The sequence below is a fragment of the Urocitellus parryii genome, chromosome 8 (genome assembly GCF_045843805.1).
Source record: "Urocitellus parryii isolate mUroPar1 chromosome 8, mUroPar1.hap1, whole genome shotgun sequence".
Taxonomy (NCBI): Eukaryota; Metazoa; Chordata; class Mammalia; order Rodentia; family Sciuridae; genus Urocitellus; species Urocitellus parryii.
In genome coordinates, this window is record NC_135538.1 from 129,745,152 (window position 1) to 129,889,330 (window position 144,179).

Below are 144,179 nucleotides of genomic sequence, written 5' to 3' on the forward strand. Positions count from 1 at the left end.
GAATGATCATGACATGACCCTGGACCCTTCATGTATGTGTGCATGAATTTGGGGCCAGAGAATAAGGTAGGTTGTGTCCTGGCAATGCAGACTCATGGCCCACCCAGCAAGAATATAGCCCTTGATGGAAGCTTCTACATCCTGGGTCAGAGCTGATTGACATTTTTCATAGTAGTCTAGTTTAAAAAATAGGATAGCAAATGTGGCCACATGCTTGTTGATTATTTGTCTCTCAAAGAAAAGAAATATTTTAAGGGCAGTTCAAATTTCTAAATATAGATGGTTTTATCTTTGTTTTCTTAAGAAGCCTTCATAAAAGTAGGACAGGTTTGCCAACACTGATAGTTTTCCTATTGGTGTATATTTTGTAATCAAACAATACACTTCCACCAAATTACTTCACTAATCTCCCTGCTGCTATACCAAGTCTCTTGGAGGAGTTTGTGCCAGTCTCTAGTGCCTGCCTCGTGGGGCATGGGCTAGGGGTTCTTCTGTCACCTGGTGGTGGGAGAGCCAAAGGAAGGCAGGCTGGCTCCCTCCCTGAGGGTCCCTCCCTGGGCTTGCCTTTGGGATGGAAGGACAGTAAACATATCATCCACCTTTCAGGTGGTCAGCTTTCCCAAATGCCAAGGCCATGTGGAGGAGAGAGAACACACAAGGGGATGTCCTCTAGGATAGTGGACACCAACATTTAGCCATAAGAATTCATTTTGAAAAAAAATAATTCACTTCAAAAATTTTTAAAAGTAATTTCCAGTTAGGGAGAGCATGGCTTCCATTCTCTTCAAGATGTTAAAATATAAAAATAAATAAATAAATAAAATGTTAAAATTAAAAAATGTAGAGTCACACTCACCTGATGTTGAAACTCTATTCTCCTGCTTATTAGGTGAAGATGCTGGGAAAGATTTTAAAAATTCTCTTTTGATCCAACTCATCATCTGAAAAATGGGAATAACACTAACTGTTGCACAGTGTTGTGAATAATGGCTACTGAGAACTCTTACATCATTGGGGCTGTGATTAAATGAGATGATGAGATGATATGAAAAGAAGAGCTTATCACTGTGCTAAGTTTAAAGGAAGCATAAAAGGAAAGCTTCTATATTATTAGGACATTGATCAGAAATATCTACTGTTGATGTCTTTCTCCTTATACCTTAAAATCAATGATGACACAATTGCACTTTTTAAAATGAAGGTCCATCTTCATACATATAAAAATATACCTGTGAGATCAGTTATATCCAAACATTTTTACCTCCACATTCTCTCTCTTGCCTCCTTTCTGTACCAAAAAATCTCCAAATACTTTCTCCAAAATATTATCCTTCTTTTTTGCACTAGGGATTGAATCCCAGGGGCGCTTAAACACTTAGACATAATCCTAGCGAGCGTTCTCTCTCTCTCTCTCTCTCTCTCTCTCTCTCTCTCTCTCTCTCTCTCTCATTTTTATTTTGAGAGAAGATCTCACTAAGTTACTTAGGAGGCTGATCCTCCTGCCTCAGCCTCCTGAGGCACTAGGATTACAGGTGTGTGCTGCTGCATTCAGATTCAAGTTTCTATAGGCTTAAAATGTGCACTAACTCAGGTACAATAACTCACCTGTCATTCACACCTACCCTGTGTTGCAGGTACTAGTCTCATTTCACATTTGGGAAACACTCTCAAAAAGGATGGGTAACCTGACAAGGTGGCACAGTCTGTTAGTAGAAAAGTTGAAATGGAAACAGCCCTTCTCATTCTTTCCCACCACACAAGTCTCTGACAAAGAAGAAAATGCATAGTTGAATCTCCCTTCGACTTGTATTTTTCCCTTCCTGGTATGTAATATCTTAAGCTTCTGCAGAGAGCTCTCCAAGGCCTCAGAGAGTAGAGGAGCATCCCAATTGACATTGCCACTAGTACAGGAAGCATGGTGAACTCCCCCTCCTGCTCAGTCATGGTTATATCCCCTTTATTTAAGCAGGAATATCAGGCAGCTGGAATGAAGAATTTTCTATAGGGGAAAACTGAGTCACTTGTATTTTGGGGATCCCCACTCTAACCTCCCTCTATGCTGACAGATGGCAAATAGCTCCCAGGCTTTGGTGGCTCATCTGCATATTGGCAGCTTGTCTGCAGTTCCATTTAGTTCCAGGAGTCCTACTCTCCTATTTCTTTCCTGTTTCAGAAATTATCAATAGACTTTAGTGGTCATTATGAGCATCCAAAGAGAGGAAAAGATTGGGTGGGTCTGCTCTTTCAATTCTGAAGATGAGACTTCTGAACTGGAGTCTATGGCCAGTGTATCTGGCACTGTCTTTGTTAAAGGTCAAATAGCACCTTCAAAATGACACAGATTTTATTCACTTGTTTGAGAATAAGTAAGGGGAAGGAAAAGGGGAGAAAAAAGGTGAAAAGAGGGGAAATCCTAGAAAAAATAAAGGCTGATAGAAGAGAAAGGTTAGAATCCTGACAGTATTAGGTGAGTATTAAAAGTTCTTCTCATCTCTTAGATATGTGTTAGAACCAAACAGAGCACACCCTCAAGCAGCGAGGTCCCAGTGATGCAGGAGCAGAAGGTCTCTGCCTTTGCTCCCCGAAAAGCCTTCCCAGCAGTCGCCATTTTACTCTAGCACTGGTGCAGCCTGCATCCAAGCATCCAAGCTTCTGTTCTCCCACTAGGAGAACTTAAGAGTTCTTAATCCTCATTGGATTACTTAGTATTAATCTCTCTTGATTAGATTACAAATTATGCTTGATATTGTTTTAGTGACGTCTGTATCCTATTTTCATTCAAATAAAAGGGTAGGATTTGCAAAAACATTCCAATAGCTTTGGAAGAAGAGTTGAATGCACTGGATTTGAAAACTTTGGCTTTGTCCTGGTTAAATCAATAATTGGTAGACTCAAATGACAAAACTTTATTGTGGGTTTACTAGCATCTTATTTACTCAGAAACACTGGATTGACTCAATGTAATGACTGACAATGGCCACCCCAGTGAAGGAATTTCTTTCATAAATCTCAATCTCAAACCTGTTCACCAATTATGTATACAGTTTTTGAGGGTTGTCTATGTTACTTGTTTACTATGGATAGAATTAAGTGCAGTATTAAAAGTTCTTCTCATCTCTTAGATATGTGTTAGAATTACATGTTAGTTTTTTAAGAAATATTGAGTATGGGAAATACTGAGTATGGGCCTCACCCCACACTTACTGAATTAGAGTCTTAGGATTAGCACCCAGGCTGAATTTATAAAGTCTCTCTGGTGTTTGGAATGAGAGTCAGGTTGAAAAACAACTGAGTTCAATCCTATAGAGTCCTCCACCTAAGAGTTTCAGACTCAAATAGATAATCTTAATGCAAACCCATCTGCATGAGGACATGTAGTAAGAGAAGGTTCTAGACTAAACACAATAACCATAGATAACATCAAGTATGGCATGAGAAACAAATGTAAAAATGAAAAAATAAACATAAATTGTCAGGGATGAGAAAAGGCATCTTGGTTTTATTGCATCTGGTTAATAGCAGAATAGATTCTGCTGTTCATTTCTAAAAATAGTAAATAAGGGCTCCAGCTAGTTCTAATTTGAAAGGTAATGTTTTGACTCTTTCATTATTGTGATGTATTTAAAACCATATAAAATTATAAAAAGAAATTATCTAGAAAGCATGCAATTTATTTTAAAGCTATACAACATTTCATTCTTATCCCAGAGTTATGGATAACAAAGTCCTACATAAGACTGCATATGAAGGGAGACCCTCATTGCTATACAAAATTACATATAAGAGGTTGTGAGAGGAATGGGAAAATAAACAAGGAGAGAAATGAATTACAGTAGATGGGGTAGAGAGATAAGATGTGAGGGAAGGGGAGGGGGGATAGTAGGGGATAGGAAAGGTAGCAGAATACAACAGTTACTAATAAGGCATAAAAAAAAGACTGCATATGTTGTCCAGGAAAAATGGAAGTGTAAGTAATATGCTCTGAACATGTATGAGCATATATTCACAGTCATGTTTAAATGAATTCCAGGTGGTCACATATCAAGTGAAAAGAAGTCAAAGATTTACAGTCTTGTAAGGAGAGGTTCTCTGAGGAGCACTCTGTGGAATGCATTTCTCTTGGAAGAAGCTCTGGTAGACTCAATTCAATTCTAAGCATAATTCTTTAATCCTGGCCTCTCACTGGGTCAGAACCATCTGATTTCAAGTATTATTGTAGGAGACCCAGGGACAATGATTATTGAAAGGGCTGTAACAAATTTTCTCTGGAAATTGCTTTTTTTCTTTTGATCATGCTCAGAAACCCTGATTCACCTTGGTCTAAAAGTCCCAGGACTACCTCTATTTCAGCATAGGGGACAAACTGAGTGCAGCTAGTGGTCCTCAGATGGTAAACATGCCAAAAACTCTGTTGAGGGATTTTGTTTTTTTGTTGTTGTTGTTGTTGTTTTTTTTTTTTTTTTAATCGACTGCTTAGGAAAGTGCTTAATCAGCTTTGTATATTCTTTGTATCACTTCAGGAAGATTCATCTGGGAAATTTAAGGACATTGTCTGGAAGAGAATTTTCAGAATTAGGAGGATAAACATTTTAAAATCAGATGGTCTAAAGGATCCTGTGATTAGCCTTTACCTGAGACAATTCTCAACAGGTGGCCCAGTGACAATGATTCAAGGCAGCTCTTAGGTGCTCCCTGTTAAGTTAGGATCATTTTGGTATTTGCCAGCAGCTTACCAGATTCTTTTGTTGTTTGTAGTTTGGGTGTTTACATTTACAATTATATTTCATAGTGATCATTTATTTGATCTATTTCTTCCAAGGTCTTTACATCCTTTCTGGTATATTTTTTATTTATTTATTTATTTATTTATTTATAGATTTTAATGTTTTTGGTGCAGGAGATCAAACCCATGGCATTACTTTCACTGTGTCAGGTGATATTTCTAGTGCAGAGTTAAATAGTAAACAAACAGCAGCTACAGCCACATTCTTGTTGTGTTGATCTACATCAGGGCGTCACCGTGTTGTTAACCCAATTAAAATGATGAAGGTTGAAAAATGATGAAGGTTGCCATCCCTCTCAGTCCCCAGATCAAGTGACAGTATCTGGTTTTATGTGACAAGACCACTCAGGCATTCCTGGAATAAACTGCAGAATTGACAGTACCATGGAAGCTCAACAAATGTCAGCTACCATTATTTTCTATTTAGGTTTATATAAATAATATGATTATTTTATATTTCACACAAAGGGGTTGGGTTTACCAAAGGCCTTGGGGCAAAGAAAAAAGCATGAGCCAGGCTGGGCCTAAAAAATGCTGCAGTAACTTTTATCAAGTAAATAAATGAATAAACTAATTTCTAGACTGAAAGTTTACCACAGGAAACACACCTTATCTATCTCTGTATTTGTAAATTTTGAGATATATGCCCTGTAAGAAGCATTTTCAAATGTTCTTACACATATGTAACTGAGTATTTAAGTGACAAAGACAGATGACTAGAAGAGATCTCAACACTCAGAGAGTCTCTTACTACCCACTACACTCAGTCTACCAGCCATGAAGACTTTGAAGGGTAGGGGACCCAGGGGAACTCAACCCTGTTGCCCCTTTCCGTGGGTCAGCTCTCTCTGCTATTTGCAGTAAGTCACCTTCCAGACTAGTGACTTGCACAGGAGAGATAGCAGCTCCTTTTCTTGTTTACTAGACTCAGAAACTGAGACATGTCTACAGGCTGAGGATTATAAATAGGGTGAGACCCCACAAAGGCATGATTTCTCAACTCACTTCAGGGTATACAGGTGTGTGGGGGAATGGAGAAGAGAGACTAGGCAACAAGAGAGGAATGGCAGCAAAAAAAAAAAAAAAATGACATTCCCACTGAGGTCTGCCAGTGAAGGAAATGAAGATATCAGTTTACGAGGAAACTCTGTTATATTCTTGAGCCTGGTTATCTTACCATGTTTAAAGGCAGGTGAAAGTATTTTTTTATTTAGAAACTGTTATAATAAATTATACTTAAATTAAATTTATAATTATATGCATGATGGGGTATAAAGTGATGTTAATGATTTTACACATAATTAAATCAAGATAATTAACATCTGTCACCCTGTGTGAAGGTATTTCAAAGTGTATAAATACTCACTCCTATTATTTAATAGTGAGATAGTGGTTAAGAGCCTTGCCTTGATAATCTAACAACTCTACATGTGAGCTCTAGCTCTGTCAGTTATGGGTTGTGTGATCTTGGGCCAGTATATTAATTAAGCCTTCATTTTCATATTTGTAATACACCACTATCCTTCTTAAGGTTCTGGTGTAGATGAAATGCGAAAATGTACATGGAAGTACCATGGAAGCTCAACAAATGTGAGTTACCATTATTTTCTCTTTAGGTTTCTATAAATAATATGATTCTTTTATATTTCACACAATGGGTGTGGGGGGGGGGGGGACCCAAGGCCTTGGGGCAAAAAAAAGAGCTATTTATATCCCTGTAGTTTTTAATGATGTTGAGAACTATAATACAACTTCCTATAAAATACATTTTAGCTCAAAGCCAAGGGAGGTGTGATTCATAATGTTGAAAAGTGTAGGCCTCTTGGCCTTGAATAAAGTCTAAGTGACCACAAATTCAGATGAGACATGAGTCCTTAAAACAGATTGTTTACAAAAATTACACATTTAAAATATATATATATATATATATATATATATATATATATATATATATATATATAATCAGCTATAATATGATCATGCAAATCAATATTCAGTACTATTGAATATAATATGCATATACTAATATAGACATTTAGGCTTTTTTCGTATTGTATTCTATTTTAAACACATTAGTCAAAACCCAGAAGAGGATATTTCCAAACATAAAAAGGACACTTATTGGAATATCAAGTGAAATATTTAGCTCACAATATCACACATTCATGAAGCCCATGGGTCAGCACACTTTTTTTTTTTTTTTTTTGTAACAGGATAGTAAATCCTTTAGGATTTACAGACTGGTAGTTCTCTGTCCCAACTACTCAACTCTGGTGTTGTAGCAAGGAAGCAATTACAGACAACTTATAAAATAAATTAGTGTGATTGTGTTACAATACAATATTGTTTATATTGGCTTCTGATTCTAAGGCAGGAAGATCTCATGATCCTCAAAGCCAGCTTCAGCAAAAGCAAGGAGCTAACCAACTCACTGAGACACTGTCTCTAAATAAAATATAAAATAGGGCTAGGGATGTGGCTCAGTGGTTCAGTGCCCCGAAGTTTAATCCCCAGTATCCCCTACTGGAAAAAACAAACAAACAAAAAATAAGTGGCAGGCCAGATATGGCCTGTGAGTTTTATGTTACCTTTGTTAAAAAAATATATGAGAGAGAATGAGAGAGAGAGAGAGAGAGAGAGAGAGAGAGAGAGAGAGAGAGAGATACCTTTGTTAAAAAAATATATGAGAGAATGAGAGAGAGAGAGAGAGAGAGAGAGAGAGAGAGAGAGAGAGAGAGTCATGCATTGCATTCAGGATGTTTTGATAAAATGTGAAAGATGAAAAACTAAAATGATTCACTGAACTCTTCAGAAACAAGTTTAAATGAATATGATCTCTGTACTATGTAACCATTTGTACACTGTTAACAAATGATGATTGTGTGAATATATGGGTACATTATATACATGTAATATGTTACAAGTATTTAATGTTTAAATCTTATATATATTATGAAAAGCTTCAAACTATATTGGGCTCTTTTCTTTCACAGCTACAGCCCCAGCCAGAAGGATGCTCAGGCTTCAGAAGAGGCTTGCCTCCAGTGTCCTCTGCTATGGCTAAAAGAAGGTCTGATTGGATCCCAGTGAGACCAATGTAATCTCCAAGGCCAACTCTCATCAGCAGATCTGGAAGCTGATCAAAGATGGGCTGCTCATCCACAAAACAGTGATCATCCATTCTGGGGCTGCATGTCAGAAAAACACCTTGGCTCCCCAGATGAACAGGCATGTGGGAATATGTAAGCAGAAGAGTACAGCTAATGCTCCAATGCAGGAGAAGGTCACCTTGGTGCAGAGGATTCAGATTATGTGTAGGCTGCTCAGAGATACCATGAATCTAACATTGACCACCACATGTATCACAGCCTCTACCTGAAGGGCAATATGAACAAGAACAAGTGGATCCTCATGGAGGATATCCACAAGCTGAAGGCAGATAAGGCTGACAAGAAGCTTCTGGCTGACCAGGCTAAGACCTGCAGGTATAAGAACAAGGAGGCATACAAGTGCTAGGAGGAGCGCTCCAGGCCAAGGAGGTGGACATCATAAGGACTCTGTCCAAGGAGGAAGAGACCAAGAAATAAAGCTCCCCTCTTGTGTTTGTACATGGTGGCCTTGGTTATAATATAAATCCTCCTTGGACTATAAACCAACTTTATCTTTTTTTAAAAATAAAAACTTTATTGTACCAAATTTTTAAAAGTTAACAGTTTTATAAAGCATCCTTTTTACAATAAAAGAAATACAATTAATCTGGTCTTTGATTTGTGAGCTTTAAAGAAGTCATGTTACTTGTTTTAAAACCAGTAATAGTTCATCACTCTCCAAATATTTCTGCTCTGTTGCACATACTTTAATTTTTTTAATCTTTAACACTGTTCTGAACTTCTTTCACCATTACATAAAATGTTTAAATTTTCAGCATTGAATTTTATTGGAAATGTATAATTTTCTTGTTGAAACTCATGTCTTGAAAGACTATAAACATGTTTAAAAAGCTAAATAATGAAATGTAACTAAACAATAATATTCAGAAAGAACTTTAGGTGCATCCCAATGATGGTCACTGTTAAAAACTGGCAAAAACAAAAATCTTAGTAAAGCAATATGTAAATATAGTTGGCAACCTTTGGCTGATATGGAAAATATTAGAAAATGAAGCTGTCAATTGTCATTTGGAAAATAAAAGCTATGCTTAACAGAGGACAACTCTTTTTTTAAGTCAAGCTCTTTTTTAGAACCATATAATTTATATGGTAAAGATTTTATTTTAACCATTGTGGTTAGAAATACTATTTCTATACTTAAGCACTTAGCTCCAGTCTAGAAAATGAAGTAGCTTCTGGCTAACTCTATCAGTTCGACAACTGTATTTTGTTGAAGATGAACTAAAAGAGACTGCTTTTTCATTATGGGAATGAAAAATCAATGGAACTTTAAATCATCACACTGTCTTTATAAGTTCCAAAACACAAAATGTAGTGATGTGCATAATGAGCTCAGGAGGCTTAGAGAACATCATGGCCTCTTTGGGCCACAATAATTTTTGCACTCAGAAAGCAGTTCAAGAATTTGAAGCTGAGCAAGATCTAGAGATGTATTGAATTCTTTTTTTAAGAGGACCTTGGTTCAAGAGCAAGAACTTAAGGTTTCCTGACAAAAGAGACACATGTCTGTCTTTCTTTCTTTCTTTCTTTCTTTCTTTCTTTCTTTCTTTCTTTCTTTCTTTCTTTCTTTCTTTCTTTCTTTCTTTCTTTTTTGGTACTAGGAACTGAACCCAGGGGTGCTTTATCACAGAGCTACATCCCCAGACCTTTTTATTTTGAGTTCTCCCTAAATTGCCCATGCTGCCCTTGAACTTGAGATTCTCCTACTTCACTGGGATTACAAATGTTTGTCATTGGTGTGTGTCAATTTTTTTGAATGGCATTTAATTAACGGCCAATTTTGAGTTCATACATGCATAACCTTGTATATCAACAAGGAGTTTGTTGGAGTTTGTTGAGTGAGATGAAAAGTACTTAGGACAGTATCTGACCTAATAAATTCTCAGTGCACTTTATCATTACCTTGTTAATATCAACATTTCTTATTGTGTACTGTATATCTTGGGATAGTGGAACTGTGCACCTTGATACTTGTCTGACATTTTTTCCACTAGCCATGTTCACAGCCCACAATCCTCTTCCCTGCCACCTGGTCCTTCTCCAACATCCTTGGGCAGTGGTTTGCAGATAGGTGCACACCAGCATCACTTGCAGGTTCATCATCTCATCTGACCTCCTTCTTCACCTGGGGCTGCTGATCTCTCTTCCTTGTTTCCCATGCAGTGCTCCAGTGATTTGCTGTCCTGGTGCCTTTTCCACATTGATAGAAGGAAGCTGAGCCACAGTAGTTGGATGGTAAACACCAGAGCATTTATACAGTCCTGCAGAACTTCTAGCACCATGAAGATTGCAGGCTCTGCAGCCAGCTGCCTGGGTGCTTGTTCAGCTCCTGCTCTAGTTCTGCCTTGGGCAAGTCCATTGCTCTAGCCCTACCTGCCTTCCTCTGTCAAGATAGACTCCTATATGGAGCTATATTGTCATGTGGTGTTAATGACTTACTAAGGAACAGGCTTAGAATTACCTGGCATATAATAAGCAGTCAAAATTAAAAATGTTAACTTATATATTTTTTTAATATTCCTCATTAGGAGCCCTAGATCTTGTGACAGTAAAATGAATGGAAGGGGCTGGGTTCAAATTCTGACTGAACCACTCATTGGAATTACAATTTGGAGCACTTTATTAAACTAAATCAGCCTGTTAGGAAATAGGATTAATAATACCTACTTCATAACACATAGTGGTTATAGAAATAAATAAGACAAATGGAATTAAGCACTTCGTATTATGGTCAGCATGGAATAAGTAGGAATTACTAAGCTTCAGTGCAGTGGTTTTTAGACCTTATGATTACTGATACCAGATTTCAGATCAAAGTTATCATACAGGGCCTTATTTTCATATATCAATTGGAATTTAACTCTAATAGTATCTAAAACTGCAGTAGCAACAAATAGTTTTTTTTAATAACCATAAATTACTTTTTTTAATAAATATGTGCTGTTTAAAAATAAGAAATATATATATATATATATATATATATATATATATATATATATATATTGCATCTTTAATAATGCACTTTGCTCTCTGGGTTTCTTTCCATTCCACCTTAAAGTGCATCAATTAAAAACATAATGAACCACTTCTTCACTTCTTCTCATTATTGTTCAAATAAGTAAAAATAATATTAATAGAAAGACACTAATCCACTACCATTAGTACTGCAATCTAGCATATTAACTTAATATCCTGCTCTATTTAATACTGTCCAGCAGAAGAAAATATCTAATTTTGGTTTTAAACAAACTCACAAACAAAACAAAAGGAAATAAAACAATCTCACCATGGACCTCTGACAAAGAACACTGAGCAGTTTGCTACAGCTGGCAGGATTGGTGTGTGGTGAGGGAAAAGGGCCTCTGGGAAAGGCCTCTGGGATCCTGGAGGGTGAGGTGAGAGGGTAAAGGCCTACTAGGGAGGAGCAGGTGAGGGAAGGGCCTTCCCCCTCTTTAGGAAACAACAGCCCTTTGTCTGGTGATTCTGGCAGCTCATTCATGGCTGTGAAGCCTGATCTGCCTGAAATCAAAGGCATGTGCAGAAATCTACTCCCAACATAGGGTGAGTCCTTAGAGAAGCTGGCTGGGCTTCTTTCTGGAGAGTCCCTCTGAGATATCAACAATGGAAAAACAACCCAAAATTGACAGAAGACCTGCAGGAAATGTCACTCTCTTGCTTCTCTCTTTACTGGGGCACTGCCCCTGGGAAGACCAGACTGGATCCAGGCACAGGGGTCCTCCTTCTTCGCGAGCAACCATGGCATTGCCAGTAGTCCAGAGGAGTGCTGGTGATGTCTTCTCCAGTCTGACCCAGGAGGCCCAGCTTGGGTCCCCTCCACCCAGGGTGGCGGCCACCGCTGTTTCTCCACAATCTCTGTAAGGCTTTCAGCCCTGCCCCGGTGGGAGAACATACACAGAATGGCAACCACCCAGCAGCCTGGGAGCTGCCTTCTCTCCAAAGGTCTGGATCCTAACAACACCTTCCTCCCTCCTGGGAGAGTTTTTGCCCTACCAAGGATGGGAAGGAACCAGAAGGACAGTTTCTCTGTTTTGCCAAGACTGGGACATGGGCTTACCCAACCCCAAATCCCTTTGGCAAGTGCCGTGCAGCCAAAGTCCACACAGTGGAAACCAAACAAAATGACGTGGCTTATTTAGGGGAAGAATGGGAAGCCAAATACAAAACAAAACACCGCTCCACAGAGTACAACAGAAAAGCCCACCCAACACTCCTTCTGTTCCCATGTGAGGCTGACCCCCCAGGGAGCCCAAACAACCCCTAAAATAAAACTCAAACCAAAAGTCTAACATGTAAATCCCAAATCAACAAACCCCTCCTGAAACATACAAAGGAACTGCTCACCCAGAAATATCCCAGATTGTCTGTGCTGATGATGGAGAGCATGATGGCTTTCCCCACCATCTTAACTTGAGCATTGTGTCTTCCATGGGGTACCCCAAGGAGAGCAAACTCTCTTCTAAAGGCCAGGGCAATGACAGCTAAAAAGGTAGTTCTTGCTGGCACCTGGGAATTGTGTTTTCTTTAACTCCCAGACACTGACAGTGGCTTAGTCCAGGGAGAGATGTGAGCACATGAGACAACTCCAAGTCCCAGGGCCTGTGGGGTCTTCACATACACCCAGCCATGGTGGGTGGTGGCAATCCCTAGGAAACAGCATGATCCACAAACATGGATAAGGACAAAATAAGGGCTACCTCTGGTGGCAACATGGTAGCCACCAAAACAGCCAAACAGGCAGGATGATGGAGGCCCCCCTATGACCACATCTTTTCCAGATTTGCAGCAAAGGCACAATTGGGGTTTTCCAGTTGGCCTGTTCCAAATGACATGTAGTCCATTAATGAAGTCACCAAGTTGCACTGTAGGTCCCAGCTTTCTCATGTCTGGGTTCCAGGTCATTCTCTTCCCTATTCAATGTATCCTACCTTACAGGCAATAGCTGGGAGGTGGGCCATCTTTCAGGTCTCACATCTGTAGGGTTTAATGTTGTCCTTCACCTCTGGTTGACGGTGTTGAGTGCCTGAACCCATCTATCGATCTTCTCCAGGCTGTCTGACTTGCCTTCATTCTGCCTGCTCTTTAGCACATCCTGCTCTTTTCCAGGGGTGTTAGGCTGCTCATTCTCATCAGGCACCAAGTAGTGGGAAGGGGCCCAACCCTCCAGCTCCCCAAACCTCACATACCACCAATCACTCTCCTGATTCTCCAGCACCTGCACCTCCATGACAGCAGGGAAACTGATCTCTGAGTCCTGGATCTTCTGGTAGGCGCTACATGTCACAAAGAACGTGGCTGGCCCTTCCCACTCCGTCTTATGGATACATGGGAGAGCGGTGGCCGGGAGGGTGATGATGTTGGCTGAGCCTCTCCTGGCCCCCCTCATTGGGCCCTTCAGAGGCTATGTGTGGGGTAAGCTCTGAATCCTCATTCTTAGGACCCCTGAGGGCCCCCCTTCCCCCAGAACTGGCCTGTGGGTCTCAGTTGGCATCCTAAAGTTCTGATGTCCATCTTCTCTTGATTCTGTGACTCTGCCTGGTTCAGGAAGGGCTTAGGCTGGACAGATGGCTTGGTCTGGGCACAGGAGGTCAGCCCAGCCCTCATATCAGTGTCCTTCTTGGCCCCGACCTTGGGAGTACCATGAATGCCTGAATCCTAGGCAAAGCATGGCTTCAGGTCACCCCTATTCTTTGACAAGAAGAAGGAAGAGGAGGAGGATGAGGAGCAGGTGGTGTTGATGCTGATGGATGAGGAAAAGGAGGCCAAGGACTGGTTCTTCCCCAGTTCTTCCTGGGCATTCTTCTCTGTCTTGAGCTTTAGGAGCCATGATGACTTGGGGGAGCCTGACTTGGGGGAGTTTCTCTTGGCCAGGGACAGTGAGGAGCCCCCTGGTGAGTCACTGTCCCCAGAGGAGCCTCTGGTTGACAGGGTGTCCTCTCCATATGACCAAAAGCCCTCATTCTCTGGGCCACATCTTCTGAAGACTCGCCCACCTTGAAGCAGGCCCACTGCTGGGAGGAGGCATGTGAGGGTCTACAGGGCTGGGCAGGCTTCTGGTCTCCTGAGCCTCTGTCCTCTGTGGGCTCCTTACTCAGCTCTGGCTCGGAGTCAAAGCCAAAGGTGGGGATATCATACTCAGGCTCCTCTTACTTGAGCTTCAAAAGGGAATCCTGGCTCTTGTTGGCACCCACAGGTCCCTGGCTCTTGTTGGTCTCCTTGGGCTTGCTGAGGGGTACTGGCGGCAGGACCTTGGGCCATGTCAATGTGTTCCTGCGGCTGCTCAAGTTGGGCTTCTTTTGCTTATTGAGGTAGGATGCGGGGTCCCAGCCCTCCTTCTCACAGATCTGCACTTACCACCAGCCTGAGTTCTTGTCAATGACCTCTGCATTTGATCCACAGTGGAAGCTGATCAGGTCAGAGATGCATGATTGGAACTTTGCAATGGTGTAGTACTCCACCTCGACAGAAGGGGGCTCTGGTGGCTTCAGCAGCTGAAACCCCAAGCTGGATTCTTGGTGTGGTGGAGGTCTTGTCCTTAGGTTTGGGGAGCTGATTTGGGCCCTCTGTGGGGGCAATCCTGGCTACAGCTGGAGAACCCTGGGCCAGTTTGGAGATGGTCCTCTCGGGGACACTGAGGGTACTACCATTGGAAGCATTGCACAGGATGGGAAGGCTAATCTCTTCAGGGACTTCGCCTCCTTGTCCCTAGACCTCTTCTTGTTTAACAGGTGGCTGATCTCCATGATGTTCCCAGTGATCTCCAAGGGGCCTGCCAGATTCTTTTTCCAGGTTGGCAGGTCATCCTTGACCTTCTTTGGGTAGGATGCTGGTGCCCAGCCCTCTTTGACCAGGTATCTGATATACCACCAGCCCTCCAAATTCTTCTGGATAACCTCCATGGTGACACACTTCTCAAAGCCAATCTCGTCCTTGCTTTTCCTGACATATGGTTGAACGGTGACATACTTCTCTTCTCAGCTGTGCTGCCTGTTGACCATCCTGCCCAGGGTCCACGGGTGAACCAGGAGCCACAGATGGGCCTTTTGTCTCTTGGACACTTCCCCCATCTTGGAGGTGTCCCATTCTGGGCCTCTAGGTAGGTGTCAGGGACCCAGCTCTGCTCCTCAGATGTGCTATCAAACCACCATCCTTTCTGGGCTTCAGTATCCCCCTTGGAAAGACAGAATGGCAATCTCCACCCTGCTTCTTACCAAGACGTTTTAAAATCTGCATGATTTTATATCGCTCTCGTTCTTCCACCTCCCCAGCCTGGAGGCTTCGCTCTGAGTTCTCTTGCTTCTTATAGTTGGACATCACCACATACTGTTCCAGGATCATGGGCTCGGCATTGGTGTCAGCACCTGATTTCCTCTTGGAACTGCCATAATCTCTGAAAAAGAAGCAACATCAGACAGACATGATTGTGTGTGTTAGGGGTGGGGTGGCGCAGGGCTGCGGGTCTCACGCTGCCGGGGCCCCCATGAGCAGGATGCAGTCAGTCCTGGCGCCTCTGCTCAAGTGATGACCGCAGCTCAGCAAGCTGAGCGCTCTGCAGCTGCAAGCCCTGCACGCGGCACTGCCTGAAAACAAATAGTTTTTTAAATCAGTGTTTATGAACTATTGCAACAAAAAAGTGAACAAAATATAGTTAAATTTAAAAAAAGTATATTCACATATGTGCATAATGAGCTAAAGGCAGACCACAGTTAAAAAAATTTAGAAAATTCCTCATGAATTTTAGAAGTCTAGTTTGATCCCTGATGAGCAGTTAGTCAACAAAGCAGTTTCACTGTGTTAACACACCCCTAGCTTGGCTTTGTTTCATGGAAGAATTTCCAGTCTGTTATTTTAATGCTGTGCCAATATGCATTTGATGTACTAGTTTTCCTGTTTTTTTTTTCTATTTGTAACATTGGATTGATAATCAACCCAGATTTGTACACAAGAGTTGGGAATTTTAAAGTGATTACGATGCTTTTTTGTATATACACAGCAAAAAGGCTATTTTCTAAATGATGCTATTTTGCCAACATCATGAATGAGATGCTGCCGATTTGCCTGGCTTGGTAAGAAGGTCCTCTTTGGGTTTCAGGATGTCCTCTTGTAGGTCACAATTTGCTAAAATATTTTAACATGAATGGTATTGAATTTTATTGAATATTCTTTAACACATCCACAATATGAGTACCTTGGTGTGATGCTTCCTCTTTATCAGCACTGTCCAATAGACCTTTCTGCCATGAATGAAATGTATAGTATGTGTACTTCACTATCAGGTATGATAGCCACCAACCCATGTTGTTACTGAGCTCTTGAAATAAGTGGTGTGTCTGAAGAACTCAAATTTAATTTTGTAGGATTTTAACTAATTTAAATAGTCATACAAGGGTTTGAGTTCCTGTATTGGATAGTTAATATGTAGGTTAGCAGAAGACACTTTAATTGGTGTTCATTATGATTTTCTTTTCCTGCCCTTTTTCCTTCCCTTCCTTCCTTCCTTCCCTTTTTTCTTCCTCCCTTTCTCCCTCCCTCCTTCCCTTTCTCTCTTTCTCTCTTTGACTCTCTTCCCTCCTCCCTCCCTCCCTTCCTTCCCTCCTTCCTTCCTTTCTTGGTCTATAGCACTGGAGCTCAAACCCAGGGCCTCGGCATGCAAGGAAAGTTCTCTACCATTGAAACACATCCCAGCCTTCAGGAGTGTTTTCAATTAAAGTCCCAAAAAGTACAAACATTTTAATCCCTTTTAACTTACAATGTTTGAGACTACTCTATGTCCCTCAAATTTCCTCCTAGGTGAGGCATCCTGTTTATCACATGACCTAGTTTCCAGATTATGGCTCTTTTTTAAAAAAATCTTGTCCAACTCTAGCTTCACCATCCTCAATTCCATATTCACAATAGTTCACTAAAATCCTTTAGTTCTTCAACATTTCTTGAACAAATCCTTAGTGTTTTGCCACCATGGCTAATAAGTATATCTACATTCTTCTCAAATTATGTTACAATATTCTTCTCAAATTATATGTTCAATTATTATTATACAATATATTTCAATTGTAATCTTTATCTTTGATGTGATTCCAAGGGATACTGTTAAAATTGTGGAAAGCTTGCATTGCACTGGACATATTTTATGAGGAATTTTTTTAGACTTTAGCTTAGCCCAAACAAGGTTGAGTTAAAAAAAAAAAAAAAAAAAAACATCTGCCTTTGGCCTGGAGATAGAGCTTAGGGCTTTTCTAGCATGTTGTTGGCCCAGGGTTTAATACTCAGCACTGTAACAATAATAATTATAATAATAAAATTAAAATTAAAATCCCCCTTTAATATTAAACTTAGCTTAAAAGAGAGGTGAGAAGGAAAAGAACTATTCAATGGATTCCCCCAAAGATTTGTGGCTGACAAACTATCCAGCTCCTTAGTGCGAGAAAATGTTTGTCTTTGTCACATGAAATCTCACAGTGTCCCAAATAATTAAGGGCTTTCTCCAGATGGAGTCTTAATTCCTGGGACCAACTAGAACCACTAAGAGTCACTTAAATACTTAGGTCACATTTCCAGAGTGAACCTCAAATAGCAATACTTAAAAAAGAAGACTAGGGATAAAGTGACAGTTGATAATCAGCCTACAAACTTCAGTTTTGTAAGGAAAAAATTTTTCCAACTTTATATTCAAGGGATTTATTTAGATGAATACAAATTCTGCAGTACAGAACATGTTACAAAGAAAGAAAAATGGGACATGGAATTTGGGTTTCAGGTGAGTTAGATCCTATAGCACATTTACCAAGTGCGAAGATGTTAGGAGGAAGAAATGTGCCCAGCAAGAATAGGACTAATATAAGAGGGAAGAAAGATTACAGTAAGAAATAATGTATAACACAGAGGTGCTTCAGGTGCTATCTTCTCCTACTAGCTGTACAACCTGTGGCAAGTTAACTAAGCCGCTAAGAGAGAGTTCAAAACATCAGTCCTTCTGAGGATCCTGAAACAGTCTATATCAAAGCATCTTAGAACACATCTGTAAAATATTAACAAGAATAAATAGGATTGGGTTGAATGCATAAAAAAATTGGAAGAGAAATGCAATCTTCATAATACTGAATGTTCTAATTCTCAAAATGGTATATTCTTCCACTTATTTAGTTCTTTGAACCAAGAATATTTTTTTTATATTTTAGTGTAGAATCTTTTAATCTCTTCTCTACACATCTCTGCTTATATTTCCTAGTTATTTGATGTTTTGATGTTATTTTAAACATTATCATTTCACAAATTTCATTTTCTTGTTTGTATTAAAATATAAATGTTAGGGACTTTGAATGCTGAATTTTAAGCATTCTTTTTTTGTTTTGCAAAATTATTCACTAATTCTAATATTTTACAAATTCCTTTGGGTTTTTCATAAAGATAAATTTGCAAACAGAAAAGTCTTTGCATCTTTCATTTCTTTTCCTTGCCTTATTGTTTGGTTACAATTTCTTGTTCTGTACAATGTTGAATAGAAGTAGTAATTAGGGGCATTCTTGTTGATTTCAGATCTCAGGGGCCAAACTCAATATTTTACTACAAGGCAGCCTGCTGAAAACTAGACTGTATCCCTATTAGGAAAGTCCTTTATTTCCCTTTTTTGGGGGTGGGTTTAGCTGTTGAATTTTACCCAATTATTTTGAAAACTTGGATCTATTGATATAGTTTATTCCTTAAAAAATTGTGACAAATACAATTGGTATTCCAAATGTTAAGACACTTTTGTACACTATAGAGACTTCTTCTCACTGTTATATATTGCTAATTTATTTTCTATATATTTGATATTTTTGTCAAGTTTATTTATCAAGGTAAGAACAGACTTAGAGTTGGGAAGCATTTTCCTTTTTTTTCTTTTTTATTTTTGAAAGAACTTGTATAATGGGGTAATTTCTTCATTAAATGTTTGACTTTCCATGATGTCTTTACATTTTTTCCATGGAAAGCTTTTAAATAACTGTTTGACTTACTTAGCCCGAGTTCAACCATCAAGACCACCAAAAAATGTGTAACTAACTAACTGATGGAATTCTACCAATCAGTGGAAACTCTGAGCTTGCTTTAGTTTAAATTTTTGACTTTAATTTCATTTTTATTCAACTTGATATTAAGTTCTTCAAATATTTTTAATGTTTGTGGGTTTTCTAGCAATATGTTTTCATTCCTGAGGTTATTTTCCCCCTTTTATGGATTACTCTTACTAGTGGTTTATCAATTTTATTAATCTCTTTAAAGAATCAGCTTTTAGTTTTGTTTTTCTTTTAACTTTGTCTTGCAGTGATTGACACTCTTACTTGTACATTTACATTTGCTTCTTGATTTTTTTTAGTTGTGTATGGACACAATACCTTTATTTATTTTTATGTGATGCTCAGAATTGAACCCAGTGCCTCACACAGGATAGGCAAGTGCACTACCACTGAGCCCCAATTCATAATTTTTATAGGAAGTGTAGGTAAGGCTATGAATTTCCCTCTAAATGTTGGTTTAACTGCAGCCCATACTTTTTCATTTGGCAACTCTTCATTATCAGTTTAAAATATTTTCTAATGTTTATTTCTTCTTCAATCCTTGGGTTACTTAGAAGTATGTTCTGTTTAATTTCTAGGCATTGAGACAAATTTCAGGAGCTTCAAGTCATCTTTTGTTATTAACTTCTGGATATTTCTCCTGAGGTTATAGGTTTATTTTGAGTTATTTAAATTCTCTGAAATATTTTGAGGCTTTTTTGTGGTCTATTTACTCTCTGTTTTGGTAGATTTTCCTTATGGGTTTAAGTGAAATAGAAATTGTGTCCCTGCTTAAAGTGTTCTATGTATCTCAAGTAGGTCAAGATTTTAACTTTACTCTTCATACCGTTTTTACAAACTTTCTGTTTAAAGGTATACTCAGCAACTCCCATACTGTGGATTTATACCATATTTTCATTTTAGTTGTCTCTTCTTGCCTTACATATTTTGAAACAGTGTTTAGAATTGTGAAATTCTTCCTAGAGAATGGGCTTCCTTATCATTGTGAAATATTTCTCTTTCTCTTTGGTACTACTTCTTTACTTAAAATCTGTTTAATGAGATGTCGATGTAGTTAGGTGAGCTTTTACATTGAGAGTTCTAAGTTTCTTTTTCCATCCTTGTACAAAGTAAAAAAAAAAGATTTGGTGATTCCACTTGTAAAAAGGTTAATAAACAGGCAAAAATGAATACTACGTTGATAACAAATTTAAAAAAATAATAATAATACTCAAGATAATGTCTGGATGATGTGGTGCACACCTGCAATCCCAGCTACTTAGGAGGCTGAGGCTGATCTCAGCTGAGCTGAGGAGGATCTCAATAGGCCAGTTTGAGCAACTTAGAACCTGCCTCAACATCCAATAGAAAAAGTGCTGGGCTTGTAGCTCAGTGGTAGAATGCTTGCCTGGTATGTGAAAAATGCTGGGTAAATTCTTGCACCCCCCCAGCCCAAACATTTAATAATGTTTACCCTGGTGGGAAAAGAAATAGACCATAAGTTGCTCATTAACAATATATTAGAGCTATATGGGTAGATAGGAGTTCATTTTATTCTTTTTCTTTTTCTTCTTCTTATGTGCTAGGATTAAACTGGCTGTTTGTAAAGACATTTTAGAACAGCATAACATATATGGTTTACTTATTAATGTATCAATATTATTTGAAATTTCTTATAGTCAAAAGTAAAATCATACTTTATTTTTTACAAATTATTTATACAAATATTATAAATACATGCTTGTTTAATCATTTCTGGTTAATATATGTAATCATTCTTTTTAAAATCTTACTTAGTAAACTCAAAATTCAATTAATGCTCATTTTCAAAAGATAGTCAATTTTTTTTTCTTGCCTCCCTCTAGCAAATTATAGGGATCTAAGATTCCAATGGTGGGCTCAGCATGAACTTCCCTGGGATTATAGATTCAGTTCATGTTGTCTGGGCTGGTGTAGTAGAGGTTAGGTTTCAAGTGGCATTTCAGGCATCACTGTGGACATGATAAATACAGCAATGACTGATGACTGGATTTGGCATGTTTGAGACCAGGCAGAATGAAGCAGCAGTTGACCTTGTCAGGAAGTTGAGGGAACAAATAAAATATTTAGGATTATGGAAGCCAGATTGGGATGTCTTCAAGCATCCCAATCCAGGAGAAAAGGGAATTACAAATTTGGAAAGGGATATAGTTGAGATCCCAAAGTAATGAAGAAGAAGAATTAGATATCAGTGTGAACTCAAGGTTTTCAAGGTTTACAATGCATGCTTACATGAGCGTGCATAACAATGAGTTTGTGTATACATATGTATATGTACAAGTTTGACTACCAATAGGCTTAAAACCAGTAACTTCCCAGTTAGCTATGAATCCTTCTCCAGTCTTGGCTTCCATATACCATTCCCCATTTAAAGAAAACAGTGTTCCTTTGAAACTGTGTAATCTAGATTGGGGGATGAGAACAAGATGTACTTGTAACACTTTGATGTACCAAAAACAAGGAAGAATCCAAAAAGAAATGTAGACATGTTGAAAGGACTCTTGAAGACAGTGTAAAGAGATTCCCACAGCCAAAAACTGGGAAATTTTCAGCATGAAAATAAATTATATATTATCAGCTACTTAAGTAAAATGAGAAACCTGGAGCCTAAACTGATACAAATGAATAAACACATAGAGAGGGGAAGGTTCTTATTTACAATAGGATATGGAAGCACAAGTGGTGGACTCACCACCTGGCAATCAAAATAGTAACTGATTCAGGCAAGAATTGTCAACAGACTCAAACTAGCCGTCAGCAATTCAGTAGAAATTAGGACATTTCACAGTTTACTCAATTACTAACTTTACAATTGAAAAACTTTGTAGATACTATCCTAACCTAGTGGCCAAAAACCACATCACCAGAAATAGGACAAATAAACATTGTGCATCTTCTAGTATGACACAACAAAAAGAATAAAACATCATTTCTGATATTTATGACACAAATGTATATCCTGACTCTAATCATGAGAAATATTACAGAAACCTAAACTGAGTAAGCAACATTATACAAATTGGCCTATGCTTCTCAAATGTCAAGGTCATGAATGAAAAAAACAAAAAACTGTTCCAGATGGAAGGAGACCAGACCAAGGAGACCATGTTATCCTGGATTGGAATGCTTGAAGACAGCAGCATTTGGGGGGCAATTCCCAAAATGTGAATTCAATATGTGGGTTAGATGTCATCATCATTTCTATATAATTTATGTTTGTGGCCCATATACAGGAATATGACAGTATACTACATACTGATGGCAGATGGAACTTTGCCAAATTACAGATATTCACTGAATTGTCTACATATATAATCATACCAACACAGTACATTAAAAGAGGTTTTAAAGTACTCATAAATTCTCATTAAATCCTCAGCATGTAAAACAGGTCCATGTAGGGTAAGTATAAAGAACCCTCCACAAACACTTCTCATAAACATGAACAATATGCTTTGCACTAAGCTTTCTGGTGTCCTGGAAGCCCTATCAGAAATCTTCATAATGCCCTTTCCCCATACTCACATTTGTTTCCAACTGTCCTAAGACAACTTTCCAATGAACAATTTCTATCACATTATTGAGTAGCAGGGCACTGTGTATGCACTGGACACTCTAGAAATAGCAACCCCTTCTCAGGAGACACTTGCTTCAGTGCCTCCAGGAAGCTGGAACATTCAGGCTGAAGGCCCCAAGCTGAACAAGTTCCTAGGAAGGACATGAAAGTACAACTCTATTTGTGAGGGTTGACTGGGTTGTATCCATGTATTAAAACTGAAGGAGTTTAAATGTATGTAAGTTTTCTCACAGGATGATGAATAAGTTCTGTAAATGGACAATGGAGTATAGTTGGAGAACAAAGTGTTCCTGAACTGTAAACTTCAAAATGGTTCAAATGGCAAATTGTATGTGTATTTTATAATAACAACATCTAAAGATGCATTTTCTATTGTTAAGTATTTCCTGCTAATATTTAGTAATCACATTCATTAAGAGCACTAACCAGCTGGCCACAGTGGTGCACGCCTGTCAGCCATTGGGAGGCAGAGGCAGGAGGATTGCAAGTTCAAAACCAGCCTCAGCAAAAGCAAGGTGCTAAGCAATTCAGTGAGACCCTGTCTCTAAATAAAATACAAAATAATGTTGTGGATGTGGCTCAGTGGCAAAGTGCTTAGGAGTTCAATCTGTGGTACCAAAAAAAAAAAAAAAAAGAAGAAGAAGAAGCACTCATCAAAAATTGACAGCCCTCAGATTCCCCAAGATGTCCATGAATAGAATGCATCACACCCCGTGTACCGGGCCACTCCGCGACAGGTGAATAACGAGTTAGAACGACAAAAAACTATCTTGTTAGGAACTTACAGCAAATAGGGGTGCACCGAAACCTAGAGGAAGGATTTCCAGCACCGAGGTTTGGTAAGTGAGTCTCATACACGAGCCAACTGTGCAACCAGAGATCCGGGCTGACTGATCCGAGAGGCCCGCCCCACGGCTACGGATGGCGGGGAGCCACCGAGAAGCGACCAGCAAGCAGGAAGATTGCTGCATATTCTGTGGAATCCTGCCACCTGAGCACTCACGGAGCCCCGGGCTGAGTTCAGATTTCAGACGGGGAAGGAAATGGGACAGTTCTATCCCCCACAACGGAAACTCCACCAAGGAAACCAGCGGCCACCATCTTGGAGAGCTGAAGTAACCACCACCACTCTCCGACAGATTGCAACAATAAAACAGGTGTGTGTTACTCAGCTCATCTCCTATACAGGGGGGAATTCGAATAAAATCTCTCCTAGGCTCTCCAGAGGAGGGATTATCAGAGCAAGCCTGCATAAAGACGCAGGGAAAACTAGAGACACCCAACCTTCAACTCCCCCTCCCATCAGCGGGGAAAACAAAACCTGTATTGCCAGCACGGGGGGAGGGGCAAGTGGAAAAAATCAAAACAATAGAGTGCAGGGGAGGGGGGTTCTCAATAGCCACCCTCCACCCCCAACAAACTGCAGGTCCAGAGTACAGTTTGAACTGCCAAGAGGCATCACTCAGGGGAAATCTGGTCTAGCAGGAGAAACCAGGACTAGCAGGAGAAACCAGGGGACTAGAGGCCAGGCCCTCTCGACTGGGCTGCTGGACTCCGCCCCCCACCGGCTACCGACCACTCGACAGGGCAACTAGAGATTGCCCTCCCACCAGCAACAGCCAGCCCATTGCCCCTGTGACTGGGCGTCTGGAGATCGCCCAGCCGCTGGCATCCAGGAGCTGAAACCAACCAGAGACAGTCCAGTCCCACCCCTCCATTCGGACACCCCAGTAAGGAGCCTGGGGCCTGCCATAGCAAAGAGGTGACGTCACTGGAGCTCGGCCGTTGGAATTCCTTCCCAGCGGAATCCACTTTAGCAAACATAGTCTACCAACACAAAGGAGAGACAACAGAGATATAAAAAACCAATACAAATTTATAGAAGAGAGCAGAAACACAGCAATCAAATAGAGCTGGAAAGTAGCGTGAACATCATGAAAAAACAAGGGAAAAAAGGAGTACAAACAATGCAGGACAACTTAATTCTACAGGAGGACCTAGAAGCATCAGAAACAGGGATAGGAAAAGAACTCAAGGCATACCTAACTCAGATGGAAAGGAAAATTAGAGAAGACATGAGACAGCAAGTCCAAGCAATAAAAGTATATTTTGAAAATGAATTAAACAAACAAATTCAAATGGCAAAGAACGAGCTTTACCAGGAGATAGAGATCTTTAAAAAAATCAAACAGTAATCCTAGAAATGCAGGAAACTATAAACCAAATTAAGAACTCAAATGAGAATATTACAAATAGACTAGATGAAGTAGAAGTCAGAACATCAGATAATGAAGACAAAGTTTATCAACTTGACAAGAATATAGTCAACACAGAAAAGATGCTTAAAACCCATGAGCAATCTATTCAAGAAATATGGGATGTCATAAAAAAACCAAATTTGAGAGTCATCGGGATAGAAGAAGGCATAGAGAATCAAACCAAAGGAATGGACAACCTATTAAATTAAATAATTCTAGAAAACTTCCCAGAGATGAAAAATGGAATGGATTGCCAAATCCTGGAAGCCTACAGGATCCCAAACATTCAAAACTGTAATAGACCAACTCCAAGACATATAATTATGAAGATAGCCAACATACAGAACAAGGAGAGAATATTAAAAGCTATGAGAGAAAGGAGGCAAATTACATTCAGGGGTAGACCAATTAGGTTAACGACTGATTTTTTATCACAGACTTTAAAAGCGAGAAGATCCTGGAACAATGTATTTCAAACTCTGAAAAATAATGGTTTCCAACTAAGAATACTGTATCCAGCAAAATTAAGCTTCAGATTTGACAATGAAATTAAAATCTTTCACGATAAACAAAAACTAAAAGAATTCACAGCCAGAAAACCAGCACTGCAAAGCATTTTGAGCAAAATACTACATGAAGAGGAATTGAAAAATAGTGCCCAAAACTAACAGCAGGAGGTATCTCAGTAATGGGGGAGGAAAATAACCAAAAAGTAAAAACTAGCCAAACTAAAATAAATAAATAAATAAAAATGACTGGAAGTACAAATCATATTTCAATTGTAACCTTAAAAGTTAATGGCCTAAACTCACCAATCAAGAGACATAGGCTAGTAACCTGGATCAAAAAAAAAAAAAATCCAACAATATGCTGCCTTCAGGAGACTCATATAATAGGAAAAGACATACACAGGCTGAAGGTAAAAGGTTGGGAAAAATCATATCACTCACATGGACCTCCGAAGCAAGCAGGAGTGGCCATACTCATATCAAATAAAATCAACTTCAAACCTAAGTTAATCAAAAGGGATGAAGAAGGACACTATATACTGTTAAAAGGAACCATCCACCAACAAGACATAACAATTATCAATTTGTATGCACCAAACAATGGATCTGCAATGTTCATAAAACAAACTCTCCTCAAGTTCAAGAGTCAAATAGACTACAACACAATAATTATGGGTGACTTCAACACACCGCTCTCACCATTAGACAGATCCTCTAGACAAAAGCTGAATAAAGAAACTATTAAACTCAATAGCACAATCAATAACCTAGACTTAACCGACATATATAGAATATATCAACCATCATCAAGTGGATACACATTCTTCTCAGCAGCACATGGACAATGATAGACCATATATTATGCCATAGGGCAACTCTTAGTAAATATAAAGGCATGGAGATAATACCATGCACCGTATCTGATCATAATGGAATGAAACTGGAAATCAATGATAAAAGAAGGAAGGAAAAATCCTACATCACATGGAAAATGAACAATATGTTACTGAATGATCAATGGGTTACAGAAGACATAAAGGAGGAGATAAAAAAAATTCATAGAGACAAATGACAATACAGACACAACATACCAGAATCTATGGGACACAATGAAAGCAGTTTTAAGAGGGAAATTTATTTCTTGGAGTTCTTTCCTCAAAAAAAGAAAAAACCAACAAATAAATGAACTCACACTACACCTCAAAAACCTAGAAAAGGAAGAGCAAAACAACAGCAAATGTAGTAGAAGACAAGAAATAATTAAAATTAGAGCAGAAATCAACGAAATTGAAACAAAAAAATGAAAAAATTGAAAAAACTAAAAGTTGGTTCTTTGAAAAAATAAATAAGATCGACAGGCCCTTAGCCATGCTAACAAAGAGAAGAAGAGAGAGAACTCAAATTACTAACATACGGGATGAAAAAGGCAATATCACAACAGACACTACAGAAATACAGAAGATAATTAGAAAGTATTTTGAAACCCTATATTCTAATAAAATAGAAGATCGTGAAGATATTGATAAATTTCTTAAGTCATAGGTTCTGCCCAGATTTAGTCAGGAATTTAAACAGACCAATAACAAAGGAAGAAATTGAAGAAGCCATCAAACGACTACCAACCAAAAAGAGCCCTGGACCGGATGGGTATACAGCAGAGTTTTATAAAACCTTCAAAGAAGAATTAATACCAATACTTTTCAAGCTATTTCAAGAAATAGAAAAAGAAGGAGCTCTTCCAAATTCAATCTATGAGGCCAACACCCTGATCCCGAAACCAGACAAAGACACTTCAAAGAAAGAAAACTACAGACCAATATCTCTAATGAACTTGGATGCAAAAATTCTCAATAAAATCCTGGCGAATTGAATACAAAAGCATATCAAAAAAATTGTACACCATGATCAAGTAGGATTCATCCCTGGGATGCAAGGCTGGTTCAATATACGGAAATCAATAAATACTATTCACCACATCAACAGACTTAAAGACAAGAACCATATAATCATCTCGATAGATGCAGAAAAAGCATTTGACAAAGTACAGCATCCCTTTATGTTCAAAACACTAGAAAAACTAGGGATAACAGGAACTAACCTCAATATTGTAAAAGCTATATATGCTAAACCTCAGGATAGCATCATCCTAAATGGAGAAAAACTGAAGGCATTCCCTCTAAAATCTGGAACAAGACAGGGATGCCCTCTATCACCACTTCTATTCAATTTAGTTCTTGAAACACTAGCCACAGCAATTAGACAGACAAAAGAAATTAAAGGCATAAAAATAGGAAAAGAACTTAAATTATCGCTACTTGCAGATGACATGATAAATATTTAACAGACCCAAAAGGGTCTACAAAGAAACTGCTAGAACTAATAAATGAATTCAGCAAAGTGGCAGGATATAAAATCAACACGCATAAATCAAAGGCATTCCTGTATATCAGCAACAAAACTTCTGAAATGGAAATGAGGAAAACCACTCCATTCACAATATCCTCAAAGAAAAAAAAAATACTTGGGAATCAACCTAACAAAAGAGGTGAAAGATTTATACAATGAAAACTACAGAACCCTAAAGAGAGAGATAGAAGAAGATCTTAGAAGATGGGAAAATGTATCCTGTTCATGGATAGGCAGACCTAACATCATCAAAATGGCAATACTACCCAAAGTTATCTACAGGTTTAATGCGATGCCAATTAAAATCCCAACAACATTTCTTGTAGAAATAGATAAAGCAATCATGAAGTTTATATGGAAAAATAAAAGACCCAGAATAGCAAAAGCAATTCTAAGCAGGAAGTGTGAATCTGGAGGTATAGCGATACCAGAGTTCAAATTGTACTACAAAGCAATAGTAACAAAAACAGCGTGGTACTGGTACCAAAACAGGCAGGTGGACCAATGGTACAGAATAGAGGACACAGAAACCAATCCACAAAATTACAACTTTCTTATATTTGATAAAGGGGCTAAAAGCATGCAATGAAGGAAGGATAGCATCTTCAACAAATGGTGCTAGGAAAATTGGAAATCCATATGCAACAAAATGAAACTGAATCCCTTTCTCTCACCATGCACAAAAGTTAACTCAAAATGGATCAAGGAGCTAGATATCAAATCAGAGACACTGTGTCTGATAGATGAAAAAGTTGGCTACTATCTACATACTGTGGGGTCGGGCTCCAAATTCCTTAATAGGACGCCCATAGCCCAAGAATTAATAACAAGAATAAATAAATGGGACTTACTTAAACTAAAAAGTTTTTTCTCAGCAAGAGAAACAATAAGAGAGGTGAATAGAGAACCTACATCCTGGGAACAAATTTTTACCCCTCACACTTCAGATAGAGCCCTAATATCCAGAATATACAAAGAACTCAAAAAATTAAACAATAAGATAACAAATAACCCAATCAACAAATGGGCCAAGGACCTGAACAGACACTTCTCAGAGGAGGACATACAACCAATCAATAAGTACATGAAAAAATGCTCACCATCTCTAGCAATCAGAGAAAAGCCAATAAAAACCACCCTAAGATACTATCTCACTCCAGTGAGATTGGCAGCCATTATGAAGTCAAACAACAATAAGTGTTGGTGAGGATGTGGGGAAAAGGGTACACTTGTACACTGCTGGTGGGACTGCAAATTGGTAAGGCTAATTTGGAAAGCAGTATGGAGATACCTGGGAAACCTGGGAATGGATCCACCATTGACCCAGCTATCGCCCTCCTCGGACTATTCCCTGAGGATCTTAAAAGAGTGTACTATAGGGATACTGCCACATCAATGATCATAGCGGCACACTTCACAATAGGTAGACTGTGGAACCAACCTAGATGCCCTTCAATAGATAAATGGATAAAAAAAATGTGGCATCTATACACAATGGAGTACTACGCAGAAATAAAAAATAACAAATCATAGAATTTGCAGGGAAATGGATGGCATTAGAGCAGATTATGCTAAGCAAAGCTAACCAATCCTTAAAAAACAAATGCTAAATGTCTTTTTTGATATAAAGAGAGCAACTAAGAACAGAACAGGGAGGAAGAGCATGAGGAAAAGATTAACATTAAACAAAGACGAGTGGGGGGAGAGAAAGGGAGAGAGAAGGGAAAGCATATGGAAATGGTAGGAGACCCTCAATGTTACACAAAATTACATAGAAGAGAATGTGAGGGGAAAGGGGGGAAAACAAGAGAGAGAATTGAACAACAGCAGATGAAGTACAGAGGGATGATGGGTGGGGAGGGGAGGGAGGATAGTAGGGGATAGGAAAGGTAGCAGAATACAACAGTCCATAATATGCCATTATGTAAAAATGTGAGTGTGTAACCAATGTGATTCTGCAATTTGTATTTGGGGTAAAAATGGGAGTTCATAACCCAATTGAGTCAAATGTATGAAAGATGATATATCATGAGCTTTGTAATGTTTTGAACAATCAATAAAAAAATATTAAAAAAAATGACAGCCCTGTATTTGAGGTTTGGATTGGCTTGCTGCATCTCTGGAAATTAAAAGCATGTCACTTAGCTAAGCCTCAGTTTCCTCATTTGTAACACAGGAATTGTAAAATGCTTACTTACCCATTAGAGGTTGCTGTGAAATTTCAACTTGGTAAAATCTAAATACACAAAAGAAGCTCAATAAATGTTAGCTCTGATTTTATTTTTAAGTTTTAAAACCAATGTGATTCTTGTACTTTCTATAAGGCAGGCTAAAAAAATGGCTTTAGTATAAAAAGTGCATTTGTTCATTTCTCCTTAGTCCTTAATGTTACAGAGAACTATAAGACAACATGCCCTAAAATTAAATTCATATTATAGTCAAGTGATGAGAACCCATGTGTTGACCCCTGAGTTAATAGTTAATAATCTTAGAGTATCATACTCCAAGAGGCAACAATTTCAGAGAAGCCACATGAAATAATTTACGTAAATATGATGTGTGTACAAAACCTATACATATAATTTTTTATCAAGTATAACATGATCATATAAACACATTGACTCGGAATATAGTTCAAACATACCAAAGAAGACTATTTTATTTTTCTCCCTTTTACATCCTATTTTTGGCAAAATGATGAAACCCAGAAAATAACAGGAATGGATTAGTTTATAAAAACTGGGTATTTTATAAATGAAACAGATTCAGTCAACTACGTCTCTCCAATTCCAAACAATGAGACTTACTATACTCTCAAAATGAACTTAAATAAATTATTGTTAAATTCTAATGACATATACATTTTCATTGGTTGATAGTCCAAGTAGAAAAAGTATGTAAAGTGATTTATAAGTCAAAACATTTTATACAAAAGGATATTTTTTTTTTTTGGTACAGGGGATTGAACTCAGGGACATTCAACCATTGAGCTGCATCTCCAGTCCTATTCTAAATTTTATTTAGAGACAGGGTTGTTAAGTGCCTCGCCATTTCTAAGGTTGGCTTTGTACTTGAGATCCACCTATCTCAGCTTCCCAAGATACTGGGATTACAGGCATACATCACTGTGCCTGGCCAAAAAGAATAGTTTTAACAAAACCCATATGATCTCAAGAGAAAATGCATTGCAATTAAAAATTTCAGAATCATGCATTTTTAAGACCATTTTAAAAATTATGAAACAGTTTTAAAATGTCATAATCTAAAAATTTATACAGATAAAGCTAAGGGGTTAAAAACTATCAAATGTGGTAAAATCATCTAAAGTCAAATAAGATATAATATAAATTAAAATATAATATTATATAAACATGTTGCATATTATATAATATAGTAATATATATTATATGATACAATTTAAATAAAATATATTTATATAACATTCTCACATATATTAATTTATATAATGTTATATATTTACTTTATTACATATGCATATAATAAAATATATATAAATTATATTTATAAATTTATAGATGTAAATTTTATGTATATAAATTATACATATTTATATATACATATATTATATATTCATATATTATATATAAATTATATAATATATAACATATTTATATTCTTATATATAAATTATATATATTTATGTGTAAATATATATATTAATTTTATATATTTTATGTAAATGATATATGATATAAATTATATATTTATGTATAAAAATATATATGAATTATACATATTAAAGATAGATTATATGATATGGAAAATACATATGTAATATACACATATAATAAAATAATATATATAAGCTAAATATATATTATTTTATTATGTATTTAACATATATATTATATATCACATAATTTATTTTGATTTATATTAATTTATATTATAATATTTATCATTGTAATATAATAATATGATTTCTATTATTAATATTAATATTATATTAGTATATTTTATATTAATAAAATATATAAAATATATGAATTATGTTATAATTATATATATTGAAATGATATCATATAGATATATGTAATTCTATAATATGTAGTATATAATATATAATGCATAATGTATAATATATAAATATATTATTATTTAAATTATATAGTTTATTTATTTGGCTTTAGATGCTTTTCAAAATGTTTTATCCCTTAGTTTTATCTGTATAATTTTTTATTTTATGACAGTTCCAAACTTTTTAGTATTGAAGTGCATTTCTTTCTAAAATTGTATTGACTACCATATGTAAAAATTGATAATTAGAATGCAATTAAATTCAAGTTTGCAAGCTTTTTGGCCTGTACTTAAATATTAAAAAATTAAATAAATTGCCAATGCTTACATACAAACTATAATAACACAAGTGATCAAAGATGCACTAGAACATTATGTGGTGAGAAATATATTCATACCCAATCAGGATTTTTCAGGCACTTGCATTCAGAAACATTTTATGAATCAGCACCAGGTTTGCTCCAAAACAAAGCTCATTTTCCCCTACTGCTCCTATTTGTTGAGAACAGTATCAGACATTAAGGATCATTTACATAAATCATTTTATCTAGAAAATCATTTGAAATTTTAAAATCATAATACTTAATTTATGCAAAACTTCAAAAACACAGAATTTAAAGACAATACCAGTGAGGCACTATCATTCTATATAACTAAAACACTACCATTCTATATGACTAGCAAATGGGATACAAGGCCCTAAAGCAAAATACACACTTTGGCAATCCTATACAAAAGGGGTTCTGTCACAGCATTCTTTCCTAAAATAAACATAATGACATAAAACAAAACAAGAAAAAGAAAAACTGAATTTTGACAATCCTACACAAACTGTGACATTTCAAATTCAAGGTCTTGTAACTCTTCCATTTATCCTCAGTCACTGGCACATTCAATTCATGTCAGGCAGGCCAAGCTTCTCAGAGTTCTTTTTAAACTCAGCACCTGGCTGCAAAGGACAAGATGATTTGCTGTCTGCCTCTGGAATGGATTCCTCCACGTGACTCAAGAGAGGCACTAGGAGGCACTGCTGCTGAAGGTGAAGCTGCTTTCTCCTCAGTCCTTCTGACTTTGCTGGTCAGGGTAGGTGGTATGTAAACTCTTGTCCTGAGAGGAGGCTGCAGTGTTCTGGGTGCTCTTGCAGGAGCAAGACAGTAAGAATGAGAGAACCTTCTCTCTGATGCCTCTCTTGTTGATCTGGCTGGCATGTTGCGCTCTGTGGCACCTCTGGAATGGTCACCACTAACCCTGACTCTCATTGTCACTTTTTCCTGGAGTGCACTTGGCACAATAACTGCACTCATGCCAGTTAAGTTCTTTGGTTCACATTGTTGTCCCTGAGTTTTTTGTGGAATCTACTGATCAAAGCCATTAAATTGGGAACCAACAGTAGTAGGGGTATCTTTTTTATTAAGTCCTTCAAAGGTAAGATTCTGGCAAAACTTTTCTGAAGTGACATTCCCCACATTTCTGCTGTTTCTCTCATTAGGAGAGCTTGCAAAATGGAACCTATCTATAGGCAAATGGAAATGTCTGATCTTGGTGCTTGGCATAGGCCTCTGTATATCATTTGTTGCCACATCAGATTTCAGACTAAGTTGTTTCATGGTTTTTCACATAGTGTCCATCTTTTGGGATGATGATTCAAGTTCTTTGATATCTGACAAAGAAGAGGTTTTTTGTTTTTTGTTTTTAACTTCATGGAGCATGATTAATAAGAAAGTGTGGTTATTTATAAATGGGCACTCTCTCAAACAATATAGTCTTTCATATTTTTTCCAACATGATATTCTCAGTTATCTATGCAGAGGAATTAAAAATAAAGGCAGATTTTGAATTAAAGCATTACTTTTTAAAATTGATCTTAATCAGTACAACGGATAGCCACAAATCACATAAAATTAAAACAAACAAACAAAAAAAAAACATTTCCTAAAGTAACTTGTTTTAATATACTACCCATGAATGAATATTTTCTGGGTAAGGACTTTCCTGATTTCAACTGGCAGACAATAGTAACTATAGAAACGTAACACTATTCTGTACACCTACAAAAGCCATGTCATGAATCCCAAGGACTTTGCCTGTCAATTAATCTGCTTTCCAGTTTCATTCTGTCCATACTGAGGGCAACATAACAGAGAGTATTTGGGTGCTCTCCCAGCTGATCCACTAATACATGGCAACATCCACTGGTCAAAAGAAGTTTGAAGAGCTGACAAAATTGCCATTCTGCTACTGGTCCTGGTTATTCCAGATTTACTTCCTTCTCTTTCTCCTCTAGTCTGGTCTCAGGGTTCCTGTTTTCTCACCTAGAACCCTACCTCCTCACACTCTGTCTTTGTTGAGTGTACCCCAGAAGCTCCTGTTGCTAGAAAGGTGCAGCCCTTTGGCCATGATCCTCCTCTCCCTGCTGAAAAAAACATCAGACAACTGTGTGCTTTGCCAGTGGTCTGACGGATTTCCAATGGCCCTGTTCATAGCCCAGAGTCCTCATCCCTGCCACCTTGTCCTTTTCCCATATCCTTGGGCAGTGGTTTGCAGACAGTGCACACCAGCATCACTTGCAAGTTCATCATCTCATCTGACCTTCTTCTTCACCTGAGGCTGCTGGCCTCTCTTCCCTGTTTCCTGTGCAGTGCTCATATGATTTGCTGTCCTGGACCCTTCTCCACAATGATAAAAGGAAATGGAGCCATTGTGGTTGGATGGCACCAGAACATATTTACAGTCCTGCAGAACTTCTAGCACCATGAAGAGTGCTGGCTCTGCAGCCAGCTGCCTGGGTGCTTGCTCATCTCCTGCTCCAGTTCTGCCCTGGGCAAGTCTAGTGCACTAGCCCTGCCTGCATTCTTCTGTCAAGACAGAATCCTATATGGAGCTATGATGGCATGTGGTGTTAATAATCTAATAAAGAAAAGGCTCAGAATTACATGGTATGTAATGAAAACTTCAAAATATTTTAAAATTATTTATTGTTATTACTATACCTAACTGGGAATCAAATTTCATTGGACAGTGAAACAAGGTTACATTTAGATAGGATGAAGTTGAAATCATGAATCAACAATAATTTAGGGACATGACCTTTGGCAATATTAACCTTCCTCAGACTGTTAGCTATGGATTAAATGAGGCCAATGTTCATAGCACAGAAGGGCTAATAAGATCAAATCAGATAAAGGGAATCATTGAGTCCAGTGCTTTTCTTCACAGAGAGGTAATGGACTCCTTTTGTTTTCTGACATTTTCAGGCTTCACTCATTGAGATTTCATTAATTTTATATATCAAATTTAACATATATGGCTATATGTTGAAAAATTCTGATTTAGCTCTACTAAAGCAGTAACAAATGGAAGGTTTTCAACCCCCTTACCAGAAACCATTCACTGAAATAAAGTGATCAAAAAACAATGAACAAAAGGACTGCAGCCAAGAAAATGGAAGACATGTGTACATCATGTCCCTTTATTTCACAGGTCAAGAGACATCAAAAAACTTTAGGAGTCTATTTTTTTTGAGTTTCAGGAGTCCAGCTTGTTTCTTCTTTGACTTTAATTGATGACAAAGAAGTAAATGTGAAAACAAATTTCAGAAGGAGAACAAAAATAATTTATGAATTTCAAGATATCTTTTTACAAGAAAGAAACAAAGCATGATATTCATTTAAATGACATTCATTAAAGTTTCTCAATGGCTAGCAAAGTTATCTAATAAAACATTGAAGTTTGAACTTACCTTAACTTAATTCACCTTGATTTTTTTTAAGAATGAGAATTGTAGATAGACACAATATTTTTATCTTTATTTATTTTTTTTTAATATGGTACTGAGGATCCAACTCAGGGCCTCACACATGCTGAGGCAAGCGTTTTACCACTGAGCTACAAGCCCAACTCTCACCTTGGTTTTTAATCACAACTTCTTGGCAAGGTTTGAAATATGCAAACGTATATGTTACATGACCACTCACCAATGAGACTTGCATCCAATTTTTCCAATGCATTTTGCTTACATTCTGAGTCCTCACATGACGTAGCCGATTCAAATTTTTCAATTTCAATATCAGCAGTGTGGATATCATATTGATACAAGAAAAAATTTAAACTAAAAGCAAAAAAATCTCAAAATAAACAGTTCAAAGACTATTAACTAGTTAACATAAACATCATAAATTTAATGCAGTTCTATAATGGTCAAAACTCGCTTGCTTTGTAGAAAAATATTGTGACTTTGTGGAATGTTCTGGTGATATCATGGGTTTGGAAGGACAGCTTTTATCCACCCGAGGTGCAATAACACCTGTACTACACAAAACATTTTCTGTCTCTAGGGACCCATTGAAGATCATCTGTGAATTGATAATGAGGAACTATACCAACAGGGCCTGATTGGCATATGCAGCAAGGGAAGATGAGGCGGTAACAGGAGCAGTTGTAGGCCTTAACCTCATGAGGCAGGGTCCAAATACCATCCCCAAGTTTTTTGAGATCATCAGGTTTTCTTCAGAATGGTCTACTACCCTGAAAAGAAGAACACATAAAGTATATGAGATTTGCCTAATACAGGTCCTTAATGGTAGTTTACTATGACTTGAGAAGGGTGGAGAAAACATGGGCTACAGAAGACTACAAAATGTTTGTCAAGGGTCAAGTTTGGTGGGTCTAGGGAAAGAATAATTTGTTCCATTACGATACTTACCGCACACCAAACTGAGTTTCAGAGTACTATATTAGGATAAAATGCATGTAAATAGGAGGAACTACTCCAAACTCTTAGCAGCAGAAGGAAGAAAAACACCCCGAAAATTGCTCTATCTTTGTATGTGGGATATACTTCCCATTTCTTCTACTGGAAACTGAAACATCACGGTCAATTTCTCTCTCACTGCCCAGCTAGTTTTCTTTTTTAAAACATATTTTTAGCTAGAGTTGGACACAATACCTTTATTTTATTTATTTATTTTTATGCAGTGCTGAGTATCAAACCCAGTGTTTCATATGTGCTAGGCAAGTGTTCAACCACCAGCCACAATGCCAGCCACCCACAATTAGTTTTCTACCCTAGATGATTCTCTTTCCTGAACATCTCTCTGTTCTATTTCCACTATCAATGTTCTGGTTTACTTCCACACTCTCAGCTTGTTATTTCTATGACTATTCAAGGAGATCTGTCTCTGCCTGGTTTAGCTATCACAATAATACTAGCTTCATGTATGGGTAAAGAAGCTGTATATATATATATATATATATATATATATATATATATATATATATATATATATTTATACTGAATAGGGTAGTTTTTTTATTTGTATTTCAGAGGATTCATCACTGATGAATAGTGTAATATGTTGAGGGTTTTCAGTGCTCTATGGCCAGGTACTGAGGTGCACACTTACAATCCCAGTAACATGGGAGACTGAGGCAGAAGGATCCGAGATTCCAAGCCAGCCTGGGCAACATAGTCAGACCCTGTCTCAAATAAAAATATTAAAAGTTTTGGGGGTGTAGCTCAGTAGTAAAGTGCCCCAGGTACACAATCGCTGGTACTACACACACACACACACACACACACACACACACAGAGTCCAGCAGCCTCATGCATGCCAAGTGATTGCCATCAGATTTAGACAACTCAAGGGAGCCAATACTGACCATGTAATAGCTTAGCATATTCCATGGCCACAGTGTCCCAGCTGATGATGCTACTGTGAAAGACTGCAGAATCAAAATGGAATTATTTGTACCAAAGCCTCACAAAAGTGTAGGGCAGGGGACCATGCAGGAGAAGGTCCTTAAGCTTGATCCTTTGATAATAGACTTTCAGGAGGACTCTGCCAAAACCACAACATTACACACACACACACAAAAAAAAAAAATTGCTTCTAAACTCCTTACTCTCCAAACAAGATCATAGGATTTTTATCATTGGCTCTCAAGAGATTAATAAAACACAGAATGGGACCTGGAAATTCCAAGAAACTCCAGGAGAGCCTTTCTTCTGCACTGCAGAGGAGTCTATTATGGTTACTTCTCAAGCACATTTTGAAATTGGTGGCCAAATGATTCCAAAGACAATTAAAAACAGTAATGGCTTCCACTTGGAATGTTCCAGTTGAACATCTCTCAAACAGCTGCTCTTTAAGAAGTACATTTTAAGCCAGGTGTGGTGGGCCAAGTCTGTAATTTCAGATTCTCAGGAGCCTGAGGCAGGAGGATAGCAAGATTCAGGCCAGACTTGGCCATTTGGTAAGCCTGCTTGAAAATAAAACAAAGAGAACTGGGCAGGTAACTTAGTGGTAGAGTGCCCCTGTCTCAATGCTCAGTACTGGAGGAGGGGAGAGTAAGTTTTTAGGCTTCAAGTTGGTTTTATCAAATTCTCTGATTACATGGGAAAAGGAAAACTGAGTCATCTCTGTTAAAAGTTGAAGTATTATTTCATAGGACATAAATTTCCTTATTCACTTTAAACATATTTCATGAATCTGGTTAAATGACTTATATTTTATAATGATCTAGGACTCCAAGTTTCATGAAGTGCTTAAAGTCTTTTGAGATTATTTACTAACTTCTCTATGATCAAAGTCTACATTGTCACTTGGACTTGAGCTAACATTGGGATGTTCTAGAAAATTCCATAGTTGCACAAGGGATTTCTAGAAGAGAGACATTAAGACAATTAGCCTAATTTGATATGATGGAAAGTCCTGTCCAATATGACATAAATTTTTCAAGTTATACTTATTTGGATATTTTATTAATATTTACTGTAAAATGGCAAAAATTCATAAAAAATCTCATATGTTTTCAAACATAATTCTGGACACTATATTAAAATCTATGCCAATCAAATCACCTTGTTAATAACTGTTTACAGTAAATTCCCAAAAGATTTTTAACCATGTGAAAAATCTAAATTTTTATCATCAAGAGCTATCATTTGGATTTTTTCCCTGAACATAACAAAATTCAGATTAATTGATTAAGAAGAAAAAACCTCTAACAAGTTTACTTGAACACAGGCCTCTCATCCATATATCTATGTATTTATTTATTCATTTCTTTATTTATTGTTGCTAGGGATCATACCCAGGGCCTCATGCATGCTAGACAAATGCTCTACCTTTTCAAACTTGTAATTCAAAACAGAGTGTGGTGGTAAACACTTGTAATCCCATCTGCTGTCCTGTGAACTGATAAATACAATCAATAAGGGTGTCAGTTATCAGTTATGGATTAGTAAAAAATATACATGATGGATATAAAATTTTTAAAAGTGAGATAAGACAATTATAAAGCAAGAACTGTCATAGGCAGACCTGAGACTCCATTTTGGTGCCTCCTATGAAAAACTGTTACAAGAGCAGTTTGTGAAAAACTGAAATGAAAGCTGTTTTCTTATTTAAAAAAAAATTGCCATTCTGTACTTTGTACCCCACAAATTGTACCCTACTCAGGATGCAGTGGTGGTCATGGAGAGCTACATCCGGGGCTTGAATGCTATTGTGGGTCTACAGGACTTTGAAGTACATTGTCGCCCCACTGACCCCCACCCAAATTCAGGATGTGACTGTCTAGGACCTGCTTGAACCCAGGACCATGCTCAACTGAACTGTAAAGCTAATGTGCTGCTTGCTGACTGGAAAATTCTGGTCCTGCCTAGAGCCCAGAGGCCCCACTTATTAATGTTTTAATTTCTATGATTGGCTAGCTTACATTACGATAAGCAAGTCACTGAGTTTTGGATTTTGTGCTTGTATAGTTTTTTGATGGACCATGAAGCTGCTGTCCTATCACAGAGCTTGAGTCTCTATGGTGGGTGACAGTGCCTAGTCAGGTAAATAAAGCTCTCTTTTGATTTGAAATTCAGACTTAGAGTGCTTTCTGGAGGGACTCCCCATAACACCATCTACTTAGCAGGCTAAGGCAGAAGGATCTCAAATTCAAGGCCTGTCTCAGTAATTTAGTGAGAACCTGTCTCAAAACAAAAATTTTTAAAAAATGGGCTGGGAATGTAGCTCAGTGGTGTAGTTCCCCTGGGTTCAAACCTTGGTACCCAAACTGAATAAATGAATAATTTAATTAACTAAGTAATTAATTAAAAATGAAAAAAGCTGAGAATGTAGCTCAGTGGTAAAGCTCTCCTGGGTGCAATCTCCAATGCCAAAAAATAAAAAATAAAAATAAATGAATTCAGGGCCTAAATATTTTTTTTTAAAAATGAACACCTGTACTCATAAAATTTCTGCAAAAGTCTAACACTTCATAGAATAATAAAGGCTGCAGCTTGGAGATGAGGTACCCAAGGCCTAATGAACAGGCAAAATTGAATTAAATATTGACTTCCTGGTGGAGGAACACTGAGAGCCACTCCCTCCAAACCCACCTTGTTCAAATGTGGCTCTATGAGTTTCAACATTGATTCCTAGTCATCTATTAATTCCCTCCAATGGGAGACTGGACCAGCCAGGAAAAGTCTATCCTGGCACTGAGAGAGAATCAAACCCTAACCATTATGTGATGCATCCAGAGAAAAAAATCTTCATCCCAAGGGGGAAATATAATGGTGCTCAAATGAACAAGCAGGAACTGTGTCAAATCCTGATGAAGGGGAAGCGGGGTGCTGAGAAGGGAGGGTCCCTGGGCAGCCCTGCCTGATGGCAGGAACTATCACAAACCAGTCAGCCCCAACCTCACCTGTACATAAAATCCACACCAACCTGCACCCCCCAAACTCTAGGAGGACACCTGGCAGTAGCCACCTGTTGTCCTTGAACTGAGGCCACCCTTGGTACTGAATCTGTGGAGTCTGTGATAATTGATTCAAGGCTGCCTTTGATACCCTGTCTCCCTTTGCCTCCTGGATGGGGCTCTGACTCATCTTTCTTTAGGTGTCCTGCATTCCTGCCCTATTATGTCTGACTACACTTGTTCTTTGGAGAGCTGTCGCGACCCCTTGCCCGCAAGGAAGACGCAACTCGGGAATCTTCTCTCAGCAGTTTATTCAGGTCCTTGATACTTTTTCTTCTCTCCCCCGGATGCCCCTCCCAGCCTTAATAAATCACCTCAAGCCCCAATGCGAAGCTGCCACGTGGACTTTTCTCACAGGGTGCCAAGTCACAGCGTGCCAACTCATTCTGATAAGGAGTTGTTTGTCACAGACTACAGGGGAAACCAGCGCCATCTTGTAATGGCGGCCACAGTTCACAGAAACGGCTCACCACAGTTCCCCCTTTTTTGTTTTATTACGACAATACAGGCGAGAGTAGAGGTCCTATCCCACTGTGCAGAAGTGGCTGCATAGTACGGCTCAGCCCTAAGGAGGGCCCTTCCCCAGATCTGAGGCCATATCAGCCGACGCCTTTTTTCGTGGGGCGGGGCGTGGATAAGGTGGGGTAAGGAAGGACGTCAAACCCGCATGCAATAGGACATGCTCTCCTTGAGGTCCACTCCAAGGATCACTCAAGTGCAGTGCCTTGCCTCGCATCCTGTACCGTGACGATGGTGGACGGAGGGGGATAGCCGAGGCTGAACTGTGGCTGTGTACAATGACAAACAAGTTGACAGCACCCTGAAAGAAAGGCACGGACTTTAAAGCGATAGAGAAGCACTAGTGTGGAAACCCATCTGCGTGCAATGGCAGCAAGACCGGCAGAGTGCAAGGGCTTTCCAACACTAAGAGAATAGCGAGGAAAGACATGTCGATCCCAGTGCAATGTTATAATAACTTGGGGTGCAACGACCATGTCAAAGATTTACTGTTTAAGATGCGCAAGCCAGACTTGAGGTGAATTGCCATTTTCCAAAGCTGCAAGAGCTTGTATGATCATAGCCTTATCGTGAGCATTGCGGGCCTTGAGGCGACAGAGAAACCACAAACAGAGGAACATACCGAAGCAACACATTGCACCAAAAACGCCTACCCCCACCCACTCTTTAAAAAAGGAAAAGGCAGAAGATATCCAATCGGTGAATTGTCCCAAGGTCACGGGATCGACACGGGTACTATTCAAGACAGCTATTTGGGTTAGTTGAGACTGGATCATGTCTTCCGCTTCCATGGACCAGTTTCCGGCCAAATATCCGCCAATGATGCGGGAAGCATTCCTGGAATCATTAAATCTGACAGAGGTTATGCATAAATGTGCACGTTGGTCAACGCAACCCAAAAGCACCAAGTCAGCTAATTCTTCTATCTGAGCTTGGAGTAAATCTATTCTTTGGTTGGCAGCTAAAATCCCTGACAAAATATGTTGGTTGATTGTGTTTTGGGATTCGAGTATGATGGAAGTTTGTTGAACAACTCGATTAATGGTGGCAGCAGTTTGTACTTGATTGGCCATGGCCACTGCGGTCGTAACCGCTGCAGCAGCAGATACCGCCACGGCTGTCACTATGGCTGCTGTAATTCCAAAATCCCTGCGGACTCGAAATAGCTCAACAATGGGGAATTTTTCAGGATCTGCAGTTACCGGGATTGGGACAAAAGTTGGAATTTTCATAACCACTGCTACAGTCCAAGAACCATTCCAACACTCAGATAAGAGACAGGTAACATTAGAACAATCTAGCATCCCTGACGAGGTGTCATTAGCCAAAAGGAACAGGAACGGGGATTGGACACAGACCATTGCAGGGGGTAATGTGGCACTATATAACAGAGAGTTGAACGAAACAGATGTAAGTCTATTTCCTCGTTCACTCTCCCTAACAGTGCCAGAAACATTAGCCAACCAGCTTTTGGCTCCTAGCAATTGAGCCAATGTAGAAATATCGGCTGAAGCCCCCCTTTCATTGGAAATCAGCCACTGAAACCAGGACCAACCCACTCCTGTAGAAGAGTTGGCACTGTTATTAAAGTCATAAACATGCCTCTTAAGAGAAGGAGAAAGGGAGAAACCTTTAGCAACTTGATGTTTCTCCCAAGAATGATCCTGACAAGGCGTAAATGTTGGGGGAAAACCAAGATTAGGGGTACAGTAAGGAGAGGCCTTGAAATGAGTGGCATGATAGATACTATTAGAAGAAGAAGGCACTGGGATTAGCACCTCGGAGATAATAGCCAAGGTAGTTATATTTAAAGCAGAGCTATTTGCGGGGGTCCCTGAGCCTGATTGCTTCCCCGAAACTACTTGGCTCAGTACGGCACTGATAATGCTCCCCGAGTCCTGACTGGACCGCAATGGGTCCTCCCAGTTAGTCAAATTTTTGGTCTTAAGGCTAATGCAATTAGCGTTCCCAAGGCTGAAGCAAAAAACTCCTGTGAGATTAACTTGAGATTGATTAAAAATGCTCTCTATGTCCCCTCTAGGAGAAGCACAGGGAGCAGACATCTCACATGAGGTAGAAAAAAGAGTAGGGAGAACACTAGAATTACCATGAACCGGCATCGGCATCGGCCATGCCCGTGCCACTGCCCACCACTGCATCGGTGTCGCCTGTACCATCGGCATCAACATCAGAGCCAGAGCACTTAGCAGGATGAAGATCCTCATCACAGGATTGCTGTGGTATCTCTTGTTGCTGGTTGGCTGGAGTCAAGACTCTTCTTGTCAGGCGTTCAGGGACCCACAGCGGTTCCGTGCGATCCTGGGGAAAAACACATACAGATCCTCGTGCCCATGTCAGCACGGGGTCGGGGCCGTTCCATTGGCCCGTAAGAACATCTTTCCACTTAACATAGCCAATCACAGAGGGCTGAGGGGACACATGTCTATCGGCCGCAGAGCGACCATGAATATCCAAATTCAAAAAATTAATGGTAAAGAGAGCTAAGGACAGGCGTTCTTTAGGAGTGTGTTCAGCTCCTATTCCCCCTTTTTGTTTTTGTAAAGTTTCCTTTAAGGTGCGATGAGCACGCTCAACAATGCCTTGTCCTTGAGGATTGTAAGGCAGACCATGAGTAAGTTGCACTCCCATAGTAGAACAAAAGGATGTAAATTGTCTGCCAGTATAAGCAGGTCCATTATCAGTCTTAAGGGATGTAGGAGCACCCCATGCTGCCCATGCCTCTAGGCAATGAGTAATAACATTACGTGCCTTTTCTCCCGATAAAGCAGAAGCGTGAATAATTCCAGAGCACGTATCAACAGAGACATGTACATACTTGAAGTTACCAAAGTCAGGAATGTGTGTCACATCCATTTGCCAGACAACCAATGGCTTTAATCCCCGTGGGTTTACGCCATAATGAGGGGGATGAAGAAATGTGACACAATGAGGACATTGTAATACTATCTGACGAGCATCTGCTCTTGAAATGGAAAAACGCCTGCGTAGCGTTAAAGCATTAACATGGAAGTTTTGGTGAAATAATTTAGCCCCCTCCAAGGAGGAAGCCAAGCATATCAAGTGATCTCTAGTGGCTGAGTCCGCACAGGCATTGCCCTGTGATAACGGACCAGGAAGAGAGGTGTGAGCCCGGATGTGCATTGGATAAAAAGGAGCAGTGCGGCTACAGATAAGCTGTTGAAGTTGAGTAAAGTAAACAGATACATTATGGGCATCACTAATAGCTCCCACGGCCTCCAGGACTCTTAGTGCTTGTACCACATAGACGGAGTCCGAAATGAGATTAAAAGGAAAAGAACACTGCTTAAAAACCTCAATAACAATTTGTAGTTCTACCCATTGTGGATTTCCTGGAGCAAATTGATGCTGGACAGGGGGAGAATCATTAATTACATAAGCTCCCATTCCAGACTTGGAACCATCAGTAAAAATATTAACAGCCCCCGGAATAGGACTGGGTGAAGTCACCTTAGGGAAAATGATGGGATGCTCTTTAACAAAATTGAGTAATGGATGGGAAGGGTAATGATTATCAATATCTCCTTGAAATGAGCAGCATAGAATAGCCCAGTTGTCTAGAGTAGCACACAAAACATTAAGTTGAGCTTTAGTGTAGGGTATGATAAGAGAAGAAGGCGACTGTCCGAAAAATTGAATGCTTTGTTGAATCCCTTTAAGTGCTAACGCTGCAACAGCATCAGGATAGTATTCTAAGGATTTTCCTGGAGACACATGTGGGTGGATCCATAGTAAAGGCCCATCTTGCCACAGTACTCCAGTAGGCTGCCGCATAGTGGCAAGCACACATAACTGGAAAGGTTTATCACTCTGGAGCCTGTATAGAGTGGCATGCTGTATAGCCTCTTCTACTTTCATAAGGGCCGCTCTAGCCTCTTTGGTGAGGCTACGAGGGGAAGTAAGATCTGGATCACCCTTAAGAGTAGCATACAAGGGCTGAAGCACAATATTAGGAATATGTAAATATCCTCTTATCCAATTAATATCTCCCAGCAGTTTTTGAAAATCATTTAGGGTTTGGAGATCCTGAGTTCTTATGGTGATTTTTTGTGGTTTTAATTTGTCATACCCAATCGTTGCTCCCAAATACTTAATAGAATCCCCCGTTTGAACCTTTTCAGGTGCGATATGCAGTCCATATTGAGCTAACAGGTTTATTAGGTCTTTATAAGCCTCATTAACCCTTTGTTCTAATTTAGCAGCCAATAGTACATCATCCATATAATGAATGATCTTAATGGAGGAATACTTTTGTCTGAGAGGTACGAGTGCCTTCCCCACATACATCTGACACATCGTAGGACTATTAGCCATGCCCTGCGGCAACACTACCCACTCAAACCTTTGATCTGGTTCCTCGTGGTTACACGAGGGAAGGGTGAATGCAAAACGCTGTGAGTCTTTAGGATGCAAAGGAATAGAAAAGAAACAGTCTTTAATGTCAATAGCAATAATATGCCAGCCCTGAGGAACAGAGGAGAGCAGAGGCAGCCCTCTTTGAATGGGCCCCATAAGTTGCATTTGAGCATTAACCGCTCGTAGATCATGCAGTAGGCGCCACTTCCCTGACCTTTTCTTAATGACAAATATGGGAGTATTCCAGGGAGAAGTAGAAGGTTGGATGTGACCCAAGTCAAGTTGTTCTTTAACTAGGTCATGGGCTGCTGCCAATTTAACCGAGGGAAGAGGCCACTGAGGCACCCAAACAGGCTCCTCGGTGAGCCATGTTATGGGTATTTGAGCCCCAGTGGCCCCTAGGAAAAACCCAGACCAAATCTGTTAAGCTTTTGATGACCTTGCATAGGATGCCTACGCCCCTGTAGGTGTTTTCCTAGTCCTAGACCTGGCCTATACCCCATATCTAGCATAATTTGTTGAGACACCGGGGAATAGTCATTGCTAAGAGTAAACCCCATGTCATTCATCAGATCACGGCCCCATAAAGAAACAGGCAAATCAAGTACATAAGGCTGAAAAGTACCATGATGTCCTTCCGGGTCCTTCCAAGATAGATGTCTACAGCTGATTTGAGGGGCTTGGGCATATCCAAGTCCTCTTAGGGATTGATCAGAAGTCTGCACTGGCCATCCCTTAGACCAGTCCTTAAGGGCTATAATGCTACGGTCCACCCCTGTGTCCAGCAATCCCACAATAGATTTACCTTCTATGCTTAACTCCAAAGTGGGGCGATTGCTCATATTCAGTGACAAATAGGCACAATTTCCTCCGGTGGCACCAATCTCATCTCCCGTCCGTGACCTTGAGTCAGAAGGGAAGTGGGTATGCAAGCTAGGCAAAATTAGTAATTGAGCAATCCGATCCCCTGGAGAGATAGACACAATGCCCCTTGGAGCTTCCACCATAACCTTTACTGTCCCTACAGCATCAGGGCTGATGACTCCAGGGAAAACATGAAGACCTTGCAAGATAGAGGATGCACGTCCAATTAGCAAACCTACAGTGCCAGGTGGTAAAGGCCCTTTAAACTCAGTTTCTACCAATTGGACTCCCATCTTAGGTGTCAATACGAGCCTGGAGGTGGAACAGAGGTCCAATCCTGCGGCGCCTGTAGTGGCTCTCCGCGTTTCATGGGATGGCGTAGAGACGGCCATGTCTCGGGTGCGGGTGTGACATTCTCCATTGCCCCATATATTTGTGGGCCCTGGGGTCGGGGGCCCCGTTGGCCGTTTTTTGGCCCAGCTGAAACAGGCTGTCCATGGATGTCTCTCACTGATTGACACTCTCTTGCCCAATGTTTCCCCTTTTTGCATCTTGGACACAACCCCGGTAGACGAAGGCCATTGGAAGGGCCACCGTAAGGAGGTCCAGTAAAACTGTCTTTTTTGGGACATTCCCGTCTGAAATGACCAGATTGACCACAATGGAAGCATGTTCTGGCACCAGGACCGCCCCCTTTGGCAATCCGAAGGACAGCAGCTGCAAGGCCTGAATTAGTTAAAGGTCCTCCAATCTCTCTACACACCTTCATCCATGCTTCTATGCCCTTGTTTTTATAAGGAGTGATTGCTGCTTTACATTCCTTGGTGCATTGCTCAAAAACCAATTGCTTGATAAGGGGCATGGCTCTATCAGGATCCCCAAAAATCTTTCCAGCGGCATCTACCATCCTTGCAACAAAATCTGAAAAGGGTTCTGTAGGGCCTTGTAGAATCTTGGTCAAATTACCAGATACCTCTCCTCTATTTGGAAGTGATTTCCATGCCCGAATGCAAATGCTGTTAATTTGGTCATATACCTCAAGAGGAAATCCTGTCTGTTGATTAGCAAATCTCCCCTGCCCCAAAAGCATGTCCTTATCCCAAGCGGGGTGTCCCGCCGCTTGGTTTTGGGCGGCCTGCTCTATTGCGCCCTCTAGCATAAATGCTCTCCAGTCCAAATATTTACCCGGGGAAACACAAGCCCGAACAAGGCTAGCCCAGTCAGAGGGAGTCATGCAGTATCTAGACAAACCCTCCACCTGAGTTAGTGTGAAGGCGGCATCCACCCCATAAGTACGCACGGACTCCGCCAGGGTCTTCACAATTTTGAAATCTAAGGGTTCATGGAATCTTCCCCTATTGTCATCCTGAAAAACTGGATAAGCAAGACCCATCTCAGCATTAACAGCCCTCCATGTTTGGGCATGGAAAGCTCTCCCCGAAACACCCCCACCATACGGCGGTGGATCTGGAGGATCATTTTTCTTGAGCCCCTGTTTATTTCTGTTCCCTTCTCCCATGCCTACACTCCCTAGCTGACAAGACAGCCTCCCAAGCTCCTCCTCCTCATCCTCCTCTTTCTCTGACCCACTTTCGCATGGGGGTGTGCGCAGCGCACTGAGATCTGGATACAATCGTCTCCTCCCCTGTTTCACATTCCGTACATTCCCATCCTTCTGAGATATCTCACTTCTTGCCGGAGACAGCCGCCTCCTCCCCTGTTTCATGCTCCGCACACTCCCATCCTCCTGAGATACCTCACTTTCTGCCGTTTCTGACTTCTCCTCATGTAATTGCTCTAAAACTTCCTGTCCTTTAGTAAGTGCTTCCTGACATCTGCCATCTGTGAGGCAACTACGGACCATCTTCCAAAGGGGTATCACCCCACCCTCTAATATGCCCTGCTCAGAAGCAAAGTCAAGGTCTTTGCCTAATTTATCCCAGCTAGGTATAGTAAGGCTGCCCGAGAATGCAAACCACGGTGCAGCAATATCTATCTTCTGTAAAAATCTCTTTAAAGTACTACGTTTCACTTCCAGGCCCTTGGAACGTAACAGGTCATCTAGGGCCAGGAGGAGCGGACTTGAAGACGCGGCACCCATGACACAACAACAAAAGACGCACAAAAAACAACAAGAGATACCACAAAAAACAAAAACGAGATGACACAACAAAAGAAACACAGAAAACAAAAGTGAAAGTACACAGTGCAGCTGCAATAAACATGAGGCTCTCTCTTTCTTTGTAGAGGAGCTGACCCCGCTTTGGACGCGGATCCCACGTACTGGGACTATCCCTGCTTTCATAGCAGATCCCACTTACCTGGGATTAACCGGTGCACCACCCCTGACTGACTGAAAGTTCTGGTTCCCGGGTCTCGGCACCACTTGTCGCGACCCCTTGCCCGCAAGGAAGACGCAACTCGGGAATCTTCTCTCAGCAGTTTATTCAGGTCCTTGATACTTTTTCTTCTCTCTCTCGGATGCCCCTCCCAGCCTTAATAAATCACCTCAAGCCCCAATGCGAAGCTGCCACGTGGACTTTTCTCACAGGGTGCCAAGTCACAGCGTGCCAACTCATTCTGATAAGGAGTTGTTTGTCACAGACTACAGGGGAAACCAGCGCCATCTTGTAATGGCGGCCACAGTTCACAGAAACGGCTCACCACAGAGAGCCACTGTCTTTTGTGACTTAGGTTGACAGAAACATCTACCTGCCTCCTGAACTAAGTCAAGGGTGGTAAGAGAAGGCAGGGCTTTGGCATGAAGTCACCCCTTCCAGCTGGCTACACACAGACAAATGGCAGAGAAATTTAGAATTCAATTGAGAGACTAAATTTTCATTGTTGTGGAAACTAAAAAGCAATGAGGTCTCTGAAATAGCCTTAGCCCTACTTCACTGCACACATAGGAAATTAAATATGGGTCATTTGTTGTAAGTCATTATGTGAAACAGATACCAAAGATCATCTCAACCAACTGTAAGTATTAAACTGTGATGTGAACAGGGATATTTTCCAACAGATACCCAAGAAATCCATCATGGTTTAGATGCTGTGTCTCCCAACAGCTCACCTGTGAGAGAATGGGTTTGGAGGAGACATGATTGGTTTATAGCCTTAACTTTGTCAGTAAGTTATTCCTAATGGGATTAACTGAGTAATAATAGGGGGCACCTGGTGTATGGCTGGAGGAATCTTATTATTGGGGGTGTGAATATGGTGTGTATATTTTGTATCTGGCAAGGGGCTTCTCTCACCCTCTCTGTTCTCTAATAATGTGAGCACCTTCCCTCTGCCACAATCTCCCACCATAATGGTCAACCTCACCTTGAAGGTGAGGGCCCAAGAAATCGAATCTGCTGTGTGTGCATTGAGACCTCTGAAACCATGAGTCCCCAAATAAACTTTTTCTCCTCTGTAGATGCTGGGCTTGGGTGTTGTAGTGACAGCGTAAAAAGCTGACTAACACAAAGACAGAACAAACCAGAAATGCAATTCTGTAACTGCCTCCAATCAAACCTTTTCTTCTACATCTTCCCTGTAAGTCCTCCCCTCACATGGCTCATCATCCAAGCACTCTCTCTCTTTCCGTCTCTCTTTCCTCAATTCCTGAATTACTTTTTACTCAGGCTCCTCAAATTTTCCTTTGCCTGTGAACTTCTCACAACCTAAAGATCCCTGGAAACTGCCTGGAGCAAATGTTGCCTGGGAGATGTGCCCTCGGGTCCCTGATTCTGCAAGAATACTCACCAGTTGGTGGCCTCCCTGATGTCAGAAACACCTGCTGTCCAACCCTGTGTCTTTTTCTCCCATTCCCAAGTTGCCCACAGTTTCCACCCTTGGTGGATTTCAGACTTTTCCAAGTCATGGTCAATGAAACCATCCATATTGGTTTTCATCAAAATAGTAGAATTATATAGGTAGATAACACTTGTGAATGTGTCTAAAGTAAACTTAATAAATTACCACCTTCTGGTGGGGGAGAAGGCAGCTCATAACTGACAGTTATTCCCCTAACACTTCCCATCTCTCCCTACCCAGGGACAGAAGGTTTTCAATCAGCAGATGATCAGAGGATGAGTAAGGATGAGGTGGCTGTGGGCAAATTTCTGGCCCTGCCTGTGCTGCCTGGTTTTAGATCAAGATCCCCTAAACGACGACTCCTGCTGAGGACTCAGGCTGGTGGGGTTATGCAGTGACCTTAGCCTTAGCTTCCCATCCAAAGAGGAGAAGGAGGTCCACCCAAACTTCTTTTGAGTTATCCTAAAGATGCCTGTGTACATATTCTAATTTGGGCCTGAAGGCTTCTCCATACACAGTGAACTAGAACCCAGTTGGATCTGTAAGAAGACTGCAGCTCACTCTTGGGACAGGTAGCAGAGTCCAGGTCCTACACAGCCAGCCCATCTGTCCCCCACACAGCGATCTGTGTGCCTCACCCCTCTTTATAACACTTCCTTTCCTCTGGCTCTATGTCTAACTTGCGTTTGTGGCGATGTGGAAGTTATGAACAGCATTCATTCTGCTCTGCTGCTGGATTCTAGGATCAAATAAAGGAAAGGAAATCTGCAATATGAGATGTGTCATCACTGTTTTTTTAAGGGTTTTCATAACCAAAAAGGGACTTGAAGATATTCTAGTGTGTCCAGACTCCTTGAATTGTGTAAGTACTGTGAGCTGCATGTGTCCCCACACAACCCTGGGAATAAAGCACCCAGACTGCTCTTTGAGCTCCTCATCTTTTGACTCTAGGTACATTTGTGCTGTGAGACAGCCCACAACTGTAGGATGTCATGACAAACAGGACCGGGTGTGTAAGGGTGGCCAGGTCAGAAGGGGACTGGGTTCCACTCCCTGGAGTGCTCCTGAAAGGTGCACATTCCTTTGTGCATCTGCATCAAAAGAGTCTAGATCCCCTTCTGGAACACTGGTCAATTTCAGCTGTACAATCTAGGTACCCAGAACCCATGCTTTTCTACAGAAATCAGTGAACTTCATAAAAGATAACTGAGGGCCTGGGGCCATATCTCAGTCGTAGAGCACTTGCCTAGCATGGGGAAGGACCTGGGTTCCATCCTGAGAACTACAAAAGTATGTGAACAAATAAGTGAATAAGTAAATCCAATATGAATGAGACTCCGGGGGGGGAGTTTTAATTTGAAGAAAATTGTCTATGTGAGAGAAGAACAAGAGCCCATATGAACACAATGATATGCATTCTTTAATTTGTACTTATACTTTCTAAATTTAGTTGGTATGCACTGGCATGTAAAGTTGATGTCCTTAAAGATTCTTTTCCAAAAAAAAAAAAAAAAAAAACTGAAAATCTGGGATGAGGGTGAAGGTAAAGCAAGAAATGAAAGATAGATGAGCAACAAATGAAAGACAGAGACTTGGCAGAGATACACATGAGTTCATTTTATAGACTTGACAAGTGAAGGCCATCTCTCTATAGGAGAGAGAGGCAGAACAATCTTGAGTTCTGGGACTTTTATGGGGGAAGCTGAGGAATCAGAGCTCAGTGGGCCCTAATGCCGGTGGTTAAGGGTTTAGTTGGTATGAGGGAGTGATGAGCCTTTCTCAGTAACTCCCTTGGACGGGAAAGTGAAATGTTTTCCTTAAAATGGCAGCTGTCATTTAAGATGGTCATCCAGGTGCTAAGCAAGAACCTTATAAGTACTAAAAAGAAAAGATTAAATTGGAAGAGAGTTGTTAGAGACATAGCAGAGACTCCCAAAACCTACCCTTGAGAACAGGGAGGGAGAAGCATTCTTTTGTTCCCCTGAAAGGTAAAGGGTGTTTGGGGGGATTGGCTCAGCAAGCAGGCTTGAGAAAAATAAGCATGCAGAGGAAAGGTCTGTTATTAGGCTGTCATGATTAAATGTGTTTGCAGTGCTTAAAATTAATCTAGAATTGTTTGCTGTGAATTAGTTAATCTAGAATTGTTTGCTGTGAATTGATTATGTCTATTGCAGTGCCTAGCATTAAGGATTGTCATTTTCTTGATTAAGAACATCTAGAGGGCTGTGATTGTGGCTCAGCGGTAGAGCGTTCACCTAGCATGGGTGGGACACAGGTTCGATCCTCAGCACCACATAAAAATAAAGGCATGGTGTTGTATCCATCTACATCTAAAAAATAAATGTTAAATAAAAGAACCTATAGTGTGAAATTGCATTGAGTAATTTGAGTGAATAAAGCACGAAAGGGGCAGAAGCATGTGGACATTCTTTATTTCTCCCCTGGACTGCATATATTGCAATTTTGTCTCCTTGTGACAGATGCTTTGAGAGGGGGCTTCTAAATCCCAAAGCTGAGGTTCTGGAAGTGACCTTTAAGGTGTATAATTAGAGAGGTGAGAATGCATAAAAGCAGAGATAGCAGATGCTCGATCAAACCATTTGTCCCTGGTGTCACTGGCCCATGGGAAGGTCCCTCAGGACCACTCAGACTCTGTTTTAAATGTGGTCAGATGGGTCACTGGGTTTGTACATGTCCCAAGCCTCATAAATTCTGGATTTTTGTCCTAAATGTCATCAAGAGCGACACTGGGATGTTCACATTCCCAAAGCACATGGGGGCCCCCCAGCCACCTGGCCCTTTGGGTTCCCCTTTCCAACTCTTAGGACTGGCTGCAGAGGACTGAAAAGATCCAGGTCCCCATCACCCAACCACTACCATCACTCCAGGGAAACTCAGGGTAACACTGCGTATGTCAGGTAGGCCCGTCTCCTTCCTCCTAGATACCAGGGCTACATATTGAGTCCTCAAGGTGTTCTGTCGGCCGAACACCAACCCTTACAGACACCTAGCCTTGTTTGTGCTTGTGGCTCTCTAATTTTTACTCATTCCTTTTTGGTCATTCCACAGTTTCCTGTTCCCCTTATGGGAAGGGACATCGTCACAAAGTTGGGGGCTATGCTCTGCTTCTCCCCTTATATATGCTTCCATGCAGACTCACCTGCTGCTCCCCTGACCCTCACCCTTACCTTAGGACCATCTCTTATTCTGTTGGCCAGTGCCTTCCCATGACCCACTTCTGAGGTGAACGTTTCCAGTCTTTCTATCACCTCACACCACCATTCACATCTGTCTCAAAACCTCCTCCATTTTCTGCCCAAACACAACACCTGCTCTCCCTCTTTGCTGATGCTGTCCCTCTCTTTGCAGAGCAGACTTGACCCCAACAGCTTTTCTCAACCCTTTGGACCCTGGCCTGAGGGCCCAGGACAATGACCACACACCTTCTTCCATTCACCTAGGGCTCTTCTTTATCCACACACTGGCTCCCATGGGGAAGTGACTCTACCCTTCTCCTCCCCTTCTCCTCACAAGTCTACCCCCTAGAGATGGCAGTGACAAGACTCCTCTTGAGACACAAAAGTTAACTTAGATCTTGGCCCAGCACCAAGATTCTCGACCTTCCCATCCCTTCTCCTTCGCAAGTTCACTCTGAGTCCTGGTTCACCGATGGCTGCTTCTTCCTTCACGAGGGAATTCATCAGGCAGGGTAGGCAATAGTCTCTCTAGCCTCAGTTGTGTAAAAGCCTCCACTCCCAATATCAGCAGGCTGTACTTGTTGCCCTCATCAGAGCCTTCAATTTGGCAAACAGAGCCCATCTCAATGTCTACTGTCCCTTGAATTACATTTAGATTGAACTAAAATCCTTCCTTGGCTCTTCTTCTGTCACAGGCCCTCTCAAAGAAGCCACTCAACATCTCCCCTTTGAGCTTCTATATGGACAGCCCACCTCCCTGCTCAGCTCACCACCCTCTGATTCTCCACTACCCCTTGCTCCTCATCTCTTCTGGCTCCTTCTTGCATACACTAGGATCCTTCTTTGGCAACACAGGGATGTTGTTCTGGCAAAGCCAATTCTGCCTCTTCTCTTTCTCCCACTCTGTCTCCTGGTGACATGGTACTTTTACCACTCCCAAAAGCCTGCTGCCTCCTCTCAATTATCTGCAAAATGGACTGGACTCTATTGGGTTATTCTTACCACTTGTTTGGTGGCCCACCTTGAGGGCATCCCATATCGAGTTCCTAACCCCCATTTAAAACAGTCCTCTCCACCCCCTTATACAGTGAGACCCACAGGCCCTCTCAAGCTGCATCTGTCCAAGGTTGAATCCCCAATCTTTCTTTGGTCTCTGAGGACCATGGGGATACTGCAGAACCATGAGTGCCATCCTTCCCTTTTTCATTTTTGCCCTCTTCATCTAAGTCGAGGGTAGGGACAGACTTCACCTGCCTGCCATTCTGACCGCCTCCTACTTCACTGATGGCAGACTGGGGGACCCCAAGAGAAACAGCTCACCCAAATGGGGGAGTCATCAGAGGTGTCTCTAAAAATGTTATGAACTGTTTACCCTGGAAACTGCGTCTCCTATGACCAGGTGGTTATCTGATGGCAGCCATGGGGAGGAAGTATCTGTGTCTTTCGTTCCCACCCTGCCCTCTCTTCCTGGCTTCTCTCCCTTTCTCTTCCTTTTGGAGGCATATTGGCTCCAGAGCCAGGTTGCTTGGGTTTGAATCCAGGCTCAGCCATTTACTAACTGTCCAACTTTGAGTAGTGACTTCACCTGTCTGAACCCACTCCCCATCTGAAAAGTGGGGCTGATATCGAGGCCTTTCTACGGAGTTGTTGTAAGGATTAAATGAGTTCATCTAAGTCAGGTGCTCAGAGCAGAGCTTGGGTGAGTCCTATGGAGAGATCCTTGTGGAGATGGTGGTGTGGTGGTTATTATTAGCAAGCCCTTACTCAGCATGGGCTCCTTTGTTAACATTTTTCTAGACTGGAGGGTTTGAGGATTCTTCTTAAATTAGTCAAACACTCAAGTGAAATCCTACAGTCAACCCAATACAGAAAGAAGAGTACAAGAGGCCTCCTCTGGTCATATCAGGGGTGAGCTCAGGCCCCTTCCTTGGATGTTTGGATAGTGAAGCTTCTCAAAGTTGCTTCCGGCCACAGCAGAATCCCCCAGTTATTAGAAAATGCAGAGTGGGCTGGCGCAGTGGTGCTTCCCTGAAATCCCAGCAACTCAGAAGGCTGAGGCAGGAGGACCAGGAGTTCAAAGCCAGCCTCAGTAATTTAGCAAGGCCCTGTCTCTCAGTAAAATGTAAACAAAAGGGCTGGGGATGTGCCTCAGTGACTTAGCACCTCTAGTTTCAATGCCCAGTACTAAAAAAAAAAAAAAAAAATGCAGAGTAGCCTCCCACCCCAGGACCTCTGGATGGATCCCTGGGGAGCCTGCATCCAAGCACAGTCTTCTGGTGACTCTTCAACACATGGAAGCTTCACTCAAGTTCCAAGTACCAAATACTCCATCTGGGGGTGGTGGCACATGCCTGTTGTCCCAGTGATTCGCTGAGGAGGCTGAAGCAGGAGAATCCCAAATTCAAGGCCAGCCTGGGCAGCTTATGAAACCTGTAACTCAGTGGTGGATGACAATCTTGGGTTCAGTCCCCAGTACAAAAATAAATAAATAAATAAAAGTACCAGATGCCACCGGAAGACCCCCTTCAGCTGCCTCCTCTTCCTTCCCTCTCCTGTGTCGGGGTGGTGGGGCTTTACACAGTGGCAAGCCTCTCTTCCTCTCTGCCCTGAGGACGGTGGAGAGGAGCGTGGCATCAGTGGGGTGATGGCCCTGCAGCCTGGAGGGTCCTGCCACCGGGTGGGCCCTGCTCCTAGTCCCTGCACCTGCTGCCACTTCCTGCTCCCCGCCATGGCTGGCTGTGACTGGGTCTAGAGAGGTTCCCAGCCCTAAGTGGAGTGTAGCGCCACCCATGCCACCCTAACTCCAAACCCAAAGGGTGCCTAATCCTCTAGGAGCCCAGGGAAGAGCCCGAGGCCTGATTCTCCCCACCATGGTGACTCTGAGGTCTAGAGAAATCCCAGTTCCGCTCGGGCCAGCTCCTGTCTCCTTGTGTCTGGGGTGGGGCGGGACTGACCCTCTGGCCACCTGCCTCTCCCCGGGCCAGGATGAAATCCAGTGCTTGCTGTCCCAGGAGAACCGCAGGGTGGCGCTGTGGCAGCTGTCGGAGGCCAGCTTCAGGGAGTGCAAGTTCAGCCTGTCCCTCACTGATCTCCTGCTCAGGAGCGTCCCTTGGCAACACCCAGCTGGCGGGGGAGCCTCTAGGAGAGGGAGGGGAAAGCGCCCAAGACAGGGAGGCACTGGCCACCCTCCGTGAACAGAACAGAGCCTCCTCCCCCAAGGGGACTGAGGCGCCCGCTGGCCCCGCCCATCGCAGCGCCCAGAAGCCTGGGGAGCTTGGGTGGGTCGCTCCTGAGCAGGGCCAACTCTTGGTGCAGGCTGCGGGCCGGGGAGGATCCAGCTGGGGTCTCTGCAGGAGATGCCAAGACATATCTCCAGCCCTTCTTTCTGGGCCTGAGCTGTGCTTGGGAGACCAGGATCAACCTCTCCTCCCCAAGGCCAGGAAGCTGCCCAGGCAGGGCCTCCAGTTCAGAGCCTCCTCCATGGAAGCAGGATTCTATCCATATAATAGGTCTCAGCAGCCTTGGGATGTTGTATGGAGAACAAATCAATCTATGTGCAATAGATCCTTTGTGTCCCTCCCCCCACTCCTCTGTGTGGATTCCTTATCCCCAGGGTGGGTGAAGCCCTTGGTATGTCCTGAGGGTGGGACTCTCCTGATCGCCCTCAGAGTAGAGATGCCAGAGAACCCCTCACTCCCTCAGCAGGTAGGACACAGCCAGAAATCAGCCATCCATGAACCAGGAATCGGAGCTCAATCCTGACACCCCCATCTCCCAATTCCAGCTCCCAGAACTGTGGGAAATAAATGTGTTGTTTATAAATCACCCCGGGTGTGGTGTTCTGTTATAGTGGCCCAAGCAGACTAGAAGACCGCGTTCAGCTAAGGTGGAACAAAGAGTATGCCTGTAATCCCAGTTCCTCGAGGCTGAGGAAGAAGGATCACAAGCAAGGCCAGCCTCAGCAACCCTGTCTTTAAAAAGGGAGGTGGAGTTGGGCATGTAGCTCAATGTTAAAGTGCCCTGAGTTCAATCCCTAGGACCTTGAAAAATAAAATTTTAAAAAATGGTTATCAAGGAAAGAAATGAGAACTGGTCACAGGGCGTTCACTGCTGTTGTTTTGGTAAGTCCTTGGAAAAACCTTCATTGGTATAATGCAAACCCCAACCCTCTTCCTGAGAGGCAGCAACTTGCAGAGGAGGGACAGTCACTTTGTCTCTTTGGAGTCAAGGTGCTTCCCTTCCCCCAGCCCCTCCTGAGTCCTCCTCAGCCTGTCCCACTGGGCCATTCTACAGGCCCCGACTCGTCCTCTCTGGAACTTTTGGAAAACTTTTCTTGTAGTGGGCTGTGACAGGCAGCGTTTTTCAGGATGTGGAATACAGCACTTTGGTTGGAGACCATGTGAGAGGTTGTGTGTCCCCGGGTTGATGCAAGACGTCCTGTGAGCAGCATTGGAAGGGCTGCGACAGAATCTTGGATGGAAGGCTCTCAAGAAGGTCCTGGGATATTTGGGGAAAACATTCCTCCTTTGTTACTTATAATAGATATATTTTTGTTTTCTTTTTGCAGCACTCAGGATTGAATACAGGAATGCTCTACCAAGGACCTACATCCCCACCCCTTTTTAAGGTTCTAAGTTGCTGAGTTTAGACTCTAAATTGTGATCCTCCTGCCTCAGCCTCCTGAGGAGCTGAGATTACAAGTCTGCACCAATGTGCCCAGCTTCATAATATATCTGCTATATTTCCTTCATCTCTCTAATTTTGCTTCCATTAGTAATTTTTGAGTGATTGCTAAATGCCAGATACTGATTTAATTAAGAAAGACAGTCCTGCTCTCTTTGGAAGGCCAGCAAGGAGCCAAAAGTATCATTGCATGTAGAGAAACTCTCCACAAAGAAAATCAATGAACTCCTGTGATAGAAAGTAACTTGGGAGCTGCTGTAGAGCAGGTAGAGGGCATATTCTTCAGGGGTCTGTGAGGAGTAGAGAAACAGAGTCAATAGGAGGTGTAAAAGGAGATTTACTATAAGAGATTGGTTAACATAGCTGTGGAAGCTGAGGAACAGGAGCCATGGCTGGTGAGCTGGAAGCCAATGGAGACATTTGATCCAAGGGTAGGAAAAGCCCCAGCTCAGCATTCAGGGGGACAGAGAGCAAATGTCCCCTTTCTCAACCTTCTTGTTCGCTTCAGGTCCTCAGTGGAATGGATGGTGTCCAATACATAAGGGAAGGTCACCTAAGTTACTCTACCTATTCCAATGTTAATCTCATTCAGAAACACCCTCAGTGAACACACAGAACTAATCAAATATCTGGGCACCCTGAAGCCCAGTCAAGCTGACATATTAAACCAGTATTCCTGTGATCGGTAGCCTTCAAACCGGGTTCTGACTCCCTCTTCTCTCCCCTCCCTCCCTTCATTCCTCTTCTTCCACTCTCCTTCTCTACCCTTCTTTACCCTCGCCAACCTTGAGGAGACTCCGGGTCCAGCATTATGGTCACCAGCAGAGATCCTTGGCTCAGAGGGGCTGTCTTCTCATAGTCCCTGGGCAGGTAGAGAAGTGAGCAGCCTCCTCCTGGTCTCCATGGTTACCTCAGTACCTTAGGGAGCTGCCAAGTGGGCTCTGATGTCTGGGAAGGTGGCACTTCTGTTGAGAAAACCATGTAGGCACCCGGAAACTGGTCATCCTGAGCCATGAGACACTGCTAGAGTTTCTGTCTGAAAGCTCCAGCCGACACTTACACCCTGATGGGAATGGAGGCTCCTGGGGGAAGGTTTCCACTCAGAACAGAGGGAGGCTCCACTCACATTGGGCCATGCAGGGAGGGGAGAAGACTCCAGAAGAGCTCAGTGGGAGGAGCACAGAAGCCAGGAGACAGACACTACTTAATGTCATCACCTGTCGGTCACCTGCTGCTCACAGCCTGGCCACACACTCAGCCAGGCTTGTGTGGAGCAGCTGCCATCACCTGTTCCCCATCCCCAGGAGCACCACTCTCTGGGTCACAGCTGAAGGCTTGAACCCTTCTCAGCCCCATTGAAGAGTGTGTTTCTCCCAGAATCCTTAGGAGGTGGTGCCCAGGCAATGGACATGGTGCTAGGCCCTGTTCTAGTGGGTTCTGGAGGATGAAGTTCCCACCCTGTCTCCTCTAGTCTTTCAACCTGCCTCCCGAGGGTCACGCTGCCTCTCAAGGGTCATGGTACCAGCCCTGTGCAGCAGTCCCTGAAGGGGTTATTGAGTGAGGCAGGGACAGAACTTTTCACATCCCACAGTTTTAGCATGAACATTATTCTGGGGGGAAAAAAGAGAGGTTTTCACATAATGCTCAGTGAAACCATTACTTCCTGGATATAAATTCCTTTGAAAAACTGGGAACAAGCCATGTGCGGTGGCGCATGCCTGTCATCCCAGCAGCTCAGGAGGCTGAGGCAGGAGGATGGCAAGTTCAAGGCCAGCCTCAAGCAGCTTAGCAAGACCCTGTCTCAAAAACAAAACCAAACAAAACAAAAACTAAAAGAACTGGGGATGAGGCTCAGTGGTATTCCCTTGGGTTCCATCCCCACTACCACAAAAAAAAATGCATATATTTTTTTCCGTATGCCAGTGTCTATATATGTTTTAATATTGTCACTAGAAATTGCCATTTTTCTTTTTGTGAGTTATATCTAATCACGATAAACTGGGGCAATAAATGGGGTGCGTGGTTATTTACCTTTTACACATGGGTGTAGTTTTGAAAAGCTGGTTTGCTCTTCTCTGTAGAGTTCCTGATGACGTGGCTGCTTCCCAGCACAAGGAGTAGCCTCACAGAGTTGCCTAGTAGTGATTTGTGCAAAGAAAAGAGCTAAACAAAGCACACCTGTTCCTATCAGGAAGGATCAAAAGTTCAAGGCCAGTCTCAGCAATTTAGGGAAACCCTGTCTCAGAATAAAAAAAAATAAAAAGGACTGGGGACATGGCTCAGTGGTAAAGCATCCCTGGGTTCAATGCCCAGCTTAAAAAAAAAAAAAAAAAAGAGAGAGAGAGTGTCTTTTTTCCTGACTTCTCATTTAAACTTTGCAACTTGCCTTGCAGGGAAGGCTTTAGATGTAGAACACGGTGACATAGGGCCATACATGGTGCCCCCACTTAATGCCACTTAATGATGTAGCCTGGGGTAAATTATGATTGACTGTTTTTCTACTTGCACTCTAGAGTTTTAACCATGAACATTTCCTTTATATGCATTGGAAGTTACCACTTGTAGGAACCGTCAGACCAAAATATTTAACATTTTCTTCTTGGTTTTTTTGGGCTTTTCTGCTTTAAAACATATATAACACTATTTATATCTTGTTAAATGAGGGAATTTTGAATCTCTTTTAATAGAACTGCATTAAGTTAATAGTTTTATAGAAATTAACTTTTGTTTAGGCAACTACTGGTGCAGATATTGTACTGAATTTTGACGTTTATGATTTTTGTAATAACGGGCACAGACAGATAAAACGTCAAGTGAAAAAAAAACAATGTTCTAAGAGTGCATTAATATTTTGTCTTAAAACTATTTTTATTACAGCTGGGTGGAGTGGCACTTGCCTGTGATTCCAGCTTCTCAGAACGCTGAGGCAAGAGGATTCCAAGTTCAAGGCCAGCCTCTGCAACTTAGCGAGACCCTGTCTCAAAATAAAAAATAAGGGCTGGTGAGACTGGGATTGTGGTTCAGTGGTAGAATGCTTGCTTAGCATGGATGAGGCACTGGATTCGATCCTCAGCACTGCATTAAAAAATACATAAATAAAATAGAGGTATTGTGTCCATCTACAACTGTGTGTGTGTATACATATATATGTGTATATGTATGTATGTATGTATATATATATATATATATATAGGCTGGGGCTGTAGCTTAGTGGAAGAGCACCCCTGGGTCCCATCCCCAGCCCCAAACACCAACAAATTGAATAAAAATCTCTCACAGTCAAAAAATATTTTTTACTAAGATAGCCACCATTTCTGTACCTTGGCTAAAAACTCCTTTTCAGCGGCCTCAAGGTTGAAGTGACTCATTATTTGCATAAGTGATCTGTTCAAACCCTGTGCAGTGATCTGAGAAGGAAACCCCTTTGGGTTTTCTTTTCTTTTTCTTTTTTCTTTGTGGTGCTGGGGTAGAACCCGGGGCTCTGCTTGTGAGGCCAGCACTCTACCCCTGAGCCACATCTGCAGGCCCCTGTGGGTGTCACCTGCCTGCAACCAACAAGGTAGCTTTGTTCTTAAGTCCCCAGGCTAATAAACACACGTCCAAACTTTAAATGTTTTTCTGTGGAAAAAAAGAGAGTTTAAAAATGAGAAAGACCACTGTTCTCTGCTGTTTGAAGATGGGATTTTTTTTTTTTTTAATGAACATACCTTCCCAGGGTGTGACTTATATTTTGGCCCTGGAAAAATACTATGTCCTTTTTTGGGAAATCTTCACAACCACAGTTGGGACCAATTCCTGCACACGCTTTGCTCCGAGTCCCATTGGAAGTCCAGCCAGGAGCTGGTTTTCCAAGAAACCATCCCTTCAGCATCCGGCACAGACCACCGTGCTCAGGCCCCCTGAGCCTCTAAATGGAATCCCACCACAGAGCGAATGAATGTCAGCTGTCTCCACAGCAGCTCCCAGGGAGTGACCAGCCGGTCCTCACAGCCAGTGGCCTTGGCGGGCTGCAGATCCTCTTGAAGCCAGGAGCCCTCCTTGGGGGGTCAGTGACCCTGACTTCTTGGCAGAATGGGAAGAGCCCCATGCAGCAAGGGGTACACCCTGCCCGCTGACTGTCTTCCCTGCCCTTGTCCCTGAGAGTCCCAGAGTGCCTTCTGGAGAACCAGAAGAGAGTCCCAGAGTCAGTCTGCAGACCAGCCTCTGGATTCTCCATTTTCTACCTGTCCCCAGCCCTGCTGTGGTGGCCTAAGGACCCAGCTGCCCCTCTGCGCTCAGAATCTGGATGAATGTTGGAGCTGCTTCCACACATGCGACCCACCCACCCCCAGAGCCCACTCACCTAGGAAGGCAAATGAGGACACCTGAACACCTAAGTAATGTCCTGGCCACCGTCACTTTTCCTGCCTGAATGCAAGAGTTCCCCTGGCCCAGGCTGCATCCCTCAGGTGATAGGTGGGGACAGGGAGACTTCCTCTTGAAAAAACCAGTCTGACAGCATCCATCCAGAGGCCACCACGTCTGCTCACCTTTGCCCAGGACAGCATGGCCGCCACTGGCGCTGCTCCAGCCCCTTGTGGGCCCTCCTCAGGCCATTCCTGCCTGCCCAGGAGCTTGATCTGGAAGTGCCTGTTTCTGGAGGTGCTCACATACTGAGCTTCCTTTCAGCCCCCAGCACACGACAGAGCCACCCTGCCTGTCACAGAAATGGGAACCATGCCCGCTGCGGGGGACCAGGCCTAGTCCCATGGACAGGCTGAGGACAAGCCCTCTAATATATGCCTCCAGTCTCTTCCCTGGACTGTAAGACCTCCCCTTCCTCAGGCTCCCTCCACTCGTGTTTAGAAACTTGAGCAGCTTCCCTGGGGCAGGGCTGCCGCTGCTCAGCCAAGGTAGCGCGGCCCTGGAGCAGGCACAGGATGGACGTCGAGGAAGCCGGAAAGTCCTGGGGCTCCCGGGGAGGCTGTGGACTTGGCACACACCCCAGCCATCACCTTGGAGGTGAGAAACGCAGGGACCTCCTCAGGGGCTCTATGGTGGCCCCATGGGATAGGTCCCTTCCTCCCTGTGGAATCCTCTGTCCCCACAGATGAGGCCAGAACTGAGGTTGTCACTCGTCATTAAATAACAACCTTGGCCCAGGCCTGGCAGGCAGGCCTCTCAACTGGGGCCCAAAAAGACGGACACACAGACACACGGTTCTCAGGTCAAGAGCTACAGCAAGTGACCTGGCTGGATGGTGAGTCCCTGGGAGTGGGGAGGCGGGGCACAGTGCAGCTGGTCCACACCAGAGCCCACTGTGCTGGCCTTTCAGAAGCCCACCGCAGCCGTCTAGCTGGGCATCTGGGGAAGCTTCACAGTAACCCTTGTTCATAACGACCCCAGGGGATGCCTGCAACCACAGAGGGTGCCCAACTCCACTTATTCCATATGTTACCCTGCACATACACACCTATGTAAACCTTAATTTATAAATTAGTCACAGTGCCCAGCACAGTGGCCACACATCTATAATCCAAACTACTCAGGGGGTTGAGGCAGGAGGATCACCCCTTCAAGGCCAGCCTGGGCAACTTGGTGAGACCCTGTCTCAAAATCAAATAAAAAGGGCTGGGGATGTGGCTCAGTGGAGTGCTTTCCTAGCATGGGTGAGGCCCTTGATTCAATTTCCAGGACTGTAAATAAATAAATAAATTAGACACAGTAAGAGGTCAGCAATACTCCTAACAAAATATAATAATTCTAGCATTATACTACAATAGAAGTTATTTAGCCAGGTGTGCTGGTGCATGCCTGTAATCCAGAGATTCAGGAGGCTGAGTAAGGAGGATCACAAGTTTGAGGCCAGCCTCAGCAACTTAGCAAAGCCCCCTAAGCAACTTAGCAAAATCCTGTCTCAAAATAAAAAATAAAAAGGGCTGGGATTAGGCTCATTGGTAAAGCCAGATTTTGTACTGGCAATCCCCAGTACAAAATAAACAAACAAATAAATAAATGTTATTAAAACTCATGAAGTGTTTATCTCAGGAATTTTCCATGTACTATTTCCAGACTATGGTTGACTACAGCTAATTGAAACCATAGAAGGTGAAGGATTGGTGGGAGGAATATTGTACCCAAGGGTTAGGATGCTAGAGTCACAAAATATTCAAGCAGAGCAGAGTATCTCCACTCTACCTGAACACCTGGGGCACTTGAGTGGGGCCTGCTGCTCACTCCAATGGCCCTTAGCCCATGATGCTGTCCTGAGGGTCCTAAAAATACCTGCTTCTGTCCCTCTCCCCATTATTAGCACCCTGAAGCCCCCCACCCACCTTGGAATCCTTGCATAATTCCAGCTGGTCCCAGCCACAGGACCCTTGCTCCTGCTGTCCTCTCTATCCGGGATACTTTCCCTCAAGTCTTTCCTCTGTCTTGGCATCCAGATCTCCTCTCAAGGTCAGCCTCTCAGAGAGGCCCTCCCTACCAATCCCAGGCAAAGAAACCTTCCCATGTCACCCTCTCTGACGGTTAGTTTAAGGCATCAGCTTGCCTGGGGCTAAGGGGTACTCAGGGGGCTGCAACAGCGCCCTTTCTGGGGGTGTCTGGCGGAGCCTGGCCTTTCAGTTGGTGGATGGTGGCTCCTACCCAGTGTGGACAGGCCTTGTCCCATCAGCCAAGGGCCTGGACAGAACAAAAAGGCAGAGAAAATGTGAACTCACTGGCACATTCTTCTGGAGCCAACACCCTTCTCCTGACCTTGGACGTCAGACCCCAGGTTCTCCAGCATGGACTTGGACTGAACCACAGGCTTCCCAGTGTCTCCAACTTTCTGCAAATCATGGGACATCCCAGCCTCCATGATCACCTGAGCCAGCTCCCTTAAGGAATCCCTCTGACACCTCTCGGTCCCTCCCTCCTTCTCTCTCTCTCTCTCTCTCTCTCTCTCTCTCTCTCTCTCTCTCTCTCTCTTTTAGGTTTGGATAAGTGGGTGGGTTATGAACAGATGGGTGAGTTTTGGATGGCAGGTGGGTGGGATGAATGGATGGGTGATAAATTCCTGCCCTTTTCAATGATTTAAAAGCTGCACATCCTGTGTGAGGCCCAGGGACAGGGAGATTCACACTCCTTACATTAAAGGAAAACTTTCCTCTCTGCCTTACAAAGGGCACGGCCCTGGGCCTGGGGCTCTGGGAGCCGCTTATGTTTCCTTGGTCCCCCCTGGCACGGGTGTTCCTCTGCCCTGTGGGCAGCCTTTCCACGCATCCCCATGACCGCCTCTCAGGGGCACAGGGCGCCTCCTGCTTCCCTGGAGCTTCTCTTCCCTCCTGGATTTGCTCTACCAGGTTCCCACCCCCTCTCTGCTGGGCTGCTTTGGGGCTGTCCAGCCCTCTCTGGAGACCAAGAGGATGCACACCACAGGGCTTCTTCCCTCTCTTAAAAACTGGGATGTGGGTCACACACCTAACGCTCATTCTTCTGTTCACTGTGGTGCTGGGGATGGAGCCCAGGACCTGGAGCTTTCTGTGCTCTCCCTGAGAGCCACTCGCCAGCCTGGAAGCTCAGCCTTTGCAATGGTGCAGCCAGGGGCTTTAGCATCATACAGCCATCCCCAGTGTCCAGCTCCAGAACACTTCATCTCCATGCCCATCAGCAGTGACCCCCATGCCCCAGGAGCATGTGTGAAGTGTTTTGGTGGAGTTCAAAAATAAAGTTTGTTCCTGCTTCAGTGACTCCTGGTTTGTGCCCAGCCAGACTGTGGCACTTCCCCAAGCCCTGGCAGCCACCAATCTACCTCTGTGTCCACTTCCTATTCTGGACAGTTCCTATGAGCTCTTTCCTCAGCGTCTGCTATTCGAAGCCCATACCTTGTTTATCCCTTCAGTGGGGCCTGGACATTGGACACCTCTGCTCCTGGGCAGCTGTGAGTGGTCTGCTGAGGACGCCCGTGGACTTGAGTGTCTCCTGAGCATGCTGTCAGTCCCCCCAGGTGAATCTGTGAGGGTGGAATCTCTGGGTCCCCCGGTGACTCCAGGAGCTGCCTATGGGAACAAAATCTGGGCCCTTTTCCACTAGACACAGACAAGGGTTCTGATTTCTCTGTGTGTTCAATGGCCCTTGTTGCTGTGACTCTGCCAACCCCTTGGGTGTGAGGTGGCATGTGGTCTGGTGTGGCCTGAGGTGGTGGGAGCTGCCGTGGAGCTCCCCTTGGGAGCTGGGGAGAAAGCCTCATGAGCCCTTGAGCACACTCCTACCAAGGACTCTCAAGGAACTGCCACTCCTTTCTAAAGCTCCAGGGAGGGCAGGTAACCAGAGCTGCCTGGCTCCCAGGCCTGAGGCTGCCAGCTGGGCTCTTTCCATTTAAAATCTACTTGGTAAGAGGCTCCATGAGTCTTCCCACTGTGGTGCTTCCAGCCTCCAACGTCCCAGCCTCTCTTTAATGTCGCCCTGTCCTCAACCACACCCCACAGGGGTCAGGAGGGACAGTGGGGCAAGGAGCAGGCTAGGGGCAGCAGGAGGCTGCAGGAAGGAGCTGCTCCCTCCCTCCCTGCTCTTTATAGGGGCACTGCCTCCACTGCCGGCCCCCATCCTCTACTGCAGTCCCCACTAGTGTGATGGGCACTGGCCTCCCAAGGCAGCCAAGTTGCCTGGCAAGAGGAGACTTCCCCGGGTCAGGCTCTGCCCACCCCACCACCGCTGCCCAGCTTCAGAGTACACAGGGGCAGCCTTCTATGGCACTTGCCCTCAAACCAACACAGCCTCCACCAGGCTGACACCCTTTCCCACAAGGGTGTGAAGAGAAAAAAAATGCCCCTGGTTTGTAGTAATTGACCTTTTCTGTGTCTTGGCCAATGTCAGGCTACCAATGTGAAGTTACAGCAGACTCAGGAAGACAGGAGCATAACTGGACTCAGCCACAGGGGGGAGCCATGTCCAGAGGCCTGTGCCCTCTCCCCACACTCTCCCAAGCCCATGCCAGAGACTAAGGGCAGGGGCGACTGGGGTATAAAAGCCCACTGGATCTACTTAAGGTGGAACAAGTCCTGGGAGACAATGCGTGCTCCAGGGTCCCCCAGGGATAGAGCTGAGCCTGGACATGCCTGGAATCCCACTGGTATTCATTTTTTCCTCTCCTGCTTCCCTCACTCCATTTCTGGTTTCTCCCCAGGGCTGCATCATTCTTTGTGGTGAGGCTGTCCTGTGCACCCAAGCATCCCTGGCCTATGTCCACCAGATGTCAGTAGCATCCTTTGAGACAACCAACAATGTCTCCAAAATCTGCCAAATGTTCCCCGGGGGGAGGATTGGCCTTCCCCCCTGCTCCACCCTAAGACTTGAATTCTTCAACCTTGAAATGTCAAAGCCATAATCCCAGCTACCTGGGAGGCTGAGGAAGAAGGATTGCAAATTCAAGGCCAGCTTCAGCAATTTAGAATTTATCTCAAGATAAAATAAAAAGGGCAGGGGAAGAGTGTGCCTGGGTTCAACCACACCATGCACAAAAAAAAAAAAAAAAAAAAAAAAAAAAAAAAAAAAAAAAAAAAAAAAAAAAAAACATGAAAAAGAAAAAAAAAAGCCCAAGTGAAGGGTTGACTTTGGGTTTATCAAAGAGAGCAGGACATATTGGATGAACACTTTATTTAAATTTATTTGATCCCCAGCTTTTTATTTAGAGAAAGGATCCCACTAAGTTGATTTGGGCCTACATAAGTGGCTAAGGCTGGCCTTGAATTTGCAATCTTCCTGCCTGAAACTCTGAGCTGCTGGGATTACAGGTGTGCACCACTGCACGTGGCTGGGAGAGCCCTTTGATGGGGCATAGTGGAGGCTGACTCTGTCTCCCTCTGGACTTGAAGAAGCTGGCTGCTGCCTTACATTCTCCAGGTGCAGGGAAATAAATTCTTCACTTTTCTTTTCTTTTTTTTTCTTTCTTTTTTTTTTTTTTTTTTTTTTTTTGCATTGTTGGGGATGGAACCCAGGGCTTCACACTATTAGGCAAGTGCTCTACCACTGAGTTACATCCCCAGCCCTGGGAAATGAATTCTGCCAAGAATCATGTGAGCTCAGAGTGGTGAGTAGGAAGGATGGAAATACAGGACAGAAGTAAGGGAAGAGAGGGATTTTGCCAGGAGGACTGTGGACGCAGACTCCTCTTGGCAGTGGCATTGGCCCTATCTTCCATGAGGGCCTTCCTCCCAGGACAGCCCTGTCTTGCAGAGAGAGCAAAGGCAGAGAACTCTACCTGCATCTGGGAGCCTCAGTTGCCCTTAGTCCTCCTCCACTTAGTCCTTAGGCCAGTGCAGCATATTTTGGGGTAATGTGTCTTGATCCTTCAGAGCAAGCACAGACAGGGCACAGAAATAATGAACTTGAAACAGTTAATGACCTTACTAACGTCACACAAGTTCAATAGATATTGCAGATACACTCAGTGGTAATTTATTGCCAATGCCTCATGGACTTCAAGGCTGCTGTTATCAAAGATGTATGTTTTCTGTCACTTTAAAATAACTTGCATTTTCTAGAACTTTCCTATTCTATTTGGTCTGGCTTCTTTCACTCAGTATGACTGTTTCAAGATTCATCCTTATTACACATATTAAAAGTTCATTCTTTTTATTGCTAAGGAGCTTTTATTTGTCTATTTTTCAGTGCTGGGGATGGAACCCAGGGCCTCCATCCTGCTAGGCAAGCCCCACCCCCCACCCCTGAGCCCCACTCCTGTCATTACTGCTGCATAGACTTGAGGGCTCTGACAGTGATCAGGTCCTTTGATCTCTCCAGGCCTGTTTCTCCAAAGGGGTAAATGGACAATGGACTCTCGAGGAAATGCTACCTGGATACCTCTGTGTCTTTCTTCCTGAGTTCAGAACTCATGGCACCAGGTGCAGCAACTTCTTACTTGTATGCTAGAGCCTGTGTGGTTTCTGCCTCAGAATCAGAAAGAAAAAAAGAAATCTGTTAGTTCCTGATTTGTGGAAAGTGAATGTCATAGACTCCAGGATTCTGCAGCCCTCCATGTAAGGCAGTGGCCTCTGACAGCAGCCCTCCGTCAATGGGCAACTCTCTTTTCACCTGAGCAGCCACAGGGGCTGGGAGGACAGTGTTGCAGACACAGAGAGGATCCGCTGAAAGCCCAGAGTCAGCTCACCATCAATTCTGCCCTCCCTTCTGCTGGTATCTTGAGTGAGGCCTATAGATAGTGTGTGGGGTTACAGCCAAGGGTGGGAGGCAACCAGGGAACAACCCCTAGCCCAGAAAAGAAATGAAATATGTTAAAAGGAGAAGAAACAGAAACAATAAGCATTTCCACATCTCATGGGCAGCCCTGGCCCCAGTGGTTCCACAGGACTTCTGTTTGGGCAGGGGAAGAGACAGGTGGTGAACCTCCTTGCCCAGAGCAAGTCCTGGATAGACATGGCTGGTGAGGGTGCTCAGTGGTGGGGCAGCCCAGCATGTACAGGGCTCTGGGTTCCATCTCAGCCCTGGGATCAGGGAGGGTGGATTAAGTAACTAAGTTTCAGCTGGAATGTTAGAACTTTTAGAGAAGATGGGATCGGTGGAGGCAGCACTGAGCCCAGACCCACTTGGCCATGAAGTCCTTCCCTTTACCTAGAGAGCTACAGCTTAATGGGCCACATCCCTGTACCTCCCAGGGAAGCCCTGCTGCCACTGGGAGAAGGGGTGTTGGCTGTGCTGTGCCTTTGGGATCTATTTCTCCTGGCTCCCCAGCTGGGCCTCCTCTGGGTACTTCTGCCTGGAACCTAGCTGTCTCTGGGTTTCTTGATTTTTTTTTTTTTTTGCACTGGGAATTGAACCCAGGTTGCTTCACTCCTAAATCATACCTGGCTGTTTTTTTGTTTTGTTTTGTTTTGTTTTTATTTTGAGACAGGGTATCACTAAAATGCTGAGGCTGACCTCTACTTCAAATACTCCTACCTCAGCTTCCCAAGTCTCTAGGATTTCAGGTATTCCCACATGCTTAAACTTATCCACAATCTTATCTTTTATTTTATTTATTTTTTTTTGGGGGGGGAGGGGTATCAGGAATTGAACTCAGGGCCACTTCACCACTGAGCCACATCCCCAGCCCTCTTTTGTATTTTATTTGGAGACAGGGTCTCACTGAGGTGCTTAGCTGTTGAGGGCCACAGATGACACTTAACACCTTGCTGTTGCTGAGGCTGGCTTTGAACTCCAAATCCTCCTGTCTCTACCTCCAGGGCAACTGGAATTACAGGCATGTGCCATCATGCCTAGCCAAACTTATATGTCATTTTTTTTTTTTTGTCTATACAGCAGGAAGATAATGTAGAGTGTAGGCAATTTCAAGGGCTTATAAGTGATTATTTGGGTAATGAATAGTTCCGGAACTGCATGCGCGCGCGCACATTTGTGTGTGTGTGTGTGTGTGTGTGTGTGTGTGTGTGTGTGTATACACATGCACTGGGGATGGAACCCAGCAGGTCTGACCACTGGGCTACCTCTTTAGAATCTGAATGAGCCCCGGGGACAGACACTATCTTGTAAGGGACATCTGTCCAGAGGCAGCAACCTCCAGTGTTCTTTCTTGAGATAGATAAGTGGATTTCAAGGTGGGGTAGAGGAGGCCCCAATTCCCTTTGCAGCCTGCTCTTCTTCTAGGTCATGATGGCTTTGAACCCTGGGCTCCTTCAAGGAAAGTGACTACAGATGTGCCCTGGGGTCTTTCCAACCTTGAGAGGATGGAGAATGAAGAGAGTCAGGCTGATGATGACCTGGTGACCTGTGAGCTCCTAGCACAGGCCAAGTACTTTCCATAATTTTCAAATATCCACACCAGAGTGGTCCTACTAGCTGCTTTTCCCTCATGGACACTGGGGCTCACAAGGGAAGTCATGTGCCCAGTGAGAAACAGCCAGTACAAGAGCTCTGGATGGAACGGGGGGGGGGGGGGGGGGGGCTTCACAGTGGTTCTCTGGCATCCACAGAACATTGGCTTTTATTTTTTATTTTTTATTTTTTTGTAATGGGGATTGAACCCAGGGTTCTCTACCACTAAGCCACATGGCCTGGCCTTTTAATTTGTTAATGAGATAGGGTCTCCCTATTGCTTAAGGCCTTGCTAATAGCTGGGGCTGGCCTTGACCTTGAGATCCTCCTGTCTCTGCCTCAACAGTCACTGGGATTACAGGCATGTGCAACCACACCCAGCACTCCTTATTATTATTATTTATTTATAAGGAATTGAGCCTGGTATAAGGGAGTGAGACTGGGGCATTTGCCAATGAGCTACATCCCCAGCCCTGCTCTGAGGAAGAGAATATAAATATGCCTGAGTGCTACTGAACTGGGCCCTGGAGAGGAGTCTAACACACCTGGCAGGCTGTGCTTTCTGCCCCTTGGGAGCCACTGTCATGTAGGAAGCTCAGCCCTCCTGAGACCACCAGGCTGAGAAGTACACCCATCAGGGGAAGGCCCTGGTGGGCAACAGGCCACATACAGAGAAGACCAGAGGGCACTGTGGCACATAGCTGTAATCCCAGCAACTCAGAAGGCTGAGGCAGGAGGATCACAGGTTGCAGGCCAGCCTTAGCAACTTGAGACCCTGTGTCAAAATAAAAAATAAGGACTGGGATGTAGCTCAGTCATAACACTATGTATTAAGCACCTATGTGGCTAAGCAGGGGTTCAGGTAGGGTCCACATGGATGAAGATGGCAGGAGAGTCCCTGTCTCTGGGGCTGGCCACATATAAGAAGCAAGAATGTGCAATGTGGCCAACTGTGATCCATTCCCTCTATGGAACAACCGTGGTGTGCATGATGGGGTGTTCAAGGAGGGCCTCTGAGGTGATGCCAACTGAGACCTGGAGGAGGAGCCAGTCTAATATTGGGAAGTAGGGGGCATATGGGGACAGCAGAGAGCCCCCTGCCTGCCCCTTCCACAGCCAGAGCCACAGTCACCACAGCGGCTGAACCCCTGCTTCAGCAGCTGCTCCTGCCTGGCAAGTAGCAGATTTTCACAAGAGGGAGAGAGAGCCAGTCTGCTTGAAGGAGAGTGACCTTGGCAACATGCTGCAGCTGCAGAAGGTGACAGCACTTTGATCTTTCTCCACACTCCTCCCAAATGGCAGCCTGGCCACAATTCTACAGATCTGAGCCCCTTCAGAACACTTGTCCACTTGTTCTGGAAGCTGTAGATGCTTGGAGCAAGGAGAGACTTATTTGATCACAAAAACAACAATCGAGAAATGGTTTGGTTAAATCCACAGGAAGGGGGTCCAGATTGTCAGCAAATGACCAAATATAAAAATCTATTTTGAGCTCCCACCAAACAGAAAACAATCCTAGTCTTGAATCCTGTTCCTCAGTTATGCCATAAAGTAGCCTTGAACCTCCAGTGGTATCTGAATTAGGCAACTGGAAGTCCTTTTAAATAGCCTGGTCACACAGTGCAGGCTAAAATTCTAAAGTACCTGCGGTTTCTGTCCTCTGATCTTGACTAGAGTTGTCTGATCTTTCCGAGTTAACGTCCCCCTTCACTTCCCTGAACAAATCTGCAAGTAGCACCAGGCTTACAGGACTGCTGGTCTGTCTTGGTAGCTCAGACTTGCTTCTTTGCCCTGAGCAGAGGCACAGAAAAAAAGCAGGGCTTCAAATCCAGCAAGGCAGGTATGGCAGTTATGTGCCATGCTTCCAAAGGATTTCAAATTAGCAGCCTGGTGTGGTAGCACACACCTTTGGTCCCAGTGGCTTCGGAGACTCAGGCAGGAGGATCAAGTTCAAGGCCAGCCTCAGCAACTTAACTATGTCCTATCCCACTTGGAACCTGTCTTAAAAAGGGTTGGGGATGTGGCCTAATTGTTGAGCACCCTTTGGTTCAATACACCCCCCCACACACACACACACAAAATCATCATAGCAGTGAAAATTTAGTACATTTTTATTATGGAATAATAGAGCCAAAAACCAAGTAACATAGTAAAATGAAGGCCCTTATACCTATCTTCCTGATTGCCAACCCTAACCCATTTTTCAGGGGTACTGGGGATTGAAGCCAGGGCATTTGACCAGAGCTACATCCCCAGCCCTTATTTTGAGATGATCATCCTGAGTTGTCAAGACTGGACTCAAACTTGAGGCCATATGCACACATGAACCCCATCAGAAATTTATAAGAAGCATTTCTTGAAGTTCTGGAGATCAAACTCATGGCCTCATGCCTGCAGGGCACACTCTACCTGAGCCTCACCCTCAGCCCAAGAAAGCTAATGTGTTGTGCATGTCAATAATCCCCTGCCTACCCAATGCCACTGGGTTTCAGGCAATAAAATCTGTATGTTTGAGGTGAAGAACACAATTGTAAGAATAAATCTGGATGTCATGGACAGGACTGATGTCCTTTACCAGCTGCATCAACTCCTTCCGAACCTGGTCAAATTTCATGGGGTTGATCTCAATCCAAAAATCCCCGAGGATTTCGTCAAAGCTCTCCACAGGGGCAGGGTACTTTGCTTGTTCCAGTGGCAGGCTAGCAGTGTGGCTCAGCAGGTTCTTAAGAGCAATCAGGGGGATTTGGTTCCCACAGAAACTGAAGGTTTTGAGCTGGGAACAGTGACCCAGGGCTGGTGAGATGGCATTTAGCTGGGACTCTGTTATCTCACAAAATTCTAAGACCAGGGTCTCAAGGGTGTGTGCCACCTTCTTCAGCTGGACCCAGACGGGCTCAGGACTCATATCTTTCATGGAAAAAGAGCTGAGATCAAGACACTTCAGTTGATCAGTGCTCAGACACATGGACAGATGCCTTAAATCCTTCTCCTTGAGCGGACAACCTCTCGGCGAAAGTGTTTTCAAGGGGATCTGACTCCTGGAGAGAAAACAAAGAGTTACTTCTGGAGAATGAAGGCACCAAGTGGATATAGTGGGAAATGGTAGGTGAGAACTGTCTAAACCCAAACCCAAGGTCGACCTGACATTCTGATGATGGTGGACCCCCAGGACACTGCAGGTTGCAAAATCTGCTCATACACATCAACCTTTTTCAGGGTGAGCCTTTCACCACCAGGTGAGTGACCAGATAGGTCCATCATCTCTAAGGCTCCTCCCCTAACTGCCAAGGAGAAGGCCACAGCTCTGGCCACAGGAGGCCAGGGGGAGTCATGTACAAAGGACAAACCCAGGCAAGATGAAGGAAAACCACCTTAGTTGTCCACCTTTGGGGCTCACATCCTGTACCCTCCATCCCTGCTCCTCACCCTCAACTCCAGAATCACCACCTGAGGCTCAGAGCAGCCTTCCCCAGGGGGGCATTGGGGGCAGCTCCTCTGCTCCCCACTGGAGAGCACAGAGCTTCCCTGTTGCAAGTTGCAGGTGTGGGGGTTTCCCTCTTCCAGTGTCCTCTCCTCTACACCATCTCCCATCTCCTTCACTGGACAGGCCTCCCAGGGAAGGAACCTCATCCACCCTCACTAGCTCTTGTCCCGCCTAGCTGGCTTCCCAGCATGGTGGCACTTCCCAGACCATGCACCCCAATTTAGCCCTCTGCTTCTGTGTGGGTGGTGATGAGACCGTCCTTCAGAACTGAGCAGGGGACCAGAACCTGAGGTCACTCAGTCATTCTCCAGCATCTCCTTCCCTGACATGGCCAGTGGCCGGAGCACAAGCCCTTTAACTGCTCAGTAAGCAAAAATGGCTTTTGCAGCAACGCGCACCCCTCGTGCTTATAGGAGGATTTTGTGCAGCGCTCAGTAGAGGAAGAAGACATTGTTCACGTAGAGCTCTCGGAGTTTGTTCACCTTCCGCAGTTGAAGGCTGTATCTATGGGAATATCACCTGTTTATGGAGCGCCTGCTGAAGACCTGAGGGCTCATTTTGGAGAGATGGAGGACACGAAGGTTCCTCATCTTGATCAGGATAAAACAAAATTGTTCCATTATTTTCCAACTCCAGTGGTCAGCATTCACCTCCAGTTCCCGCAGGTAGTAAAAGAACACAGTCCTCCGGATTTGATAGTCTGAGTAGAAACAATCAACCTGGAGCTTCTTGCAGTATATACGGACCACCCTCCTTGCTTCCCACACCCACTCAGTGAGGATGCCAAGGAATCTTCAGAAGACTTTGTCCGGACAGAATTCTATGAAGATCTTCAAGTGTGGCTTCGCTGCTCTTTGGCTGCATTTCTCTCTTTCCTTTGGAGACGTGGCCTCTTGTGAGCAGGTGCCCAGTGGGGCTCTGGACCACTCACTGGGGCAGTCCTGATTCAATCGAAAATCGATTGCTTTCAGCTTCCATTTCCTAAGGAAAAAACAGGAAGGATGCTGGAAAAATAGACAAAGACCCGCCAACTTCCAATCTGTGCATTAGACCCCAGTGAACTCCTTGTTCTGGGTGGTTGCTCCTCTGCTCTCCTATTTTTCTCCATGTCCTTTCTCCTTGAAACCAGCCAGGGACCCTTCCTGTGGAGGGGGCAGGGCAGCCTCCTCCCTGGCACCACCTGGTCCACCCTTCACCCTGCCCTGCCTCCCCCAGATGTCTCTTCCTGGGCTCCCCTCACCTGGGGTGAACGTTATTGAAAATCAGTGAGCTTAGCCCATACAGTAGAGTTCTTAAGGCCATCAGATCTCCTGTCTTCACCAGGTAGTCCACATACAGACAAGCCAAGGGACAGGACAGCACCATCTTCTTTAGCATCTCCTTGTGACCCCCCATTATAGCCTCCTTGTACAACTGCAGGATGAGCACCCTGGGCAGGTACTCCAGATTGGGAATGGGCAAGTCCTTTTTGCATAGTACATTCTGTATCACCAGATCCTGGAGTGTGAGTACAGTCTGGAAGCTCATCCTGTTGAATCTGGAGGGAACAGAGGCACTCTTTCAGGCCAAGCCTGAAAAAACCCTTCTCAACCAGCCGAGGTCCAAATCCTGGTAAGCCATAGCACTTCAGTGGTGGGGATCAAATCCCCAGTATCCAGTTTCCACCTCTGGTCCTCCCAACTCTAATCTCACAGGTTATCAAGGAGTCTGAAGGCTCACCAGTCCCCCTATGGACAGGTGACTCATCCTCACTTTTGAGATCCTGGGGAATGAACCAAGGGCTGAATGCATGCCAGGCAATTGCCTTACCAATGATCCACATCCCAAACCTAAACCTCACTTAGGACCCCCTTAAAGAGAATAGAAATGTCACAGGGCCAATGTCTAGCCTGGTGGCACAAGCTTGTAATTCTAGCAACTTGAGACACTGAGGCGGTAGGACTACAAGTTCAAGTCTAGCCTCAGCAACTTAACAAGACCCAAGGCCCTCGTGAGAGATCCAATCAGAATATAAAATTAAAAGGGCTGGAATTGCTCAAGAGGTAAAGTACCCTGAGTTCAAATGCTAAGTGTTAAAGCACCCTGAGTTCAATCCCCATTACCAAAAAAAAAAAAAAAAATAGTTTTTTAAAAAATGAGAACCTCAAGTTCAAGGGCAGACTGGGAAACTGAGCAAGACCTTGTCTGAGGCTCAAGATGTGGTTCAGTGGTAGCGAGCTTGCCAAGCATGTGAGACCCTGGGTTCAATTCCCTGTACCACACATGTACACACAAAACTATATACATATGTGGACATGCACAGATGCAAATCTAGATATACCTATAGCTTAGGAGCTGTGCTGAGGGTAGTAGCTCAGTCATATAGGAGATTACTGAGCCCACATATCGCCTTGGGTTAGATCCCATTGGACCCCCAAAATGAAAATCAGAACTTTTGGTTGCTGAACTTAGAGGAAGTTTATTTGGGGTTCCTGGTTTCAGAGGTTCATTCCACGGACAGCCAGCTCCATTGCTCAAGAGACAGAAGAACATGACCAAACAGAGCCTCAGAAAAGCTGATCAGTACAGGGCAGCCTGGAGGTGGTGGGCAAGGTGCCAAGAAACTTTAACAGGGGTTCACAGGATGCTTTCACTATATCCCTTGTGGCTTTGAAACTTACGTGTTTCTCCCCCCTCCCCCGCCTCTTCTTTTCTCTAACCTTCTCTTTCATGATCTCCATGATCTCCTTCCTGATCTCTCCTTCCTAATCCCATTTTCTTGAATCATCTCTATAAAAGCCCCCTGTTCTTGAGGATAGGCAGAAGCACAGGCTTTGGGATACTAGTCCTTGTGTTTCTTCTTTGCGAGCAAAACAATAAACCTTTTTCTTTTTTCTAAATATCTTGTCATTGCTATTGGATCAGCATGGAGGATGGGGACCAAGACTTTGGTTGCAAAAATTAAACCCAAAGACACACCCACAGGGACCTATTTCCTCCAGCCACACCTCACCTGCCTAGAGTTTATCACCCAGTATGTAGTCCTATCAAATCCATTAAATAGATGAATGTACTGATTATGGATCTTATAACCCAATTGTCTCACCCCTTGCATTAACACTTGAACCTTTGGGAGAATACATCCTATCCAAACCGTGACACCAAAATCCAGTAATAAAACATTGATATAAAATATATACATTGCATACATGCACACATATTCCTTTGTTTGCTCTTCAAGGTGTTTAAATTTGGGGTGATGCCAGGCATGGTGGCACACGCCTGTTTTCACAGAGATAGGAGAGGCTGAGGCAAGAGGATCACAAGTTCATGGGCAGCCTCAGCAAGTTAACGAGGCCCTCAGCAACTTAGCAAGACCTTGTCTTAAAATAAAAAATAAAAGCTGAGCATGGTGGCACAAACCTGTAATCCCAGCAGCTCAGGAGGCTGAGGCAGGAGGATCTTGGGTTCAAAGCCATCCTTAGCAACAGCAAGGATGCTGTTGCGCTAAGCAACTCAGTGAGACCCTGTCTCTAAATAAAATACAAAATAGGGCTCGGGATGTGGCTCAGTTGTTGAATGCCTCTGAGTTCAATTAAAAAAAAAAAAAAGAAAAGAAAAGAAAATTGAGGGTGGTAGTGCTTTGTTAACAGGAAAACATCACTTTTCATCAATTAGGGTACAAGTTTCTTTCTGTGAATAGAATAAAATAAAATAAAGCAAGAACTAATACTGAGCCCAAGTTATTCACCTCAGATCACACTGCTGGAAGAGAGTCCAAAATATTGTTAAAATGCTCAGGAACTATGGGTCCTTGTCATAATTTATGTCCTGAGTGAACTACAGAAAATACCTGGATGCTCTGGTCAGCCTCTGGGGCTGGCATCCACTTTACTGCCAGTTCTGGGAATCTCTAGTGCACCCCAGTCCCCGGGCAACCCGTGTGGACCTTCCCAGTGCCAGCCCACATTGTCCCCCAGAGGCTTAGCCACAGGGGTGTCCTGCAAGGTGTCACAAAGCTCCTGCTGCACGTTCCTTGGAAGCATTTATTTTCCTCTGCAGAGCTGCAGCCTCTGCTTCTTCTGCTGTTTTCCCTGAATCTGTTTTTTTTTAATTGATTTTATATCATTTCAGTCAGTTGTACATACTTAACCTGAGTCTAGTCATAAAGAAATATCAGTCAGGAGGCGGGCTGCAGTGGCGCAGGGCTCTCTTCCTTGTGCTCAGCACTGTGGCCCAGCTGCAGCTGCAGCCTGCTGCTGTCGCCACCGCAGCCACCACAGCCACCACCGCGGTTGTCCCTGCCTGGCCCATCCCAGAGGTGCGCTTACATGGTTCCTGCTTGTGTCCCTGGAGCATCAGAGGCTGCTGAGCTGGAGCGGAGGTATACAGCAGGAGCTGTGTGTTTCACTTGGTGGCAGGGAGGGCGTCCATGGCTGCAGCCAGTAAGTGCAATAAGCCCAGAGTCCGGAGTATCCGCTTTGCAGCAGGCCATGATGCTGAAGGCTCCCAGAGCCATGTCCACTTTGATGAGAAGCTACATGACTCAGTGGTCATGGTCACCCAGGAGGGTGACAGCAGCTTTCTGGTCAAGGTTGGCTTCCTGAAGATCCTGCACAGGTATGAGATTATCTTCACTCTGCCCCCAGTGCGCAGGCTGAGCAAGGACATCCAGGAGGCATCTGTTCCCAGCCTTTACCTCAAGCTCCTCAGCGTCATGCCCATCCCTGAAGGTGTGTCCCTTCCTGGGGTTCTGGAGGCCTGCCCTCCTCCAGTAGGTCCCAGATGTGAGTGAGAGTGAGAATATGGGGTACTTCAAGTCAGTGACACATACCTCTTAAGAGCTTGCAGTGATAACTTGGTAGTTCACATGTCCCAGGCCTCCCTTCTTTGACTGAAGCCAATGAACTCACACTGCAGGCCTGCATCTGCCCATTGCCTGATGGTTTCCTTAGTGGGGAAGTTATCAAGATGGGAACCACCAGCTTTGGGCCTCCAACCCTCCCTCTTGCCTGCCCTCGAGAAAAATCTGCTGGAGCCGCAGAACTTTGTGTGGCCAACTTCTAGCACCCACCAGTCCCAGGCTCTGGGTTTCACACTGCTTCTCCCAACCCTGCTGGCCTCAGGGCCTGCTCTACCTACTACCTTCAGCTTGGAATAGGCTAGGGTGTCAGTTTCTCCATGTGCTGCCCATAGACTCCAGCTTCAGTGTCATGTCCCCCTTTCTCTACCTTTTCATGACCTTGTCCTCCAGTGGACTCCAAGCAACATGCCTTAGGCATTTGCCTTGCTCTTGCCACAGTCTGCTCACATTCCACCCTGCCTGCCTCCCTTGTTCTCCATCACCCCCTCACTGCCTGCCTTTGTGTTGAATACACAGGTCCTTCTTTTGGGGAAAAAAAAAAGAAAGAAATATCAGTCAATTGTACCTTGAGGTACAGACTCTCGTAATTCCAGCAGACTCTCTAAATAAGCTAATGTTATGAACAATTTTTGAAAATATTGAGGGAACGAGCCAGGCGAGTGTGCTACTGCTTGAGCCACATCCCCAGCTCCTCAGTTTTTATTTTGAGACAAGATCTCACTGACTTGCCCAAACTGGCCTGTTTTTTTTTTTTCAGGGGTGGGGCTACTGAGGATTAAACTCAGGGATACTCAGCCACTGAGCCCCATCCCCTGCCCTATTTTGTATTTTATTTAGAGACAGAGTTTCACTGAGTTGCTTTGTGTCTCACTTTTGTTGAGGCTGGCTTTGAATTCCAGATCCTCCTGCTCTAGCCTCTGTAGTTGGGATTATAGGCATTCGAAACCAAGACCCACACAAACCATTGTTTATTTATTTATTTATTTTTGGTACTGGAGTTTGAACCCAGGGCTGCTTTACCACTGAGCTACATCCCTAGCCCTTTTTATTTTTTATTTTGAGACAGGATCTCACTAAGTTGCTGAGAGCCTTGATAAATTACTGAGGCTGGCATTGAACTTGTGATCCTCCTGCCTCAGCCTCCCAAATTGCTGGGATTATAGGCATAAGATACAGCACCTGGCAAAAGCTGTTTTTAACATATATTATATGGTAGTAACTACTTTTTAAAACTCTATGATAACTAGATTTATTTATTTACTTACTTGTGGTACTGACATTTGAAACCAGGGTGTTTTAGTTTGGCTCTGCCTCTCCAGACCCCACACTTTTATTTTATTTATTTTATTTTCATTGACTTATTAAAAATAAATGACAGCAGAATGCATTACCATTCTTATTACACATATAGAGCACAATTTTTCATATCTCTGGTTGTATATAAATTATGTTCATGCCAATTTGTGTCTTCATACATGTACTTTGGATAATGATGTCCATCACATTCCACCATCCTTGCTAATCCCCTGCCCCATTCCTTCCCCTTCCTTCCCCTCCCACCCCTCTGCCCTATCTAGAGTTGATCTATTCCTCCCAAACTCCCCCTCCCTACCCCACTATTAGTCCCTCACCTTATATCACAGAAAACATTAGAATGGCATTTGTTTTTTTGGGATTGGCTAACTTCACTTAGCATTATCTTCTCCACTGCTGTCCATTTACCTGCAAATGCCATAATTTTATTCTATAGGCCACTTTTTTTTTTTATTCATTCCTGCTCCAATGCTGAGGCCTGGAGCCCTGTGTGGGGTCACAGCGCTGGTGATTTCTGTGGAAAGCAGCTGTTTAGGAGTCCTCAAACACTCTCTGTGATGCAGTATTCCAACTAGTTGAGATCTGGATCACGGACCAACACAGAAGGCTACCTCCCTCTGGCCTGCCATCTTCGTTCTCCCCACCCTTTTTTATTTTTATTTATTTTTTTATTAAAGAGAGAGAGAGAGAGAGAGAGAGAGAGAGAGAGAGAGAGAGAGAAAGAGAGGGGGGGGAGAGAGAGAGAGGGAGGATTTTTTTAATATTTATTTTTTAGTTTTCGGTGGACACAACATCTTTGTTTGTATGTGGTTCTGAGGATCAAAACCGGGCCACATGCATGCCAGGCAAGTGTGCCACCACTTCAGCCACATCCCCAGCCCCTCCCCACCCTTTTTAAATGCTGGTGAAGGAACTCTGTGATGCTTTACCACTTAACTACCTCCCCAGTCCTTTCATTTATTTTGAGACAAGTTCTGGCCAAATTGCTAAGGGCCATGATAAATTGGTGAGATCAGCCTTGAATTTGCAATCCTCCTTCCTCAGCCTCCGATGTGGCCAGTGTTATAGGTATCTGCCACCACACTTGGCTCTGACACTGTTTTTTTTCTAAGCCACAGAGAGAGGTTTATTTGGTAAAGTAGATACAAATTCTAGGGAGAATGGTGCAATCTCAAGGAAGATGCCTTTAAGGTAAGGCAAGGAATACTCACTCAAGGTGAAAAAAACAGCCTCTACCTCAGAGCAAAGCCTGTCCAAGGAAGGGACATGACCTTTGTCCTTGGAAAGATCCACAGAGCACTTCTAGGCACATTCCCACCCTGCTAAGTTGTTTATCTACAAATAACAGGAGAGATCTGCTGTTCCAGGTATCCCTGATTCAGTCAGGCTAGGTGGGGACCCATAGCAACCCCCTAGCAGCCACCAATCACCATGAGACAGGGAAATACCTGGGATGCCACATGACCCTCCCAGTAGTTTATGGTGTTGGGAAACCATGTAATTCAGCATGAACACCCCTCTTGGCTTAAACCAATCAATTCAAATGAAACTCCCTCTGGTAGTAACCAATCACACCTACCCAACTTGTTCCTGCCAGTGAATGTGCTAATCATGTTTTAGAGTTGTTGTTTAATTTTCCTAGGGTGTGTGATGATTTGCTAAGAGACGCTATGATGTATGTGGGGGTTCCTGCCTTCTCCAAAGAATGTATAGAACTGCTGCAAACCCTGGGCTCAAGGCCTCTCAGCCACAGCAGTTGCTGTGTGCACGCGGAGGACCAAGCTATCTCGCAATAAACACCTCTTTGCTGTTTACATGGATCTTGGTCTCTGGTGGTCTTTTGGGGGTCCCAAATTTGAGCATAACAAAGGCAGAGTGCAGGCTATCTCCAGAGAGAGAGAAAATCTCTGGTACTAGTTTTATTTATCACTGAAGAAGAAAGCTGAGGTTCAAGCACTAAATCCTTCACTTGTGTTAGTTCTGGGGAAAGTGGTAAGTTAGGGGGCTTTACAGATTCCAGAAGAATCTTCAGATTCACATTCGGATTTCTTGTTGGGAGCCTGCCTGGTGAAGGCGATCCCCCACTCACTGTCTTGACAGGGTCACAGTGAGGATGAATGCTGGCAAAGCCACACTAGTTGGTGGGTAACCGAAACCATGAGACCCTTTTTTATGTAATTGGGACTTTGCATTTTCATGCTTATGTTTCTCACAGGAGGCATAAGTATGTTAAATGCCAAACAAATTAAATTTCAGATGGCTAGAACAGAACAGGTAGTTCATGCTTTGGAGACTATTCTACTACCCCCTCAGCATATCAAGGACAAAATAAAAGGCTATTCTTCTATCTTAGTACATTGTGGACAAACTTTATAACAGACAACAATCATTCTCTGAGAAACAAACTCTTTGAGAACTAGTGCACCTTGACTGAGAAACAAACTCTTTGAGAACCAGTGTACCTTGACTGAGAAACAAAAGAAACTCTTTGAGAAAGCAGCTCAACCAGTTTTATGAGAATAAATTTAGGAATTAATTAAAATAGCTTTATAAGACACAGTTTTAAAATAATGTTAGAAATATTATTTTATTTAGATTCTTAAGTTTAGAAATTCTTAAGTCTTTAGTTATATAGGTTTCTGATATGCTTTAAGGATGATTCATAAACTTTAGGATATTTTAAATATAAGATTTAAAGGGATTTTTTTAGATGGGAATTTTAGATTAAAAATAAAGTACAGGTGTACTTTAGGTTAATGATTGGCCAGGAGACTTAGAGTCTGGTTACGTAGTTTGGCATTAGTTAATAAGGAAATAACATATCTTGGGAAAAATAGTAAATCTTGGGAAAATCTGAAGGATGTAAATTGGTGACATGTTTTATTGATGATTCTGTACTTTGATGATTGTATGGCTGGGGGTCATATCCTGGAAGAATGTAGATCAGTGTGCTCTCAATCATGGTTAAGGAAATGTCATGTCTTGGCAAAGTTTTAAGTTATATAATCAATGACGTATTGTGAATCTATAATGATGAGAAAAATTGTAATAAAAAGGGGACCCAGAGAAAGCAGCTTTAGCTCTCTCTCTGAAGATTGCTCAAAAGGAAGGACTCCTGTCTCATCATTTCGCCGACACCACTCCTCCTTCGGGACTCCCTGGACCCCGCCGGGGCTGGACCCCGGCACCTGCCAGCCCTGAGACAAGCCTGAGGGTCCCAGTGCAGGTTTCTGGTATTGGCAGAACTTCTTAAGTCAAGTTCAAGTTGTTTTTTTTTTTTTTTTTTTTTTCTGACTTTGAGGTGTGGGTAAATTTGCCTTTGACAGTCAGGCAAGATGGCTCACCCCTGTAACCCCAGCAACTCAGAGAAGCTGGCAGGAGATGGCAAGATCTAGGCTAGCCTCAGCAGCTTAGTGAGTCCCTGTCTCAGAATAAAACAAGAAAAGATAAAAAGGGCAGAGATGTAGCTTGGTGATAGAGGACTCCTGAGTTCAATCCTTCATACAGGGGAAAAGGAAAGAAGGGAGGAAAGGAGGGAGAGAGAGAGGGAGAGAGGGAAGGAAGGAAGAAAGAAAGGGAGGGGGAGGAAAAGAAAGGAGAAAAAAGGAGAAAAAAGAAAGAAATGGAGGGTAGGGGAGGAGAAAGGAAGGAAGGAAGGGGGGGAGAAAGAAATTGCCTCTGGCAGTATACAGACCAAGACCAGGCAAGATTGGTTAGGCGTTGAAAATCCATCAGGAATGCAAGATTTTTTTTTTTTAATAAGTAAACATTTTTTTTTGAGAGAGAGAATTTTAATATTTATTTTTAGTTTTCAGCAGACACAACATCTTTGTTTTGTATGTGGTGTTGAGGATCGAACCTGGGCCGCACGCATGCCAGGCAAGCACACTACCACTTGAGTCACATCCCCAGCCCCTGCAAGATTGGCTTAACACTTGGACTAAACCTGGAATGCAAATCTCCTTTCGAATTTGAATAACAATTTCATTGATTAACCATATCTATGGAAAAAAGCAAAAAAAAAAAAAAAAAAAAAGAAAGAAAGAAAAAGAAAAAGAAATAAGAATCCTCTCAATTGACACAGGGAGAAATATTTGTCTGCCAGGTATGATGGTGCATGCCTGTTAACTCCAGCTACAGGAGACTGAGGCAGGAGGACCACAGGTTCAAAATCAGCCTCAGCCACTTAGTAAAACCCTGTCTCAAAACAAAACATAAAAAGGGCTGTGGACATGGCTCAGTGGTTAAATGCCCCTGGATTAAATCCCAAGTACCCACCCACCCCGCAAAAAATGTGTGGGAGATTCAGAGAGAGAGAAGGGAAGGCTAAGAAGGTCCCCTAGGCAGGAATGAATCTGTGGCTGGGGTGGGGGTGGAGAGCGAGAAAAGTTTTTCTTTCTTTTCATTTTCTTCCTTGTTTTCAATGGAAAATTGTTTCTAAATTGGCAAAAATGATCTATAAGAGAAGATGAAACAAGATTCAAGAGAGATGGAGCTAAAAACAGGAAGAAGACATTGAGAAGCCAAGAGGTACCCATGCTTGGTATAGGATGAAGGGAAGGCCAGGGAAGGTGTCTGCATTACTGGACCTTTTACAGGGAGAATGTGGTTGTGCATTTCGTGGGGAAAGAACGTACAAAAACTGAGTGAAGGTTGCCCACGAGGGCCCTTAGGATTGCTGGACTTTCATACACACACACACACACACACACACACACACACACGTGTGCACACACACATACACACACACTAACACATGCACACACGTAGTGACCATAGCCTCAGGTTCCATGCTCAGCTCCAAGGGAGATGGAGACACAGCCCCAGCCCTTCAAGGGGCAGCTCCATGTATCAGGTGAGATTGTCCAGTAAACAGCTGGAAAACATCCTTAGCCCATGATCCAGCTCCGGAGCTCCAGGCATTCACCACATGAGTGAAGCTGCCCCAGGGGTTGGGTGGGGACCCCAGCTGCTCTATTCAGTGGCACAAGATGTCCTGCAGTTGGGGAATGGAGGCACACACAGTGGTCCACACAGCTGTGAAAAGGTGCAGAGGACCTGAAGTGCAGTCACCAGGGAGGGAAGACAACCGAGGGCAGTGTACTGTAGATATTCCTGAAGACACAAAACCAGGGGCACAGGATAAAGCCCAGTGGTTGCCAGGTTTGGGTAGGAGAGAGGGCTGAACAGCTGGAGCACCCAGGGGCTGTAAGCTGTGAATTATTATGCGTGACACTATAATGGTGGATACCATGTCATTGGGCATTTCTAACCCCAGAAGTGTAGACTCTAGAACTGGAGTCAACTATGGACTTTGCATAACACTGATGTGTCACAGTAGAGGTATAATGCCAGATTTGTGGGACCCCAATAGACTTCCAGGAGCCGAATTCGATACAATCACACAAGAGTCTTTATTGCAAACTCAAGCCTGGACTCACAACCGTTTCTGATGCAGCAGTTCCAGGGAGTGAGTCCTGGTCCTTTGTTCAGTGAGATTTTATAGGTTTTGGGGGATACTCTATGTGTCACAATGTCACACAGCAAAACATCATACACCACAGGAAAATCAAACAACTCTTAACATTGATTAGCACAATCACTGGCGGGAACAAGTTGGGTAGGGGTGATTGTTAGTTCAAGAGGGGGATTCCTTTGAACTAATAGGTTTAATCTGTGAGGGGTGTATGTGCTAAACTACAGGTTTCCCAAGATGTTATCAACCACCAAGACTACTGAGGGGGTCATATGACATTCCAGGTATTTTCCCTGTCTCATGCTAATTGGTGGTTGCTAGGGGATTGCTATGGGTCCTCAACTAACCTGAGTCAGGGACACCTGGTGCTGCAGATCTCTCCTGTTATTAGCAAACAAAGAACTCAGCAGGGTGGGTATGTGCCTAGAAGTGCTCTGTGGGTCTTTCCAAGGACAAGGGACACACCCCCTCTCTCTGGACAGGCCTTGAGGTAGAAGCTGTTTTCAAAAATGGAGTCACATCAGTTTTTCAGAGGCATGAATTGTAGCATATGTACCACTCTGGTGTGAGATGCTGGTCCTGGGGGAGGCTGGGTAGGCAAAGGGACTTGGGAAGCATGGAGCTTCTGCTCAGTTTTGCTATGGTTTTAAAACTACTCTAAAACAAAGCAAACAAAGAAAATACAGTCTATGTTAAAAAAAAAAACATAAGGGTAGGCTTTTCAGATCTAATGTTGGTTTCTCCTTCTGTTTACTGAGGAGTCCTTGCTTCCCCGAATGCCAAAGTATGACTCCAGAGAGGCCCATCCAGCCAAGGGGAGAGGGGACAGGGGAAGGTGATGAGCCCAGCCTAATTCCATTTTAAGATTGGGAGCCACCTCATCACAAAGACGTGAAAAGGTAATTTCTGTTTTACTATAAATTACTGCGATTTCTAAACTTGCTTGGAATGCCTGCCCGTGCCTGGAACTCACCCATGCCTGGCTTTCCCTGGCCAGATAACAACCCTCTCTGAAACTTTAGCAGGGCCTCATAAATTCTGGCGTTGGGATCTAAATTTACTCTCTATCTTGAAATGTTGAGTCATGTAGATCATTAACCTACTACCTGCCTTTGTATTATGCTTGTTAAAATCCTGTAATCTGTAGGTTTCAAGACTACCCCCCCCCTTTGCAACTTTTTATGCTATAAAACCTTGTTCCTAGAGAGCTGGGGCAATATCCTCTGACCCACGGGTTTCCAGAGAGAGTCCAGGCCAGACAGAATACAAGCTTGCTTTAAGTTGATTTAAAATTGGAGTCGGGGGTCTTCTTTGCATCATGGTTTAACAGAAGGCTTTATTGAAGGACAGCAAAAATTACTTCCCCCCAGAGGAAGAATGGGACCCGAAAGGCGGAATTCGTGGAAGGGGGGTCTCCTCTTTTTTATAGCTAAGGTCTTCCTTTAGTCCTCCCACACCCCTGTCCTTTGTTTCCCTCCATCCTGCAGTGGTGGAGGACGCAGGAGGGAAGGCCAAAAGGTGGGAAATAGGTGGAGGGATGGGCCAGGGAGGAGCAAGGGGAGGAGTGATCTGGGCAGGAAGGGCCTGGGGTGGTTTGATTAGCACCTCCTTGTTTGCTGGGAGCTACTTCCTGAACAGTTCTCTGGGATGCGCCTCAGGCCTTGGGGACTTTAACATTTAATAACCCAGGTGTTGTTCAGCTTTCCCAGGCTCAGATCGGATATCCTCTTCTTCCATTCCCACTATGGTCTCCATTTTCTTTATGGAACTTGATATTTGACCCAATTTACCTAACTACACTAACTACCTGTCCTTAAAATCTGGCTTTGCTTTTCCTCCTCCTCCTTCCTCTACTTCCCCTTCCTCCTTCCTCCTCCTCTTCTTTCTTCTGGTAATGGGAATTGAACTCTGGGGCACTTTACATTGAGCCACATCCCCAGTCTCTGCCTTTTGAGAATTGAATTGGGGCAATTTTACCTTTGAACAACATCCCTGGTCCACACTCTCTGCCCTGTTTTTGTTGTTGTTTGTTTTAATTTTAACACAGGTTCTCACTAAGTTGTTCAGGGCCTTGCCATATTGGGGAGGTTGACTTTGAACTTGGGATCCCCCTGCCTCAGCCTCCGGAGTTGCTGGGATGACAGGCATGAGCCACCTTGCCCAGCTAACATTTATTATTCTGAATGCTTATTTAAAGAAATAAATCTCACTCATTTATGTCTAAAATTATTTTTTTTAAATCTGGTTTGCCCTGAGAGACTAAATCAAGTTAAACATTTATTTTAAATATCCTACTGTAGTATTTGAAAGTACTTCTTATGGTTTGGATCTAGAAATGTTCCCCTGAAAGCTCATGTTTTGAAAAAAAAAAAGAAAGAAAGAAAGAAAGAAAGAAAGAAAGAAAGAAAGAAAGAAAGAAAGAAAGAAAGAAAAACAAAAACAAAATGTGATCCCCAGTGCAGCAAGGTCAGAGGTGGGGTTTAGGCAGTGAGGGCTGTAACCCCTCAGTGTTTAATCTACTGGATAAGCTAACAATTTGAGTGGGTTACTGAGCTGTAACTGTAAGGGGGGGTGTGCCTGGAGCAGGTAGGTCACTGGGCGGTGCTGGTCCCTGGGGATTGTGTCTTGTTGCTGACCTCTTTCTTGCTTCCTGTGCTTTCTGGTTTCCAGGAGCTGAGCAGCTCTGCTCCACCAGGTCCTTGGGCCATGTTGTTCTGCCTCACACAGGGGCCAGAACAGTGGAGCTGGCTAACCCTGGCTGAGGCTCTCCAGCTCTGAGCCAAAAGAGATCTCCTGCCTTGTTTTTTTTTTTTTTTTTTTTTTTTCCTGGTACTGATCTACCATTGAGCTACTCCACAGTCCATTTTTATTTTATTTTTTAAATTTTGAGACAGGATTTCACTAAGGTTCCAGGCTGGACTGGAATTTGTGATCCTCCTGCCTCAACCTCCTGGGTTTACAGGTGGGCACTTTCATGCCCATTTAAATTTTTTTTTTTTTGGTGGTGGGGTTCCAGGGTTTCAACTCAGGGGCACACAGCCACTGAGTCACATCCACAGCCCTATTTTGTATTTTAGAGACAGGGTATCACTGAATTGCTTAGTGCCTCACTTTTACTGAGGCTGGCTTTGAAGTAGTGATCCTCCTGTTTTAGCCTCCTGAACCATTGGGATTACAGGTGTGTGCCACCCTGCCCAGCTCTCTATTTTAAGTTCATTATGTCAGTCATTTTGGTTACAATAACAAAAAGCTAACCCAGCACTAAATTTCTTTTACAGTTTTGAAATCAATTAATATGCACATTATTTAAAAAATCCCAGCACAAATATTTGTACTCAAACATCATTTTACAGTACTGGGTTTTGAAAAATACCACTGAAAAATAGTCAATGGTAGTTATGCTTATAAAAACTCTTGCCACGAGTTCCAAGCTACCAGAAGGTGGCATGTGAAATCTACTACTTGAAAAAGTTTATCTTGAGATCACTGCAGGTAAACAGTCTTATGCTCCCCAAATCCACCCTCTTCTGGCTGCTGAATGCTAATTTTCCTTAAAACTTTATTTTTTTATTCCTTTTTGGTAGTGGGGACTGAACCCAAGTATGGTAAATCACTGAGCCACATCCCTAGCCCTCTGTATTTTGAGACAAAGTCTTGCTAAATTGCTTAGGGCCTCACTGAGTTGCTGAGGCTAGACCTGAACTTTGAATCCTCCTGCCTCAGCTTCCTGAGCTTCCAAGATTACAGTCATGTATCACCATGCCCAGTCCATTTATTCATCTGTCATTCATTTTTGTGGTCCAGGGGAATGAACCCAGAGGCTCTCTACTACTGATCTATATCCCCAGCCCTTTAATTTTTACTTTTAAACAAATTTTTGATACTAGGAATGAAAACCAGGGGTGCTCTAACACTGAGCCACATCCCTAGCCCTCAATTTTTTTCATTTTCAGACAGGTTCTCACTAAATTGCTGAGGGCCTGGCTAACTTGCTGAGGCTGCGAATGCAGCTCAGGGGCAGTGTGTTTACCTAGCGGGCAGGAAGGCAGAGTTCTATTCGCACCCCAGGAAGGGGGGATTTCTTCACCTCAGTCTTTTCCCAGCTACCCTGAAGGCAGGGTTCTGTGTCCTCTGAATTTGCAGCTACATGCTAAGTTTCATCTCTAAGTGCCCAGGGGAAAGATTTTCCTATGCACCCGACTGGGAAGGCACACAGTAGCGGCACAGCTGCTTCCTGACAGGGACCTGGGACATGAAACATCCAGTTGCATCAGGTTAAAGGGTGCCTATCTGCCCAGTAAGCACAAGAGAGGGCACAGATCCAGATGTTCAGGGGAGGCCTAATGTCCCTCATTATCCCCATCAGTTTAACAGGAAGCTGGACAAACCACCAACATGGAGAGTACAACACTGATTGGTCTCCAGAGGGGCAGGGCACACACTCTAGGCTTAACTGGCTCAGCCTGGCAGAGTGCAGCAGGTGGTTCTCCAGGACTGACATGGGGAGGCACCATAGAAGCTGAACATGGTGAGCTGGGAGCAGCGGCTCAGGGAAGGCGGGTGGCATGGAGCTGTGAGTCCATGACCTCACAGTCCTGAAATTCCAGGGTCTCCAGAGTAGCTACGACTTTCTGTAGCAGAACTTGGAGGGGCACGGGACTTCAATTGGACATCTTTTGGAGGAAGAGGGACTGAGAATTGAACCCAGGGGTGCTCTAACACAGACCTACATCCCAAGTCCACTTCCTTTTTTTTTTATTTTGAGACAGGGTCTTGCTAAGTTGCTGAGGATCTAAGTCACTGGGGCTGGTTTGGAACTTCTGATCCTCCTGCCTCAGCATCCTGAGGAGTAGAGGTGTTCACCACCACACCTGGCTTTAAATTTTGATGCCATCAAGATCCATGTGATTCAGCTGACTGATATCCAGGCACAGGGACAGATGCTTCAACTCTGATTCTAAGTACAGCGAATTAGTAATTGAGAGGGTCTGGTGGGGAGGGGTGCCTAAGGAGACACCAGGCAGTTAGTTCTGAGGAGCAATGTAAAGGTGGGAGAAGACAAATTGGCCCAAGCCCAAGGACACCCTTACCCCTGATGATGGTCAACACCCAGGATTCTGCCTGTTACAGAATCTGCTCATTCACATCACCCATTTCAGGGTAAGCCTGAAATGGTAGGTCCACCATCTGCAAGGCCTCCATCCCTGCTCCTCACCCTCAACTTTGAATCACCACCTGAGGCTCAGAGCAGCCTTCCCCAGGGGGGCATTGGAGGTGGCTCCTCTGCTCCCTGCTGGAGATCACAGAGCTTCCCTGTTACAAGGTAGAGGTGTGGGGACTTCCCTCTTTAGGTGCCCTCCCCTCTACCCTGCTTCTCACCACCTTCGCTGGACAGGCCTCCCAGGGAAGGAACCTCACACCCACCTCACTAACTCCTCTCCCCACCACCTGGCTTCCCAGCAGAGTTCTGCTTCCCAGACCACAGACCCCTGTTTAGCCCTCTGCTTCTGTGTGAGTGGTGATGAGTCCATCCTTCAGGACTAAACAGGGGACCAGACCCTGAGGTCCCTTGGTCACTCTCCAGCATCTCCTTCCCTGACATCACCAGTGGCCGGGGTATAGCAAGTGCAATTTATTTGTTCATTTATGGTGCTGGGGGTGGAACCCAGGGGTGCACTACCACTGAGTCACATTCCCAGCCCTTTTTATTTTTTGAGGCAGGGTCTCCCTAAATTGTTGCAGCTGGCCTTGAACTTATGATCCTCTTGCCTTAGCCTCCTGAGTTGCTGGGCTTTTAGTTTTGTGCCATTGTATCCAGCAGCTCAGGCAACTGACCCTAGCTCAAATTAAAATTATTAAAAGCACTGAGGTTGTATTTCAGTGCTAGAGAGCCTCAGGGTTCCATCCAAAGTACTGAAAAAAAAACTTTTAGAGAGAAATTATAAAAGCTGGGTTACAATATCATAGAGGATTTGAATCTTAGAGATGGAAGGGAAACCTCTTAATTATCTCAGTTCTGGGTTTAGAGAGACGTGGGATGTCTTTTCTTCTCCAGATAAGAGGGAAATTTCCTGCATAACCAGAGCATTACCTAAGTAATAGACTTTTTCTTTATTTCTTTGTTTTTTTTTTGGGGGGGGGTGTACTGGGATTTCACTCAGGGGTACTCGACCACTGAGCCACATCCCCCACCTTATTTTGTATTTTATTTAGAGATAGGGTCTCACTGAGTTGCTTAGTGCCTCAGTTTTTGCTGAGACTGGCTTTGAACCTGCAATCCCTCTGCCTCAGCTTCCCAAGCTGCTGGGATTACAGGCATGTGCCACTGCTCCAGGCATAATGGATTTCTTCTGCAGAGAACTCAAGTTTATCCAAGGAGGTCTTATGACTCTCATTTGCTACCTACTGTTAAAGGTGAAGAAAAACTATTTTAGAATCCTGTGCAGTAGGAGACCATAAAACAAATCATTTGCAAATTGAGTGAGAGGCATTTCTAGAACATTGTATGGTTGAGAGGTCTTGGCATGATGCCTGAGAGGGGTGATGTGGGGTTCCAGGGCACGCTTGTAGATTCCCAGTCTGGGTTTATTGCTGATTTTTCAGAAGGCAACAGTGTTGGCTCTGCTTATCACCCGGATACCAGAGACAGCAGAGTGAAGGTGTCTGCTGAGAACCATTTGGAGTCTGCAGGCCCATTAGATGGCAGGTGCTGAGGTTTGGAGTTGCAGGAAATCTTGCATTTATAATTTTATCTATTGCACCTAACTCTTGGGTACATGTCCAACCTTCCTTTAGGTTTCTTGGCTGATGGGTTGTTAAATTGTACAAGGATTTATAAGTTGTATTCTATGAAGTTCTCTACAGTAGTAGGGCACCCTTGGGTTCAATTTCCAACACACACACACACACACACACACACACACACACACACACACAAAGGCTCAGACTATTTTTCCCTGAACCTCAGCCCTTATGGATAAAGCTGTGGTCTGTGGTCCACTATGACCTTAATAACTCAGATGGAAGTCTCCTACTATCCCCAGATAAACTCCTTTGGAGAGAGGGTTAGTGTTCTTAGTTCCATGGGCAACCAGAGGTGCATTATCCCACTGAAAAGCCACATTCATCTGAAGGAATGGCACCCAGAGAGAAATAAAGAATGGAGAGTATACTCAGAATGGCCCTGCACTATTGTGATGCCATGAGGTCCTCTGCTCCAGTGTCACTGATCAGCACTGATCAGCCACTGGGTTAGCTTCCTGACCTTTACGCTGAAAACCATGGAGGACAGCAGAGGCTCTGCTGCAAGTTCCCTAATTCACTTGTTTGCAACCATCCATTCAGGGGTCATGCCCTGTGTACCTCTCAGCACAAATCTACTTCCAGAAATTCAGATTCCTATTTCTGACTCCTAAGACACATGTCCCCATCGGTTCCAAGTCTCCCGATGGGAACCAAGCCTCTGTGACCCAGGCCTCCTGCATCAGCTTTTCTGTTCCCACTCGTGTTAAGTAGTGCCCTGGCATCCTGTTTCTAGTTCCCCTTGGAGAGACACTCGTGTCTTACCTTTATTTTCAAGTGCACAGGAGAACATTTCTCATGTATGCATCCCACTAGGCAGGCAGCCAACAGCGACACGGACTGGAGGGCAGGTTATAGATGAACCAGTTGCCACATCTTTGGCAGAGTTTAGTATAGAAAAGGACATTCTTTGGCTCTCTCACACCCCTCAGTATCTCCATCAGCTCATCGATGAGTTGGAAAAGTCTCCCTGGGTGGATGGCACCCTGGGCATCATAGCTCTTCAGAGGGGCAGGGTACTTCTCTAGGCTCAACTGGGTCAGCCTGGAAGTTTGAAGCAGCAGGTTGCTCAGGGCCAATGTGGAGATGTCATTCCCATTGAAGCTCAAGACCCTGAGCTGGGAGCAGCAGCTCAGGACAGGTAGGATGGCCTGGAGCTGGGAGTTGGTGATCCCACAGTCCTGCAAGTTTAGGGTCTCAAGGGTGGCTGCAGCATTCTCTATCAGAATTACTAGGGGCTCAGGACTGAAACTCATCAATTTGCTGCCACACAGCGTCAGGTGTATTAGCTGGTAGAGGTTTGGAGACCCCGACAGATCATTCCAGTCTGGATCTGAGAGCTGGCAGTTGGTTATTGAGAGGGTCTCCATGGGGGTCTTCAGGAGCCTAAGCAAGCAAAGATCAAGCAGTTAGTTCTAAGGAGTGATGTCAAGGTGGGAGAAGACAAATTGTCCCAAGCCCAAGGTCACCCTGACCTTCTGATGATGGTCTCCACCCAGGACTCTGCCTGTTGCAGAATCTGCTCATTCATGTCACCCTATTTCATGCTGAGCCTTTCACCCCCATTTGAGTGACCAGGTGGGTCCATCATCTCTAAGGCAGCCCTCTTCACTGCCAAGCAGAAAACCACAGCTGTAGCAGGGGGGTCAGGGTGAGACATGCACAAATAACAAACCCAGGCAAGATGGAGCAGCACAAACTGGGGTTGCCCTCCTGTGGGGCTCACACCCTGTACCCTCCACTCCTGCTCCTCACCCTCAAGTCCAGAGTCACCACCAGAGCTCAGAGCAGCCTTCCCCAGGGGGGCATTGGAGACAGCTCCTCTGCTCCCTGCTGGAGAGCACAGAGCTTCCCTGTTGAAAGGTCAGATGTGGGGGCTTCCCTCCACCAGCACCCTCTCCTCTACCCTGCTTCTCCCCATCTTCACTGGACAGGCCTCCCAGGGAAGGAACCTCACACCCACTCACTAGCTCCTACCCCCCCCCACCGGGCTCCCCAGCAGAGTTCTGCTCCCCAGACCATGGACCCTGTTTAGGACTCTGCTTCTGTGTGGGGGTTTATGTGAGACCTGGCTTCAGGACAGAGTGAAACAAACACTTCATTGACTTTCTAACATCTCCATCAATGTTAAGTCACCATGGCTGGCACACAGCAGGTACCCACTGAAGTTTCATGTGACAAAGAGTTTGCTCTGATGTCCTAGGAAAGTTCCCTCTGCTTCCTCACCTGAGCACCTGGCACAAACGGCCTTCTAGGAGGAAGATACCATCCAGGTACAGCCTCCGGAGGCTGTCCATCTTGGCAAACTGTGAGGTAATGTCATCCATCAACTGATCTCTCTCCTCCTGGGAAGCATAGGCAGACACATAGACATGGGAGAAGAAGAGCTTCCTCAGGTTGCTCATCTGGCCCCAATAGGTAGCAAAAGTAGCCAAGGTGGACAGTCTCCAGAAACACTGCACGTCCAACTGCTGGATAAAGTCCAGATCCAAACTCTTGAAGATCCTCTCGATGTTATGGATGGGCAAAGAGCATATCTGCAGCTTCTTGCAGCACAGCTGTATCAGACCCTTCCTCTCATCCACCCAGCGAAAGAGAAAGGAGAGGAATGCATTCAGGGGTCTTTGCTGGAAGCACAGGTTTACTAACACCTTCAAGGGCAGAGTGGGCCCTGTGTGTGGAGAGGCCATCACTGTTTGCCTCTCCTTCATGACTTCTGGTGAGCGGGCATCGACCACGGCTCCAGACCACGTCCTCCAGAAGTTCCCATGAACCTTCTGCAAATCCAGCACCTGCAGTTTCCACCTTCTGCAGGGACCACAGCAGAGTCTCAGCCCTGAGGCCCCTTCCTTAACCTCTCAGCTGCTGTCTCCTGCTCCACCTCTTCCTTCTGTCTCACTTTTCTCTATCCCTTTCCCCTCCAATCCAGCCTGGTGCCCCCACCTGTACCAGCTGAGGGAGGGGCAGGCACAACCTCCTTCAGGAGTCATGGCAGCTGCCCCAAGCACCTCCACATCTGAAAGCCCCTCCCAGGTGGGGCTCAGCATGGCCAAGGCCTCTCCAACCCTCCTTGCTGACAGCACAGGAAGGCTTTTGGGTACACTTCAGCACCTATTCTCCCTGTCCACAGCCATCACTTCCCTGGACGCCCAGACGCTGCCTTCCAGGGTCCCCCTCACCTGGGGCGATCCTGCTGGGCAAGCAGCATGTCCAGCCCATCCAGTGCCACTCGGAGCATCTCAAGCTGTGGCTTTTTCATCAGGGCCCCCAGGGGCAGGCAGGTGAAGGGCCAGGCCTGCACCATTTTCTTCAGGACCTCAGTGTGTCCCCTGCTGAAGGCCTCCACAAAGAGTGGTGGGAAGAGCTCTATGGGCAGGTCCTTCAGAATCAGGACCGCCATGGACTTGTTGCTCAGTAGGCTGCGCCCTGCCAGCTCCAGGAGCCTGGGTGGGGACTGGATGCTCATCCTGGGAAGTCTGCATGGAATGATCCTTGGGGAATGCCCCACCCAAACACATCATTCACAGCCAAGCTCCATAGCTCTACCTTAAACCCACCCCGAAGAAACAACTCAGCCAAGTGGCTGCTTTGGCAATCAATTGGTCCAATTTCACTCTTTGGGTGGCAAACCGGACCTGGTGGTTCAGGCCTATAACCCCACGGCTTTGGAGACTGAGGCAGGAGGATCACAAATTCCAGGCCAGACTAGAACTTAGTGAGACTATGTATCAAAATGAAAAATAAAATAGGGTTGGGGATGTAGCTCAGTACTAGAGTGCCCCTGAGTTCAATCCCTAGCTTCAGTAAATAAATAACTAAAGTGGGTGTCATTGGTTTTCATTTTTAAAATAAGCAATTTTTAAATTAATTTACTTACTTATACTTTTTTTTTTTTGGTGATACTAGGGATTGAAGCAAGGGTAGCTTACCACTAAGCTATACCCTTACCCCTTGTGGTTTGTATTTATTAACTTTATGGCACAGGATTAAACTCAGAGTGCTTTGCCTCTGAGCTACATCCCCAGCCCTGCTTGTTTTTGATACCAAAGATTGAACTCAGGGTACTTAACCACTGAACCACATCCTCAGCTCTTTTTATTTTTTATATTGAGGCTGCTTAGGGCCTTGCTAATTTTCTGTGGCTGGCTTTGAACTTGGGATCCTTCTGCCTCAGCCTCCCAAGCCACTGGGATGACAGAGACCCATCACCTCACCCGGCTCCCAACCCTGTTTTATTTTGAGACAGGATCTCACAAAGTTGTCCATATAAGTCTCAAACTCATGATCTTCCTGCCTCAGCCTGTTGAATAGCTAGATTACAGACAGGTATCACTATGAACAGTTTAAAAGTAAGCAATGCTAAAAGCCACATATAGTATTTGAGAGCATTTGGAAGTAAGAGATGGAAAATGCTAACTCTGAGATGAGGCTCGATTGTCACATATATCTTGCACACGTGACAGCGTGCCACTTTGGAGTGGAGTCCCGGGAAAGAAATAGATCAGAATAGAGTGCAGCCTATGAAAAATATTGTGTGGTTCCAGAAAAGAAAAAAAAAAACATTCTAAGTGAAGGCAACTAAGCCCAAGCATGAGAGTGTTAAGAAACTTTGAGGTACTGAGTGGCTGAATGTTAAATAAGAACATCAGTGCTTTGCTCTGAATAAGGGTTTCCTTACTCTTCATTCATTTAACAGATATTTACTGAAATACCTGCTCCAGTTCAGCCACCACTGAAGATGTTGTGTTGAATTATTTAAGAAGAGACTTGTCTTAAGAGTATCAGACCCAGAGAGAAGGAAAGACAATTATGTTTGGAAAATTGCAGTAGCCATTTCTTTGAGTCCCATCTACTTTTTTGAGTCTGCTTCTCTAACTGGAATCAAAGTTACCATGAAGATGCAAAGGAAGAAGTATTTTGAAATTAAAGTTGATAAATATGTGGAAATTCATCTAAAAAAAAAGAAAAACAGAAGGAAAGAAATTTAATATGACCTAAACCAAAGCAGAAATCAAAATTATTGGGATGAAGGCAAAAACTGCATTTAGAGACAAGAAATGCAGACATCTGGTCCTTTGGAGAGACAGAATATGATATTCTCTTTGCCATCACAAACTACGTGTCACCATTTTTTGTTTCTTTTTTGGTACCGGGGACTGAACCCAGGTGCTCTAACACCAAGCTACATCTCCAGCTCCTTTTATTTTTTATTTGGAGACAGGATCTTGCTTAATTGCTGAGGCTGGCCTCCAACTTGTGCTTCTTTTGCCTCAGCCTCCAGAGTTGCTGGGTTTACAGACATGTGCTACCTCTCCTAGGCTCTATGTTACTGGGTAAGAGTGGTTAAGAGTAGACCCCATAGAGGTTCTGTTTTGAGTTCAGTTGCCCAAGCTGGTCTTGAACTCATGGGCTCAAGCAATCCTCCTGCCTTAGCCTCCCCAGTAGCTGGGACTAAAGGTGTATGGCACCAGGCAGCCTGAATGCGGTCTCTGTGGGGTTTGGTGACTTACCAGAGCTGGAAGATTGACAGGGAGTTCTGAATCCTAGCAGTGCCAGACAATGACACAGGTCCCAGGCTTCTTTGCTTCTATGGCTCCTTGAAGCTTTTATGGGGTCTTTCTAATCCCCCCTCCTCTTTTCAACTCCTAGCTCCAATCAGTTATCTGGTTAAATAGATGAATCTCCACCCACTTAATCCCACTGAACTTCTTCTCCCCCCCCCCCAAATTAACTGATTTAATCAAAACTCCATACCTGAAAGGGAATAACTGAAGAGTAGGGTCTCAATGAAGGACACGTTAATTGTTCACTCTATATTATTGATTGATTTTTATTAGTATTTGACTTTTATACTCCTGAGTGTGAGACAGGAAAGGATTAAATCTGGTTTTGGCCTTAGGGAGAATGCATCATTCTTGGGATTTCTTTGGCCATGCCCTCCTATCTGTCTCTCTATATATACACAGAAATTATTTTTTTTTTTCGGTACTGGGGATTGAACCTTGGGACACTTTACCACTGGTCTTTTAGTTCTCAGCGGACACAACATCTTTGTTGGTATGTGGTGCTGAGGATCGAACCCGGGCCGCACGCATGCCAGGCGAGCGCGCTACCGCTTGAGCCACATCCCCAGCCCCTTTACCACTGATCTTAATCTCCAGCTCCTCGTATTTTTTTTCCTGGAGACAGGGTCTCACTCAGTTGCCAAGGCTGGCCTTGAACCTGCCATCCTCTTGCCTCAGTCTCCTGAGTTACCAGAATTATAGGCATGCCCCACCATGCCCAACTGGCCACATTGAATTTACACACATATGTCAGAGTTACTCAGTGTATTAACTGTCACTTGGGTTTTATGTTTCCTAACATACCAGTTCATGTGCCCACTCAGGCAAGGAGAGAGGAACCCCTGAGGACATGACTGATCTTCCAAAACTTGGTTCCAGAGGATTAGGCCTCAGCTATAATGAGAGCAGAGCTGGGGCCTGGGCCGCTGAGGCTGCTGCTTGTGGACACTGGAACTCTGGATCACCAAGGCAGTGGGAAGTACACGCAGCTATTTTTGGTGCCTGCCTGGGGCTTTGTTTTGGCTAGTGCAATTCTCTTGGGTGGTGGGCATGGAAAGATTAAAATATCTGTTTTAGAAGGAGTTTAGAGGTCAGAAGGGAAGTAGCTACAAGAGGGACAACAGAGACCCTTCAATCTCAGTGCTGTCCTTGAGGTCAGGGAGAGAGATGCCTTCTTTGATTCCTCAAGAAATAAAAGGTGAGTCTCCATCTGGGATCAGCACAGTCAACCTGCTGGACAAGATTACCTCCAAAAAAGTGAATTGACACAGAAAGCCAGAGAGCAGGTTCAAGGTCAGAACCAGGGGAAGAGAGTCTAGATTTTAAAAAACCACTGAGAGGGGCTGGGGATGTGGCTCAAGTGGTAGCGCTCACTCGCCTGGCATGCGTGCGGCCCAGGTTCAATCCTCAGCACCACATACAAAGAAAGATGTTGTTTTTGCCTAAAACTAACTAAATAAATAAATATTAAAAAAATTCTCTTCTCTCTCTATCATCTCTCTCTCTCTTAAAAAAAAAAAAAAAAAAAAAAAAAACACTGAGAGCCAGGCATAGTGACCCACACCTGTAATTCCAGCAACTCAGGAGGCTGAGACAGGAGAATTGTGTTTGAGGCCACCCTGGGCATCTTAGCAAGGCTGTGCCTCAAGATAAAAAATGAAAGGGACTAGGCATGGAGCTCAGTGGTAGAACACTCATCTAGTCATCCTGGGTTCCATCCCCTGTACTGAGACAGGAAGGAAAGAAAGATAGACCTGAGTGAACACCAGGAGTGAATTGTGGGCTCTTAGGGACATGAGAGATAGAAACAGGGCCAAAGGCTCTATCTGTCCCTGTCTCCATGGTGGATGTCACCTGGAGCCTTTTGGTTCCTAACAAAGTGTGGTATTTCCCAGGCTGCATCAACCCTAATCAGTTTCTATGTTTCTTGAGCCCATAAGGGAATTCTCTGTAGCATAATAAAAGGAGAGAGTTTGAGTAACAGCCAATCAGGAATTGGGGAGCATCAGAGTTAAAAAGTTGAGCATGTTCATGCAACCTGTCAGATGCAAGTGCCTATGGGAAAATGCAAAAGGGATCTTTGTTGGTGTGTGTTGGTGTTGCAGCTCCAGGGATTGAATCCAGGGTGCTGTCCACCAAGCTCCACCCCAGCCCTTTTTATCTATATATGTATCTATGTATTTATTTATTTTACCTTCAGTGAAATTTTATTCTAATTCTTTGAAAATTGACAAACCATCTCATATTGTAAAACTCAAATCACCAAAACATTCTTTCCTGTTCCCCATATCTCCAAACTCTGTTGTCTCAGTTAAATGACAGTCTCTATAATGAACCTCAACTAACTAGAACTTTCTTTCCTTAAGTATCTACCTATTTATTTACTTATTCTCATTAGGCCTATATGGCAGCAGAATTTATTTTGATTAATTGTACACAATTGCAGTACAATTTTTTATTTTGTTGGTTGTACACAATGTATGTTGCAGTCATATGTATCCCCAGCCCTTTTTAAAATTTGAGATAGCCCTCAATAAGTTGCCAAGGCTGGCCAGGAATTTGTCATCCTCCTGCCTCAGTTTCCTGAGTTACTGGGATTACAAGTGTGCACCACCACACCTAGATAGTTGCTCTTTTTGTTTTTGTTGGTTTGGGCTGTGCCTTTTTCTTAAGTGTTTAGCAGAAATTACATATGTTCACTTATGTTTGCAGTTGAAGCCTGCTTAGGATTATTTTTAAGACATAATGGGTGGTACAGAATAGAGGACACAGTAACCAATCCACAAAACTACAACTATCTTATTTTTGATAAAGGGGCTAAAAGCATGCAGTGGAGGAAGGATAGCATCTTCAACAAATGGTGACAAAAGTTAACTCAAAATGGATCAAGGAGCTTGATATTAAATCAGAGACATGGCATCTTGAAAGGGTAAAGTTTCTAAGCTGGAAAGCTTGAATGTAAAAGATTAGGTATTATTAAATTCCTCTGTTACACCCAGATTCCTGAGATGGTTAAGACAACACCCTATTGGCCATTTAGCCTAGGGCCTTGTGCAGTTCGTCACAGGGCCTGGACCAATCAGTTTGAATGTGTAACCCGCTTACGAATGACCAATCACCCCCGCCCGATCTGTTCCCACCAATGAATGTGCCAATCACGTCTCAGAGTTGTTGTTCAGTTTCCCCGCGCCTCATGATGATTTGTTCTGATGTATGCAAAGCCCACCGCCCTCTCCAAAAAGTGTACTTAAGCTCTGCTTGACCTTTGCTCTGGGCTCTGAGCTGCGCTCCCTTCTTGAGTGGGCACAGAGTCCCAGCGCGCTGGAATGGATCCCCAATAAATCCCCTTTTGCCAATTGCATGGAGTAAGTCTTTTGTGTATGGTCTCTCCCTCCGATGTTCCGCCGGACCCCCCCTCTTACAATCTGATAGAAGAAAAACTTGGTTATGATCTACACGCTGTGGGATCGGGCTCCAAATTCCTCAATAGGACACCCATAGCGCTAGAGTTAACAAATAGAATCAACAAATGGGACTTACTCAAACTAAAAAGTTTTTTTCTCAGCAAAAGAAACAATAAGAGAGATAAACAGGGAGCCTACATCCTGGGAACAAATCTTTACTCCACACACTTCAGATAGAGCCCTAATAACCAGAATATACAAAGAACTCAAAAAATTAGACAATAAGATAACAAATAACCCAATCAATAAATGGGCCAAGGACCTGAACAGACACTTCTCAGAGGAGGACATACAATCAATCAACAAGTACATGAAAAAATGCTCACCATCACTAGCAGTCAGAGAAATGCAAATCAAAACTACCCTAAGATACCATCTCACTCCAGTAAGACTGGCAGCCATTAGGAAGTCAAACAACAATAAGTGCTGGAGAGGATGCGGGGAAAAGGGCACTCTTGTTCATTGCTGGTGGGACTGCAAATTGGTGCAGCCAATTTGGAAAGCAGTATGGAGATTTCTTGGAAAGCTGGGAATGGAACCACCATTCGACCCAGCTATTCCCCTTCTCGGTCTATTCCCTAAAGCCCTAACAAGAGCATGCTACAGGGACACTGCTACATCGATGTTCATAGCAGCTCAATTCACGATAGCAAGACTGTGGAACCAGCCTAGATGCCCTTCAATAGATGAATGGATAAAAAAAAATGTGGCATTTATATACTATGGAGTATTACTCTGCATTAAAAAATGACAAAATCATAGAATTTGGAGGGAAATGGATGGCATTAGAGCAGATTATGCTAAGTGAAGCTAGTCAATCTTTAAAAAACAAATACCAAATGACTCCTTTGATATAAGGGGAGTAAACAAGGACAGGGTAGGGACGAAGAGCTTGAGAAGAAGATTTACATTAAACAGGGATGAGAGGTGGGAGGGAAAGGGAGTGAGAAGGGAAATTGCATGGAAATGGAAGGCGATCCTCAGGATTATACAAAATGTCATATAAGAGGAAAGGAGGGGTAAGACAAGATAATACAAATGGAAGAAATGATTTACAGTAGAAGGGGTAGAGAGAGAAAAGGGGAGGGGAGGGGAGGGGAGGGGAGGGGGGATAGTAGAGAATAGGACAGACAGCAGAATACATCAGACACTAGAAAGGCAATATGTCAATCAATGGAAGGGAAACTGATGTGATACAGCAATTTGTATACGGGGTAAAAGCGGGAGTTCATAATCCACGTGAATCAACCGTGTAATATGATGTATTAAGAACTATGTAATGTTATGAACGACCAATAAAAAAAAAAGACATAATGGGGTTTTTGATGGGAAATATTTGAAGCCCAGCCTTCAAATTTGACGTGTCTTTACCTCTTTCTTGCTTTGGGGCATCTCTTGAGGCAGCTGAGCAAGAGGGTTGAAATGGCAAGGTGTCACTCTCGGCTGCCACCCTTGACTTGGTGCTTGGGACTATGGACAGGTAGATGTTTCTGCCACCCAGGTAACAATAGAGTGGCTCTCCAAAAACTGACTTTAGAAGAGACAGAAAATGCAGGACCCCAAGTAAAGTCAGGCCCATCCAGGAGGCAAAGAAAGACAGGGTTTCAAAGGCCACATAAGGTGCTTTGAAACCATTTTCATTGGCTGCAAGGATTCAGTAACAAGGGTGGTCTTGGTCCAAGATGACAGGGACCTGCAGTGTGGGTTTCTCCTCAGGAAAAAAAAAATAATTATGAGCAGGAAACAGTGGTGCATGTCTAAAATCTCAAATGCTTAGGAGGCAGAGGCAGGAGGATTGCAAGTTCAAAGCCAGTCTGAGCAACTTAGTGAGACCCTAAGATTTTGCATAAAGCTGTGGTTCTGTGAGTCTTTTGTGATGGCTCCTGTGAGCAGGCAGTTGTGGTTCAGGATGCCTGCTTCCTAGCACCCTTCCAGCCCTGTTGTGTTGGAATGGTGTCATTTTGATGGAAAACTTTCACCATTAGCTTCACCTGTAAGTACACAGGAGTTCACGGCTGATAGACATCCTCAGCAAGGACACAAACAGTGTTGGTTTCCTTGAGTGGTCAGAAACTGATGGCAGTAGTTTGGAGTGTGCATGGTTGTAGGACAGTGTTTGAAACTCTTTAAAACCAGGAAACAAGCATGGGGACTATAAAAGGACCACTGGCCAGTTGCCTAGGGATAGGTATGCTAATCTTGCTTTCTTGATTATTTATTTATTTTTCACACCAAAGATTGAACCCAGGGGCACTATATCACTGGATGCCCAAAGCTCTGTCCTTGTCCCTGATAACAACCCAGTAACAAGGACACAGTTTTGAGAAAAAGGAAAAAGGATGTTTATTACTTTGCTCACAAAGGAGGAACCCAGGGGACCTGTCCTAAAGGCTGTAATTCTGCCCATCAGCAGGAACACATTGTTTTTAAAGAGGTGTTTCAGAGAAAATGAGATTAGAGAAAAAACAGGAAGGAGATCAGGGAAAAGAAGATCAGGGAGGAGAAGGTTAGGGAGGAGATTTGGGAAAAAAAATGTAAGTTTCAAAGCCACAAGGGATATAGCCAAAGCATCAAGGGAACCCCTGTTCCACACTGAACCACATCCCCAAACCCCACATTTTGGAGGAACTGGGGGTTGGACACAGGGTTGTTGGACCACTGAGTCACATCCCCAGCCCTTTTCATGTTTTATTTTCAGACAGTGTCTCACTAACTTGCCCAGGCTCTCCTTGAACTTGCAATCTCCTGCTCAGCTCCTGAGTTGGTGGACTTAGGGTGTATGCCACCGTGTCCACTACAATCCACATTTTTTAACCCCCCACAAATTGTGTTCAGTAAAAGAACAAAGTACCACTAATCACTTTTTCTTTTTTTTGGTTCCAGGTGATGAACCCAGGGACAGTGAACTGCTGAGCTACATTTCCAGCCTTTTTTTCCTTTCTTTCTTTTTATTCAATAAATGCAACCTAAAGGAAAACAATAGTTTAATTATAGAGTGTGATAGGCAATTAGGCCTCTCCTATTATTCAGTCCCCTTATTTCTGAAGCTTATTGCTTAGAGGTAAGATGAAACATTGGACTGATCCATTGAAAAATTAATAGAGACAAATTCCCTGCATTACTGAAACCTAGGCACTGAATGAATTTTACCAGCTTCATTCTTACTAACTTATTTCACAGAAATGCTCTTAGTAGCCCCAGGGGTGTAGGTCTCTCTATGCAGACACCAAGCTGATGGCAGAGCTGCAATGCTTCTAATTCTTGAGGCTGCTCTTCCTGGTTCTTTGTCATATTCTGTAACTGATGTCTCTGTTTGCTTGTGCCTCTGCTCACACTTCTGTGCTACTGCATCTCTTGTCTGGGCTCTGAGGCTGTAGGGTCTGGATCCTTGGTCTCAATCAGCCTTGCATTGAACATGGTTGAAAATAAATGCATCTGGGCTGAATGTGTAGAGACTTTTTTTGTCATTATTCTCTAAGCAGCACATTGTAAACCGCTATGTAATGTTCCCATTGTATGCAGTGACATAAAGAAGGTTGAGGTGATTTAAAGCACACAGGAGCATGTGCATAGTTTAGGTCCATAGCAGGAGGAACCCCTGGGCAGTTACAAAGCATGGGGATTCTTCAGTGTGCTCCCCAACAACCAATGGGTCATTGAAGAAATCAAAATGAAAGTGTAAAATGTCTGCAGACCAATGAACAGGCCACACAAAATATTCAAACCTGTGGACAAAACAAAAGTAATTTTAATTGGGAAGTTTCCAGCAAGAAATACCTGCATTAGGAAAAAAAATCTCAAATAAATGGACCACTACTGCATGTCAAGGGACTGGAAAATATAAGCATGGACTATGCCCCCAATTAGTAAAATTGGGAGAAGATATGAGTTAATTAAACTTTACAAGTAGCTGGATTCCAGACATGTGCCACTCGAACCAGCTTTTCCTACTTGTTATTGTCTTGGGGACCAGGCATTGCACCCAAGGGTGCTTTGCCACTGAGCCACACCCTCAGGGGGAATTTTGAGACAGGGTCTCACAAACTTGCTTACAACCTCACTAAATTGATGAGGCTGGCTTTGAACTCACCACCCTCCTGCCTCAGCCTCCTGGGCTGCTGGGGCTACAGCTGAGCACCACTAAGCTGGCTTTTGCAGTTATTTTTGGAAAAGAATCTTTGAGGACATCAATTTTACATACCTGTGCATACCAATTAAAGAATGCATTCTATTGTTTTCATGTGGGTTCTGATTCTTTCTTTTTGAATATTTCTACCAGGTAGACAGCTCTATTTCAATTAAACCTTCCCAATATGGTCATATCATTTTTGGACTTATTTATTTGTTTACTTATTTCTGTGATGCCTTGGATGGAACCCAGGCCCTTCCACATTCTAGCAAGTGCTCTACCACTGAGTGATTCCCCAGCTCCCTGAATTAGTTTTGATGAAGTTCACTATTTCTCTAGAAAAGCATGGGTTGTGGGTTCCTCGACTGTACAGGTGAAATTGGCCAGTGTTCCAGAAGGGGTTCTACACTGTTTTGATGCAGATGCACAAAGAACTCTGCATCTTTCAGTAGCCACTCCAAGTTTTATATTTGAAGCATCCTCCTGGGGTTTCACAGATTTATTTCTAGACCACTCACATATAATTGAATCAAGCCTTTATTGAAGCACACAGAGGGCAACTGACCACAACATAAAGCTATTCCCCTGATCAGCCCCAAAGAATTGCAAGATTGCTCCTTATAAGCCTGAAAACCACAAAAGGGTTGTTTGGGGGTCCAGCCAATGCAAGCAAGTCAAGTTACAGAAGTGGGAAAGTGCAGTCAGGTGGAGGGATGCTCAGCCAATCACAATTAGCCCAGTCACCCCAGTTACAGAAACAGAGTCCCGTTGCTAGTTGCAGAAACAATGCCCCATTAGGTAGTTCTGTGTTCTTAAAGGTTTCTATAGCCAAAGGAAAAGAACATCTTGCCCTGGTCATGACCCTTCTACTTGGCATGGTTGTTTTATAAGATGGAGTCACAAAACAATATGGAATCAGTTTGGCTGGACTATCACAAAGGAGTGGAACCCAGTCCCATCTGCCTGACCCAGCCACCCTTACACATCCGGTCCTATTTGTCATGACATCCTACATTTGTGTGCTGTCTCACAGCACAAATGAACCTAGAGTAAAAAATGAGCAGCTCAAAGAGAGGTGAGTGCTTTATCCCTCGGGCTCTGGGAAGACTAAGAGCCCTCACAGCCCTTCCAGTGTTCAAGGGGTCTGGAGACACCAGAATATCTTCAAGTCCCTTTTTAGTCATGATAACTCTTAAAAGAACAAATGATGACAGATCTCATTTTGCATATCTTTGGCTTTATTTGAACCTAGAGTCCAGCAGCAGTGCAGAACAAATGCCACTCAGAACTTTCCTTCCTCCACGTGTGTGCAAGTTAGACTTAGAGCCACAGAAAAGAAACTTCCACGAAGAGAGGGGTGAGGCACATAGTTCACTGTTTGGGGGACAGATGAGCTGGTGTGCATGGCCCAGTCTCTGCTACCAGTTCCAAGAGTGAGCTGCAGTCTGCTTATACATCCAAGTGGGTTCCAGTTCACTATGTGTGGAGAGTTATTCAAGCCATAATTAAAACACATTCACAGGCGGCTTTAGAACACCTCAAATGAAGACTGAGTGGACCTCGTTCTCATCCTTGGATGGGAAGCTAAGGCTAAGGTCACTGCCCAAGCCCATCAGCCCAGTCCTCAGTGGAGGGAAGTGTTAGGGGAAGGTCTGTCAGTTATGTGCAATCCCCGCCCCACCAGAGCTTGTAATTTATTCAGTTTCATTTTGCAATATTTGCAAGTGTTATCTACCTATATGATTCTACTATTTTTCTGAAAGAGAATTTGGATACCTTCAATGGGCACCAATAGTTTGAGGACAGACTACCTAGGTGGATGACAGGCAACGTTTGGTGAGACCCAGAGGCTCTGATCAAAGTACAGCATGGACACCTCCTGGAGGCACTGGGAGCCAGCCACTGGGGCCTGTGATATGCACAGATATCCTTGCCCAGCACATCCAGAGACAGGGACCTGAGGTTTCTGGGTCTATATGAAGATCCACGAGGAAGGGCAGCGTTGAATGTCTGGGTGGCACTGAGGTCCCGTGAAAAGAGGTTTTCTTGCCTTGGCTTATGTTCAGTGCTTATGTAGAATTTTCCAGGGGACCTGTGTGCCCCTGCATGTGTTAAGCCACAGAGTAGCCACACATCATGACCAGATTTCAGTTTGGTCCCTTGACTTCCTGGGGCTGAACCTCATTGTTCACCAAGTACCCAGGGACATCTTTCTCCTGGAGAATCCCAAGGTTTCATCAGAAAGCCAGGTAAATTCATCACAGAGAACATCAGAAGACTAACCTTGAAATTCCCTTCATTTCTCACTATTTATGGACCATCCATGAAACACAATAGCTTCTTCCTGTTCCCATCAAGCCTAAATCCCATTCAAGAAATCCAGGTCCCTATGTATGTCTCTATGAAGACACATGTCCTGAAGGTCCTATCCTCGGGGGGTTTCCTTCCAATGGAGCCCCCTGCTGCACTTTCCTTTCCCATCCACACTTCAGGCAGTGTCTAAAATGGTGGGCTCTGAGTTCCCTCTAAGATGACCTTACATTCTGGTTATAGCTCCAATTGCCTAGAAGTACGCTTTTAAAACACACGCAACTAGGCAGCTGTTGGACAGCAACACTGAAGGAGGCCCTTGTTGTAGAGGAACATGCTGCCACATTGAGGACATGGGACAGCACAGAACACAAGGACCTTTGGCTGCCTAAAGTCCCTCACTATTGCTGTGAGCTCGGCACAGAGTTGGGAACATCTCCCAGGGTGGATGTCACCCTGGGCATCATAGCTCTCCAGAGGGGCAGGGTATAGCTCTCTGCTCAACTGGCTCAGCGTGGCAGTGTGAAGCAGCAGGTCCCTTAAGGCTGACATGGAGATGTGGTTCCCATGGAAGTTCAAAACCCTGAGCTGGGAACAGCGGCTCAGGACAGGAAGCAGGGCCTGGAGCTGGGAGTCAGTGATCCTGCAAGATTCCAACTCCAGGCTCTTCAGGGTGGCTACAACAGTCTCCAGCAGAATTTTGAGGGGCTCTGGACTGAAATTGGTCAGTTTGATGCCCCTCAGTTCCACGTGTCTGAGCTTTCTGGTGTTTGGAAATCGGGAAAGATAATTCCAGTCAGAATCTGACAGCCGGCAGTTGGTTACTGAGAGAGTCTTCAGGGGGGTCTTCAGGTGCCTAAGGAGAAACCAGGCAGTTAGTTCTGAGGAGCAATGTCAAGGTGGGAGAAGATAAATTGGCCCGAATCCAAAGTCACCCTGGTCATCTGACAATGGTCCACACTTAGGGTGTTGCCTTTTGCAGAATCTGGTCATTCACATCACCCCCATGTCAGGGCCAGGTTCACCATCACTCCTGTGAACAGATGGGTGCACATCTGTATGGCTCCCCTCCTCACTGCCAAGCAGAAGGGCACAGCTCTGTCCACAGGAGATCAGGGGGAGTCATCTACAAAGGATAAACCCAGGCAAGATGAAGGAAACCATAGTGGTTGTCCACCTGCAAGGCTCACACCCTGTATCCTCCATCCCTGCTCCTCACCCTGAACCCCAGAATCACCATCTGAGGCTCAGAGCAGCCTTCCCCAGGGGGGCATTAGAAGAAGCTCCTCTGCTTCCCACTGGAGACCACAGAGCTTCCCTGTTGCAAGGTGCAGGTGTGGGGGCTTCCCTCCGCCAGCGCCCTCTCCTCTACACCATCTCCCACCACCTTCGCTGGATAGACCTCCCAGAAAAGGATCCTCACCCACCTTCACTAGCTTCTGTCCCCCTCCCCAGCTGCCTTCCAAGCAGAGTTATGCTTCCCAGACCATGGGCCCTGGTTTAGCCCTTTGCTCCAACACAGGTTAGGAGATCGAGCTTCAGGGTACAAAAGGAACAGATGAGGGGTTATTTACCTTCCTGTGTCTTGTTCACCATGAAAGTGTTAGTGGCTGGCACACAGTAGGTACCCTTTCATATTTACTGATACTGGTCTGAGGAGGATGCTCACCCCCCTTACTCACCCCAGCACCTGCTCCAGGTGGCCCTTGAGGAGGAGGACAGCATCCACACAGAACTTCCGCAGGCAGTCCAACCTGAGGAACTGCGAGGTGAGCTGGGCAAGCAGCCGCTCCTGCTCCTCTGGGGAGGTGTGGGCAGGCACACGGACCTGGGAGACAAGCAGCTTCCTCAGATTCCTCATCTGGCCCAATAAAGGAGCACAAGCAGCCAAGGTTGAGGTTGCCCAGGTGCAGTGCACTTCCACCTTCTGGATACAGTCCAGCTGCAGCAGTCTCAGGACCTTCCTTGTGTGGCGGGTGGGTTTCCCAAACATCTTCAGCCTCTTGCAACACAGGTGTACCATGTCCCTCCTCTGTGTGACCCACAGGAACAAGTGGGCCTGGAATTCATCCAGGGGCCTTTCTGTGAGGCACAAGTCTATGACTACCTTCAAGGGTGGCTTAGCTGCCATTGCTAGACCATGTTTCAATTTTCGATTCTTTTTTATGGCCTCTGATGAGCAGGCATCGACCATGGCTCCAGACCACATCTTCCAGAAGTTGTAGTGAACATTCCGAAAATCCAGCACCTGCAGTTTCCACCTCCTGCGGGGATGACAGGAGAGTCTCAGCCCTGAAGCCCCTTCCTTCACCTCTCAGCTGCTGCTCCCTGCTCCACCTCTTCCTTCTGTCTCACTTTTCTCCACCCACTTCCCTCCAATCGTGCCTGGCCCCCACCTGTACCAGCTGAGTTAGTAGCAGGTGCAGCCTCCTTCATGGGTCACCACAGCTGCCACAAGCACCTCCACATCCAGAAGCCCCTCCCAGATGGGGCTCAGCAGGGCCAAGGCCTCTCCACCCCTCCTTGCTGGCAGAGTAGGAAGCCCTTGGTCCACCCTTCAACACCCACTCTCCCTGGATCCATTGGTCCCTTCCTTGAACCCCCAGGGTGTTCCCTTCCAGGTCACCTGGGTCCCCCTCACCTGGGGCGATCCTGCTGGGCAAGCAGCATGTCCAGCCCATCCAGTGCCACTCGGATCATCTCCAGCTGTGGCTTCCTCATCAGGGCCCCCAGGGGCAGGCAGGTGAAGGGCCAGGCCTGCACCATTTTCTTCAGGACCTCAGTGTGCCCCCTTCTGAAGGCCTCCACAAAGAGTTGTGGGAATAGCTCTATGGGAAGGTCCTCCAGATCCAGGACCGCCCTGGACTTGTCACTCAGCAGGCTGCGCCCTGCCAGCTCCAGCAGCGTGGGTGGGGACTGGATGCTCATCCTGGGGAGTCTGAAAGAAGAAGGATCCTGGAAAATGGTGCAGGGAAAAGGCCACTATCCTATCTATTGCCAGCCACTGGGAAGGAGGTACAGGGAGTCTAAAAGCTCACATCACCCTCATGGGGGAAAGCCTTTGATTATTATTTTGTCCTAATACATAGGGAGTTGGAGTGTCATGTAACCTAATGCAGTGGTAGGCTCCTCAGATTCAGCAACTGCTATGGCTGGGAAAGGACATATCCTCACATGGATGACATTAGTTTGTGTTGTTTGTTTGTTTGTTTGTTTTTTCCATAGATGGACACAACACAATGCCTTTTTTTATTTTTTATTTTTTATTTTTATGTGGTACTGAGAATTGAACCCAGGTCCTGCATGTGCTAGGCAAGCACTGTACTGCTGAGCCACAATCCCAGCCTGGGTGACATTAGTTTTAATTTTAAAATCATTAAATGAGCCATTATAATAGCACGTGCCCATATTATAAAATATTTGGAAATTACCACAGAGTCTCATGGATATCTGTTACCTATGAGAGATTCTGCCATCTTAGGGGGAGTTGAAGAGAACAAATAGATCAGAATAGAGTCTGTGAAGTGTTGCATGAGATAGTTTTAAGCTTTTGTGTAATTTGTTTAAACAATCAATAAAATTACAAAACCACGTAGGCCATAAGGTATAATTTTGGGGACTGGGACTGGGTATTGAACTCAGAGCACTCAACCACTGAGCCATATCTCCAGCCATATTTTGTATTTTAGTTAGATACAGGGCCTCACTGCGTTGCTTAGGGCCTCACTGTTGCTGAGGCTGGCTTTGAACACCAATACTCCTGCCTCCTCAGTCTCCTGAGCAGATTGGATTACAGGCACATGCCATCTTGCCTGGCAATAAAATTTCATTTTAAGGGCACACAAAGTAAATATCTTAAATGTCAAATAACAGAATTCCAATAATTAGAATGATATAGAATTCCAATCATTCTCTTTGGTTAAATAATATTAAAGCGGCTTTGGCTGGAACTCAGTAGTGAAGCAGTTGCCTAGCATGTGTGAGGCCCTGGGTTTGATTCTCAGCAGCACATAAAAATAAATAAATAATGCACTGGGGATATAACTCAGTGTGTAGAGTGCTTGCCTCCCATGCACAAGGCCCTGGCTTTATTCCCCAGCACCACCAAATACATAGATAGATTCATAAATGTGTTGTGTCCCTCTCAACTAAAAACAAAAACAAAACAGAAGAAGATGTGGGCCTTTTGCAAATGCCTGTGATTCTAGCAGCTGGGAAAGCTGAGATAGGAGGGTCACAGTGAGTTTCAAGGCCAGCCTCAGAAGAGTAGGTGCTAAGCAACTCAGTGTGACCCTGTCTCTAAATGAAATAAAAAAATAGGCCTGGCAATTTGGCTGAGTGGTTGAGTGCCCTGAGTTCAATCTCTGGAACAAAAGGAGAGAAAGAAAGAAAATTGAAAGCAACATAAACTAAAGTGGAACATAAACTAAAGTTCAGCATAAAGTTAAAATCACACTAAGAGGAAAAATCTAAGTCTTAAATTCGTGCATAAGTAAAAATCAAATACAAAATTGTTCCTGCCTCCGCACAGAAGAGGCGGGAACAGGGTAGTGCTCAAAGCGGTGACTTACAGGATCTGGGCAGACGGGCCAGGCTGGGATCCTCAGCATGCCAGGGTTGGACTCCTGGGCTCCAGGACTCTTGTGTTTCTCCTCTGGCTCTGAAGAAGCTTTTATTGACCTCCCTGACCACGCCCACAACTCCACCTTTTGACTAGCTTGCAATCAGATAGAAGTATCTGATCACATTCCCAATCTCCACCCATGTAACCCTGATTGGATTTTCTTTCTCGAGATTAACTGATTGAGTGGGATTTTCATGCATGAGCACAGAATAAGGGAGAGTGAAGGTAAGGGATGCCTCTGTCCACACCATGGACTGAATTTTGCCCATATGTGACCCTTCTGTTCCTGCCTGTGAGTCAGAAAAGCCCTTAATCCCTAAACTAAGAAAAACTAAAACTCCAAAATATATTGTAAGGGAAACCTTAGCCCTATCAAAATTATTTAAAAAGTAATTTTAAAAAATTCCAGAGAGAAAACAGGTTTTTTAAGAAAGTAGCATCACCAGTGAAGAAAACAGAATGGCCACCAGATATCCAACTGCCAACAGTCACGTAGGTATCCAGTTACTGTACAGCACATCTAGGCCCACTCAGAGAGGAGGCATGGACAAGGAGGGTGGAGTCAGTCTTCAAGGCTTAGGGAAAGACTTCTTCAGTTTGTCTCTTTGTACTGGGGATTAAACCCATTGGTGCTCTTCCACTGAGTCACATCCCCAGCCCTTTCTATTTTTTTTTTTTTTTTTTAATTTAAAGACAGGTCCTCAGTGAATTGCTTAGTTCCTCACTAAGTTGCTGAGCTGGCCTCAAACTTGCCATCCTCCTGCCTCAGTCTCCTTTTAATTTTTTAAAACAATGTAAACAGTGTATGTAGGTACCGACTATATTTTTATTTTTCTTTGGCACTAGGGATGGAACCTAGGGGAGTTGTACCACTGGGCTACATCCCCATCCCTTTTCATTTCATTTCAATTAATTAAATTATTCATTTATGTAGTTTTGGTACCGAGGATTGAACCCAAAGGCACTGTACCACTGAGCTACACTGCCAGCCTATTTAATTTTTATTATAATTTTTTTATTTTAAGACAGGTTCTTGTTAAATTGCTGAGACTGGCCTCGAATTTGAGGTCTTCTGGCCTTAGCCTCTAAGTAGATGGGATAACAAGTGTAGACCATCAAACCCCATTTCAAATTAAAAGTTTTAAAAGGTCCAGCATTTGCCTAGCATGTACAAGGCCCTGGGTTTGATCCATAGCACCAAAAATAAATAAATAAACCTATAAATCCAAAACCTGTGTTCAAGTATAGTTGTTAGAGGTTGTTTGTTTGTTGTTTCCATGAATCTGATTGTAGTTACTTTTAGGAAAAAATCCAAATGGTAACTTATAAGATAAACACTTAGAAGAGCCATGGTTAAAAATCTGTTGGTAATATGCTATAATCAGCTATTAACAAGGTGATTTGGTTGTTTTAATATAGTGTCCAGAATTATGTCTGATAACATGTTAGTTTTTTTTAATGAATTTAGTGCAATTTTGAAGCAAATATTAATAAGCAGCCAAATAAATATAACTTGCAAAAATTATGTCTTATTTGAGAGGGTTTCCCATCATATCAAATTAGGCTAGTTGGGTTAATGTCTCTCTTCTAGAAATCCCTTGAGAATTTCTGGAGCCCTCCATAATATCTCAATGTTAGCTCAAGGTCAAGTGACAATGTAGAATTTGATCCTAGAGAAGTTAGTGAACAATCTCAAAAGGTTTAAAGCACTTAGTGAAAGTAGGGTCTTAGATCATTATAAAAGATAAGTCATTTAGCCAGAGTGATGAAAGATTTTGAAAGCTAATACAGAAAGTTATATCATAGGAAATAGTACTTCAACTTTTATCCGAGATGACTAAGCTTTCATTTGTTTCAAGTAATCAGAGACCTTGTTAAAACCAAGGTAAGGGCTAGGGTTGTGGCTCAAGCGGTAGCGCACTCGCCTGGCATGCATGCGGCCCGGGTTCGATCCTCAGCACCACATACAAAGATGTTGTGTCTGCCGAGAACTAAAATATAAATATTAAAAAAGTCTCTCAAAAAATAAAACCAAGGTAAAACTCCAGAGACTGAAGGTTGAAAGCCAGCCTCAGCAAAAGCAAGGCACTAAGCAACTCAGTGAGACCTTATCTCTAAAGAAAATACAAAATAGGACTGGGGATAGGGCTCAGTGGTCGAGTATGCCCCTGAGTTTAATCCCCAGTTTGTGCCCCCACCCCATGCCCCAAATAAAACCTAATCTGAAGCATAAAATGTTACCTTCCCCCAGTACTGAGCATTGAACCAGGAGCACACTACCACTAAGCCATGTGCCAAGTCATTTTGGTTTTATTTTGAAACAGGCTTGACAAATTGCCAAGTCTCATCTGAATCTTGCCATCCTCCTGCCTCAGCCTCCTGGGAAGCTGGAATTACAGGCATGGCCCACTTCACCTGTCTAGAAATGCACTTCTTAGAGTGCAGCTCTTTGTCAGCTGTTCATCTGGAACATTCACATGAAAGCCATCACAATTTTTAATTATCTTTGGTATCACTTGCCCACCAATTTCAAAATGTGCTTGAGAATGAACCATAATAGTCTCAGCTGGAGTGCAGAAGAAAGTCTCTTCTGGAGTTCCTTGGAATTTTGGGTCCCATTCTGTGTTTTTTTAATCTCTTGAGAACCAAAGATAAAATCTTATGATCTTGTTTGGAAAGTCAGGGGTTTGGAAACATTTCTTTTGTAGAAGGTGGTGGTTTTGGCAGAGTCCTCCTGAAAGTTCCTTTGATCAAACTATCAAGCTTAAGGAACTTCTCCTGCCTGGTCCCCTGGCCTCCACTTTTGTCAGGTTTTGGTACAAATGAATTCATTTTGATTTGCAGACTTTCACAGTAGCAGCATCAGCAGGGACACTGTGGTCATGGAATATTCTAAGCCATGGTTAGTGTTGGCTTCCTTGAGTTGTGTAAATTTGATGGCAATCATCGGCACGCACATGGCTGCTGGACTCTGTGTGTGTGTGTGTGTGTGTGTGTGTGTGTGTGTGTGTATGTTGGTACTGGGGATTGAACCTGAAGCATTTTACTACTGAGCTGCATCCTGAACAATTTTTCTTTTTTAATGAAAGAAGATCTCAGTATGTTACCCAGGCTGTCTTGGAAATTTTGATCCTCCTGCCTCAGCCTCCCCAGTTTCTGGGATTATAGGTATGCATCTTGGTACCTGGCCATAGAGCATTTAAAACCCTTGAGAGACTACATTGCTCCAGGGGGCAAGGACCATACCTATAAGATCAATGGTAGCCTTGGACTGTGAAATGCCTCTGGACGAAGCTTCCAGGGACCCCAGATTTGTCCAGCTGAATATGTCAGTGATGTAGAGTATGCTCTTTTATAAAGGGCTCTAAATTCTTCTTTAAAAACATTTAGATTTTTATCAGAAATGTCACTTTTTACTAGTTAGGGCACAAGTGACTTCCTGATGAACAGCAGGTCAAAGAGATCACTTCTCTGGAATCCTCCTGAGTCCCAATCCCTCTCAGATTGCACTGCTAGTAGACAATTCAAAGTTTTCAAACTTTTTTTATAACAGTTGCTAAAATATTAATAAGCGATTTTCTTTCCAATTTAGAGATTCCTACGTGAGGTAAAATTTCACTTACAAAAGAATGAAATCCTGAGCCTTTTCTGCTCATAGGTGCATTAATCCATTTTCTGTTACTGTTATAAAATACCTGAGACAGGATCAGTTTATTTTTTTAAACAGATTTATTTATCCTACAGTTCTGAAAGAGCAAGGCCAAAATCAGGCAGCCTTGTTGGTTTGGCCTGTGGGAGGAAGCCAGAGCACAACCAGGGGCTCAGGCTCAGGCTTAGGCTTCTAAACAGCTCTCAGGAGGAATGACACAGCATCCCAAGAGAGCCATTCCTTTCTAAGAACACACACCCAACGACCTCCCAGGAGATTCTGCCTCCTAAAATCACCACAATGAGGTTTATCTTTCTAATACATGAAGCTTTCTAATACATGAAATTGTGCATAGGGATACAGCTTGATGTGACCAGAGCCATCGCAGTCATAACCACCATTTTACCCACCAGTTGATCCTGACACACATCCCAAGTCCTGGAGGCAACAAAGTTGTTAACAATCACAGAAACATGTCCCAGTCTCTGATACCCAGTCTTTTACTTTTTTTTCGCCATTTCTTTTGTACTGGGGATGTAATCCAAGGATGTTTTACCCACATTTACTTTTTATTTTTCATTTTAAGACAGGATCTTGCTAAGTTGCTCAGGATCTTTCTGAGTTCCCAGGCTGGCCTTGAACTTGCCATCCTCCCGCCTCAGCTTCCTCAGATGCTGGGATTACAGGCGTGCCCCCACCAGGCCTGGCCTGACCTGTTTCTTAATATCCACTGATGTGTCAGACACATTATTATTTTTGAGAATATCCAGGTATCATTCCAGTGGAAGTCCAGCATCTTGCTGTTGCCTGAGACATGCTTCTGTCCTTAACTCTCCAATAAACAGCAATGGATGCAATCCTGGGTCTATCTGTCCCTAGTATTGGTCTCATGGACCCACCTTCCTTGGGAAGGTTACATACGTTGCTTTGAGAAAATTATCTAGGGCCATAAGCATCCTGGAGTGTAGTACAGGGCCACATTTCTCTGAAGCACAAAGTAGTTGGGCTTGGGAACACATGACAGACTAATCAGAGGTCAATTTATGTAGGACCTTCAGTTAGGGATGTCACCAGCTTTTTGAGAGGCATCTCTGGCCTTTTCAGGTAGGAGATAGGATGAGCTACTGGGCTCGACCCACTTAGGTGGAAAATTTTATTTTAATTTTTTTGTTGTTGTCACACAAGGATAATAATCTATCATTCAGGAGAGAAAGAATCAAAGTAAATCCCATTATCCAACCCTTGGTGGTGGTATGATGTCACAGTCCTTTACCACATCTGCCTCTGCACATTGACAGGAGGAATGTGTAGTTTAGGTTAGATACAAACAAAAAAATTTCTATGAATTTGATAAAGTAAACCCCATATGTCATCTCCAATTAAGCATAATTGAGTTCCTCTAAAAATATATCCTAAGCATCTATTTTGAACCCTGATGCAAAGAAAAGACCACCAACTCCAATTTTCAATTAAATTAAAGCAAGCTTGTGTTTTTGTACATGATGAGACTGATCAGCAGCTGTCTCTCCCAACACAGGCTAAAGACCAGCCCCCCAGCACTCCAGGAACAAGGTTTTATAGCTCAAAAAGTTGCAAAGGGGATGTCTTGAGAACTTACAGCTAACAGTATTTTGACAAGTATAATACAAAGGCGGATATTAGGTTAATAATCTACAGGGCATGATATTTCAAAGTAGGGAGTAAATTTAAATCCCAATATTAGAATTTATGAGGTGCCACTGAGGTTTCAGAGATGGTTGTTATCTGTTCAGGGAAGGCCAGGCATGGTTGGGTTCAATGCACAGGCAGGAATTGCAAACAAGTTTAGAAATTATAATAATTTATAGTAAAAAAGAAATGAACTTTTCATGGCTTTGTGACTAGATGGTTGTCAATCTTAAAATGGAATCAGGCTGGGTTCATCACTATCTATCCCATACAGAAAACTATAATTTATCTTATAGAGAGAAATTCTATTTGCCTCTAGAATTTCCTTTGAACCAATGTCTAGTTGTTAATTTTCTTATGTGTGGTTGACAATATCATGGTTCTGTTCTGATTTTATTTGTATTGTTAAATATGAGGGAGAAATGCTAATTTTCAGAATATACTTGGAAAATAATTGAGTGTGCTTGGAAAATGACTAATTAATCCATTGGATGGTTTAATCCACTGATTAGATTGCAGCTCTCATGATTTGATCATTTCTCCTCTTGTATTCATACAGCAGCTGTCTTTTTTTAAGTTTAAAAAAACTTTTATTACAGTGTATTTTTACATACTTATATACTGTAATAAATTGTTCTATTTTTGGTTATTGTTGTTTTCTTACGGTGACTAATGTATGAATCACACTTCCTCATGGGTATGTATGTGCAGGAAAGAACTTGGGGTTGCTACTATCTGTGGTTTCAAGCATCCACTGGGGTCTTAAAGTGTCCCCTGAGGATACAGGAGAGGGGCTGCTTTACTGGGATATGCCACCTCAGAAATGGTTGACAATAGGAAACCAAAGCTTCAACCCTTTAATTCTCAAGTTTCTATCCATTTACTTAAAGAATCACGTGGATGTGCCAATATTGTACCAGAGACATTGTGCAGGAAGATGGTCTAGGAAGGCCAGGTTTGGCTCCATAAAAACAAGCAGGAAGGAAGAGAATTCCACGGTGGGGGTGGGGGGAGCCTAAATTATTTGAAGCATTTTCTTTCGCCTGGAGGCTACTTAACAGCGGCTGGTGTGCTGGGGCTACTGTGTGCACATATTCTATCATTGATCCACATCAACAGCCCTGTGCAGCACTGACCCACCAACCATGAAGAAACAGATTCGGAGAAGGTCCACAGCCTTTCCACCATTTCCTATGGGGTTACTCCCAACCTCATGGAGGCAAGGGGAGGGCAACCAGGACTTCTGACTCCAAAACGTTTGCTTTTTGCTAGTGGCCCCTAAAATTGTAAGTAAATTTTATGTAAATTTTTTCTAATGGAGCACAGTGAGCAGGTACTTGAGGGGAACACCCAAAGCACCGTGGGAGCAGATGCCAGTCCTTGCAGGTAGCTTTCCTCCCAGGGGTGCTCTCTGTGGTGTGCCCTTGGGTTCCCCACCAGCTCTTCCTGCAGACCTGAGCATTATGAAGTCAGAGGTGGCTTTCTGGGGCAGCTGAGGAAGTCTGTGCCTCCGGCAAGGACATACAGCTTCCCCATCTGGACAGAAGGGCACTTCCTGGCTTTCCACCCGGTTTGCTCCGACCCCTCCCCCACCATGCCAGCTTCTCCAGCTTTTTCCACGCTGTCCTAGTCCAAGGGATCCAGGGCCCTTCTAAGGTCTTGTTCCAGAAATCACAACGCACAAATAGAGCTTGTGATGAGGCGGCTCCTGCCTTGCATTTTGCTAATGGCCCCTAACCTGGAAGGAAGTGGGGCCCCAGGAGCAGACAGGGCAGTGCCATGGGAGGAGGGATCAATGCTGACAGATCCCAGCACCTAGGAGCTGCTGGAGATGTGAATTCTTGGTCTCCTACCCGGAGCCTGTGAGAGTGGGACCCAGGAATCTTTGTTGAACAATTTCCTTGGTGGATTTTCAGGCATGCTAAAGTTTAGGGGACCAAGGCATCTTGCCAAGGGGCTGGGCCATAGAAAGCACATATAAGATACTAAATCCTCTGCCCAGGCAGGTAGAGGCTGTGAATCTTCCCCTACTAAACACTGAAGTTGCCTCGGGGGTGGGGGGGAGTGTTGGTGACTTACCAGGGCCTCTGGGCTTTCTCGGTGATCTGGGCTTTCTCAGTGACTCCATCCTTCCCACTAAAGGATGAGTAACACTTCTTAATACAGCAGCTTTTAAAGGACACCTCCCTCATATCCAAACCATGATTGGCACACAAGCCTTTGACCCATGTACACTTCTCCCCAACCTCTCAAAGAGTTTATAGCTTCTACCCTCAGTGGATTATAGAGACTGGATTCTTGCCTGCTAAGGTCCTCTGACAAGACTGGTTTTATCTGGAGTAATGGCAACTCATCACCTTGAACTAGGGAGAGCAGGGAGGTGGGCCTGGAGGGGTGCCCCCAGGGCCAAGCTTGCCAAGAGGCTGTTGGCATGCTTGCATAATGTTGGAACATGGCCTGAGGTCATTTTCATTTCCAGAAGGCTGTTGAGAGGACCAACAGAATGAATTAACAAGACTATTTCTTGTCCCTATTTGGACACTATCAGAGGACTCAGTATCACCAGGTGTGAAAGACTGGCTTGCACTTGAGTGACCTTGGGAAGTTTGGCACCCTGGGCAACTTGACTAGAGGCTGATGATTTGCACTACACAGAGGAATAAAGCTTCTCTTGGGTCAGGGATATTTCTGTAGTGACAAGGGTAGCAAGACTGGCCATGCAGGCAGATGGGGAGTTGAGGCCCTTGGTTCTCAGAGAGGACATGAGGCCAGGCTCTACCTGCAGCAGGAGTCAGGGGATCTCTAGTCCAGGAAAAGCAAAACCCAGCAGGAAAGCTGGATTCACCAGCAACTAGGATCCAGTTTCCAGTTTCATCTACCCAGCGACCTCCAAGATGCCCCATATCTCAGGTGCAAAAACCAAGGCCTTGGGGCCAGCACCTTCATATCTAGCTGACACAGACCTCAAGTGAGCCCTAAAAGACTCGAAGGCCAACATCAGATTGCATTAAAGTTCAAGCTCTCCAAGCATCAGGACACTACCTAGGTGCACGAACAGTGCTTCTTCCCCCGCCACTGTGTCTAATAACAAAAATAAACAAACAAAAAATCACTTTGGGGGGTGGGGGAGATCTAGTTTTGAATTAATTTTTAAGACTGCTCTCCAGAGTGAGCACCAAACACAGAAAAATGAAATCTGAAGCCAGAGCCACCTGTATATGAGCCACTAGGGGGCAGGCATGTTCCAGTGTGTCCCACCTCCCCCAAGCAATTTTCCACTGCTGGGTTCTAGAGCCAGATTTCATTGTGCCCAGTAGAGGGAATGGTCAGCTCATGGGTGGACTCTGCCTCAGGTCTGGGTTGTCCACTTGCCCTTAGCTGGTTTATTTTTCTTTCCCTTCTTCTCTTCCTCCTCCTCCTTATTGTCTTTTTGCCACACTTTCTCATCCCCCTTCTTCATCTCCTTCTTTCTTCATACTGGGCATTGAACTCAGGGGTGCTTAAGCACTGAGCCACATCCCCAGCTCTTTTTATTTTTTATTGAGGCAGATTCTCACTAAGCTGCTTAGGGCCATGGTAAGTCGCTGAGTCTGGCTTTGAACTCACTATCCTTCTGCCACAACCTCTCAAACCACTGGGATTACAGACACTTGGCAAAACATTTGGCTCCCAGCCATATTTTATTTTGAGACAGGATCTCACTAAGTTTTTCAGACTAGCCTCAAACTCATTATCCTCCTGCTCAGCCTCTTGAATAGCTGGATTATAGACAGGTACTACCATGTTCAGTTTAAATGGAAGCAATGCTAAAAGCTACATACAGTATTTGAGAGCATTTGGAAATAAGAGATGTGAAATCTAATTCTGAGATGAGGCTCAATTTTCATGTGTATCTTGTACATATGACAGTTTGCCACTGTGGAGTGAAATCCAGGGAAAGAAATAGATCAGAAGAGTCCAGCCTATTAAAAATATTGTGTAGTACCAGGTTTGGTGACCTGCCCCTGTAATCCCAGCTACTTGGGTAGTTCAAGATGCCCTCTTCCTAGCACCTCCCTCAGCCCTGTTTTGTCAGAGTTTGACATGGAGTGGTGTCATTTTGATGGAAAAGTTTCACCATTAGCTCCACCTGTAAGTGCACAGGAGTTTATGGCTGATAGACATCCTCAGCAAGGACACAACCAGAGATGGTTTCCTTGAGTTGTCTGAAACCGATGGCACACTTTGGAGTGCTTGTGGTTGTAGGAAAGTGTTTAAAACCCTTTAAAGCCAGGGAGGCAAGCATGGGGACTATAAGAGAATAATCACCAATGACGGAGAGATAAGAGATAGATATCCTCATCCTGCTTGCTTGCCTGATTATTTATTTATTCTTAGTATTGAAGATTGAACCCAGGGGCACTATACAAGGGTTAGTAAAAGGTCGGTCTCCCCAGTGTCAATCCAATAACAGGACACAGTTTTCAGAAAAAGGAAAAAGAATGTTTATTACTTTGTTAGCAAAGGAGGAACACAGGGGACTCCTGTCTCAAAGGCTGTGATTCTGCCCATAAGCAGGAACAGGTTGTTTTTAAAGAGATGTTTCAGAGAAAATGAGATTAGGGAGGAGAAACCTGGAAGGAGAAGATCAGGGAAAGGAAGTTCAGGGAGGAGAAGGTTAGGGAGAAGGTTTTGGGGAAAATATGTAAATTTCAAAGCCACAGGGGATATAGTGAGAAACTGATGTGACTCTATTTTTGAGAAACCAGCCTCTACCTCAGAGCAAAGCCTGTCCAAGGAAGGGGGCATGACCCTTGTCCTTGGAAACACCCACAGAGCACTCCTAGGCACATACCCACCCTGCTAAGTTGTTTATCTACAAATAACAGGAGAGATCTGAGGCACCAGGTGTCCCAACTCAGTTAGGCTAGGTGAGGACCCATAGCAACCCCCTAGCAACTACCAATCAGCCTGAGACAGGGAAAATACCTGGGATGCCAGATGACCCTCCTAGTAGTTTATGGTGGTTGATAAAGTGTTGGGAAACCATGTAGTTCAGCAGTACTCCCCTCATGGCTTAAAGCAATCCATTCAAAAGAATCCCCTTCTTGTAGTAACCAATCACCCCTACCCAACATGTTCCCACCAGTGAATGTGCTAATCATGTTTTAGAATTGTTTTATGATTTTCCGGCGGTGTGTGATGATTTGCTAAGAGATGCTATGATGTATGTGAAGTCCCTGCCTTCCCCAAAGAGTGTATAAAACTGCTCAAACCATGGGCTCAGGGCCTCTCAGTGTTACCAATTGCTGTGTGCACAGAGGACCCAGCTAGCTCTCAATAAATGCCTCTTTGCTGCTTACATGGATCTCAGTCTCTGGTGTTCTTTTGGGTGTCCATAACTGAAGCATAACTATAGTAAAAGTGAAAGGGTAAAGTTTCTAAGCTGGAAAGCTTGAATGTAAAAGATTAGGTATTATTAAATTCCTCTGTTACACCCAGATTCCTGAGATGGTTAAGACAACACCCTATTGGCCATTTAGCCTAGGGCCTTGTGCAGTTCGTCACAGGGCCTGGACCAATCAGTTTGAATGTGTAACCCGCTTACGAATGACCAATCACCCCCGCCCGATCTGTTCCCACCAATGAATGTGCCAATCACGTCTCAGAGTTGTTGTTCAGTTTCCCCCGCGCCTCATGATGATTTGTTCTGATGTATGCAAAGCCTCCCGTCCTCCCCAAAAAGTGTACTTAAGCTCTGTTTGAACCTCTGCTCGGGGCTCTGGGCTGCTCTCCCTTCTTGAGTAAGCACGGAGCCCCATAGCGCTGGAATGGATCCCCAATAAATCCCCTTTTGCCAATTGCATGGAGTAAGTCTCTTGTGTGGTCTCTCCCTCCGACGCTCCGCCGGACCCCCCCTTACAAAAGAGCATCCAGAGATCCCTTGTTACACATTCATAACCCCCTCTTTTTGGAGGAACTGGGGATTGAATGCAGGGTTGTTTGATCACTGAGCATATCCCCAGTCCTTTATTTTATTTTTTTTTTATGAGACAAAGTCTCATTAACTTGTCCAAGCTGTCCTTAAATTGCAATCCTCCTGCTTCAACTCCTGAGTTGGCGGAATCACAGGTGTGTGCCACTGTGTCCACTACAATCATTTTTTCTTTTAAACACCCACCCCCAAATTTTATTCAGAAAAAGAAGATAACATGTCACCTTTTTAAAGAGAAAAGAGAGAGAGAGAGAGAGAGAGAGAGAGAGAGAGAATATTTAATATTTATTTTTTAGTTTTTTGTTACCATAACATATTTATTTTATTTTTATGTGGTGCTGAGGATCCAACCCAGCGCCCCGAGTGTGCCAGGTGAGCGCGCTACCGCTTAAGCCATATCCCCAGCCACAAGTCATTTTTTTCTTTCTATTTTTTTTCTTTTGTACCAGGGGTGAACCCAGGGACAATTAACCACTGAACCATATTTCTAGTCTTTTTCAATTCAGGAAATACAACCTAATGGAAGAGATTGAAGTGTAAGAAGTGAAACACGGAGACCAGGCAGAGATACATAAGGGAGTTTACTTTTCAGACTTGACAAGGAAAGGCCATCTCTCTATGGAGAGAGGGCAAAACAGCCTTGAGTTCTGGGTCCTTTATGGGGGAAGCTCAGGAAATCAGAGCTGAGCGGGTCCCAATGCTGGTGGTTAAGGATCGGGTTGGTATGAGGGGGTGGTGAGCCTTTCTCAGAAACACCCTTGGGTGGGAAAGTGAAGTTTTTTCCTGAAATGGCACCTGGCAGTTAAGATGACCATGGAGGTGCTAAACAAGGACCTTATATTCCCTCTTTTTGTTTTTTCTTGGGCTCCATAGGGAACAGGGATGTAGGTCAATCTTCTCAAACTGCTTCCTGCTGGGAAGGGGCAATGTTTCAACCATTGGGACAATGATGGAGGTTGAGTGGTGGTGGAATGCTGTTCCAGGTGGCCCAGTTTTGGTGAGGGATTCATATTCCTTAAGCAGAGGAGAGCTGTGTTTTCCTATGTTCAAGGTCTTGTTGGAGATGTTTTATCTTGTCCTTTACTTACCAGATTGATTGCCATGTTAGTAGCATTTCTCCTGTAGGTTCAGACAAATCCACCTTTCTTGGCCATGAAAAGATCAAGGCCCCTTGGATTCTGCAGAGCCACAGCAGCTAAAGAATTAAGCTGGCATTGTATGGCTATTATGGTTTGAGCAAGTTGCGGTAAGTCTCCTGAACACTGGAATGGTAATCCCTGGTGGCGGCACCACTGGGAGGTAAGTGCAGAGTGAGGGAGGAGGGCAAAAATAAAAAAAGCGGGGGGCTGGGGATGTGGCTCAAGTGGTAGCGTACTCACCTGGCTGGCGAGGGACGCTGGGTTCCATCCTCAGCACCACATAAAAATAAAATAAAGATGTTGTGTCCAGCGAAAACTAATAATAAATAAATAAATATTAAAAAATTCTTTATCTCTTTAAAAAATATTAAAAGATTCTCTCTCTTTCTCTCTCTCTCTTAAAAAACATGAAAAAGTGAAGGTTGGCACTCATGGTTCTGCAGTGACCTCGTGGTCCTCAGAGACCAAAGGAAGATTGGGGTTTCAACCGTGGAGAGATGCAGCTTGAGAGGGCCTGTGGGTCTCACTGTATAAGGGGGCAGAGAGGACTGTTTTAAATGGGGGTTAGGAACTCAATATGGGATGCCCTCAAGGTGGGCCACCATTCAAGTGATAAGAATGACACCTGATAGGGTCCAGTCCATTTTGCAGAGAATTGAGAGGAGGCAGCAGGCTTTGGGGAGTGGTAAAAATACCAAGTCACCAGGGGACAGAGTGGGAGAAAAAGAAGAGGCAGAATTGGATTTGCCAGAACAATATCCCTGTATGACCAAAGAAGGATCCTAGTGTATGCAAGAAGGGGCCAGAAAAGATGAGGAGCAAGGGGTAGTGGAGAATCAGAGGGTGGTGAGCTGAGTAGGGAGGTGGGCTGTCCATATAGAAGCTCAAAGAGGAGGTGTTGAATGGCTTCTTTGGGATGGCCTGTGACAGAGGAAGAGCCAAGTAAGGAGTTTAGTTCAGTCTAAATGTAATTCAAGGGGCAGTAGACATTGAGGGAAGCTCCCTTTGCCAAAGTGAAGGCTCTAATGAGGACAACAAGTTCACCTTGCTGATATTGGGAGTGGAGGCTCTTACACAACTGAGGCTAGAGAGACTATTGCCTACCCTACCTGACGAATTCCCTCCTAAAAGAAGAAAGAGCCATCTCTGAACCAAGACTCAGAGTGAACTTGCAAAGGAGAGGGATGGGAAGGTCGAGAATCTTGGTGCTGGGCCAAGATCTAAGTTAAATTTTGTGTCTCAAGAGGAGACTTGTCACTGCCATCTCTAGGGGGTAGACTTGAGAGGAGAAGGGGAGGAGAAGGGTAGAGTCACTTCCCCATAGGATCCGGTGTGTGGATAAAGAAGAAGAGCCCTAGGTGAATGGAAAAAGGTGTGTGGTCATTGTCATGGGCCCTCAGACCAGGGTCCCAACCAGCCCAAATCCTCAGAGTGGAGAGAAAGTCTGTTAGAATCTAGTCTGCTCTGGAAAGAGAGGGACAGCATCAGCAAGGAGGGAGAACAAGTGTTGTGATTGGGCAGAAAATGGAGGGGGTTTTGACAGATGTGAATGGGCTCATGGTGTGAGGTGATAGAAGGACTGGAAACGTCCACCTCAGAAGTGGGTCATGGGAAGGTACTGGCCAACAGAATAGGGGATGGTCCTAAGGTAAGGGTGAGGGTCAGGGGAGCAGCAGGTGAGTCAGAATGGAAGCATCTATGAGGGGAGAAGCAGAGCACAGTCCCCAATTTTGTGACGATGTCCCTTCCCATAAGGGGAACAGGACACTGTGGAATGACCAAAAAGGAATGAGTAAAAATTAGAGAGCCACAAACACAAACAAGGCTAGGTGTCTGTAAGGGTTGGTAGTCGGCCCCCAGAACACCTTGAGGACTGAATATGTAGCCCTGGTGTCTAGGAGGAAGGAGACGGGCCTGCCTGGCATATGCAGTGTTACCCTGAGTTTCCCTGGAGTGATGGTAGTGGTTGGGTGATGGGGACCTGGATCTTTTCAGTCCTCTGCAGCCAGTCCTAAGAGTTGGAAAGGGGAACCCAAAGGGCCAGGTGGCTAGGGGGCCCCCATGTGCTCGGGGAATTGAACAGCCCAGTGTCCCTCTTAATGACATTTAGGACAAAAATCCAGAAAGTATGAGGCTTGGGACATGTACAAGCCCAGTGACCCATCTGATCACATTTAAAACAGGGTCTGAGTTGTCCTGGGGGACCATCCCATGGGGCAATGATACCAGGGACAGATGGCTTGAGTGAGCATCTGCTATCTCTGCTTTCAGGCCTTCTCACTTCTCTCATCATGCACCTTAAAGGACACTTCCAGACCTCAGCTTTGGGATTTAGAAGCCGGTCTCAAAACACCTGTCACAAGGAGACAAAATTGCAATGTATGCAGTCCAGGGGAGAAATAAAGCATGTCCACGTGCCTCTGCCCCTTTAGGTGCTTTATTCACTCAAAATACTCAATGCAATTTCACTCTATAGGTCCTTTTTTAATATTTATTTTTTGGGGTGTAGATTGACACAACACCATGCCTTTATTTTATGTGGTGTTGAGGATTGAACCCATGTCCTGCCCATGCTAGGTGAGCGCTCTATCACTGAGCCACAATCCCAGCCGTCTATATGGTCTTAGTAAGAAAATGACAATCCTTAATGCTAGGCACTGAAATAGACATAATCAATTCACATCAAACAATTCTAGATTAATTTTAAGCATTGCAAACACACTTAATCATGACAGGCTAATGACAGACATTCCCTCTGCATGCTTATACTTCTGAAGCCTCCTTGCTGTGCCAATCCCTCCCCCAAACACCCTTTATCTTGTAGAGGAACCAAAGAGTGCTTCTCCCTCCCTGTTCTCATGGGTAGGTTTTAGGAGTCTCTGCTGTGTCTCTAACAATTAACTTCCAACTGTCTCTTTTCTCTTTAGTACTTATAAGGTTCTTGGTTAGCACCTGGATGGCCATCTTAAATGACAGCTGCCAGTTTAAGGAAAACATTTCACTTTCCTGACCAAGAGTGTTTCTGAGAAAGGCTCACCACCATTCAAATTAAAGAATGCATTTCATTGTGTTCATATGGGCTCTGGTTCTCCTCACAGTTAGATAATTTTCTTCAAATTAAAACTTCCCCCTCGAGTCACATCAATATTGGATTTACTTATTCATTTATTTGTTCACATACATTTGTGGTTCTGGGGATGGAACCCAGGCCCTTCCACATGCTAGGCAAGTGCTTTACCATTGAGCTATGTGTCAAGGCCCTCAGTTTTTTTTTTTTTTTTTTGAAGTTCACTCATTTTTGTAGAAAAGCATGGGTTCTGAGTCCCTAGATTGTACAGGGAAAATTGGCCAGTATTCCAGAAGGGGATATAGACCCTTTTTATGCAGATGCACAAAGGAATTTGCACCTTTCAGTAGCACTACAGAGAGTAGAACCCAGTCCCCTTCTGATTCGTCTACCCTTAAACACCCAGTCCTGTTTGTCATGACATCCTACAGTTGTGGGCTGTCTCACAGCACACATGAACCTAGAGTCAAAAGATGAGGAATTCAAAGAGCAGTCTGGGTGCTTTATCCCTAGGGCTGTGTGGGGACACATACAGCTCTCAGTCCTTATACAATCTAAGGAGTCTGGACACACCAGAATATCTTCAAGTCCCTTTTTGGTCATGAAATCCCTTGAAACAACCAGTGATGACACATCTCATAGTTTGGATCTTCCTTGCTTTTATTTGATCCTAGAATCCAGCAGCAGAGCAGAATGAATGCTGTTCAGAACTCCCCACCCCACCCACCACACAAGCAAGTTAGACGTAGAGCCAGAGGAAAGGATGTGTCATAAAGAGGGGTGAGTCCCACAGATCGCTGTGTGGGGGACAGATGGGCTGGCTGTGTAGGACTTGAACTCTGCTACCTGTTCCAAGAGTGAGCTGCAGTCTGCTTACAGATCCAACTGGGTTCTAGTTCACTGTGTATGGAGAAGCCTTCAGGCCCAAATTAGAACATGTACACAGGCAGATTTAGGATAATTCAAAAGAAGATTGGGTGGACCTCCTTCTCCTCCATGGATGTGAAGCTAAGGCTAAGGTCACTGCATAATCCCACCAGCATGAATCCTCAGCAGGAATCATCATTTAGGGGATCTTGGTCTAGGACCAGGTAGCACAGGCAGGGCCACCCATTTGCCCACAGCCACCTCATCCTTACTCATCCTCTGATCATCTGCTGATTGAAAACCTTGTGTCTCTTGGTAGGGAGAGATGGGAAGTGTTAGGGGAAGATCTGTCAGTTATGAGCAACCTTCTCCCCCACCAGAAGGTGGTTATTTATTAAGTTTAATTTAGAAACATTTGCAACTGTTATCTACCTATATAATTCTACTATTTTGATGAAAGCTAATTTGGATGGTTTCATTGGCCATGACTACATGATTTCAGGAAAGACTTGTTAGCAGGATGACAGGCAAGGTTTTGTGAGGCCCAAAGACCCTCTTTTATTCTCATTTCATCCAAAGACCAAGATGCAAAGTTTCTAGGTCTGTGTGGAGACCTACAAGGATGGGTGTACCTTGAGTGTCTGTGTGGCACTGAGGTCACCTAAGAAGGGCTTTTTGAAATTTTACTGTTTACTTAGAATGCTCCAGGACTCCTGTGTTCCCCTACATGGATTATGCCACAGTGTAGCCACAGATAATGACCTAAATTCAGTTTGATGCTTTGAGTTTCTGGGAATAAACCTCATTGATCACCAAGTACTTGGTGGTATTTCTACATCAGCCCCTGGAGAATTTCAGTGTCAAAATCAGAAAACTGGGTAAAATCATCAAGGAAGATGTCAGAGAACTAATCTTGAGATTCTGTTCATTTCAGACTATTTATTGATGGACTATCCGTGAAACAAAATAGTTTCTTCATATGTTCATGAAGCCAAAATCCCATTCTAAAAATCCAGGCCCCTTGTTATGACTCTATACAGACACATATGGCTCTATGCAGAAGGTCCAATCTTCAGGGGCTTCCTTCCAATGTAACCCCAGCATCTGATTCCTTTCCCCATCCACACTTCAGGCAGTGTCTGAAATGCTGGGCTCTGAGTTTCCTTCATGATCCCTCTACATCCTGGTTATACATTCAATTGTGTAGAGAGCATCTTTTTATACACACCCAACTAGGCAGCTGTTGGACAGAAACAGTGAATGAGGCCCTGGTTGTAGATGAACATGTGGCCACATTGAGGACAGGGCACAGTATCAAAAATAAGGACCTTTGGCTGCCTAAAGTCCTTCAATAGTGCTATGAGCTCAGCACAGAGTAGGGAACATCTCTCCAGGTGGATGGCACCCTGGGCATCATAGCTCTCCAGAGGGGCAGGGTATAGCTCTATGCTCAACTGGCTCAACCTGGCAGTGTGACAGAGCAGGTCCCTGAGGACTGACATGGAGATGCGATTCCGGCAAAAGCAAAAGGTCCTGAGCTTAGAACAGCGGCTCAGGGCAGGCAGGATGGCTTGGAGCTGGGAGTCTGCAATCCCACACGCTTCCAAGTCCAACCTGTTCAAAGTGGAGGCAACAGTCTCCAGCAGAATTTTGAGGGGCTCTGGACTGAAATTGGTCAGTTTGATGTATCTCAGATCCAGGTGCCTTAGCTGGCTGGTGTTTGGGCATCGGGAGAGATAATTCCAGTCGGAATCTGAGAGCGGGCAGTTGGTTATTGAGAGGGTCTCCAGAGGGGTCTTCAGGTTCCTAAGGAGAAACAAGGCAGTTAGTTCTGAGGGAGATAATGAATTGGCCTAAACCCAATGTCTCCATGACCATCTGAATATGGTTGACATTTTGTAGAATCTGCTCATTCAGGTCACTCCATTCCAACCTGAAACTTTCACCACTACTTGTGAGACCAGGTGGGTCCTCCATCTCTATGAGTGTCACCCTCAATGACAAGCAGAAAGCCACATATCTAGCCACAGGAAGTCAGGAAGAGTCATGCCCCAATGACAAATACAGGAAAGATGTGTCAAAACACACTGGGATTAACTCCTGCAGGGCTCACTCCCTGTCCCCTCAGCAAGGGCTTACTTAGTGCTCTTCCCTCACAACCCCTGAGTCATCTCCTGGAGCTCCATCTGCCTTCCCAGGAGGAAATTAGAAGTGGGCTCCTCTGCTCCCAGAAGGAGGAAAACAGAGATTCCTTGTTGAACAGGTACAGGTGTGGGGGCTTCCCTCGGTCAAAGTCCTCACCTCTATCCTGCTTTGTAAACTTGTAGCTGGAAAGGCCTCCCAGAAAAGGAACCTCACCCACCCTCACTAGCTCCTGTCCACATCAGCTGGCTTCCCAGCATGATGTCACTTCCCAGACCATGAGCCCTGGTTGAACTTTTTGCTCTAACACAGGTTAGGAGATGGAGCTTCAGGATACAACAGGAACAGATGATGGGGTATTTACATTCCAGTGCCTTGTTCACCATGACAGTGTCAGTGGCTGGCACACAGTAGGTGCTCTTTCATATTTACTGATACTGGTCTGCAGAGGAAGCTCATTTCCCTTACTCACCTCAGAACCTGTTCCAGGTGGCCCTCGAGGAGGAGGACACCATCCACACAGAACTTCCGCAGGCAGTCCATCCTGAGGAACTGAAAGCTGAGCTGGGAGAGCAGCCACTCCTGCTTCTCTGGGGAGGTGTGGGTAGGCATGCGGACCTGGGAGACAAGCAGCTTCCTCAGGTTCCTCATCTGGCCCAAGAAAGGAGCATAAGCAGCCAAGGTGGAGGGCACCCAGGTGCAGTGCACTTCCACCTTCTTGACAAAGTCCAGCTGCAACAGTCTCAGGACCTTCCTGGTGTGGCCGGTGGGTTTCCCAAAGATCTTCAGCCTATTGCAACACAGGTGCAGCCTGTCCCTTCTCTGTGTTACCCATAGGAACAAGACAGTCAGGAATTCATCCAGGGGCCCTTCTGTGAGGCACAAGTCTATGAAAATCTTCAAGGGCAGCTTAGCTGTCATTGCTGGACCAAGTTTCAATGTTCGATTTTTCTTAATGTCCTCTGGTGAGCAGGCATCGACCATGTCTCCAGACCACTTTCTCCAGAAGTTCCTTGGAACCATCCGCAAATCCAGTACCTGCAGTTTCCACCTCCTGTGGGGACCACAGCAGAGTCTCAGCCCTGAGGCCCTTTCCTTCCCCTCTTAGCTGCTGCTTCCTTGTCTACTTCTTCCTTCTGTCACACTTTTCTCTAATCCAGCCTGGTGCAACCACTTGTACAGACTGAGGCAGGAGCAGGTACAGCCTCATTCAGGAGTCAGCACTGCTCCCACAACTACCTCCACATCTGGAAGCCTTTTCCACATGGGGCTCAGCAGGGCCAAGGCCTCTCCACCCCTCCTTGATGGCAGCACAGGAAGCCTGTGGAGCACACTTCAGCAACCACTCTCTCTGCCTATACCCATCCCTTCCCTGGAACCGAGGGTGCTCCCTTCCAGGCCACCAGGGTCCCCCTCACCTGGGGCGATCCTGCTGGGCAAGCAGCATGTCCAGCCCATCCAGTGCCACTCTGAGCATCTCAAGCTGTGGCTTTTTCATCAGGGCCCCCAGGGGCAGGCAGGTGAAGGGCCAGGCCTGCACCATTTTCTTCAGGACCTCAGTGTGTCCCCTGCTGAAGGCCTCCACAAAGAGTGGTGGGAAGAGCTCTATGGGCAGGTCCTCCAGAATCAGGACCGCCATGGACTTGTTGCTCAGCAGGCGGCGCCCTGCCAGCTCCAGGAGCCTGGGTGGGGACTGGATGCTCATCCTGGGAAGTCTGAAAGAAGAAGGATCCTGGAAAATGGTCCAGGGAAAAGGCCACTATCCCATCCATTGCCAGCCACTGGGAAGGGGGTACTGGGGAGTCCAAAAACTCACCCCAACCTTAATGGGGGAAAGCCTTTGATTATTATTTTGTCCTTATAAAATGGGAATTGGAGTGTCTTGTGACTTAATGCAGTAGGCTCCTCAGTTTCAATAACTACAGTGGCTCAGAAAGGAGTTTCCCTCACATGGGTGATGTTATTTTTCATTTCAAAAAATTAAATGGGCACTTATAAAGCATGTGCCCATATTATAAAACACTTGGCAATTACAACAGTCTCATGGATATCTGTTACACATGTGAGATTCTGCCACCTTAGGGGGGAGTTCAAGAGGACAAATAGATCAGAAGAACAGAGTCTGTGAACTGTTGAATGAGATAGTTTGAAGCTTTTTGTTAATTTGTTTAAACAAATTATAAAATTACAAAACTACATGAGCCTTAAAGTATAATTTGGGGGATGAGGAGATATTGGCGATGGAATTCAGGACTCTCAACCAATAAGTCACTGCCCCCAGCCATATTTTGTATTTTAGTTGGAGACAGGATATCACTGATTTGTTCGGCACCTGGTGCTGCTGTGGCTGGCTTTGAACTCTAATTCTCTGGCCTCCTCAAACCCTGGAGGTGTTGGGATTACAGGTGTGTGCCACCACGCCCAGCAAAACAGCATGATTTTAAGGGCACACAAAATAAATATTTTTATTATCAGAAAATAGAATTCCAATCAATTAGAATAAAATAGGATTGCAATCCACTTCCTTGGTTAAGTAATTTTAAATTGGATTTGCCTGGAGCTCAGTGGAAGAGCACTTTCCTAGGACATGTGAGTCACTGGGCTTGATCCTCAGCAGCAGGTAAAAATTATTAAATGATGGGCTGGGGACATACCTCTGTTGATAGAGTGCTTGCCTCACATGCACAAGGCCCTGGTTCAATCACCATACCCCCAAATAAATAAATGGGTAAATAAATTAAATTGTTCATATAAACTTTAGAAAACAACAATTTAGAAAAAGAAAAAGTGCGGGGTGGGCGGGCACAAGCCTATAATCCCAGGGTCTCCAGAGACTGAGACAAGGGGATCATGCGATCAAAGTCAGCCTCAGCAAGAGCAGGCGCTAGCAACTCAGTGAGACCCTGTTGCTAAATATAGCACAAAATATGGCTGGAGATTTGGCTCGGTGTTTGAGTGCCCCTGAGTTCAATAGCACATACCAAAGAAAGAAAGAAAAAAATTGAAAGTGACATAAGCCAAAGTGGAAATCCTAGTGTTTCGGATCAAGGTAAAACTACACTGAGAGGCAAAATCCACGTTCTAAATTGGTTCATGAGAAAAGACAGGAAAAACATTGTTTCTGAATCCTCACAGGTGAGGCGGGAACAGGGTGGTACTCAGGGCAGTGAGGGACTTACCGGATCTGTCCAGGTGTGCAGGGTTCTCAGAGCCTCAGCAGGCCAGGCTGGTTCTCCTTGGGCTCCAGGAGTCTTGTGTTTCTCTTCTGGCTCCACAGAAGCTTTTATGGACCTCTTTGACTACGCCTCCTCCTCCATCTGGTTGACTGACATCCAATCAGAAAGAAGTATCTGATCAGGTTCTCCAATCTCCACCCACTTAATCCTGATTGGATTTTCATCCTCCAGATTGATTGATTAAATCCGATGGTCATGAAAGTGCGCAGAATCCAGGAGAGTGTGATGGTCAGGGGTGAGTCCTTCCATGCACTCCACACCGTGGACTCAGTTTTGTCAATATGTGATCCTCCTGTTCTTCCCGTGAGACAGAAAAGCACTGAATCCCTAAGAAAAAAACAACACCTGAAAATATCTTTCAAAGGGGTCTTTGGCCATATCAAAATTATTTGAATTTTTCCCCCGAAAATTCCATAGTAAAAACAGCTTTTTGAAGACAGTAGTGTCATCTATGAAGACCACAGAATGGAAACCATGTTGACAACAGTCACACAAGTGTCGAGTTACCTTGCAGCAAATCTGGGCACACTCAGAGAGGAAGAGCAGACAAGGAGGGTAGAATCAGTCTTCTAGACTTAGGGCAAGACTTCTCCTGTTTGTCTGTCTGTACTGGGGATTGAACCCATTGGTTCTCAACCACTGAACCCATCCCCTGCCCTTTTTATTTTTTGCTTTTATTTGGAGATAGTGTCTCACTAAATTGCTTAGGTCCTCACTAAGTTGCTGAGGCTGGCCTCAAATTTGCCATCCTCCTGCCTCAGTCTCCTGGGTTGCTGTGATTATAGGCATGAGCCAACATGCCCCATCAGAATTGGAAAAGTCTGAAATCCACCAAGGGTGGAAACTGTGGGCAACTTGGGAATGGGAGAGAAAGACACATGTTGGACAGCAGATGTTTCTGACATCAGGGAGGCCACCAACTGGAGATTCTTCCTGCAGAATCAGAGACCCGAGGACACATCCCCCAGACAAGATTTGCTCCAGGCAGTTTCCAGGGCTCTTTAGGCTGTGAGAAGTTGACAGGCAAAGGAAAATTTGAAGAGCCTGAGTAAAAAGTAATTCAGGAATTGAGGAAGGAGAGATGGAAAGAGAGGGAGTGCTTGGATGATGAGCCATGTGAGGGGAGGACTTGCAGGGAAGATGTAGAAAAAAATGGTTTGATTGGCGGCAGTTACAGAATTTCATTTCTGCTTTGTTGTTCTGTCTTTGTGTTAGTCAGCTTTTTCATGCTCTCACTACAACACCCAAGCCCAACAACTACAGAGGAGAAAAAGTTTATTTGGGGACTCATGGTTTCAGAGGTCTCAATGCACACACAGCAGATTCCATTCCTTGGGCCCTCGCCTTCAAGGTGAGGCTGACCATTATGGTGAGAGATTGTGACAGAGGGAAGGTGCTCACATTATTAGAGAATAGAGAGGGAGAGACATGGCCCCTTGCCAGATACAAAATATACACACCATATACACACACCCCCAATGATCAGCTTCCTCCAGCTACACCCCAGCTGCTCCCTGTTATCACTCAGTTAATCCCATTAGGAATTAACTTACTGACAAGGTTAAGGCTTAAACCAATCATGTCTCCTCCAAAACCACTCTCTTCACAGGTGAGCTGTTGGGAGACACAGCATCTAAACCATGATGATCTTCTTGGGTATCTGTTGGAAAATATCCCTGTTCACATCACAGTTTAATACTTACAGTTGGTTGAGATGATCATTGGTATCTGTTTCACATAATGACTTACCACAAATGACCCACATTTAATCTCCTATGTGTGCAGTGAAGTGGGGCTAAGGCTATTTCAGAGACCTCATTACTTTTTACGCTATACAACAATTGAAATCTAGACTCTCAACTGAATTCTAAATTTCTTTGCCATTTTTCCGTGTGTAGCCAGCTGGAAATGGTGACTTCATGCCAAAGCCCTGCCTTCTCTTACCACCCTTGACTTGGTGCAGGAGGCAGGTTTCTGTCAACCTAACTTACAACAGACAGTGGCTCTCCAAAGAACAAGTGTAGTCAGACATAATAGGGCAGGAATGCAGGACACCTAAAGAAAGATGAGTCAGAGCCCCATCCAGGAGGCAAAGGGAGAGAGGGTGTCAAAGGCAGCTTTGAATCAATTATCGCTGACTCCACAGATTCAGTACCAAGGGTGGCCTCAGTTCAAGGACAACAGGCGGCTAGTGGCCAGGTGTCCTCCTAGTGTTTGGGGGGGTGCAGGTTGGGGTGGATTTTATGCACAGCTGAGGTAGGTGCTGACTGGTTTCTGAGAGTTCCTGCCATCAGGCAGGGTTGCCCAGGGACCCTCCCTTCACAGCACCCTGCTTCCCCTTCATCAGGGTTTGACACACTTCCTGCCTGTTGATTTGAGTACCATTATATTTCCCCCTTGGGATGAAGATTTTTTCTCTGGATGCATCACATAGTGTTTGATTCTCTCTCAGTAGTAGGATGGACTTTTCCTGGTTGGTCCAGTCTCCCATTGGAGGGAATTAATAGATGACTAGGAATCAATGTTGAAACTCATTGAGCCACATTTGAACAAGGTGGGTTTGGAGGGAGTGGCTCTCAGTGTTCCTCCACCAGGAAGTCACTGTTAAATTCAATTTTTCCTGTTCATTAGGCCTTAGGATACCTCCTCTTTGATCTGCAGATTTATTATTCTATGAAGAATTAGACTTTTGCAGAAATTTTATGAGTAAAGGTGTTCATTTTTAAAAAATATTTAGGCCCTGAATTTATTTATTTTTATTTTTTGGCATTGGGGATTGAACCCAGGAGAACTTTACCACTGAGCAACATTCTCAGCTTTTTTCATTTTTTCATTAATTACTTAGTTAATTAAATTATTCATTTATTCAGTTTGGGTACAAGGTTTGAACCCAGGGGAACTATACCACTGAGCAACATTCCCAGCCCATTTTTAAATTTTTTTTTGTTTTTGTTTTGAGACAAGTTCTCACTAAATTACTGAGACAGGCCTTGAATTTGAGATCCTTCTGCCTTAGCCTGCTAAGTAGTTGCTGTTATGAGGAGTCCCTCCAGAAAGCAGTCTAAGTCTGAATTTCAAATCAAAAGAGAGCTTTACTTACCTGACTAGGGACTGTCACCCACCACAGAGATCCAAGCTCTGTGATAGGACAGCAGCTTCCTGGTCCATCCAAAAACTATACAAGCACAAAATCCATAACTCAGTGACTTGCTTATCATCATGTAAGCTAGCCAATCATAAAAATTAAAACATTAATAAGTGGAGCCTCGGGGCTCTAGGCAGGACCAGAATTTTCCAGTCAGAAGCCAGCACATTAGCTTTGCAGTTTAGTTGAGCATGGTCCTGGGTTCAAGCAGGTGCTAGACAGTCACATCCTGAATTTGGGTGGGGGTCAGTGGGGTGAGAATGTACTTCAAAGTCATGCAGACCCACAATAGCATTCAAACCCAGGATGTAGCTCTCCATGACCACCACTGCATCCTGAGTAGGGTACAATTTGTGGGGTACAAAGTACAGAATGGTAATTTTTTTAAAAAATTAGAAAACAGCTTTCATTTCAGATTCTCAGAAACACCTCTTGTAACAGTTTTTCATAGGAGGCACCAAAATGGAGTCTCAGGTGCTGCCTATGACAGTTCTTGCTTTATAATTGTCTTATCTCACTTTTCAAAATTTTATGTTCATCATCTGTATTTTTTTACTAATCCATCCGATAACTGACACACTTATTGATTGTATTTATCGGTTCACAGGACAGCAGATGGGATTACAAGTGTTCACCACCACACTCTGTTTTTTTAATTACAATTTTGAAAAGGTAGAGCATTTGCCTAGCATGCATGAGGCCCTGGGTTTGATCCCTAGCAACAATAAATAAAGAAATGAATACATAAATACATAGATAGATAGATGAGAGACCTGTTTTCAAGTAAACTTGTTAGAGGTTTTTTCTTCTTAATCAAATAATCTGATTTTAGTTATGTTCAGGGAAAAAAATCCAAATGATAGCTCTTTATGATAAAAATTTAGATTTTTTTTAACATGGTTAAAAATCTGTTGGGCATTTACTATAAACAGGTATTAACAAGGTGATTTGATTGGCATACATTTTAATATAGTGTCCAGAATTATGTCTGAAAACATGAGATTTTTAATGAATTTTTGCCATTTTAAAGCAAATATTAATAAAATATCCTAATAAATACAACTTGAAAATGTTATGTCATATTTGAGAGGATTTCCCACATATCAAATTAGGCTAATTGTCTGAATGTCTCTCTTCTAGAAATCCCTTGAGCAACTATGGAATTCTCTAGAACATCCCAATGGTAGCTCAAGGTCAAGTGATAATGTAGACTTTGATCATAGAGAAGTTAGTAAATAAACTCAAAAGGTTTAAAGCACTTCATGAAACTTGGGGTCCTAGATCATTATAAAAGATAAGTCATTTAACCAGAGTCATGAAAGATATTTAAAGTGAATAAGGAAATTTATGTCCTATGAAATAATACTTCAACTTTTAACAGACATGACTCAGTTTTCCTTTTCCCATGTAATCGAGAACTTGATAAAACCAACTTGAAGCCTAAAAACTTACTCTCTCCTCCTCCAGTACTGAGCATTGAGACAGGGGCACTCTACCACTAAGCTACCTGCCCAATTCTCTTTGTTTTATTTTCAAACAGACTTACCAAATTGCCAAGTCTGGCCTGAATCTTGCCATCCTCTTGCCTCAGGCTCCTGAGAATCTGGAATTACAGGCATGGCCCACCTCATCTGGCTTAAAATGTACTTCTTAAAGAGCAGCTGTTTGAGAGATGTTCAACTGGAACATTCCACGTGGAAGCCATTGCTTTTTTTAATTGTCTTTGGAATCATTTGCCCACCAATTTCAAAATGTGCTTGAGAAGGAACCATAATAGACTCCTCTGCAGTGCAGAAGAAAGGCTCTCCTGGAGTTTCTTGGAATTTGCAGGTCCCATTCTGTGTTTTATTAATCTCTTGAGAGCCAACAATAAAAATCCTATGATCTTGTTTGGAGAGTAAGGAGTTTAGAAGCAATATTTTTTTGGGTGTGAGTGTGTGTGTGTGTAATGTTGTGGTTTTGGCAGAGTCCTCCTGAAAGTTTATTATCAAAGGACCAAGCTCAAGGACCTTCTCCTGCATGGTCCCTTGCCCTCCACTTTTGTGAGGTTTTGGAACAAATAATTCCATTTTGATTCTGCAGTCTTTTACAGTAGCATCATCAGCTGAAACACTGTGGCCACGGTATATTCTAAGCTATTACATGGTCAGTATTGGCACCCTTGAGTTGTCTAAATCTGATGGCAATCACTTGGCATGCATGAGGCTGCTGGACTCGTGTGTGTGTGTGTGTGTGTGTGTGTGTGTGTGTGTGTGTGTAGTACCAGGGATTGTGTACCTGGGGCATTTTACTACTGAGCTACACCCCCAAAACTTTTTATATTTTTATTTGAGACAGGGTCTGACTATGTTGCCCAGGCTGGCTTGGAATCTCTGATCCTCCTGCCTCAGTCTCCCAAGTTACTGGGATTGTAAGTGTGCACCTCAGTACCTGGCCATAGAACATTTAAAACCCTCAAGAGATTACATTGCACTGGGGAGCAAGTGCCATAACTAAAAGGAGAATAATAGCCTCAGACTGCAAAATTCCTCAGGTTTAAAGTTATACCAATACAGAGACCCTTAAATATCTCTTAGACCACACATTGTCATTCCAATTAAGCCTTTATTGCTGGCCATCAGCAGACACTCTACTCTCTAAAAGCGAGATGGACAGAGTAGCACACCAGCTTCAGTGATTCCTCATATTTAAGCCAAAAAACCACAAAAGGGAGATTTGGGGGTCTAGCCAATGTAAGGAAGCACATTGAATATGAGAAGAAGAGCAGTGTACTAAAATTTTATTGATGTTTTTATATTAACCAAGTTTTAGACTCTGTAATGTGGAACAATACTCTAAAATAACAGTTGCTGTTTTACCAGAGATGTACAAACCTTCATTTGTCCCGTTAGTTGCTCTAGAGAATAAAACTTAACAGACACAATATAATTAATATTTTAAGAAGTGTTTGTCATTTTAATATGTAAACAATCTTTGGTTTATATCAGCACATTAATATTTGCTCTTAGGGAATAACCTTGAATACTTTAAACTATTTGTGTTACATATATAAACAACTTACTATAAAGAAACATTTTAATATTTAACCTTTATTTATAGATGTTTATATTACTTACTTAGATCCTATTGTTTACTTAGATGTATTATAATTATATTTTACCACATAAAGACTTTCTTACCTAGTAACATGTTTTTTTACTAAATATATTTTTTATATTTAGAACATTTTAATAATTTTTAATCCATGGATCCCTCTTTTTGTTTATACCTTAAAATAACCCTTATCAATTTCTGACTTTAGACAAATTAATCCATTTTAATAACAGGAAATATATTTACAGTACTCTAATTGAAATGCAGTTGAAACCTCTTGACTTTTTATATATAGAATTATACCCACTGGGACTTTTAACTTTTAGTAACCTTGTTTTTGAGATAACATAAAGTAATTTTAAATTTTTTTTAAATTTACCAATATATGAAAACACCAACAGTGCATAAATATTTTTACTAATGGAATTTAAGGAGTTAATATTACTTGATATTATATTTAACAGTTACCATTTAAACTTTGTAAACCAATGAGATGTCTCTAACAACACATGCATGATTAATTTCATATAGGTCAGATCTAATTTACATTTTTTTAAAAAAGGTATAAGACAAGTGCATTGAATAGTATTTGTAATTTTTTTCCAATTGAAGAAATATCCTAGAGACAATGGATATTAGACACTTTATAGACATTAACATTTTATTAACAACTGTTTGACCACCTAGAAACAAATTTGTAACTTGTTTAAGTTGCATTAGTAACTTTAAAGACATTTTTACTCTTACTTATTTACCCAATTTCAATTGAACCTTTTAAATAATATGAAGCAAAGGTATTTGGATCCATTTTTTAAATTTTAATTTACGAGCTCATTAATATTTGTTCAATTTTTAGTATTACATATATGTATACACAGCAATACATGTAGATGGACAGTACACCGGTGCACCTACACAAAATAGACAGACAAAAGCCTTGTAGGTTATTTGTTAAAAACCTATTAGACTGAGAATTAACCCTTGTGAATTGGCCTTAGAACAAAGCAGAATGTAATCAGAAAAACATATTAACCTAGGCGTATCAGATCAAAATTATGATTTTAACAAATAGAGACTTTCAAAAACCTTCCTGTCCTTCTTCCTGAGGTGGTCCTGCTGAATAAAGGTGAAAAGAATTCAGGGAACATAGACAAATGACAGGGCCTTATTCCTCCCTGAAGGAACTTCCCAAAGAGGCAACTCCATTGCTCTCCTCAGGAGAGTCACCCAGGTTTGGGTTCCATTGTATGGTTACATATGAGAGTCCGGTCTTCATTATCCACTGAGGGTGCGAACTGTGAGCTCTTTGGGAAGTTGGGGAGCAGAAGATACATGTCAAAGGCAAATGTCTCTGATATGGTTTGGATATGAGTTGTCCTCCAAAAGCCTCTGTGTTAATGCAGGAGGTGAAATGATCAGATCATGAGAGCTGTAATCCAATCAGTGGATTAATCCATCAAATGGATCTCTCTCTCTCTCTCTCTCTCTCTCTCTCTCTCTCTCTCTGTGTGTGTGTGTGTGTGTGTGTGTGTGTGTGTGTGTGTGTGTGTATTCTGATAATTAGCGTGTTTTGAATCCTAGATAACCACTGACCAAATGCAGTTTCAGAAGCCCTCTCTGGCTGCTAAGGTCCTCTGACAATGACTGGTTTTAGCTGGATTTCCATAACCCAGGGAGGTGCCATCCCAACCAGGACGCAGTTCAACTTTCCTCCTCAGGGGTCTTCCTTGGTCTTTTCCAGAGCTTTTGTTTGTCCAAGGGCTTTTCCAAATTCAAAGAGTCCTGTCCTTTCTGTCCTACAGTCTTTCAGTCTGATAGCTTGTCAGGACTCTCAAGATAATCTTATGACCCAAGCCACTGGAGTGAGAAAAGGTGTGGGGGGATGACCAGAATGTCTGGCGGGGAGGTTCCCACAGAAGGCACATAGGAGACCACTCATCACCTGGAACTAGGGAAGAGCAGAAAGCTGGGGCTGGAGAGGTGGCCCCAGGCAGAGCTTGCTTAGTGGCAATTGGCAGGCCTGGGCAGGCTTGTAACATGGCCTGAGCTCTGTTTCCATTTCCAGAAGGCTGTTGAGAGGAACATGCTCCCTAGAGGAAATTAACAGGAAACAGAGACACCATCAGAGGAATCATTGCCACCAAGTTTAGAAAGACTGGCTTGCACTTGAGTGACCATGGGTAGCTTGGCAGATCCTGGAGGTGGCCCTGGGCAACTTGACCCGAGGTTGCTCTCTTGCACCACAGAGGAGTAAAGCTTCTCCTGGGCCGGGAAGAAACCTTCAGTGTCAAAGTAAGACTGGCCTTGGGGGTAGTTGGGGAGTTGAGGCTCTGGTTTCCCAGGAGCCAGAGGCAGCCAGGCTCTGCCTGCACCAGGGGTCACAGGAGCTCTAGTCCAGGAAGAAACAACACCCAGCAGGAAAGCTAGATTCACCAACAGCCAGGGTCCAGTTTTCTAGTTTCATCTCCCCAGGGCCCGCCCAGATGCCTCTACTGGACCAGCAGCCCCTACACACCATCCAGTAACAAAAACAAACAAACAGGAAATCACTTTTGGGGGTGGGGGAGATTGGTTTTGAATTAATTTTCATGGCTGCTCTCCACAGTCAGCGCCAATCACAGAAAAGTGTAATCTGAAGCAATAGCCACCTAGAAATCAGTGTCAAATGAGCCACTAGGGGGCAGGTTGTCCCAGTGTGTCCCCTTTCCTATCAAGTAAATTTCTACTGTTGAGTTCTAGAGCCAGATGTCATTGTGCGCAGTAGAGGGAATGGGCAGCATGTGGGTGGACTCTGCCTTAGGTCAGGGTTGCCCATTTTCCCTTAGCTGTTTTTCTTTTCTTTCTCTCCTCCTCCTCCTCCTCCTCCTCCTCCTCCTCCTCCTCCTCCTCCTCCTCCTCCTCCTCATTCTCCTCCTCCTCCTTCTTATTCTCCTTTTACCCCTCTTTCTCCTCTGGATTCTTCATCTTCTTTTTTGGTACAGGTGTTTGAACTCAGGGTAATTAAACACTGAGCCACATCCCCAGCTCTTTTCTATTTTTATTGAGGCAGGATCTCACTAAGCTGCTTATGGCCTTGTTAGGTTGCTGAGGCTGGCTTTGAACTCGTGATCCTTTGCCTCAGCCTCCTAAGATGCTGGGATTACAATAATAGGCCACCATACCTGGCTACATGCTCTATCTTATGCTGGAACAGGATCTCACTTTGTTCTCCATACTCGTCTCAAACTCATGATCATCCTGCTGCAGCCTCTTAAATAGCTGGATTACAGACATGTACCACCATGCTCAGTTTAAATGTAAGCAATGCTAAAAGCCACATATACTATTTGAGAACATTGGCAAGTAAGAGAT

General features: G+C 43.8%; 4 protein-coding genes and 2 pseudogenes across 4 annotated transcripts; 1 reads left to right on the forward strand and 5 right to left on the reverse strand.

The window, feature by feature from the left end:
- The first annotated feature begins 7,796 nt into the window (after positions 1 to 7,796).
- On the forward strand, positions 7,797 to 8,370 carry LOC113189906 (large ribosomal subunit protein eL19 pseudogene; annotated as a pseudogene).
- Positions 8,371 to 12,967: 4,597 nt separating this feature from the next.
- Positions 12,968 to 56,094, reverse strand: LOC113189889 (SH3 and PX domain-containing protein 2A-like; annotated as a pseudogene).
- A 17,233-nt stretch (positions 56,095 to 73,327) lies between these two features.
- On the reverse strand, positions 73,328 to 75,850 carry LOC113178238 (PRAME family member 12-like). Its single transcript, XM_077801542.1, has 4 exons — positions 75,564 to 75,850; positions 75,255 to 75,304; positions 74,843 to 75,023; positions 73,328 to 73,877 (listed from the first exon to the last, which is right to left on the reverse strand). Exons 1-4 carry the CDS (start codon positions 75,848 to 75,850, stop codon positions 73,328 to 73,330), a joined length of 1,068 nt encoding a protein of 355 aa, XP_077657668.1.
- Positions 75,851 to 93,569: 17,719 nt separating this feature from the next.
- Positions 93,570 to 96,016, reverse strand: LOC144256497 (PRAME family member 12-like). Its single transcript, XM_077801543.1, has 3 exons — positions 95,937 to 96,016; positions 94,984 to 95,565; positions 93,570 to 94,143 (listed from the first exon to the last, which is right to left on the reverse strand). Exons 1-3 carry the CDS (start codon positions 96,014 to 96,016, stop codon positions 93,570 to 93,572), a joined length of 1,236 nt encoding a protein of 411 aa, XP_077657669.1.
- Positions 96,017 to 108,506: 12,490 nt separating this feature from the next.
- LOC144256498 (PRAME family member 12-like) lies at positions 108,507 to 111,152 on the reverse strand. The gene is made up of 3 exons (XM_077801544.1): positions 110,866 to 111,152; positions 109,907 to 110,488; positions 108,507 to 109,080 (listed from the first exon to the last, which is right to left on the reverse strand). The coding sequence occupies exons 1-3, from the start codon at positions 111,150 to 111,152 to the stop codon at positions 108,507 to 108,509; spliced, it is 1,443 nt and encodes a 480-aa protein (XP_077657670.1).
- Positions 111,153 to 130,444: 19,292 nt separating this feature from the next.
- Positions 130,445 to 133,059, reverse strand: LOC113178516 (PRAME family member 12-like). The gene is made up of 4 exons (XM_077801545.1): positions 132,773 to 133,059; positions 132,147 to 132,408; positions 131,827 to 132,104; positions 130,445 to 131,018 (listed from the first exon to the last, which is right to left on the reverse strand). The coding sequence occupies exons 1-4, from the start codon at positions 133,057 to 133,059 to the stop codon at positions 130,445 to 130,447; spliced, it is 1,401 nt and encodes a 466-aa protein (XP_077657671.1).
- Positions 133,060 to 144,179: the final 11,120 nt, after the last annotated feature.

Coding starts and splice junctions, on each gene's coding strand:
- LOC144256497 (XM_077801543.1), bottom strand. CDS start 96,016: ATGAAAAAGCCACAGCTTGAGATGCTCCGAGTGGCACTGGATGGGCTG. Junction 95,566..95,936: donor GCCCAGCAGGATCGCCCCAG/GTGAGGGGGACC, acceptor TGGTCCCTGCAG/AAGGTGGAAACTGCAGGTGC. Junction 94,144..94,983: donor CGTTTGTGCCAGGTGCTCAG/GTGAGGAAGCAG, acceptor TTGCTTGCTTAG/GCTCCTGAAGACCCCCATGG.
- LOC113178238 (XM_077801542.1), bottom strand. CDS start 75,850: ATGAGCTTCCAGACTGTACTCACACTCCAGGATCTGGTGATACAGAAT. Junction 75,024..75,254: donor ATTGAATCAGGACTGCCCCA/GTGAGTGGTCCA, acceptor GTTTCTACTCAG/ACTATCAAATCCGGAGGACT. Junction 73,878..74,842: donor AGCAGGCGCTCCATAAACAG/GTGATATTCCCA, acceptor TTTTCTCTCCAG/GAGTCAGATCCCCTTGAAAA.
- LOC144256498 (XM_077801544.1), bottom strand. CDS start 111,152: ATGAGCATCCAGTCCCCACCCACGCTGCTGGAGCTGGCAGGGCGCAGC. Junction 110,489..110,865: donor GCCCAGCAGGATCGCCCCAG/GTGAGGGGGACC, acceptor TCATCCCCGCAG/GAGGTGGAAACTGCAGGTGC. Junction 109,081..109,906: donor CACCTGGAGCAGGTGCTGGG/GTGAGTAAGGGG, acceptor GTTTCTCCTTAG/GCACCTGAAGACCCCCCTGA.
- LOC113178516 (XM_077801545.1), bottom strand. CDS start 133,059: ATGAGCATCCAGTCCCCACCCAGGCTCCTGGAGCTGGCAGGGCGCCGC. Junction 132,409..132,772: donor GCCCAGCAGGATCGCCCCAG/GTGAGGGGGACC, acceptor TGGTCCCCACAG/GAGGTGGAAACTGCAGGTAC. Junction 132,105..132,146: donor GGCTGCACCTGTGTTGCAAT/AGGCTGAAGATC, acceptor CACACCAGGAAG/GTCCTGAGACTGTTGCAGCT.